The 143,666-nt window shown below is 50.4% G+C and overlaps 4 protein-coding genes across 4 annotated transcripts in view; 1 reads left to right on the forward strand and 3 right to left on the reverse strand.

Moving 5' to 3' along the window:
- Window positions 1–23,784, reverse strand: part of LOC144607480 (IQ motif and ankyrin repeat domain-containing protein 1-like) — a gene marked incomplete at its 3' end in the record, with an annotated part of 41,377 nt that extends 17,593 nt beyond the window's left edge. Inside the window, exons 1-7 of the mRNA XM_078424352.1 lie at window positions 23,698–23,784; window positions 21,011–21,119; window positions 18,339–18,452; window positions 6,622–6,740; window positions 5,892–6,056; window positions 3,361–3,552; window positions 2,566–2,691 (exon numbers count right to left, since the gene is read on the reverse strand). Of these exons, the coding sequence (XP_078280478.1) occupies window positions 2,566–2,691; window positions 3,361–3,552; window positions 5,892–6,056; window positions 6,622–6,740; window positions 18,339–18,452; window positions 21,011–21,119; window positions 23,698–23,700 (828 nt within the window). The remainder of the gene's footprint in view (window positions 1–2,565; window positions 2,692–3,360; window positions 3,553–5,891; window positions 6,057–6,621; window positions 6,741–18,338; window positions 18,453–21,010; window positions 21,120–23,697) is intronic.
- Window positions 23,785–38,270: 14,486 nt separating this feature from the next.
- Window positions 38,271–76,932, forward strand: LOC144608504 (protein FAM83H-like). Its single transcript, XM_078426358.1, has 6 exons — window positions 38,271–38,324; window positions 63,515–63,996; window positions 65,856–66,020; window positions 69,673–69,797; window positions 73,992–76,338; window positions 76,579–76,932. The coding sequence occupies exons 2-6, from the start codon at window positions 63,535–63,537 to the stop codon at window positions 76,930–76,932; spliced, it is 3,453 nt and encodes a 1,150-aa protein (XP_078282484.1). The 5' UTR covers window positions 38,271–38,324; window positions 63,515–63,534.
- A 12,999-nt stretch (window positions 76,933–89,931) lies between these two features.
- Window positions 89,932–107,323, reverse strand: LOC144607494 (uncharacterized). Its single transcript, XM_078424376.1, has 3 exons — window positions 107,232–107,323; window positions 92,293–92,486; window positions 89,932–91,196 (listed from the first exon to the last, which is right to left on the reverse strand). Exons 1-3 carry the CDS (start codon window positions 107,321–107,323, stop codon window positions 89,932–89,934), a joined length of 1,551 nt encoding a protein of 516 aa, XP_078280502.1.
- Window positions 107,324–118,101: 10,778 nt separating this feature from the next.
- LOC144607501 (fucolectin-like) lies at window positions 118,102–136,626 on the reverse strand. The gene is given in 6 exon segments (XM_078424390.1): window positions 118,102–118,231; window positions 121,099–121,234; window positions 121,237–121,335; window positions 121,338–121,376; window positions 127,305–127,433; window positions 136,554–136,626. Coding segments are annotated over 6 exon segments (606 nt in total).
- Window positions 136,627–143,666: the final 7,040 nt, after the last annotated feature.

Here is a 143,666-nt window from a genome sequence, read left to right on the forward strand (position 1 = left end):
GGCGCAGTGTGTGCGGGCCCTAGTGTGTGCACTACAGTGTGAGCGGGCCCCAGTGTGTGGCGCAGTGTGAGCTGACCCCAGTGTGTGTACCACAGTGTGAGCGGGCCCCAGTCGGTTGCGCAGTGTGAGCGGGCCCCAGGGTGTGCACTACAATGTGAGCGGGCTCCAGTGTGTGATGCAGTGTGAGCGGGCCCCAGTGTGTGCCGCAGTGTGAGCGGGCCCCAGTGAGTGCACTACAGTGTTAGCGGGCCCCAGTGTGTGGCGCAGTGTGAGCGGGCCCCAGTGTGTGCACTACAGTGTGAGCGGGCCCCAGTGTGTGCACTATAGTGTGAGCGGGCCCCTGTGTGTGCACTACAGTGTGAGTGGGCCCAGTGTAGGCACTACAGTGTGAGCGGGCCCCAGTGTGTGCACCACAGTGTGAGCGGGCCCCAGTGTAGGCACTACAGTGTGAGCGGGCCCAGTGTGTGCACCACAGTGTGAGCTAGCCCCAGTGTGTGCACTACAGTGTGAGCGGGCCCCAGTGTGTGCACTATAGTGTGAGCGGGCCCCTGTGTGTGCACTACAGTGTGAGTGGGCCCAGTGTAGGCACTACAGTGTGAGCGGGCCCCAGTGTGTGCACCACAGTGTGAGCGGGCCCCAGTGTAGGCACTACAGTTTGAGCGGGCCCCAGTGTGTGCACCACAGTGTGAGTGGGCCCCAGAGTGTGGTGCAGTGTGAAGGGCCCCAGTGTGTGGCGCAGTGTGAAGGGACCCAGTCTGTGCACCACAGTGTGAGTGGGCCCCAGTGTGTGGCGCAGTGTGAGCGGGCCCCAGTGTGTGCATCACAGTGTGAGTAAGCCCCAGTGTGTGGCGCAGTGTGTGTGGGCCCCAGTGTGTGCATCACAATGTGAGCGGGCCCCAGTGTGTGCATCACAGTGTGAGTGGGCCCCAGTGTGTGGCGCAGTGTGAGTGGGCCCCAGTGTGTGCATCACAGTGTGAGCAGGCTCCAGTGTGTGCACTACAATGTCAGTGGGCCCCAGTGTGTGGCGCAGTGTGAGTGGGCCCCAGTGTGTGGCGCAGTGTGAGCGGGCCCCAGTGTGTGCACTACCATGTGAGCGGGCCCCAGTGTGTGTACCACAGTGTGAGCGGGCCCCAGTGTGTGTACCACAGTGTGAGCGGGCCCCAGTGTGAGCAGGCCGCAGTGTGTGTACCACAGTGTGAGTGGGCCCCAGTGTGTGGCGCAATGTGAGCGGACCCTAGTGTGTGCACTACAGTGTGAGCTAACCCCAGTGTGTGCACTAGAGTGTGAGCGGGCCCCAGTGTGCAGTACAGTGTGAGCAGGCCCCAGTGTGTGCACCACAGTGTGAGTGGGCCCCAGTGTGTGCACTACAGTGCGAGCGGGCCCCAGTGTGGGCAGCACAGTGTGAGCGGGCCCCAGTGTGTGGCGCAGTGTGAGCGGGCCCCAGTGTGTGCACCACAGTGTGAGCGGGCCCCAGTGTGTGCACCACAGTATGAGTGGGCCCCAGTGTGTGCACTAAAGTGTGAGCGGGCCCAAGTGTGTGCACTACAGTGTGAGTGGGCCCCAGTGTGTGCACTTCAGTGTGAGCGGGCCCCAGTGTGTGGCGCAGTGTGAGCGGGCCCTAGTGTGTGCACTACAGTGTGAGCGGGCCCCAGTGTGTGGCGCAGTGTGAGCTGGCCCCAGTGTGTGTACCACAGTGTGAGCGGGCCCCAGTCGGTTGCGCATTGTGAGCGGGCCCCAGTGTGTGGCGCAGTGTGAGCGGGCCCCAGTGTGTGCACCACAGTGTGAGCGGGCCCCAGTGTAGGCACTACAGTGTGAGCGGGCCCCAGTGTGTGCACCACAGTGTGAGCGGTCCCCAGTGTGTGTACCACAGTGTGAGCGGGCCCCAGTGTGTGGCGCAGTGTGAGCGGGCCCTAGTGTGTGCACTACAGTGTGAGCGGGCCCCAGTGTGTGGCGCAGTGTGAGCTGGCCCCAGTGTCTGTACCACAGTGTGAGCGGGCCCCAGTCGGTTGCGCATTGTGAGCGGGCCCCAGTGTGTGGCGCAGTGTGAGCGGGCCCCATTGTGAGCGTGCCCTAGTGTGTGCACTACAATGTGAGCGGGCCCCAGTGTGTGCCGCAGTGTGAGCGGGCCCCGGTGTGTGGCGCAGTGTGAGCGGGCCCCAGTGTGTGCACTACAGTGTGAGCGGGCACCAGTGTGTGTACCACAGTGTGAGCGGGCCCAGTGTGTGCACCACAGTGTGAGCGGGCCCTAGTGTGTGCACCACAGTATGAGTGGGCCCTATTGTGTGCACCACAGTATGAGTGGGCCCCAGTGTGTGGCGCAGTGTGAGTGGGCCCCAGTGTGTAGCGCAGTGTGAGCGGGCCCCAGTGTGTGCACCACAGTGTGAGCGGGCCCCAGTGTGTGGCGCTGTGTGAGCGGGCCCCAGTGTGTGCATCACAGTGTGAGCGGGCCCCAGTGTGTGGCGCAGTGTGAGTGGGCCAAGTGTGAGTGGGCCCCAGTGTGTGGCGCAGCGTGACCGTCCGCAGTGTGTGGCGCAGTGTGAACGGCCCCTGGTGACGTGTCCTTACCTCTTTTGGGATCATGCCGTCCTCCGCGTGGATGCGAGGGTCCGCTCCGTTCTGGAGCAGGGCCTGAACAGCTGCCACGTGGCCCCCAAACGCTGCCCGATACAGAGGGGTCCGTCCATACGCACCCTGACACAGACCACACAGTCAGGCCGTGTGAGTTGCACATGAACACGGACCCAGGTTCAGTGCATGTGAACACGGGTAGCACATGGACACAGACCACAGGGTCAGGCAGACATGGGTAGCACATGGAAACAGACCACAGGGTCAGTGCATGTGAACATGGGTAGCACATGGACACAAACACAGGGTCAGGCAGGTGTGGGTTACTGATTGTGGATGCTCAGCCATGATCACAATGAATGGCGGTACTGGCTCGAAGGGCCAAATGACCTCTTCCTGCACCTATTTTCTATGTTTCTGTTTCTATGTTTACATGGGGACATGGAGACGTGGACACGGAACCCTAGACATACGTGGGACAGGGAATACATGGGGAGGGGTGCGGAATGGGGCAGGTAACCCTTGACATACATGGGGACATGGGCAGGGACAGAGGAGGTACAAGAGTCTGAAGAAGGGTTCCGACCCGAAACGTCACCCATCCTTTTTCTACAGGGAGGCTGCCTGACCTGCGGAGTTACTCCAGCACTCTGTGTCTGTTCTGGGTATGTGGTGTCTGGTGAAGAGCCCGTCTTGCTGCCTGGGCCACAGTGTGGGAAGCAGGGAGGGGGAGAGGTGGCCCTCCTGACCCAGTATCCCCCACCCCCCCCCCACCATCCTCCCACTGGTTACCTTGGAGTTGGGATCGGCTCCTTTCTTGATGAGGTATTGGATGGCATTGGGGTGCCCCCCGCCAGCCGCATCTGACAGCGGGGTGCTGCCATGCACGTCGGTGCAGTCCGCCATGTCCAGCTGGTGCCTCTGCCTCACCACCTGCCCCATGGCATCGAGCGCCACTCCATCCCTCGTGTCCAACTCAGACACCTGCACAGCAGCAAACAGCAGCTCAGTGGCAGCACGTAGCAGTGGGGAAAGCAGCCAACATAACCACAGAGCAATGAAGTGCAGATACTGGATTACACCTGTTTACATCCTCGTCATTCTGTCTTCCAGGCGGAAGATGCAACGTTTGATAGCACCGAGGACCAGATTTAGGAACAGCTTCTTCCCTGCTGGGGTTCTAGGGTGTAGTCCCCATCTTCCAACTTAACCTATGATGAGCGTTTGTCGGCACTGGGCCTGTACTTGCTGGAGTTTAGAAGAATGAGGGGGAACCTCAATGAGACACATAGAATAGTGAAAAGCTTGGATAGAGTGGATATGGAGAGGATGTTTCCACTAGTGGGAGAGTCTAGGACTAGAGAATTAAAGGACGTTCTTTTAGGAAGGAGATGAGGAGGAATTTATTAGGGAGGTGAATCTGTGGAATTCTTTGCCACAGAAGGCTGTGGGGGTAAAGTCAGTGGATATTTCTAAGGCAAAGATAGATAGATTCTTGATGAGTATAAGTGTCAGGGGTTATGGGGAGAAGGCAGAATGGGGTTAGGAGGGAGCGATGGGTCTGATGGGCCGAATGGCCTAATTCCAGTCCTATCACTTATGACCCTATGATCTCGTTGCATACATTGGATGTTGTTTGACCGCACTTTCTCTGTGAGGGGAACACGATATTCTGCACAGTTTTTGTCTTTGCACTACCTGTTGTGCTTGTGTATGGCTTGATGGTACTCATGTGCGATCTGATGTGACAGTGCAGCACACAAACAAAGCTTTTCACTCTATCTCGGTAGAGGTGACAATAACAAAGCAAAGCCAGGAGAGGGAGCAGATGGCCACATGCCCTGCAGAGGGCAGCAGGTAACTGAAGTCTCTTCTACATTTTCTGTCCCGATTTATTTTAAATGCCACAGAGATGGATAGTCCAGAAACAGGCCTTTCGGCCCACCTTGTCCATGCTAACCAAGTTGGCACATTGGGTAAGTCCCATTCGCCTGTGTTTGGCCCATACCCCTTTAAAACCTTCGTCTCCATATATCTGTCCAGATGTCTTTTAAAAGTCATATTGACTTCGACACCTTCCTCTGGCAGCTCTTTCCAGAAACTGACTCCTCTCTGAATGAAAAAGGTCCATCTAAAATCTCTCCCTTCTCGTCTTAAGCCTATGCCCTCTACTTTTAGAATGCTCTACTCTGGGAAAAACATTGTGTGTTTATTTCATCCTTGCCCCTCAAGATGATTGACGCGTCTAAAGGATCACCCCTCAGCCTCCTGTGCTCAATATGAGGAAGGTGTTTCACCCAGAGTGGGGTTGCAATCTGGAATTCACTGCCCCAGAGCACATACCAGGCAAGTACCAGATCCAGAGAAGGCAACAGAAGAAGGGTCCAGACCTGAAACGTCACCTATCTATGTTGTCCCGAGCTCCATCCACAGCTCCAGTCAATACTGGCGTGGGATTAGCATGGATGGGTGCTGGTAATGATGGTTAGCATTTCTGTGTAAGTCTATGGAACACCTGGGGGTCTCCATTCCTCCTGGGTTACCTGGATCACCTGCTGTCTCCATTCCACCTGGGTTAGCTGTATCACCTGCTGTCTCCATTCTCCCTGGGTTACCTGGATCACCCTCATGTCTCTATTCTCCCTGGGTTACCTGGATCACCTCCCTGTCCCTATTTTCCCTGGGTTAACCTGGATCACCTGCTGTCTCCATTCCACCTGGGTTACCTGTATCACCTGCTATCTGCATTCTCCGGGGTTACCTGTATCACCTGCTGTCTCCATTCTCCTGGGTTACCTGTATCACCTGCTATCTCCATTCTCCTGGGTTACCTGTATCACCTGCTATCTCCATTCCCCTGGGTTACCTGTATCACCCTCATGTCTCTATTCCCCCTGGGTTACCTGTATCACCTGCTATCTCCATTCTCCTGGGTTACCTGTATCACCTGCTATCTCCATTCCCCTGGGTTACCTGTATCACCCTCATGTCTCTATTCCCCCTAGGTTACCTGTATCACCTGCTATCTCCATTCCCCTGGGTTACCTGTATCACCTGCTGCCTCCATTCTCCCTGGGTTACCTGTATCACCCTCATGTCTCTATTCCCCCTGGGTTACCTGTATCACCTGCTGCATCCATTCTCCCTGGGTTACCTGTACCACCTGCTGCCTCCATTCTCCCTGGGTTACCTGTATCACCCTCATGTCTCTATTCTCCCTGGGTTACCTGTATCACCCTCATGTCTCTATCCCCCATGGGTTACCTGTATCACCTGCTGCCTCCATTCTCCCTGGTTTGATGGTCAGGGCCTGCCCAGCTCACCTCCTTCAGTATGCTCTGCATCTCCTCCACGTCTCCCTCAAATGCAGCTTCCAGCATGCGGACCTTGCGCCGCTGCTGCTCCTGCTTGCGTCGCCGCTCCTCCTCCTCCTTGGCACGCTCCCTTGCAGCTATCTCCTGCTCCCTCTTCACCAGCGCCACAAATGCCTGTAGTTCAGAGAGTGGAGTTACTGCACCCACCACGGCCAAATCAATCACGCTGGCTGCCGTGTCCGACCACATGAACCACCAACGAGATGGTGCGAGTGAAACCCCCTCCATCAGTGCAACCCCCCGGGTTCACAGCTCACTCCAGGAACCAGAACACTCCAGTGCAGTACTGAGGGAGTGGGGTACTGAGGGAGTGGGGTACTGAGGGAGTGGGGTACTGAGGAAGTGGGGTACTGGGGGAGGGGGGTACTGGGGGAGTGGGGTACTGAGGGAGTGGGGTACTGAGGGAGTGGGGTACTGGGGGAGTGGGGTACTGAGGGAGTGGGGTACTGGGGAGGGGGGTACTGAGGGAGTGGGGTACTGGGAAGGGGCGGTGAGGGAGGGGCGGTACGGAGGGGGGAACAGTGTGGGAGGGGCAGCTTAGAGGGGGTCCTGGAACATTGGTCAAGCTGGTCAGGGATTGTAACACTGTGGAAGGGCAGGATGATGGGCTGGGGGAGGAGTGAGGCAGAGGGTACATGGTGTGGCGGGGGCTGGGGGCTGTGGTTGGCCGAGTTCCCACCTCTCTCTCCAGTTTCTCCATCGTCTCCTCGTACTGCTCCCTCTCCTTCAGGCGCCTGGCCTGTTCCTTGCGAGCCAGGTGCTGCCGGAAGGCACACTGGATGATGATGGCCGACTTCTCTGGGGAGAGACAAGGTCCTGCTAACTGGCGGTGTGGTTTCTGCTGGGGAGGGGCATTACCATGGTTTGAGGGAGTGAGCAGCGCACAGCCAACCCTCCTCCCACTCACCCACTGGACCTTGGAGGTGCCAAGCCTGGCCCAGAACAGGAGGTTCACCAATGCTGAGGGTCATGTGGTCAGCTTTTGGGAGGGGGGGGGGGGGGGGGTCCCAACAGTATGCGGTTCAATAGATCTACCACCATTCCCAGCTCCCAATGATCTGCCCAGTACTCCTTTCCCTGGACTCTCACCTCAACCATACTTAGATCCCTGCAAGTGGTGCTGTAGGTAGACAGGGTGGTGAAGGAGGTGATTGAGGGGGGCACACTGGCAGGGTATTGATTGCAGAACTTGGGATAATACATTGGTGAGGTTGGACTTGGAGTATTGTGTTCAGTTTTGGTCACCCTGCGTGGAAAAGATACCATGAAGCTGTAAAAGGTGGAGAGAAGGGGAGGAATGGGTGGCACGGTGGCGCAGCGGTAGAGTTGCTGCCTTACAGCGAATGCAGCGCCAGAGACCCGGCGTCGATCCCGACTACGGGCACTGTCTGTACAGAGATTGTACGTTCTCCCCGTGACCTGCGTGGGTTTTCTCTAAGATCTTCGGTTTCCTCCCACACTCCAAAGACGTAAAGGTTTGTAGGTTAATTGGCTTGGTAAATGCAAAAATTGTCCCGAGTGGGTGTAGGATAGTGTTAGTGTGCGGGGATCGCTGGTCGACGCGGGCCCGGTGGGCCAAAGGGCCTGTTTCCGCGCTGTATCTCCAAACTAAACTAAACTAGGTTTATAAGAATTTTGCCAGAACTCCAAGGATAGGTTGGACAGGCTGGGACTTTATTCCTTAGAGTGCAGGAGGATGATCTTGGAGAGATGTATAAAATCATGAGGGGGGATAGGGAGAATGCACAATCATTTGCCCAGGGTTGGGGAAACAAGAACTAGAGTGCATGGGTTTAAGGTGAGATAGGGAAAGATTTAATGAGTACCTGAGAAGCAACTTCTCCACACAGAGGGTGATGGATATATGGAGTGAGCTGCCAGAGGAAGCAGTTAAGGCAGGAACTATGACAACATTAAAAACACAGTTGGACAGGTACATGGATGGGAAAGGTTTGGAGGGGTAGGGGCGAAACGAGACTAGATGGGGCATATTGGTTGGCGTGGACGAGTTGTGTGGAAGGGCCTGTTTCCCTGATACATAATTCCATGTCTTTGTCCTGGACATTTGGGAAAAATCCATGCAAAGTACTCAGAGTAACTTGCCCACTTTCTCTGGCCCCAGGCATAAATGCCTCTCTTGTCCTTGGGTGGTCTTGCTCTACCCCCCACTTTCCATTTCATTGTACGTCTGTATCAAATACCTAGGGATTTTCCTCAATGCGACATGCATTTCAGGCCCACTTTTGATTCCATGCTTCCGTTCTTTTCTGCTTTCTTTATATCCTTTATAACAGGCCCTGTCTGATTTCATTTTCCTAAACCTTAACATGCTTCCTTATTCTTTTGATCAAATTTGCAACTACTTTAATCATCCCAAGCTTCCAGACCAGGCACAAAATACTGGAGTAACTCAGCGGGTCAGACAGCACCTCAGGAGAGAAGGAATGGGTGACGTTTCGGGTCGAGACCCTTCTTCAGATCTGAAACGTCACCCATTCCTTCTCTCCTGAGGTGCTGCCTGACCTGCTGAGTTACTCCAGTATTTTGTGTCTACCTTCGATTTAAACCAGCTTCTGCAGTTTGTTTTTCCTTCCAGACCAGGCCATCCTCATCTTCCTTCCTCACAGGATCATGTTGGCCTTGAACTGGTCAGCTGGTCTTCCCACAACTCCCACATGTCACATGTAGACTTACCTGATAACCTCTGCTCCCAACGTATTCTCCAAAGCTCCTGCCTGGTGATGTTGTAACTTCCCTTACCCCACATTAACAGTTCCATTCTCCAGGTCCAACCTTATCGACTTTTCCATAACTCCCTTAAAACCTAACAAATAGGAAGGAACTGCAGATGCTGGTTTACACTGAAAAAAGCTGGAGTCAGGCAGCATCCCTGGAGAAAAGGATTAGGTGATGTCTCAGGTCAACCTGACCCGCTGAGTTACTTTTCTCCAGACATGCTGCCTGACCACTGAGTTAAAACTCAATGAGTTATGGTCCCTTGTTCACCAAATGCTGTCCCACAGAAACCCCCATCACCTGGAAGGTTCATCTCCCCAAACAAGGTTGAGTATGGCTGGGCTATCGGCATATAGACAATAGGTGTAGGAGGAGGCCATTCGGCCCTCCAAGCCAGCACTGCCATTCACCAAGATCATGGCTGATCGTCCACAATCAGTACCCGTTCCTGCCTTCTTCCCACATTCATCTTTAAGAGCTCTATCGAACTCTCTCTTGAAAGCATCCAGAGAATTGGCCACCACTGTCTTTTGAGGTAGAGAATTCCACAGATTCACAACTCTCTGGGTTAAAAGGTTTTTCCTCATCTCCGTTCTAAATGGCCCACCCCTTATTCTTAAACTGTAGCCCCTGGTTCTGGACTCCCCCAACATCGGGAACATGTTTCCTGCCTCTAGCGTGTCCAATCCCTTAATAATCTTAAATTTTGCAATAAGATCCCCTCTGATCCTTCTAAATTCCAGTGTACACAAGCCCAGTCGTTCCATTCTTTCAACATATGTCAGTCCCGCCATCCCGGGAATTAACCTTGTGAACCTCCGCTGCACTCAATAGCAAGAATGTCCTTCCTCAAATTTGGAGACCAAAACTGCACACAATACTCCAGGTGTGGTCTCAACAGGGCCCTGTAAAACTGCAGAAGGACCTCTTTGCTCCTATACTCAACTCCTCTTGTTATGAAGCCAATAGCTTTCTTCACTGCCTGCTGTACCTGCATGCTTCCTTTCAGTGACTGATGCACTAGGACACCCAGATCCCATTTGTACTTCCCCATTTCCTAACTTGACACCATTCAGATAATACTCTGCCTTTCTATTCTTGCCACTAAAGTAGATAACCTCACATTTATCCACATTAAACTGCATCTGCATGCATCCGCCCACTCACACAACCTGTCTCCCTGCAACCTCATAGCATCCTCCTCACAGTTCACACTGCCACCCAGCTTTGTGTCATCTGCACATTTGTTAATGTTACCTTTAATCCCTTCATCTACCCCACTAGTCACTGCCTGCCATTCTGAAAGGGACCTCTTAATCTCTACTCTTTGTTTCCTGTCTGCCAACCAATTTTCTATCCATGTCAGCACCTTACCCCCAAGACCATGTGTTCTAATTTTACCCACTAATCTCTTATGTGGGACCTTATCAAAGGCTTTCTGAAAGTCCAGGTACACTACATCCACTGGCTCTCTCTTTTGTCCATTTTCCTAGTTGCATTTTCAAAAAATTCCAGAAGATTAGTCAAGCATGATTTCCCCTTCGTAAATCCATGCCGACTCGGAACGATCCTGTTACTACTATCCAAATGCGCCGTTATTTAATCTTTATAATTGACTTCAGCATCTTCCCCACCACTGATGTCAGGCTAACTGGTCTATAATTCCCTGTTTTCTCTCTCCCTCCTTTCTTAAAAAGTGGATTAACATTGGCTACCCTCCAATCCACAGGAACTGATCCTGAATCTATAGAACATTGGAAAATGATCACCAATGCGTCCACAATTTCTTGAGCCACTTCCTTAAGTATCCTGGGATGCAGACCATCAGGCCCTGGGTAATTATCAGCCTTCAACCCATCAGTCTGCCCAACACCATTTCCTGCCTAATGTGAATTTCCATCATTTCCTCTGTCACCCTAGGTCCTCTGGCCACTAGAACATCTGGGAGATTGTTTGTGTCTTCCTTAGTGAAGACAGATCCAAAGTACCTGTTCACCTACATTCCTACTTCTAGCTTCACAATTCAGAACTCGTCAATCCTTGTTTTTCACATCTTCTATGTTTTCATCTCTCGCATTTGTTCAACAATCTGCCTATCAGAGGGAGGGCCTCACCTGTATTCACCCCTTACTTGACAGGCTTTGTACCACCCTCCTCTCTTCCAACCTTCTTCCCCACCCCCCACAAACACCGAAGAAGAGTCCTGACCCCAAACGTCACCTATCCATGTTCTCCAGAGATGCTGCCTGACCCGCTGAGTTACTCCAGCACTCTGTGAAACGTCACCTATCCATGTTCTCCACAGATGCTGCCTGAACTGCTGAGTTACTCCAGCACTCTGTGAAACATCACCTATTATGTTCTCTACAGACGTTGCCTGACCCGCTGAGTTACTCCAGCACTCTGTGAAATGTCACCTATCCATGTTCTCCGGAGATGCTGCCTGACCCGCTGATTTACTCCAGCACTCTGTGAAACATCACCCTGAATTACCCTTGCATCTTCTGTGTATTTGTAAACCAGCATCTGCAGTTCCTTGTTTCTACTAGGATAAGAAGGATTTGGGGCCAAACGCGGGCAGATGGGACTAGTGTTGATGAAGCATCGTGGTGCATATGGGCAGATTCGGTGCTGTACGACGTTATGACTCTGACCTTCTCTCTCCAGCTGCTTGTATCATTAGTAATAATTTGGACAATGACCTATGGCTGGTTCCTCTCCCCTCCCAGAATGTCTGCTGCCCATACAGACACATCCTTGACCCTGGCACAATGGAGGCAACACATCATCCTATTACAGGAAAAGTTGCAAAAGACTCCCGAATTAGTGGGAAGGAAAATTTCGAGAAGGGATAAAAGAGTAAGGTCAGGGCCAATAGTGACCAGTGTGAGAGGAGAGGTGAATACCGAGGTTAAAATGTTGTATTTGAATGCGCAAAATATAAAAAATAAAGTGGATGAGCTTGAGGCTCAGTTGGATATTGGCAAGTATGATGTTGTGGGAATTACAGAGACATGGCTGCAAGAGAACCAGGGCTGGGAGCTGAATATTCAGGGGTACACGACATATCGAAAAGACAGAGAGGTGGGCAGAGGGGGTGGGGTCACTCTGTTGGTAAGGAATGATATTCAGTCCCTTGGTAAGGAATGATATTCAGTCCCTTGCAAGGGGTGACATAGAATCAGGAGATGTAGAATCAGTATGGACATAACTGAGGAATTGCAAGGGTAAAAAGACCCTAAAGGGAGTTACCTACAGGCTCCCAAACCTGGATAGCCTGGATAGAGAGTGCAAGTTGAATCAAGAGTAAAAGTTGGCATGTCGCAAAGGTAATGCTTCTGTGGTTATGGGAGATTTTAACATGCAGATAGACTGGGAAACGGGTCATCTTCTCATTGACAAGACCTGACGATTGAAGGAGATGATGAGAATGTCATGTTATGGCCTAAATGGGACCTTAATTCCAGGCTTAATCCTTTTCCTATTTCCTAGGGCAAACAACACAAGGTTTTTTTTCCAGTATTTTATTCATGATCTTGAGCCAGGGGTGAAGTGTGGGTGTTGTAGTGGGCGCTCAGGGTCTGTGCAACAACTCATCGGGCACAGACTGCAGCGACCCCTTGCCAGGGACTGGCATGCTACCGTGGAACCTGGGATCCAAATTATCCTGGGAGTTTCTGCCTTTCCACGCAAGTGTAGATGCTAGGTGGCCGACCTCCACAGTCAGCTCCTTCAGTCCGGTCTTAATGCCCTTCTGGAATTCCACCAGACGGGAGTTCATAGTCTCCAGCGTGGAGTCCACTATCTCCAGGTTGACCTTCACTCTGTTCATGGAGTTACACATCTGCCCCATAGCCCTCTGAGTTCTTCTGCTGTTTGCCTCAAATGCATCCTGAAGCAGGTCGATCTTCTTCTGGAAGGTATCGTTTGATCGTACCAGCCCAGATGCAATGGCCTCCTTTATCTGGGACTCAATGTTCGGCCTTTCCCTCTCTTCTCTGGCTTGGCTGATGGGATACTCTGGCCAATTCTCATCCCAGCGATCGTCTGTTGTCTTTGCAGATCTGGAGGTTGGAGGAGTTTTGATCTGATCACTTGGACAAGTGCAGGGAGTTGTGGCTGCTGGTGCATAATGGGACTGGGGCCTGGTCCAAATGCTAGTGGGATACTCACACATGAAATCCTCTCTCTCTCTTCTGCCTGAAAAATAATGGTGATTGTGGTGACCAAGTGTAAAGGATTCTCACAAACACACTGTCTTCTTTCCTTTCCTAATTATTTGATACCTGGTCAAGTTCAGTAGAGGCAGTGGTGATTAAAGGTCAGCTTGCTGTTGAGAAAGCTGGTCCACATCATTACCTTTACATCAGGGTAAACTCCAGTAAAATAACACCCTGCTGTTGTCATGTCAATAGCTGGAGTGTTGTCCCACTCCCAAGATTACAGTCAGCCATTCGGTTGGTAAGCGGCAGTGACACAGCGGTAGAGTTGCTGTCTTACAGCACCAGAGACCCGGGTTCAATCCTGACTATGGGTGCTGTCTGTATGGAGTTTCTATGTTCTCCCTGTGACCGTGTGGGTTTCCTCCAGGTTCTTCCCACATTCCAAAGACGTGCAGATTTGTAGGTTAATTGGCTCTGCAAATTGCCCCTCTTGTGTTGAATAACATAGAACTTGTGTATGGGTGATTGTCAGTCGGCGTGGACTTGCTGGGCTGAAGGGCCTATTTCCATGCTCTATCTCTAAACTAAACTAAACATTCAAGTCAGCTGAAATGGGAGTTAACCTCTCTCCATAGATGCAGCCTAACCTGCTAAGTATTTCCAGTTTTTTTTGTTGGATTGGGTCAGACTTTGACACCGACAGTTGTGGAAGAGCAGTTAACGCAGCTTAGAAGCAAACTGCTTCAAGAAAAATTCACCATATCTCTTGTGCTTCTCAGAGAGGCCGATGGTGTTTGGAACTCCATTCCTCAAAGGGCAGGAGAGGCAGAGTCTGAGAGCGTGTTTAAGCCAGTGGGAGATTGTGAGCAAGGGATGAAGACTTTCTGGGAGTGGAGGGGACGTGGATTTGAGACATCAATCAGATCAGCCATGGGATTATTAGATGTTGGACTGGCCTGAAATGCAGACATCACCCGATCATCCTCTCAAGTATCAACTGGTTGCAAGACAAGACAGAGAGAACAGCAAAGGCACAGAACGTACTCTGGTTGGAGATTCAACGTCAAGTGCTCGACAGGATTGGAAAGGGGAGCTGGGGCGAGAAGGAAGGGCAGGACTTTGTTCCTCTGCCTTTGAGGAACAGACCACACCCATTGTATCAGAAACACTCTGCAACCTGTTATTCCTGTGTGCAGCTCAACCAGAGGTTGAAGTGTTGAATAAACATTGCAGTGTGAGTATGGTGCGTTGCTTGTAAAGGCAAGCAACACTGTTGGACGAAGTGGATGATACATAATGAGTGTCAAGAGTTTATGGAGTGAACCTGCAATTTCAGTGCAGAAAGCATTTGAAGTCAAGGGTGAAACATTCTCCTCCTAATCCTGTGTTTGCTAACAATTGTGAAATAAAACTGTTGAATAACTTACATCTGACTCATTAACTGTTTGCATGGAATCCTTTAAGGATTTAAGCAGTGTTAGGTTTAAGGTGACAGAATCTAGTTTAGATCGTCATACGACATCCTACAGAGACGTATAAAATTATAAAAGGACTGGACAAGCTAGAGGCAGGAAAAATGTTCCCAATGTTGGGGGAGTCCAGAACCAGGGGCCACAGTCTAAGAATAAAGGAGAGGCCATTTAAAACTTAGGTGAGAAGAAACTTTTTCACCCAGAGAGTTGTGAATTTGTGGAATTCTCTGCCACAGAAGGCAGTGGTGGCCAAATCACTGGATGAATTAAAAAAATAGTTAGATAGAGCTCTAGGGCCTAGTGGACTCAAGGGATATGGGGAGAAGGCAGCCACGGGTTACTGATTGTAGGTGCTCCTCCTGCACCTATTTTCTATTTTCTATGTTTCTATGACATCCATGCCAGCAAAGATGCCCATCCACACTGGTCTCCATGTGCCCTGCCCAAATCCCACTAAACCTTTCCTATTCATGTACCTGTTGAGTGTAATTTAAATGTTGTTATTGTACCTCCCACAACGACTACCTCTGGCAGCTCGTTCCATGTGTCCATCACCGTCTGCATGAAAAGTCCTATTTTCAGAAAGACAGGTGGGCAAAGGGGGTAGGGTATGAATGGTAATGAATGAAATTCAGCCCTCAGCAAGGGGTGACAACGATCAGAAGATGCAGTCATTGTGGATAGAGCTGAGGCATTGTAAGAGTAAAATGAACCTAATAGGAGTTATTTACAGGCCCCCAAACTGTAGCCAGAATATAGGAAGCTGGTTACATCAGGAGATATAATTGGCAGGTAAGAAAGGCTCTGCTACGGTGGTCATGGGAGATTTCAACTTGCAGGTAGCCTGGGAAAATCAGCTTGGTACTGGACCCCAAGAATGGGAAGTTGTAGAGTGCCTCCGAGATGGATTCTTAGAGCAGCTTGTACTGGAGCCTACCAGGGAAAAGGCAATTCTGGATTTAGAGTTCTGTAATGAGCCGGATTTGATAAAGGAACCATTGAAAGGTAGCGACCACAACATAATCTGCAATATGCGAGGGAGAAGGTGAAATCAAATGTGTCGGAATGGCCAAAGTTGATTGGAAAGGGACTCTAGCAGGGGTGAGGGTGGAACAGCAATGGCAGGAATTTCTGGGAATAATTCGGAAGATGCAGGATCTTTTTATTCCAAAGAGGAAGAAAGATTCTAGGGAGAGAAAGAGGTGACCGTGGCTGTCAAGAAAAGTCAAGGATAGTATAAAACTAAAAAAAAGGCACATAACATTGCAAAGATTAGTGGGATGCTGGAGGATTGTGAAGCTTTTTAAAGAACAACAGAAGGTAACTAAAAAGGCAATATGGGGAGAAAAGATGAAATACAAAGGTATGCTAGCCAATAATGTAAAAGAGGATAGCAGGAGTTTCTTCAGTTACATAAAGAGTAAGAAAGAGGCAAGAGTGGACGTTGGGCCACTGGAGAATGATGCAGGAGAAGTGATAATGGGGAATAAAGGAATGGCAGGAGTTGAATAACTTTTTTGCATCAGTCAGAGAGTGGTGAAGGTGTGGAATTCTCTGCCTCAGAAGGCAGTGGAGGCCAGTTCGTTGGATGCTTTCAAGAGAGAGCTGGATAGAGCTCTTAAGGATAGCGGAGTGAGGGGGTATGGGGAGAAGGCAGGAACGGGGTACTGATTGAGAGTGATCAGCCATGATCGCATTGAATGGCGGTGCTGGCTCGAAGGGCTGAATGGCCTACTCCTGCACCTATTGTCTTTTGTCTTCACAGTGGAAGACACCAGCAACATGCCTGAAATTCAAGAGAGTCAGGGGGTGGAAGTTAGTGAAGTGGCTATCACTAGGGAGAAGGTGCTTGGGAAGCTGAAAGGGCTGAAAGTGGATAGGTCACCTGGACTGGAAGGACTGCACCCTAGGGTTCTGAAAGAGGAGGCTTTAGAGATTGTGGCAGTGTTGACAGTGATATTTCAAGAATCACTAGAGACAGGAGAGGTTCCAGATGATTGGAAAATTGCCAATATTATCCTGTTGCACAAGGAGGGAACTAAGCAGAATAGTTGGAACTATAGGCCGGTTAGTCTGACTTTAGTGGTTGGTAACATTTTAGAGTGCATTGTAAAGGAATGGAATGGAATACTTTATTGTCACTTGTGAATTTGTTGAATTCTTTGCCACAGAAGGCTGTGGAGGCCGTCAGTGGAGATATTTACGGCAGAGATAGATTCTTGTTTAGTACAGGAGCCAGAGGTTATGGGTAGAAGGCAGGAGAATGGGGTTAGGAGGGAGAGACAGATGGGGTTAGGAGGGAGAGGGAGAGATAGATCAGCCATGATTGAATGGCGGAGTAGACTTGGTGGGCCGAATTGCCTAATTCTGCTCCTATCACATGATCTTATGATATGATCTCATGAAAAGTTGCCACTAAAAAGATTCTTTTAGGGGTCTTTCCCCTCTCACCTTAAACCAATATCCTTCAGTTCTTTATTCCCTTACCCTGGGCAAAAGACTCTGTGCATTCACCGTACTTATTCCCCTCATGATTTTATACACCTCTATAAGATCACCCCTCAACTTGCAGTTCTCCAAGGAATAAAGTCCTCAACCTCTCCCTATAGATTAGGGCCTTGAGTCCTGGTAACATCCTTGCAAATCTTTCCGCACTCTCCAACTTAACGGCACCTTTGATGTAGCAGGGTGAACAAAACTGTACATAATACTCCGTGCTACCCCAACAACATCTTGTACAGTTATAAGATAATATCCCTCAAGTCTTGGCAACATTCTTGTACATCTTCTCTGCACTCTTTCCAGCTTATTGTTGTCTTTCCTATGGCAGGGTGAACATAATGAACACAATATTGAAAGAACGGTCTTGCCAACGTCTTGTACAACTGTAACATAACAACCCAACTTCTATTCTCAATGCTTTTACTGATCTATTCTCAATGCCAAGGGATATGGGGAGAAGGTAGGCACAGGTTACTGATTGTGGATGATCAGCCATGATCACAATGAATGGCGGTCATTGGCTGGCTCGAAGGGCCACATTGGCTGGATCGAAGGGCCACATTGGCAGCCTCCTCCTGCACTTGTTTTCTATGTTTCTATATTTCTATATTTGAAACTTATATCAAGAGGGAACAAAGGGAGAGGGATTCATCACTGGCAGCCAGATCAGTGAAAAGAGACTTAATTGCATCTAAGCCTAGTGGTCATAAGGGAGAATATGTCCATGCAGTGAGACTGGAATGCCAGGCTGAACGGTTGTGTTCAACAAATTCAGTAGCATTTTAAAAAAGTGCATTAGACTGATCGTAGGAAATGTGCATTGTGGGAAAGAGCATGGCAGTGGAGCCACAGCTCTTTCAGAGAGCTGGCACAGACACAATGAGAGAAGCAGCTCCTTCAGTACTGCAAGGTTCCTGTGTCTGTCCTTGCAATCCCCTCAACACATCAATGGCCGTTCACAGGTGGGGGATCTAATGTTGCCAACAGAAGCCAGATCGACTCCAACAAGGGTTGTGTACTTGGATTTTGCACTGTTCTGGTCTGGTTAACGAATATTACTGATTGTCACTTTATTGATGATTGTATATTTATTTATTTTGTTGTATTGTGTTAATGGGCCTGTAAAACTACAGTAAGATTTTCATTGTTCCATTGCCGGTACATAGGACAATCGCGGCTCTTGACTCTCAGGAAGGACAGGGTGAGTGAGGATCTGAGGGCAGGAACGGGGCTGCTGTGGCCTGGGGGCTGGTAGTCAGAAGGACTGAGGTAGAGCGGGGAGCCTGGACACCCTCACACATGGCACACCGGAGGGGAGAGAGAGGGCAAGGTAAGGCCTCTGAGCCAGGTTGGGCTAGTCTCTAGTTGTATAGGAGGCAGCCATGGACACGTGGCTTTATCCTAATGTCCTGTCGCACTACACTGAGCTCTCGCAACTTTCCAGCCCTGACCCCTCACTTTCTCTTCCTCACTGTCCCTTGCTCTGGGAGCCCGGAGCACTCAGCACCAGAGATGCACATTACCTTCTGCGGTGTCTTTGCCTTTAACTTGGGTTAACTGACCATCAAACTTTCCCTTCCCATTTTTGGGCTTGTTGCGGCCAGAAGCGGTGGGATTTTGCGTGCGAGTTCCCAAATCTGAGGGACAAATTATATATCTTTATAATATATAAATTATATATCTATATATCAAAATCTTCTAACCCACCACTCTATCTCCAGGTCCCTCAGGTCGGCCGATTTAGGGCTACTCACTATCCCGTGGTCTAGGCTTAAGCTCAGGGGTTGCAGTTGCAGCTCCGAGACTGTGGAACAGCATCCCTCTCCCCATCAGAACTGCCCCCTCCATCGACTCCTTTAAGTCCAGGCTCAAAACCTATTTCTACTCCCTCGCGTTTGAGGCCCTCTGAGGGGGCGCTGTGAACTGTTTATGTATGTGCTGTTATGTTTGCGTGCCATTGTATGTTCGTTTCTTAGTATCTGAACTGATGTACAGCACTTTGGTCAACGTGGGTTGTTTTTAAATGTGCTATACAAATAAAATTGACTGGACTTGACTTGACTTGACAAAGAAACATGAGAAAATCAGATGAACCAGAGGAGTGAATGAGCTAATAAAGGCAGGATGTGCAGGAAGAAACTGCAGATGCTGGTTTACACTGCAGATAGACATAAAATGCTGGAGTAACTCAGTGGGACAGGCAGCATCTCTGGACAGAAGGAATGGGTGACATTTTGGGTCGAGACCCTTCTTCAGACTAGTCAGGGGAAAGGGGAACTTGTGCACTGAGAGGGTCGTCTGTACCTGGAACGAGCTGCTAGAGGAAGCTGCAGAAGCAGATACAATGTTGAGTTTTAAAACACATTTGGAAAGATGTCTGGATAGGAAGTGTACTTGAATCAAGGGAGATGGGGAGAAGGCAGACACAGGTTACTGATTGTGGATGATCAGCCATGATCACAATGAATCGCGGTGCTGGCTCGAAGGACCAAGTGGTCTCCTCCTGCACCTATTTTCTATGCTTCTATGTTTCTATGATTCCGCCAGCCCTTAGAGCTCTATCGAACTCTCTTTTAAATTCATCCAGTGATTTGGCCTCCACTGCCTTCAGTGGCAGAGAATTCCACAAATTCACAACTCTCTGGGTAAAAAAGTTTCTTCTTACCTCAGTTTTAAATGGCCTCCCCTTTATTCTTCTGGTTCTGGACTCCCCCAACATTGGGAACATTTTCCCTGCATCTAGCTTGTCGAGTCCTTATATAATTTTATAACCTGATTGATATTGGTTTATTATTGTCACGTACTGATTAACGGTGAAAAAGATCTGTTTGTGTGTAATCCAGTCAGGTCATATCATACATGAGTACCATCAGATCATACACAAGGTGGGGCAAAGAGAAAAATACCAGAGTACATAATTTAGTATTATACCTTTACAGTCACAGAGAAAAGGTCCAACGTCCGCAATACAGTAGGTTGGAAGGTTGGGACTATGCCGTGATTAATGGCTGGACCGTTCAATAGCCTGATAACAGCGTTGAATGAGCTGTTCCTCAATCTGCTACTACATGCTTTCAAGCTATTGTATCTTCAACCCGACGTGGAGGGGAGAAGAGGGAATGACTGCAATGATGTACTCATGTACAGCATTGAGACCACATCTGGAGTAGTATGTGCAGTTTTGGTCTCCTAATTTGAGGAAGGATGGCCTTGCTATTGAGGCAGTGCAGCGTAGGTTCACAAGGTTAATCCCCGGGATGGCGAGACTGTCATATGGGGAAAGATTGGGCTTGTATTCACTGGAGTTTAGAAGGATGAGAGGGGATCTTATAGAGACGTATAAAATTATATAAGGACTGGACAAGCTAGATGCAGAAAAAATGTTGGTGAAGTCCAGAACCAGGGGCGACAGTCTATGAATAAAAGGGAGGCCATTTAAAATTGAGGTGAGAAGAAACTTTTTCACCCAGAGAGTTGTGATTTTGTGGAATTCTCTGCCACAGAAGGCAGTGGAAGTCAATTCACTGGATGGATTTAAGAGAGAGTTAGATAGAGCTCTAGGGGATAGTGGAATCAAGAGGTATGGGGAGAAGACAGGCACAGGTTACTGATTGTGGACGATCAGCGATGATCACAATGAATGGCAGTGCGTACAGGCTCGAAGGGCCGAATGGCCTCCTCCTGCACCTATTTTCTATGTTTTAGATCGGCACATGGATATGCAGGGAATGGAGGAATATGGGTCATGTGCAGGTAGACAAGCAATGGTCTTGACATTGTGTTCAGCACAGACAATGTGGGCCGAATGGCCTGTTCTTGTGCTGTGCTGTCTGTATAACCGACACTTCATTCCAGGCATAATCCTGGTGAATCTTCTCTCACGCTCTCAGGCACTATCACCAGACCTGACCCGAAACGGCAACTCTGTTTCTGTCTCCACAGATGCTGAGGATTTATTGAAAGAGTTTGCTGTATAAACGGGGTTTCTGCTGAGTGGAAGTTGTATAACACGTTGCGACAACACTTCAAACTATTTTGGAGGCAGGGCTGATGGGCGAGGCTAGTGGCTCAGTGACAAGTTAACCCACCATGGGACAATCAGGGCTTGGCCTGTGGGTCACCCCCTCTGATGTCTCCCTCCTCCCTCCTCCAACTTTGTGCGCTTGGCATCTGAGGGAGCAGATAGTTTGCATACCTCTCCTCGCTGGCTGACTGGACTTTTTTGTCGCCTTTCCAGCTCCTGGCTTGGATTTACGGCTGGACATGGTGTTAAAAGCATCAGGGAACTGGTTTAAAGAGCATCTCTGAAAGAGAGAGCATGTGTGTGGTTAGTGAGAAGGGCTGTGCAGTGTCCCAGTGCAGGTGGTGATCTCTGTGGACAGGGATAATGCCCAGACCGCTGGCTGTTGCAACAGCAACATTGCCCAGGAGAGGTTACTGAACAATCAGCAGTCCCGCTGCATCCCTGTAACCCCAGACTGCCACCCGCACCCACCCCCAGCACCAGAGAGGGCCAGAGCACACGGGGAAGCAGCAGCGCAAATGTGAAGGTGAGGGAGAGTGCACAGGGGGAGACGCAGCTCAGCCGGGTCAACAGGGTGGCTGAGGGAGTCTCTGGGGAGCAATGGAGGGGCTGGAGAGGAATGGGAAAAGGCAATGGGTTGGGAGCATGGTGCAAGGGGAGGGGGTGTGAAGAGTTGAGGGAGGGTGGAGGGGAGAGCGAGTGAAGAGGAGAGGAGAACGTGGTGAAGGAGCAGGTATAGAAGAGGGTGAGTAGGAGGGGATGAGGAGTGAGAGTGAGGAGCACATTGGGCTTGAGGGAGGGGAGTGCGGAGGAGGGTGAGGGGAGTGAGGAGGGTGCGGAGCATAAGGGGGAGGCAGCGTGGCAAGGATGAGGGAGGTGGGTGAGGAGGAAGGTGGGGTGAGGGGAGTGAGGATGGTGAGGATACTGAGGAGGGAAGTGGGGGTGAGGAGAGAGGTGGGTGTGAAGGGAGAGAGGGTGGGGGTGAGGGTGGGGGGGTGAGGGTGGGGGGTGAGGGTGGGGGGGGTGAGGGCGAGGGTGGGGGGTGAGGGGGGGTGGGGGTGGGGGGGGTGAGGGTAGGGGTGGGGGTGAGGGTGGGGGGGGTTGAGGGTAGGGGTGGGGGGGTGAGGGTGGGGGGGGTGAGGGTGGGGGTGGTGAGGGTGGGGGGGTGAGGGTGGGGGAGGGTGAGGGTGGGGGTGGGGGTGAGTGTGGGGGGGGGGTGAGGGTGGGGGTGGTGAGGGTGGGGGGTGGTGAGGGTGGGGGGGGTGAGGGTGTGGGTGGTGAGGGTGGGGGGGGTGAGGGTGGGGGTGATGAGGGTGGGGGGGGTGAGGGTGGGGGGGGGGGTGAGGGTGGGGGTGGTGAGGGTGGGGGGGGTGAAGGTGGGGGTGGTGAGGGGGGGGGTGAGGGTGGGGGGGTGAGGGTGGGGGGGGTGAGGGTGGGGTGAGGGTGGGGGGGGGGTGAGGGTGGGGGGGGGTGAGGGTGGGGGTGGTGAGGGTGGGGGTGGGGGGTGAGGGTGGGGTGAGGGTGGGGGGGGGTGAGGGTGGGGGGTGAGGGTGGGGGTGGTGAGGGTGGGGGGTGGGGGTGAGGGTAGGGGTGGGGGGGGTGAGGGTAGGGGTGGGGGGGTGAGGGTGGGGGTGGTGAGGGTGGGGGTGAGGGTAGGGGTGGGGGGGGTGAGGGTGGGGGGGGTGAGGGTGGGGTGAGGGTGGGGGGTGGTGAGGGTGGGGGGGGTGAGGGTGGGGGGGGGTGAGGGTGGGGGGGTGGTGAGGGTGGGGGGTGGGGGGGTGAGGGTGGGGGGGTGAGGGTGGTGAGGGTGGGGGGGGTGAGGGTGGGGGGGTGGTGAGGGTGGGGGTGGTGAGGGTGGGGGGGGTGAGGGTAGGGTGGGGGGTGAGGGTGGGGGGGGGTGAGGGTAGGGGTGGGGGGGGTGAGGGTGGGGGGGGTGCGGGTAGGGGTGGGGGGGGTGAGGGTGGGGGGGTGAGGGTAGGGGTGGGGGGGGTGAGGGTGGGGGGGGTGGGGTAGGGGTGGGGGGGGGGGGTGGTGGGGGTGGTGAGGGTGGGGGGGGTGCGGGTAGGGGTGGGGGGGTGAGGGTGGGGGGTGTGAGGGTAGGGGTGGGGGGGGTGGGGTGGTGAGGGTGGGGGGGGGTGAGGGTGGGGGTGGGGGGGGGGTGAGGGTGGGGGGGGTGAGGGTGGGGGTGGGGGGGTGAGGGTAGGGGGGGTGAGGGTGGGGGGGTGAGGGTAGGGGGGGGGTGAGGGTGGGGAGGGTGGGGGGGGTGAGGGTAGGGGTGGGGGGGGGTGAGGGTAGGGGTGGGGGGGTGAGGGTGGGGGGGGTGAGGGTGGGGGTGGGGGGGGGGTGAGGGTGGGGGGGGGTGAGTGTGGGGTCGGTGAGGGGGGGGGTGGGGGGTGAGGGTGGGGGGGTGGGGGTGAGGGGTGGGGGTGGGGGTGAGGGTGGGGGGGGGTGAGGGTGGGGGTGAGGGTGGGGGTGGGGGGTGAGGGTGGGGGGGGTGGGGTGGTGAGGGTGGGGGGGGGTGAGGGTGGGGGGGGGTGGGGTGGGGGGGTGAGGGGGGGTGAGGGTGGTGGGGTGGGGGGGGGTGAGGGTGGGGGGGGGGTGAGGGTGGGGGGGGTGGGGTGGGGGGGTGAGGGTGGGGGGGGGGGGGTGAGGGTGGGGGGGGGGGTGGGGTGGGGGGGTGAGGGTGGGGGGGGGTGAGGGTGGGGGGGGGTGGGGGTGGGGGGTGTGAGGTGAGGGGGGTGTGAGGGTGGTGGGGTGGGGGGTGAGGGTGGGGGGTGAGGGTGGGGGGTGAGGCGTGGGGTGGGGGGTGGTGGGGTGGGGGGTGGTGGGTGTGGGGGGTGGTGGGGTTGATGCCGCACCATGGCCGGGCCGCTGTGACCGGTCTCCAGGCAACCGCCCGCGCCGGAAGTGCCGCCGCCCGACAGCGGGCAGCCCGTACTGCCTGCGTCAACTTCCGGTCCCCCCCACCCAGGTTAGAGCCCGGCCCCCCCGGTCCCCCGGCCCACCAGCCCTCCAGTCCACCAGCCCCACAGCCCCCCAGTCCACCAGCCCTCCAGCCCCACAGCCCCCAGCCCCCCAGTCCTCCAGCCCCACAGCCCCCAGCCCCCCAGTCCTCCAGCCCCACAGCCCTCCAGCCCCCCAGTCCTCCAGCCCCACAGCCCTCCAGCCCCCCAGTCCACCAGCCCCACAGTCCACCAGCCCCCCAGTCCTCCAGCCCCACAGCCCCACGCCCTCCAGCCCCCCAGTCCACCAGCCCCACAGCCCCCCAGTCCACCAGCCCTCCAGCCCCACAGCCCCCAGCCCTCCAGCCCCCCAGTCCACCAGCCCCACAGCCCCCCAGTCCACCAGCCCCAGCCCCCCAGTCCCACAGCCCCACAGCCCCCAGCCCTCCAGCCCCCCAGTCCACCAGCCCCACAGCCCCCCAGTCCACCAGCCCTCCAGCCCCACAGCCCCCCAGTCCACCAGCCCCCCAGCCCTCCAGCCCCACAGCCCCCAGCCCCCCAGTCCACCAGCCCCACAGCCCCCAGCCCTCCAGTCCACCAGCCCCCCAGCACACAGTCCCCAGCCCCACAACCCTGCCCAGAGCCCCCAGCCCACCGAGCCATATCTGTGCTTGGGCAGGCTCTATCCCACGCCCACACTGGTGGGAGGTCTGGGAATGTATTCGGTGGGAGTGGGGAAGAGCGTGGGTTCTGGCGTATTACTTGACATTGGTAAATTCAATGTTCACACTGTTGGGCTGTAGCTACCACAGGAGGTGCTGTTCCTCCACTTTGTGTGTAGCCTCACTCACTGGCAATGGAGGGGGCAGACTGGGGTGAGGAACGTGAGTGGAAGGCACTGTGGCTTTAAGGAGGGGAGTGCGAGAGGAAAGACAGCTACATTCCTTTCTCCTGTACAACCCATCCCTTCCCCAGGCTGTTGAATACCAGCAGGTCACGGCACAGCACGGATGAGTAAGCCTCACACCTGCTGCTCGCTGGGGCTACGCCCAAGACAGCTGGTTCGACAGTATCTTCAGAAACCTGCTGAGCTCTGCAGTCGCTAATGTGCACCATTGTGGATCCCAAAGCAACTGCAGACCAGGCGACCGTTTCGCTGAACACTTGTGCTCGCTCTCCCAAGGACAACTGGATCTTCTGGTTTCCAACCATTTCAACCTCCCTTTCCCATTCTGATGCTGCCATCTCTGTCCTGGGACTCCTTAATTGCCAGAGGGAGGCAACACGCAAAACTGGTGGAACGGCATCTTATATTCGGAAGATGGACACATTCTTATATTCCAGGGGGGATCCCCTCCTCCCCCCCACCCCCCACGGTGCACATATTTTCCTTACTATCCCCCAAACTCCCAGTCACTGCTCCTATCCCCCTCCTCCCGACAATCAACCCCCATCCCGAGTCCCATATTTCTCCTATATGTCCCTCCCCTCCTATCCTCTTCCATCCATGTAGGTCCGCCCGGAATTAGGTTCCCCCAGAGTTAGGGGTCCCCCCGGAGTTGGGGCCCTCCGGAGTTAGGGTCCCCCCGGAGATGGGGCCCGCCGGAGTTAGGGTCCCCCCGGAGATGCCCCCCCCCCCGGAGTTGGGGTCATAGAAACATAGAAAATAGATGCAAGAGGAGGCCATTCGGCCCTTCGAGCCAGCACCGCCATTCATTGTGATCATGGCTGATCATCCACAATCAGTACCCCGTGCCTGCCTTTTCCCCCCGGAGTTAAGGTCCCCCCCGGAGTTAGGGCCCCCACGGAGTTAGGGGTCTCCCCGGAGTTAGGGTCCCCCCCGGAGTTAGGGTCCCCCAGAGTTAGGGTCCCCCGGAGTTAGGGTCCCCCCCGGAGTTAGGTTCCCCCTAGAGTTAGGGGTCTCCCTGGAGTTAGGATCCCCCCGGAGTTGGGGGTCCCCCGGTGTTAGTGTCTCCCCGGGGTTATGGTCCCCCGAGGTTAGGATCCCCTGGAGTTAGGGTCCCCCCAGAGTTATGGGTCCCCCCGGAGTCAGGGTCCCCTGGAGTTAGGTTCCCCCCGGAGTTGGGGGTCCCCCGGAGTTAGGGTCCCCCCATAGTCGGGGTCCCCCCGGAATTAGTGTCCCCCGGAGATAGGGTCTCCCGGAGTTCGGGTCCCCCCGGAATTAGGGTCCCCCGGAGAAAGGGTCTCCCGGAGTTAGGGTCCCCCCGAAGTTCAGGGTCTCCCGGAGTTAGGGTCTACCCATAGTCGGGGTCCCCCGGAGTTAGGGTCCTCCTGAGTTAGGGTCCCCCCGGAGTTCGGGTCCCCCCGGAATTAGGGTCCCCCAGAGATAGGGTCTCCCGGAGTTAGGGTCCCCCCGGAGTTAGGGTCCCCCTGGAGTTAGGGTCGCCCCGGAGTTATGAGTCCCCCGGAGTTAGGTTCCCCCAGAGTTAGGGTCTCCCCGGAGTTATGGGTCCCACCGGAGTTGGGGTCCCCCAGAGTTAGGGTCCCCCGGAGTCAGGATTGAGGAGAGTCATATCCCTGGCAATGGGGGGCAAGAGCTGGAAGAGAGGGCCCCAATATTCAGGCCGCAGGAGGAGTTGTACTGAGACTCAGGTTTGTATGACCCCAATTGTCGGGATCCCAAGAGCTGGGCCCTCTGAGATGGGGGGTCCCGGGAGTTGTTTTACAGGATTCATGGTCCCAGGGGATTGGTCATTTCCGGATTTAAGGGATCCCTAGAGTGGTGGGTCCCAGGAGTTGGGTGCAGGGAGTGGCTAGGTGTCCTCCCCAGAGGGTGAAGGTTCCCCGTGTCAGTCCCAGAGTCCGGGGGAGGGAGAGGTCCCAGGGGTGAGTCTTCCCACAGTTGGGGGTGCTGGGAATCAGGGAGTAGGCGCCATGTGTTGGGGGAGGGGGGAGGGAGCTGGAATCTAGGTGCCAGGCGTGGGCAGGAGCAACAATGGGGGGGGGGGGGGGTTGGTGCCAGGTTTCCTTGTCCCAATAATCGGGGTACCTGGAGTCTTTGGGCGGGCCGTGGGCGGGCTGCACCACGGGCCAAGAGTGGTGGTGCCTGGAGTGGAGGTGCCGGGAGTAGGGGGAAGGGGTGTGGGGGGGGGCGGCTGATATCAGGGGTGCGAGGATCAGGGTGGGGGCCTGAGATCGGGGGTGCCGGGAGCGGGAGAGAGGTTGCCGGGATGAATCAGGAGTCGGTTCTGCTGGGTTGGGACTCCAGGGGTACGAGCCCAGACTCTGGTGAGAGCCACCCTGGACAAGGTGTCTCTGGGCATCTCCACTCTCTCCCCTCGTTCCCCGAATGTTCCTCCTCTGGTCAGGCAGCTGCCTCCACCTCACTTTCCCTGTGTGCTGAGGCAAATGATACACCCACGGGTCACCCCTTTCACCCCCTTCAGTCTGAAGAAGGGTCTTGACCCGAAACGTCACCCATTCCTTCCCTCCAGAGATGCTGCCTGACCCGCTGAGTTACTCCAGCAGTTTGTGTCTACCTTCGATTTGAACCAGCATCTGCAGTTCTTTTTCCTACACCCCCTTTCCCAGCTCCGCACACACACACGTCGATGACCAGTTCCACACGGGACGGGCACCAAGCACTCCTGCCTGCGGGGACAAGTAGCATCCTTCCTCTCCTGGCCCACAGCCACCTGTTCCATGGTTGCATTGCAAGCCCCTTTGCCGGGCTGGATGTGCTCCGCCACTCTACACAGACACCTCTGCATTCTGTTCCTGTTAACACAGCGGCAGACACACCCTGATCTCAAGCTGGGGCCAATGACTGACGAACAGCCAGCCGCTCTTTCACACTGTGCCTCCAATCACCCCCGGCTGAACACAAGCTCAGGCACACGGCACCACTAACACAGGCAGCCTCCACTCAGTCCCAACATGCAGGCCCTCAGCTCACTGAACACAGTCTACACAGCACTCACTACTTGCACCGTACTGGACAACCTTCCCCTGACAACACCACATGGACGATTAATAGGGCTGTACATGGCGCTGGGGCAGTACATGGGGTTAGGGCTGTACACAGCGCTGGGACTGTACATGGGGTTAGGGCTGTACATGGGGTTAGGGCTGTACATGGGGTTAGGGCTGTACACAGCGCTGGGCTTGTACATGGGATTAGGGCTGTACATGGAGTTAGGGCTGTACATGGGGTTAGGGCTGTACATGGCGCTGGGGCTGTACATGGGGTTAGGGCTGTACATGGGGTTAGGGCTGTACATGGGGTTAGGGGTGTACGTGGGGTTAGGGCTGTACATGGGGTTAGGGCTGGACACGGCACGGGCTGTACATGGGGTTAGGGCTGTACGAGGGGTTAGGGCTGTACATGCGGTTAGGGCTGTACGAGGGGTTAGGGCTGTACGAGGGGTTAGGGCTGTACATGGGGTTAGGGCTGTACGAGGGGTTAGGGCTGTACGAGGGGTTAGGGCTGTACATGGGGTTAGGGCTGGACATGGCACAGGGGCTGTACATGTGGTTAGGGGTGTACGTGGGGTTAGGGCTGTACGAGGGGTTAGGGCTGTACATGGAGTTCGGACTGCCAACAGTATTAGTATTGTACATGGCACAATACCTCATTAGGTATGTTTGTACAGTATTGGGAGTGTACACAGTATTGGGAATATACACAGAAACATAACTGTTTCTCAAACGTTGAGGTTCTCCCAGCCTCCTCTGGCAGCTTGTTCCATACATCCACCACCTGTTGTGTGAAAAAATTACCCCTCATATTCCTATTAAATATTTTCCCCTTCACCTTCAACCTATGTCCTCTGGTCCTTGATTCACCTACTGTGGGCTCTGTGCATCTACCTGATGTGAATGTGCCAAAAGCCTTTTTGACCACCCGTTCTACTTGCGACCCGACTTGCGACTCGACCTGCACTCCTAGATCCCTCTGCTCTACAACACTCCCCAGAGCCATACCATTCATTGTGTAGGTCCTGCCCAAGTTGCCCAGAGGATGTCCTCGATTCACCTACTCTGGGCAAGAGACTCTGTGCCTCTACCCGATCTATTCCTCTCATGATTTTATATAACTCTATAAGATCAATTCTCATTCTCATGCGTTCCAACAGAAACATAGAAAATAGGTGCAGGAGGCCATTTGGCTGTTTGAGCCAGCACTGCCATTCATTGTGATCATGGCTGATCATCCACAATCAGTAACACGTGCCTGCCTTCTCCCCATATCCCTTGATTCCACTAGCCCCTAGAGCTCTATCTAACTCTCTTTTAAATTCATCCAGTGAATTGGCCTCCACTGCCTTTGTGTGGCAGAGAATTCCACAAATTCACAACTTTCTGGGTGAAAAAGTTTCTTCTCACCTCATTTTTGAATGGCCTCCCCTTTATTCTTAGACTGTGGCCCCTGGTTCTGGACTCCCATGGAATAGAATCCCAGCCAGCTCAACCTCTCCCTATAGCTCAGACCCTCTAGTCCTGGCAACATCCTGGTAAATCTAAGCAGAGAAGATTGACGAGGATGTTGCCCGGACTCGAGGCCCTGAGCTGTGGTGAAGGGATGGGCATACAATAGACAATAGACAATAGGTGCAGGAGGAGACCATTCAGCCCTTCGGCCCTTCGAGCCAGCACCGCCATTCAATGTGATCATGGCTGATCATTCTCAATCAGTACCCCGTTCCTGCCTTCTCCCCATACCCCCTGACTCTGCTATCCTTAAGAGCTCCATCCAGCTCTCTCTTGAATGCACTCAGAGAATTGGCCTCCACTGCCTTCTGAGGCAGAGAATTCCACAGATTCACAACTCTCTGACTGAAAAAGTTTTTCCTCATCTCAGTTCTAAATGGCCTACCCCTTATTCTTAAACTCTGGCCCCTTGTTCTGGACTCCCCCAACATTGGGAACATGTTTCCTGCCTCTAACGTGTCCAACCCCCTAATAATCTTATACGTTTCGATAAGATCTCCTCTCATCCTTCTAAATTCCAGTGTATACAAGCCGAGTCGCTTCAGTCTTTCAACATATGACAGTCCCGCCATTCCAAGAATTAACCTAGTAAACCTACGCTGCACGCCCTCAATATCAAGAATATCCTTCCTCAAATTTGGAGACCAAAACTGCACACAGGTCCCGTTTTTGTGCTGTTTCTCTAAACTAAACTAGCCTGGTTACAGATCTGCCCATGGGGTGAGTTCTGTCTTTTGGCTCCTGTAACCTGGGTGAATTCTGAGCCAGCAACACAGCACCTGGAAATGGAAATTTAGCTGAGACGTTCAGCAGGGTCTGCAAAATGACTGCGGTGAAGCGATCAACAAAAGTGGAGCTTTGTGTTGGCAACATGCAGCTAAATTTCCAACCTACGAGATCATTGGAGGAGGAAGACGGCACTTTGAGGCAGACACTCTCACAGCACTTAATGTATCTAGGACTTTTCAACCTGACAAATGCCTTTACATCCTTACAAGACTGAGATGATTTGCTATGTCATAGAAACATAGCAAAATAGAAAATATGTGCAGCAGGAGGTCATTTGACCTTTTGAGCCAGCACCGACATTCATTGTGATCATGGCTAATCATCCACAATCAGTGACCCGTGCCTGCCTTCTCCCCATATCCCTTGATGCCGCTAGCCCCATGAGCTCTATCTAACTCTCTTTCCGCACACCTATGCCCACCCACACCATCACATTTTTCCTGCATCTAGCTTGTCCAGTCCTTTTATAATTTTATACGTCTCTATAAGATCCCCTCTCATCCTTCTAAACTCCAGTGAATACAAGCCTAGTCTTTTCAATCTTTCCTTATATGACAGTCCCTCCATCACAGGGATTAACCTCGTGAACCTATGCTGCACGGCCTCAATAGCAAGGATGTCCTTCCTCAAATTAGGGCATGTTGCGGAATACTTTATGTCGAGGAATACTCTTATCGAACCTCTACTGTTGTACAGTGGAGACTACACTGGTTTTGTCATGGCCTGGTTCAGCAACTGGAATGTGCAGGAATGAAGGAGACGAGAGAATGGTGGACATTGCCCGGTGGTACTGATCTCCCCATCACTGAAGGCATCGACAGGAGGCTCAGCCTCAAAAACGTAACCAATATTATCAAAGACACGACCCCGCGCTTTCATATCTCAGCTACCGTCAGGAAGAGGGTTGAGGAGTCTGGAAAATGTGACCTTCAGGTTCAAGAGCAGCTTCTCAGCAACCTCAATCTGAAGAAGGGTCTGGACCCGAAACGTCACCCATTCCTTCTCTCCAGAGATGGTGCCTGACCCGCTGAGTTACTCCAGAACTTTGTGATACCTTCGATTTGTACCAGCATCTGCAGTTATTTTCCTACATAGCTTCTCAGCAACCATTAGGCTGTGGAACACTGCACCACACCACACCACACCACCCTCAGCAACGGTGATCTTTGGTGGCACTACCCTCTGAGAGAGTCAAAAGCTTCAAATTCCCGGGCGTGCATATTTCTGAAGATTTTTCCTGGACCCAGCACATTGAAGGAGTTATAAAGAACGCGTTCGAAGAAGGGTCTGAAGAAGAAACGTCACCCATTCCTTTTCTCCAGTGAGGCTGCCTGTCCCGCTGAGTTACCCCAGCTTTTTGTGTTTATCTTCAGTTATAAAGAAAGCTAAACAACCCCTCTACGTCCAGAGAAAATGATGGTGATTTGGTATGTAGGAGAGGACTCTCTTAAACGTCGACAGGTGCAGAGTAGAGAGCAGACATGTTGTATCACGGCCTGGTTCAGCAACTTGAATCCCTGTGATCCTTCCTCTCTCGCTGTGTCTGCAGCCATCTCCCTGGGTCCCTGTGTGATCCCTGCTCTCTACTAGTGATCCCTCCTCTCTCCCTCTGTCCCAGTGGGATTCTTCCTCTCTCCATTTCCTGGTGTGATCCTAGTTCCCTCCTAGTGATCCCTGTGTCTGCAACTCGCTCCTGCGTCACCCCCACGCACCTCTGTCTGTTTACGCTGTAAACACGTTCCTTTATCCGTATCCCTGCACTCCACCCCTGTTGCCATGGCAGGGCAGGAATATTAGATAAAGAATAGCCCAAGGCCCAGGGATATTGTAAATCACCGCCCCTCCCACGGCAGACGGTGAGCCTTCCCCACACACCGCGGTCCGCTGCCCTCCACTCCCCTCCACTCCCTCTCCCGCCAACCTCTCTCTCACTGTGGCCATTCGGCCCACACTGCTCACCCATTCCACACCACACTCTGGGCTCAGCACTATCCCAACCAGCATCCAGGGCAGGGCCAGCAGGAGTGAGGCCATTCGGCCCCCTAAGCCAGGATGTTCCACCACGCAGCTACATCGCACCGTGATACAATTCCCTGCACTCTGCTCCTTGCCATTAATGTCCAAGGCAGTGCGGAGCACCACCACCTGCAGATTCCCCCCACTGCCCACATCCCATTATCCGAGAGACGTTGGTTATCCTGGGAGGGGGAGAGGTAGAGTGAGATGGGAGGGGGGAGAGGTAGTATGAGAGTGGAGGGGAGAGCGGGAGGGAGAGGTAGAGTGAGAGTGGAGGGGAGAGAGGGAGGGAGAGGTAGAGTGAGAGTGGAGGGGAGAGAGGGAGGGAGAGGTAGAGTGAGAGTGGAGGGGAGAGAGGGAGGGAGGTAGAGTGACATGGGAGGGGAGAGAGGTAGAGTGAGAGTGGAGGGGGGGGAGAGATAGAGTGAGAAGAGAGGTCATGTGAGAGTGGAGGGGAGAGAGGGGGGATAGGTATAGTGAGATGGGAGAGGTAGTGTGAGAGTGGACAGGAGAGAGGGGGGGGGAGGTTGGTCATCCTGAACGGGCGGAGAGGTAGCTCGAGATGGGAGGGGGGGGGGGGGGGAGGGAGAGAGAGACACGCCTTCCTTTGACAGGCTGGTTAGTTTATTGTCATGTGTACCAAGGTACAGCAAAGTTGGTCCATTAGAGAATCAGAGTGGACAGCTATGTGCTGAGCCGGAAGAAATGGGGGAGATATTAAACAATTTCTTTTCTTCGGTATTTACCGAGGAGAAGGATATTGAATTATGTGAGGTAAGCGAAACAAGTAGAGTAGTGATGGAAATTAGGAGGATTAAAGAAGAGGAGGTACGGACACTTTTGAAAAATATAAAAGTGGATAAGTCTCCAGGTCCTGATAGGATATTCCCTAGGACATTGAGGGAAGTTAGTGCAGAAATAGCAGGGGCTATGACGGAAATATTTCAAACGTCATTAGAAACGGGGATGGTGCCGGAAGATTGGCGCATTGCGCATGTTGTGCCCTTGTTTAAAAAAGGTTGTAAAAGTAAACCTAGCAATTATAGACCTATTAGTTTGACGTCTGTGGTGGGAAAATTAATGGAAAAGATACTTAGGGACAATATATATAATTATTTGGATAATCAAGGCCTGATTAGAAACAGTCAACATGGATTTGTGCCTGGAAGGTCATGTTTGACCAATCTTCTTGAATTTTTTGAAGAGGTTACCAGGGAAATTGATAAGGGCAAGGCTGTGGATGTTGTCTATATGGACTTCAGTAAGGCATTTGACAAGGTTCCACATGGAAGGTTGATTAAGAAGGTTAAATCGTTGGGTATTAATAGTGAGGTTGCAAGATGGATTCAACAATGGCTGAATGGGAGATACCAGGGGGTAACGGTTGACAATTGTATGTCAGGTTGGAGGCCAGTGTCTAGTGGAGTGCCCCAAGGATCTGTGTTGGGTCCACTGTTGTTTGTCATTTACATTAATGATCTGGATGATGGTGTGGCAAATTGGATTAGTAAATATGCAGATGATACTAAGATAGGTGGAGTAGTTGATAGTGAGGTAGATTTTCAAAGTCTACAGAGAGACTTGGGCCTTTTGGAAGGGTGGGCTGAAAGATGGCAGATGGAGTTTAATGCTGATAAGTGTGAGGTGCTGCATTTTGGTAGGACAAATCAAAATAGGACGTACAGGGTAAATGGTAGGGAATTGAGGAATGCAGTGGAACAGAGGGATCTGGGAATAACTGTGCATTGTTCCCTGAAGGTGGAATCTCATGTGGATAGGGTGGTGAAGAAGGCGATTTGGTATGCTTGCCTTTATAAATCAGAGCATCGAGTATAGAAGTTGGGATGTAATGTTGAAATTGTACAGGGCATTGGTGAGGCCAAATCTGGAGTATGGTGTGCAGTTCTGGTCGCCAAATTATAGGAAGGATGTCGACAAAATGGAGAGGGTACAGAGGAGATTTACTAGAATGTTGCCTGGGTTTCAGCACTTAGGCTACAGAGAGAGGTTGAACAGGTTGGGTCTTTATTCTTTGGAGCGTAGAAGGTTGAGGGGGGACTTGATAGAGGTTTTTAAAATTTTGAGAGGGACGGACAGAGTTGACGTGGGTAGGCTTTTCCCTTTGAGAGTGGGGAAGATTCCAACAAGGGGACATAGCTTCAGAATTGAGGGACAAAGGTTTAGGGGTAACATGAGGGGGAACTTCTTTACTCAGAGGGTTGTGGCTGTATGGAATGGGCTTCCGGTGGAAGTGGTGGAGGCTGGCTTGATTTTATTATTTAAGAGTAAATTGGATAGGTATATGGATAGGAGGGGATTGGAGGGTTATGGTCTGAGTGCAGGTAGATGAGACTAGGTCAGGGAGAATGGTCGGCGTGGACTGGTAGGGCCGGACAGGCCTGTTTCCATGCTGTAGTTGTTATATGTTATATGTTATAGAAGCTTGTGTTGCGTCCCCACCGTCACCCACACACCTACCCACACACCTTCAGCCCCACCCCACCCACACACCTACCCCCACCTTCATCCCTATCCCTAACCCCACCCACACACCTACCCCCACCTTCATCCCTATCCCCACCGTCACCCACACACCTACCCCCACCTTCACCCCTACCCACACACCTACCCCCACCTTCATCCCTATCCCCACCGTCACCCACACACCTGCCCCCACCTTCACCCCCACCCCACCCACACACCTACCCCCACCTTCATCCCTATCCCTAACCCCACCCACACACCTACCCCCACCTTCATCCCTATCCCTAACGCCACCCTCACCACAACTCAAATGTCCAGGAACGAGAGAAACTACAGAGAATGATGGACACTGGCCGGTCCATCATCCCGGGTACTGACCTCCTCACCGACACAGGGACCTACAGATGTGCAGGGATTCTGCCCCTCTACATCGGGGGCCCGGGGTGGAGGGCACTGCATCGAGGAGTCCCCTGCAACCTGTTTGTCTCGCGGTTGGTTCACAGACTCGCCAGCCGCCTGCCACGTTTGTGGGCTGGAAGAGTCTGTGTTCCACGTGTACATGGAGTGTGTGAGTCTGTGTACCACATGTGCATGGAGTGTGTGAGTCTGTGTCCCACATGTACATGGAGTGTGTGAGTCTGTGTACCACATGTACATGGAGTGTGTGAGTCTGTGTACCACGTGTACATGGAGTGTGTGAGTCTGTGTACCACGTGTACATTGAGTGTGTGAGTCTGTGTACCACGTGTACATGGAGTGTGTGAGTCTGTACACCACGTGTACATGGAGTGTGTGAGGTTGCAGCCCCTGTTCCAATATCTATAGGGGCTGTTCCTTGCCTTCTGGCTGCACTTCTCCCCAACAGCCCTCATCTCTGGACACCCTGTGCGTAGGGGAGAGGGCAGGGCCGAGGATATCCTGGTCAGGTTGCTCCTGGGCCTGGCCAAGCTGGCCATCCACGAGTCACCGCGCCAGGGGGGAAGAGGGCTCTGCCCGAGCCGGCTGCCTGCCCCTTTTCTAGGTTTACGTCCGCGCCCGGGTGGGGTTAGAGAGGGAGTACGCGCTGTCCACGGGCACCCTGGGGGGTTTCCGGGACCACTGGACACCGGGTGGGGTGGAAGGCGTTCTCGATGGGGATTGTAATATTGTTGTACTAGACCAAGTGGACCCGTTGGGCCCAAACCTCTCCTGCTTGGTGCAGCACCCTCTCCTCCCCCCTCATCCCCTTCCCCCTCATCCCCTTCCCCCTCCCTCCCTCCCCTCCCCTCCCTCTTCCCCTCCCCCTCAATCCTCCCCCTCCCTCCCCATCCCACCCTCTTCCCTACTCCCCCCTCCCCTCACCCCTCCCTCCCCTCACCCCTCCCTCCCCTCACCCCTCCCTCTCCTCCCCTCCCTCCTCCCCTTCCCCCTCCCCACCATCACAGGGATCTACAGAGAGTGGTGGACACTGCCCGGTCCATCACAGGCACTGACCTCCCCACCATTACAGGGATCTACAGGAGGCGCTGCCTCAAGAAGGCAGCCAGCATCATCAGAGACCCACACCACCCTGGCCACACTCTCATCTCACTGCTACCATCGGGATGAAGGTACAGGACCCCGAAAACTAAGACCCCCAGGTTCAAGAACAGCTTCATCCCAGCAACCATCAGGCTCTTGAACACTGCGCAACACTAGCCCCATCAACTATGAACTTCTACGGACTGCGTCCTGAACACCGGACTGTAGTTTGTATTACTCTAATCTGGTTACATATTATTACTAACAATTGATTGTATTGTTGATTATTGTGTATTTAACTGTGTGTTGTGGGGCCTGTAAAGCTGCAGCAAGTAACAATTTTATTGTTCCGTTCCCGGTACTTATGACTATTGAGCCCTCTTGACGACAGACACAAGGAACTGCAGATGCTGGAATCAAGAACAAAACACAGTGCTGGAGGAACTCAGCGGGACCCTTCTCGACGTGAAACATCCTATCCATTTCCTCCACGGTCGCTGCCCGACTCGCCAAAAGCATTTTGTGTTTTGCTCAAGACTCTAGCACCTGCAATTCCTTGAGTTCAACCAATCTGTTCAACAATCTTGGCCACCATGAAGAAACAAGGAACTGCGGTACTGGTTTACACAAAAAGACAGAGAGTGCTGGAGTTTAGAAGACTGAGGGGGGATCTTATAGAAACATATAAAATTCTTAAGGGGTTGGAGAGGCTAGATGCGGGAAGATTGTTCCCGATGTTGGGGGAATCCAGAACTAGGGGTCACAGCTTAGGGATAAGGGGGAAGTCTTTTAGGACCGAGATGAGAAAACATTTCTTCACAGAGAGAGTGGCGAGTCTGTGGAATTCTCTGCCACAGAAGGTTGAGGCCAGTTCATTGGCTATATTTAAGAGGGAGTTAGATGTGGCCCTTGTGGCTAAAGGGATCAGGGGGTATGGAGCTGGATGATCAGCCCTGATCATATTGAATGGCGGTGCAGGCTCGAAGGGCCGAATGGCCTACTCCTGCACCTATTTTCTATGTTTCTATGTAACTCAGCGGCCCAGACAGCATCTCTGGAGAACACCGACGGGTGACGTTTGGGGTAGGGACCCTTCAGATTGAAACGTCACCTGTCCATGTTCTCCACAGATGCTGCCTGACCCACTGAGCACTTTGCGACTTTTCTGGCACCATGGTATTTGGTAAATAACAGCGTTACTGTATTTGCTGTTCTCGCCTGCAGCATTCCCCGTTGACCTGGATGCTCTCTCCGTGTTGGAATCGAACAACGGCACTCGCCGAGACCATTCTCTCCCAGCCGACGTGTGAAGCTTGCCACGGTCGCCGTGTGTTCACTGAATCCGGGACGGGAGCGGAGGCCGGACGTGGTCGGTGACAGGTGCCCCTGCAATGCCGCCTCAGGTGAGAGGTGGGCCGGGCCCAGGACAAGGCTCTCTTCGGCCACCAACCGGGAGAGGCCCGGCCCTTCTGGAACCCCCTGTACCTGCCCCCCTTGGGGCGGGACGGACCCGGCCGAGCTCGGCACCTCTCGCACTTGTTCGCCGCCAACACAGACCAAAGTTTGGGGAAACTTGTGTGAAGTTATCGCTGCGGTTGCGGGAACCCCGGGCCGGGTCGGGGGCAGGTCTGGGCCGGGAGGGGGCAGGTCTGGGCCGATGCAAGTGGGACGGGGGCGGGTCTGGGCCGGGAGGGGGGCAGGTGGGACGGGCCGGGAGGGGGCAGGTCTGGGCCGGAGCGGAGCGATGCAGGTGGGACGGGCCGGGAGGGGGCAGGTCTGGGCTGGGCCGGGGCAGGTGGGATGGGCCGGAAGGGGGGCAGGTCTGGGCCGGGCCGGGAGGGGGCAGGTCTGGGCCGGGCCGGGAGGGGGCAGGTCTGGGCCGGGCCGGGAGGGGGCAGGTCTGGGCCGGGCCGGGAGGGGGCAGGTCTGGGCTGGGCCGGTGCAGGTGGGACGGGCCGGGAGGGGGCAGGTCTGGGCCGGGGCGGGCCGGTGCAGATGGGCCGGGCCGGGCCGGGAGGGGGCAGGTCTGGGCCGGGCCTGGAGGGGGCTGGTCTGGGCCGGGCCGGGAGGGGGCAGGTCTGGGCTGGGCCGTTGCAGGTGGGACGGGCCGGGAGGGGGCAGGTCTGGGCCGGGGCGGGCCGGTGCAGGTGGGACGGGCCGGGACACTCACCACACCCTCCACGGGCGCGGCTCCCCACCGGATGTGCGGCCGCGGCTCCGGGGCTCAGCTCCCTGTCTCTCCCCCGGTCTCTCCCCGTCGCGCTGCCCGGGACAGGACGGGACAGCACAGCCCGCAGCACCAGGTGAGTCCGGGCCGGGAGGGGGGGGGAGGCTGCCGGCCACAGGTACAGGTGAGCGGGGTGGGGTCCCGGCTCCCGAGCGACACAGACTCCGACCATCGGCCCCCACCAGCCCGTCCCTCCCTCCTCGTCCCTTCCCTCACAGGACGCACTTCTGCAACACGGAAAATGCCCTTCGGCCCAACTCGTCCATGCCAGCCGAAATGTCCACCCGTCCCATTTGCCTGCGTTTGGGCCATATTTTAATCTCGTCTTAATTATTGGCACAAATGAAGCAAAGAATTATAGAGATGTACAGTTTAAACTGATCGTCACACACATCGAGGGCGAAGGGCCTGTTTCTGTGTTGTATTATATATCTATTCACCTTTCCTATCCATTTGCCGGTTCACATGTCTTCTAAAGGTCTTTTAGTAAGGGTGTCAGAGGGGTTATGGGGAGAAGGACATTCTTGCTATTGAGGCAGTGCAGTGTAGGTTCACAAGATTAATCCCCGGGATGGCGGGACTGTCATATGAGGAAAGATTGGAAAGACTGGGCTTGTATTCACTGGAGTTTAGAAGGATGAGTTTAGGGCGGCACGGTAGCGCAGCGGTAGAGTTGCTGCTTTACAGAGAATGCAGCGCCGGAGACTCAGGTTCGATCCTGACTACGGGTGCTGCACTGTAAGGAGTTTGTACGTTCTCCCCGTGACCTGCGTGGGTTTTCTCCGAGATCTTCGGTTTCCTCCCACACTCCAAAGACGTACAGGTATGTAGGTTAATTGGCTGGGTAAATGTAAAAATTGTCCCTAGTGGTTAATGTGCGGGGATCGCTGGGCGACTTGGTGGGCCTGTTTCCGGCTGTATATATATGATATGATGATGAGAGGGTTTCTTATAGAAACGTATAAAATTGTAAAAGGACTGGAGAAGCTAGATGCTGGAAAAATGTTCCCAATGTTGGGGGAGTCCAGAACCAGGGGCCACAGTCTTAGAATAAAGGGGAGGCCATTTAAAACTGAGGTGAGAAGAAACTTTTTCACCCAGAGAGTTGTGAATTTGTGGCGTTCTCTGCCACAGAAGGCAGTGGAGGCCAATTCACTGGATGAATTTAAAAGAGAGTTAGACAGAACTCTTGGGGCTAGTGGTATCAAGGGATATGGGGAGAAGGCAGCCACGGGTTACTGATTGTAGATGATCAGCCATGATCACAATGAATGGTGGTGCTGGCTCGAAGGGCCGAATGGCCTCCTGCTGCACCTATTTTCTATGTTTCGTGTGCAGGGGAACGGGGTTGAGAGGAAACATAGATCAGCCATCATTGATTGGCTGAGTAGACTTGATGGGATGAATGGCCCAATTCTGCTCCTATTACTTATAAGTTTATGAAATGCTGTTATTGCACCTGCCTCATCCACCTCCACCTGCAGCTGTTCCATGCACCCACCACCCTCGGTGTGAATGATGGTGCCCAAATACTCTGACCATCCACCTACTCTGTCCCCTGTGGTTTCATCAACCTCAATGCCCCTCGATCTCCATCCCCCCCAGGTAAAACAGTCTTAATAACTCGAGCTTTCTATTCCGGGAAACATCTGTGTGGGGAAGAAGGATCTGGACCCAAAACATCACCCATTCCTTCTCTGCAGAGATGCTGCCTGTCCCGCTGAGTTACTCCAGCACTCTGTGAAACGTTACCCATTCCATCTCTGCAGAGATGCTGCCTGTCCTCCTGAGCAAGGGGTGACATAGAACCAGGAGATGTAGAGTCAGTATGGATAGAAATGAGGAATTGTAAGGGTAAGAAGACCCTAATGGGAGTTATCTACAGGCCCCCAAACAGTAGCCTCGACGTAAGGTGCAAGTTGAATTAAGATTAAGAGATAAAATTGGCATGTCGCAAATGTAATGCTAAGGTGGTTATGGGAGATTTCAACATGCAGGTAGACTGGGAAAATCAGGTTGGTACTGGACCCCAGGAAAGAGAGTTTGTGGAATGCCTCTGAGATGGATTCTTAGAACAGCTTGTACTGGAGCCTACCAGGGAGAAGACAATTCTGGATTTAGCGTTGTGTAATTAACCTGATCTGATAAGGGGACTCGAGGTAAAAGAGCCATTAGGAGGCAGTGATCACAATATGATAAGTTTTACTCTACAAATTGAGAGGGTGAAGGGAAAATCGGAAGTGTCAGTATTACAGTATAGCAAAGGGGATTACAGAGGCATGAGGCAGGAGCTGGCCAGAATTGACTGGAAGGAGGCCCTAGCAGGGAAGACGGTGGAACAGCAATGGCAGGTATTCCTGGGAATAATGTACAAGTTGCAGGATCAATTTATTCCAAAGAGGAGGAAATATTCCAAGGGGAGTAAGAGGCACCCGTGGCTGACAAGGGAAGTCAAGGACAGCATAAAAATAAAAGAGAAGAAGTACAACAAAGCAAAGAAGAGTGGGAAGCCAGAGGATCAGAAGATGACTAAGAAGGCAATACGGGGGGAAAAGATGAGGTACGAGGGTAAACTAACCAATAATATAAAGGAAGATAGTAAAAGCTTTTTTAGGTATGTAAAGAGGAAGAAAATAGTCAAGGCAAATGTGGGTCCCTTGAAGACCGAAGCAGGGGAATTTATTATGAGGAACAAGGAAATGGCAGACGAGTTGAACCGGTACTTTGGATCTGTCTTCACTCAGGAAGATACAAGCAATCTCCCAGATGCTCCAGTGGCCAGAGATCCTAGGGTGATGGAGGAACTGAAGGAAATCCACATTAGGCAGGAAATGGTGTTGGGTAGACTGATGGAACTGAAGGCCGATAAATCCCCAGGGCCTGATGGTCTGCATCCCAGAGTACTTAAGGAGGTGGCGCTAGAAATTGTGGATGCATTGATGATCATTTTCCAATGTTCTATAGATTCAGGATCAGTTCCTGTGGATTGGAGGGTAGCTAATGTTGTCCCACTTTTTAAGAAAGGAGGGAGAGAGAAAACGGGAAATTATAGACCAGTTATAGACCATCAGTGGTGGGGAAGATGCTGGAGTCAATTATAAAAGACGAAATTGCGGAGCATTTGGATAGTAGTAACAGGATCGTTCCGAGTTTGCATGGATTTACGAAGAGGAAATCATGCTTGACTAATCTTCTGGAATTCTTTGAGGATATAACTAGGAAAATTGACAGGGGACAGCCGGATGTGGTGTATCTCGACTTTCAGAAAGCCTTCGACAAGATCCCACATAGGAGATTAGGGGGCAAAATTAGAGCACATGGTATTGGGGGTAGGGTACTGACATGGATGGAAAATTGGTTGACAGACAGAAAGCAAAGAGTGGGGATAAATGGGTCCCTTTCAGAATGGCAGGCAGTAACTAGTGAGGTACCGCAAGGCTCGGTGCTGGGACCGCAGCTATTTGCAATATACATTAATGACTTGGATGAAGGGATTAAAAGTACCATTAACAAATTTGCAGATGATACAAAGGTGGTAGTGTGAACTGTGAGGAAGATGCTATGAGGTTGCAGGGTGACTTGGACAGGTTGTGTGAGTGGGCGGATGCATGGCAGATGCAGTTTAATGTGGATAAGTGTGAGGTTATCCACTTTGGTGGTAAGAATAGGAAGGCAGATTATTATCTGAATGGTGTCAAGTTAGGAAGGGGGGGGACGTACAACGAGGTGTGGGTGTCCTAGTGCATCAGTCACTGAAAGGAAGCATGCAGGTACAGCAGGCAGTGAAGAAAGCCAATGGAATGTTGACCTTCATAACAAGAGGAGTTGAGTATAGGAGCAAAGAAGCTTGTATACACTGGAATTTAGAAGTGTAAGAAAATAACTGCAGGTGCTGGTACAAATCGAAGGTGTTGATTCACACAATGCTGGAGTAACTCAGCAGGTCAGGCAGCATCTCAGGATAGAAGGAATTGGTGACGTTTCGGGTCGAGACCCTTCTTCAGACTGATGGAGACGCAGTCTGAAGAGGTGTCTCGACCCGAAACGTCACCCATTCCTTCTCTCCTGAGATGCTGCCTGAACTGCTGAGTTACTCCAGCATTGTGTGAATAAATACCTGGAATTTAGAAGGATGAGAGGGGATCTTATCGAAACATATAGGATTATTAAGGGGTTGGACACGTTAGAGGCAGGAAACATGTTCCCAATGTTGGGGGTGTCCAGAACCATGGGCCACGGTTTAATAATAAGGGGTAGGCCATTTAGAACGGAGATGTGGATAAAACTTTTTCAGTCAGAGAGTTGTAAATCTGTGGAATTCTCTGCCACAGAAGGCAGTGGAGGCCAATTCATTCGATGAATTTAAAAGAGAGTTACACAGAGCTCTAGGGGCTAGCGGAATCAAGGGATATGGGGAGAAGGCAGGCACGGGTTACTGATTGAGAATGATCACATTGAATGGTGGTGCTGGCTCGAAGGGCCGAATGGCCTCCTCCTGCACCTATTGTCTATTGAGTTGCTCCAGCATTTTGTGTCTCATATCATCCATGTGGAGGAGACACAGAGGGAACTGCAGACGCTGGAATCTTGAGCAGAGCATGCGGTGTTGGAGGTACTCTGCAGGCCAGGCAGCATCTGTGCAAGGATGTGTAGGAAGGAACAGCAGATGCTGGTTTCAACCGAAGGTAGACACAAAAAGCTGGAGTAACTCAGTGGGACTGGCAGCATCTCTGGAGAGAAGGAATGGGTGATGGTTCGGGTAAAGACCCTCCTTTGGGTTTGTCGAGTTATGGACAGGTCACCTGTTTTGGATCGGGATACCTGTAAATTCTTTCCTGGCCTCCAGCTTAATCACAAGGCTTCCTCTACTACGGTGGCCAGGACTCTGGATAATTTTTAAAGCAGAGTTTGTCAGATACTTGATTAGCACAGGGGATCCCTGTAGTGTTTTTAATTAATGTCTGAGGTTATAGGGAGAATGCAGGAGAATGGGTTTGAGGGGGAAAGAAAGATTGGCCATGATTGAATGGTAGAGTAGACTCGATGGGTGGAATGGCCCATTTCCGCTCCTATGACTTATGAAGTGCACAGAACTGCCCCTCGTGTGCAGGGCAGACACAAAATGGTGGAGTAATTCAGCGGGACAGGCAGCATCTCTGGAGACAAGGAATGGATGACGTTTCGGGTCGAGGCCCTTCTTCAGACTGCAGGAAATGGTTGAAAAACTGGGACTGGTGTCGCTGGGACATTGTTGGCTGGTGTGGGTGAGTTGGGCCGAAGGGCCTGTTTCAACATTGTATCACTCTATGACTCTATGATGTGACAAAGGGACTGACGAGGTAGTCACTGTGGATAGAGTTGAGGAATTGTAAAGGCAAGAAGACATTAATTGGAGTTGTCTACAGACCCCCCAAATAGTAGCCCGGATGTAGGGTGTAAGTTGCAGCAGGAGTTAAAGCTGGCATGTAACAAAGGTAATGCCACTTTGGTGATGGGGGATTTCAATATGCAGGTTGACTGGGAAAATCATGTTGGTTCTGGACCCCAAGAAAGAGAGTTTGTTGAGTGCCTCCGAGATGGATTCTTAGAGCAGCTTGTGCTGAAGCCTACCAGAGAAAGGGCAATTCTGGATTTAGTGTTGTCCAATGAACCAGATTTGATAAGAGAACTCGAGGTAAAGGAGTCGCTTGGAGATAGTGATCATAATATGATTAGTTTTAATTTGCAATTTAAGAGGGAGAAGGTTCAATCGGAAGTGTTAGTGTTGCAGTTGAACAAAGGGGACTATGAAGGCATGAGAGAGGAGCTGGCCAAGGTCGACTGGAAAAGGATCCGAGCAGGAATGACAGTGGAACAGCAATGGCAGGAATTTCTGGGCATAATCCAGAAGTTGCAGGATCATTTCATTCCAAAAAGGAAGAAAGATTCTAAGGGGAGTAGGAGGCAACCGTGGCTGACAAGGGAAGTTAGGGATGGAATAAAACTAAAAGAAAGATGTATAACACAAGCAATGAGTAGCTGGAAGCCAAAGGATTGGGAAACTTTCAAAGGATAACAGAAGCTAACAAAACGGGCAATACGGGCTGAAAAGATGAAGTACGAGGGTAAGCTAGCCAATAATATAAAGAAGGACAGTAAAAGCTTCTTAAGATATGTTAAGAGAAAAAGATTAGCAAAGACAAATATGGGTCCCTTGAAGGCAGACATGGGAGAAATTATTTAGGTAACAAGGAAATGGCAGAAGAGTTGAACAGGTACTTTGGATCTGTCTTCACTAAGGAAGACACAAACAATCTCCCAGATGTACTAGAAGACAGAGGATCTAGGGGGATGGAGGAACTGAAAGAAATTTGCATTAGGTTAGAAATAGTATTGGGTAGACTGATGGGACTGTAGGTTGATAAATCCCCAGGGCCTGATGGTTTGCATCCCAGGGTACTCAAGGAGGTGGCTCTAGAAATAGTGGACCCATTGGTGATCATTTTCCAATGCTCATTGGAAACATGTTCCCAATGTTGGGGGAGTCCAGAACCAGGGGCCACAGTTTAAGAAGAAGGGGTAGGCCATTTAGAATAGAAATGAGGAAAAATATTTTCAGTCAGAGTTGTGAATCTGTGGAATTCTCTGCCTCAGAAGTCAGTGGAGGCCAGTTCTCTGAATGCTTTCAAGAGAGAGCTAGGTAGAGCTCTTAAGGATAGCGGAGTCAGGGGGTATAGGGAGAAGGCAGGAACGGGGTATTGATTGAGAATGCTCAGCCATGATCACATTGAATGGTGGTGCTGGCTCAAAGAGCCGAATGGCCTACTCCTGCACCTATTGTTTATGGTCTAATACATTCAGAATCAGTTCCTGTGGATTGGGGAAAGCCAATGTTATCCCACTTTTCAAGAAAGGAGCGAGAGAGAAAATGGGGAATTACAGACCAGTTAGCCTGACATCGGTGGTGGGGAAGATGCTGGAGTCAATTATTAAAGAGGTAATAACGGCACATATAGATAGCAGTAAAAGGATTGGTCCAAGTCAGCATGGATTTATGAAAGGGAAATCATGCTTGACTAATCTTCTGGAATTTTTTGAGGATGTAACAAGTAAAATGGATGAAGGGGAGCCAGTGGATGTAGTGTATCTAGACTTTCAGAAAGCCTTTGCTATGGTCCCACACGGGAGATTGGTGAGGAATATTAGAGCACATGGTATTGGGGGTAGGGTGTTGACATGGATAGAAAATTGGTTGGCAGACAGGAAACAAAGAGTAGGAGTAAACAGCAGGCAGTGGCGAGTGTTGTGCCGCAAGGCTGGGCCCGCAACTATTTACCATATATATTAATGATTTGGATGAAGGAATTAGAAGTAACACTAGCAAGTTTGCAGATTACACAAAGCTGGGTGGCAGTGTGAACTACGATGAGGATGTTAGGAGGTTGCAGGGTAACCTGGACAGGTTGAGTGAGTGGGCAGATGCATGGCAGATGCAGTATAATGTGAGGTTATCCACTTTGGTGGCAAAAACAAGGAATTAGAAGTAACACTAGCAAGTTTGCAGATTACACAAAGCTGGGTGGCAGTGTGAACTGCGATGAGGATGTTAGGAGGTTGCAGGGTGACCTGGACAGGTTGAGTGAGTGGGCAGATGCATGGCAGATGCAGTATAATGTGAGGTTATCCACTTTGGATGCAGGAAAAATGTTCCCAATGTTGGGGGAGTCCAGAACCAGTGGCCACATTCTTAGAATAAAGGGGAGGCCACTTAAAACTGAGGTGAGAAGGAACTTTTTCACCCAGAATTTGTGGAATTCTCAGCCGTCAAGGGCAGTGGAAGCCAAATCACTGGATGAATTTAAGAGAGAGTTAGATAGAGCTCTAGGGGCTAGTGGAATCAAGGGATATGGGGAGAAGGCAGGCACGGGTTACTGATTGTGGATGATCAGCCATGATCACAATGAATATTACGGTACGGCGGCACGGTAGCGCAGCGGTAGAGTTGCTGCTTTACAGCGAATGCAGCGCCGGAGACTCAGGTTCGATCCTGACTACGGGTGCTGTACTGTAAGGAGTTTGTACGTTCTCCCCGTGACCTGCGTGGGTTTTCTCCGAGATCTTCGGTTTCCTCCCACACTCCAAAGACGTACAGGTATGTAGGTTAATTGACTGGGTAAAATGTAAAAATTGTCCCTAGTGGGTGTAGGATAGTGTTAATGTACGGGGATCGCTGGGCGGCGCGGACTTGGTGGGCCGAAAAGGCCTGTTTCCGCGCTGTATATATATGATATGATATGATATGAATGGCGGTGCTGGCTCAAAGGGCCAAATGGCCTCCTCCTGCACACATTTTCTAAGTTTCTATGACAATAGAAACATAGAAAATAGGTGCAGGAGTAGGCCATTCGACCCTTCGAGCCTGCACCGCCATTCAATATGATCAGGGCTGATCATCCAGCTCCATACCCCCTGATCCCTTTAGCCATAAGGGCCACATCTAACTCCCTCTTAAATATAGCCAATGAACTGGCCTCAACTACCTTCTGTGGCAGAGAATTCCACAGACTCACCACTTTCTGTGTGAAGAAATGTTTTCTCATCTCGGTCCTAAAGGACTTCCCCCTTATCCTTAAGCTGTGACCCCTGGTTTTGGACTTCCCCAACATCGGGAACAATCTTCCCGCATCTAGCCTCTCCAACCCCTTAAGAATTTTATATGTTTCAATAAGATCCCCCCTCAATCTTCTAAATTCCAACGAGTACAAGCCTCGCCTATAAAGGGCCTGTTTCCATACTGTATCACCCTGTGACTCTATGACTATGAAGGGCCTGTTTCCACACTGTATGACTCTATGACTATAATTCCCCTCATCTCGTTTGCACCCAGCCTGAATGAACCTACTCACCTACACATCCTTGGGATGAGGGGAGAACCTTCACAAGAATAGGATGAATGTACAAACTGCACACATACAGCTCCAGAGGTCAGGATGGAAACTTACTCTCTGGAACTGTGAGTTAGCGGCACTACCCACTGTGTCACACTGCCAATGACATTGCTAATGTGTTGGAGTTATGGTGATACTGAGATTGTCACAGGTTGGTTAATGAATAAGGTGGCCCTGGATTACAGGTGGGCACCAGTTGACAGGTGAGGATTGCATCAAGTGCCTGTTGCTTGATGCCAACCAGCGGGTCCACAACAGAGTGCCCTCTGTGAAGATTTGGATCTTCCTCAACCTTTCTCTGTACAACATAGTCAAAAAATGCTGGAGTAATTCAGTGGGACAACACCATTTCTGGAAAAAAGGAATAGGTGCTCTTTTAGAAACATAGAAAACATGATCATATTGAATGGCGGTGCTGGCTCGAAGGGCTGAATGGCCTATTTCTGCACCTATTTTCCATGCTTCTATGTTTCTATGGGCTGGGTCCTGCACTCAATATCCATAAGGTCTAGACCCCCTCCCAACCCGTCCTGCTCCACTGCCCTGCCCTGCAGAAAGTGGACCATTACACTCAGCTTGGGAGACACCTCTCAAAGAAGGCAGGTGTCTGTGATAATTCTCCACCAGCTTCAATACATCAATACGGCTGATGAGGGACAGAGTTTTGGAAGGTCAAGACCTCAGAGCTGAGGCAAAGCTGCTGGTCTACTGGACAGCTGTCGCCCCTGGGCACCCCTGAAACCTAGACTATTCACAGCAGGCAGCTCAATATCTCACCAGCTCTGTTTCCTCAAAATCCTCTCATTCATTGGGAGGACAAGCCAACAGTCAGTGTCATACACTGATACCATATAACCATATAATGATACTGATACCGTGTGTAAACACGGCCCAACTTGCCCAGACCGTCCAACAATGTCCCAGCTACCCTAGTCCCACTTGCCTGCGCCTGGTCCATATCCGTCCAAACCTGTCCTATCCATGTACCTGTCTGACTGTTTCTTAAACGATGGGATAATCCCAGCCTCAACTACCTCCTCTGGCAGCTTGTTCCATACACACACCACCCTTTCTGTAAAAAAGTTAGCACTCGTATTCCTATTAAATCATTTCCACTGCATCTTGCACCTATGTCCCCGGTCCTCGATTCCACTACGCTGGGCAAAAGACTCTGTGCATCTACCCGATCTATCCCTCTCATGACTTTATATACCTCTATAAGATCTCCCCTCATCCTCCTGCGCTCGATGGAATAGAGACCCAGCCTACTCAACCTCTGCCTGTACCTCACACCCTCTAGTCCTGGCAACATCCTTGTAAATCTTTTCTGAACCCTTTCAAGCTTGACAATATCTTTCCTATAACATGGTGCCCAGAAATTAACACAATATTCTAAAGTGGTCTCACCAACATCTTATACAACTGCAACATGACCTCCCGACTTCTTTACTCAACACTCTGAAGGCCAAAATAGCAAAAGCCTTTTTGACCACCTTATCTACCTGCGACTCGACCTTGAAGGAACCACTGGGCAGCAGAGGACATACACACACCCAGCAACAACCCCCAAAACCAGCACTCTGCCCCAAGCTCTTGCCCAGACAAGATCAACAGTGGACAGATCCAAGGAGGTGTAAAGACTCCCTGAAGACTTGTTACTGGCTTTATCTTGCATTGAGTGTATTCCCTTTCTCCTGTGTCTGTACACTGTGGATGGCTCAATTGAAATCATGCATAGTCTTACAGCTGACTGACACAACAAATGCTTTTCACAGTACCTTGGTGCACATGACAATGAACTGAACCAGACTAAGCTAAGAGTTACGGAGTCACCGAGCACAGAGATAGGACATAATATCATAAGTGTTAGGAGCAGAATTAGGCCATTTGGCCCATCAAGTTTACTCCACCATTCTATCATGGCTGACCAATATCTGCCTCCTAACCCCATTCTCCTGCCTTCTCCCCATTACCCCTGACACCCATACTAATCAAGAATTTATTTATCTCTCCCGTAAAAATATCCATTGACTTGGCCTCCACAGCCTCGGTGGCAAATAATTCCACAGATTCACCACGCTCTGACTAAAAAAATTCCTTCTCATCTCCTTCCTAATGAAACATCCTTTAATTTTGAGGCTATGACCACCAGGCGGAGATACTCCCACTAGTGGGAAGTTGTGTAGGGAAATAACTGCAGATGCTGGTACAAATCGAAGGTATCACAAAATGCTGGAGTAACTCAGCAGGTCAGGCAGCATCTTGGAGAGAAGGGTCTGAAGAAGGGTCTCGATGCGAAACGGCTCCCATTCCTTCTCTCCAAGATGCTGCCTGACCTGCTGAGTTACTCCAGCATTTTGTGATACCCACTAGTGGGAACATACTCTCCATATCCACTCTATCCAAGCCTTTCACTATTCTGTAAGTTTCAATGAGCCTTCATCAGACTTCTAAACTCTCATTCTTCTAAACTCCAGCGAGTCCAGGCCCAGTGCTGTCAAATACTGATTATTAAGGGGTTGGACACGTTACAGGCAGGAAACATGTTCCCAATGTTGGGGGAGTCCAGAACAAGGAGCCACAGTTTCAGAATAAGGGGTAGGCCATTTGGAACTGAGATGAGGAAAAACGTTTTCAGTCAGAGAGTTGTGAATCTGTGGAATTCTCTGCCTCAGAAGGCAGTGGAGGCCAATTATCTGAATGCATTCAAGAGAGAGCTAGATAGAGCTCTTAAGGATAGCGGAGTCAGGGGGTATGGGGAGAAGGCAGGAATGGGGTACTGATTGAGAATGATCAGCCATGATCACATTGAATGGCCTCCTCCTGCATCTATTGTCTATTGTCTAAACACTCATCATATGCTAACCCACTCTTTCCTGCGATCATTCTTGTAAACCTCCTCTGGACCCTCTCCAGAACCAGCACATCCATTCTCAGATATGCTGCCTAACATTGCTCACAATATTCCAAATGCGGCCTGACCAGCGCCTTACAGAGCCTCAGCATTACATCCCTGTTTGTGTACACAAGTCCTCTTGAAGTAAATGCTAGCATTGCATTTGCCTTCCTTACCACCGATTTGACTTGTAAATTAACTTTTTTGGAAACCTGCACCAGTGCTCCCAAGTCCCTTTGCACCTCCGATTTCTGCATTCTTTCCCCATTTGGAAAATAGTCTATGCCTTTATTCCTACTACCAAAATGCATGACTCCACACTTTGCTTCACTATATTTCATCTGCCACTTCTGTGCCCACTCTCCCAACCTGCCCAAGTCCTTCTGCAGAGTCCCTACTTTCTCTACACTTCCTGGCCCAGGCCCTTCAGTCCAACAGGTCCATGCTGACCAAGATGCCCCATCTACACTTGTCCCATTTGCCTGCTCCTGGCCCATATGCCTCAAAACATTTCCTGTTCATATACCTGTCCAAATGTATTGTATATGTTGTTATAGTACCTGCCTCAACTATCTCCACGGGCAGCTCATTCCATACACCCACCAAGACTCTGTGGAAAAAGTTTCCCTTCAGTTTCCTATTACATTTTTCCCTTCTCACCTTAAACTCGTGTATCTGGTTCTTGATTTCCCTCCCATGGGGAAAAAAGACCCAGAGGTTTGTAACCCTCTGCTGTGGTCTCTCTTAAGTTATGGAACAAAAGTGTGACCACTTTGGTATGTCAAACCAGGGAAGGACTTACACGGTAAATGGAAGAGTCCTGGAGAGTGTGTAGAACAGAGAGTTCTGGGAGTACAGGTGCATAGTTCAGGTGGTGGGTCAGGTGGACAGGGTGGTGAAGAAGGCATTTGACACGCCTGCCTTCATTGGGAAGAGGAATGAGCACAAAGATTGGGATGTCACAGTGCAGCTGTACAAGTGGTTGGGAGACCACATGTGGAGTATTGTGAGCAGTTCTGGTTGCCCAGTTATGGGAAGGATGTCATCAAGTTAGAAAGGGTGCAGATGAGATTCATCAGGATGTTATCCAGGCTTAGAAACATAGAAAATATGTGCAGGAGGAGGCCCTTTGAGCCAGCACCACCATTCATTGTGATCATGGATAATCATCTACAATCAGTACCCTGTTCCTGCCTTCTCCCCATACCCCTTGATTCTGCTAGCCCCAAGAGCTCTATCTAACTCTCTTTAAAATGCATCCAATGAATTGGCCTCCACTGCCTTCTGTGGCAGAGAATTCCACAAATTCACAACTCTCGGTGAAAACGTTTTTTCTCATCTCAGTTTTAAATGGCCTCCCCTTTATTCTTGGACTGTAGCCCCTGGTTCTGGACTCCCCCAACATTGGGAACATTTTTCCTGCATCTAGCTTGTCCAGTCCTTTTATAATTTTATGTGTTTCTAAAAGATCCCCCTCTCATCCTTCTAAATTCCAGGGAATACAAGCCCAGTGTTTCCAATCTTTCCTCATCTGACAGTCCCGCCATCCCAGGGATCAATCTCGTGAACCTACACTGCACTTCCTCGATAGCAAGGATGTCCTTTCTCAGATTAGGAGACCAAAACTGCATGCAATACTCCAGATGTGGTCTCGCCAGGGCCCTGTACAACTGCAGAAGGAACTCTGTACTCCTATACTCGTATCGGTGGGGCAGTAGGGCAAGGGTTGGGGGGGAGTGGCAGGGGTCGGTGGGGCAGTGGGAACAGATTACTCCAGCACTTTGTTCCTGTCTCCACTTTAGATGCAACATCTAAAGTTGCATTCGGCCCATCTCCCTCCAAACCTTTCCTGTACCTGTCCAACTGTCTATTAAATGTTGAAACGTGGAAATTCAGGGATTCAGCAGGTCATGCAGCATCTCTGGAGAACATGGATGGGTTACATTTTGAGTTGGAACTTCAGCTAAAAGCTGCAGAATGGTCCCGGCTCCAAAACACCACCATGTTCTCCGCAAATGCTGCCTGACCCGCTGAGTTACTCCAGCACTCTGTGAAACGTCACCGCTCCATGTTCTACAGAGATGCTGCCTGACCCGCTGAGTTACTCCAGCACTCTGTGAAACATCACCTATGCATGTTCTCCATAGATGCTGCTTGACCCGCTGAGTTACTCCAGCACTCTGGCAAGGAGTCAGGCCCTGTTGCTCAGAAGGGTAGGGAAAAGAAGAGGAGAGCGATAGTAATAGGGGACTCTATAGTGAGAGGGTCAGATAGGCGATTCTGTGGACGCAGTCGGGAGACCCGGATGGTGGTTTGCCTCCCTGGTGCCGGTGTCCGGGATGTGTCTGAGCGTGTCCAGGATATCCTGAAAGGGGAGGGAGAGGAGCCAGAGGTCGTGGTACATATAGGTACCAACAATATAGGTAGGATAAGGGAAGAGGTCCTGAAAGGAGAATTTAGGGGGCTAGGAAGAGAGTTTAAAAAAAAGGACTTCCAAAGCAATACTCTCAGGCTTACTGCCTGTGCCACGCGATAGTGAGAATAGGAATGGAGTGAGGTGGAGGATAAATAAGTGGCTGAGGAACTGGTGCAGGGAGCAGGGTTTCAAGTTTCTGGATCATTGGGACCTCTTCTGGGGGAAGTATGACCTGTACAAAAAGGACGGGTTGCATCTGAACCTGAGGGGAACCAATATCCTGGCGGGGAGATTTGCTAAAATAATTGCGGAGACTTTAAACTAGTACGGTTGGGGGGAGGGACTCAAACACAGATAGCTAACAGGCAGTGTGTGAGGCAGGAGGCAGAAAAGGGAAACACTCAGACCCAATATGTAGGGGAGAAAGAAGGGAAAAGAAATAAACTGAGAATAAGAAATGATGGGTCCCTTAAATGTGTATATTTTAATGCTAGGAGCATTGTAAGAAAGGTGGATGAGCTTAGAGCCTGGATTGACATCTGGAAGTATGATGTTGTGGCGATCAGTGAAACATGGTTGCAGGAGGGTTGCGATTGGCAATTAAATATTCCAGGATTTCATTGTTTCAGATGTGATAGAATCGGAGGGGCAAGAGGTGGGGGTGTTGCATTGCTTGTCAGGGAGGATATCACAGCAGTGCTTTGGCAGGACAGACTAGAAGGCTCGATTAAGGAGGCTGTTTGGGTGGAACTCAGAAATGAGAAAGGTTTAGCAACACTTATAGGGGTGTATTATAGACCGCCAAATAGGGAACGAGAATTGGAAGAGCAAATATGTAAGGAGATAGCAGATATTAGTAGTAAGCACAGAGTGGTGATTGTGGGTGATTTCAATTTTCCGTATATAGACTGGGAATCGCATTCTGTTAAAGGGCTGGATGGTTTGGAGTTTGTAAAATGTGTGCAGGATAGTTTTTTGCAGCAATACGTAGAGGTGCCTACCAGAGAAGGGCAGTGTTGGACCTCCTGTTAGGAAATGAGATGGGTCAGGTGACGGAGGTATGTGTTGAGGAGCACTTTGGGTCTAGTCATCACAATGCCATTAGTTTTAATATCATTATGGAGAAGGTCAAATCTGGACCAAGGGTTGAGATTTTGGATTGGAGAAAGGCTAATTTTGAGGAGTTGAGAAAGGATTTAAAAGGAGTGAAATGGAAATTTTTGTTTTATGAAAAGGATATAATAGAGAAATGGGGGATATTTAAAGGTGACATTTTGAGAGTACAGAGTCTTTATGTCCCTGTTTGGTGGAAAGGAAAGAATAATAATTTGAAAGAGCCGTGGTTTTCCAGGGAAATTGGACACTTGGTTCGGAAAAAGAGGGAGATATACAATAAATATAAGCGGCAGGGAGTAAATGAGGTTCTTGAGGAATATAAAGAATGTAAAAGGAATCTTAAGAAGGAAATTAGAAAAGCGAAAAAAAGATATGAGGCTGCTTTGGCAAGTAATGTAAAAGTAAACCCCAAGGGGTTCTACAGATATGTCAATAGCAAAAGGATAGTGAGGGATAAAATTGGTCCATTAGAGAGTCAGAGTGGTCAGCTATGTGCTGAGCCGGAAGAAATGGGGGAGATATTAAACAATTTCTTTTCTTCGGTATTTACCGAGGAGAAGGATATTGAATTATGTGAGGTAAGCGAAACAAGTAGAGTAGTGATGGAAATTAGGAGGATTAAAGAAGAGGAGGTACGGACACTTTTGAAAAATATAAAAGTGGATAAGTCTCCAGGTCCTGATAGGATATTCCCTAGGACATTGAGGGAAGTTAGTGCAGAAATAGCAGGGGCTATGACGGAAATATTTCAAACGTCATTAGAAACGGGGATGGTGCCGGAAGATTGGCGCATTGCGCATGTTGTGCCCTTGTTTAAAAAAGGTTGTAAAAGTAAACCTAGCAATTATAGACCTATTAGTTTGACGTCTGTGGTGGGAAAATTAATGGAAAAGATACTTAGGTGCAATATATATAATTATTTGGATAATCAAGGCCTGATTAGAAACAGTCAACATGGATTTGTGCCTGGAAGGTCATGTTTGACTAATCTTCTTGAATTTTTTGAAGAGGTTACCAGGGAAATTGATAAGGGCAAGGCTGTGGATGTTGTCTATATGGACTTCAGTAAGGCATTTGACAAGGTTCCACATGGAAGGTTGATTAAGAAGGTTAAATCGTTGGGTATTAATAGTGAGGTTGCAAGATGGATTCAACAATGGCTGAATGGGAGATATCAGAGGGTAATGGTTGACAATTGTATGTCAGGTTGGAGGCCAGTGTCTAGTGGAGTACCCCAAGGATCTGTGTTGGGTCCACTGTTGTTTGTCATTTACATTAATGATTTGGATGATGGTGTGGCAAATTGGATTAGTAAATATGCAGATGATACTAAGATAGGTGGTGTAGTTAATAATGAAGTAGAGTTTCAAAGTCTACAGAGAGACTTGGGCCTTTTGGAAGGGTGGGCTGAAAGATGGCAGATGGAGTTTAATGCTGATAAGTGTGAGGTGCTGCATTTTGGTAGGACAAATCAAAATAGGACGTACAGGGTAAATGGTAGGGAATTGAGGAATGCAGTGGAACAGAGGGATCTGGGAATAACTGTGCATTGTTCCCTGAAGGTGGAATCTCATGTGGATAGGGTGGTGAAGAAGGCGTTTGGTATGCTTGCCTTTATAAATCAGAGCATCGAGTATAGAAGTTGGGATGTAATGTTAAAATTGAACAGGGCATTGGTGAGGCCGAATCTGGAGTATGGTGTGCAGTTCTGGTCGCCAAATTATAGGAAGGATGTTGACAAAATGTAGAGGGTACAGAGGAGATTTACTAGAATGTTGCCTGGGTTTCAGCACTTAAGCTACAGAGAGAGGTTGAGCAGGTTGGGTCTTTATTCTTTGGAGCGTAGAAGGTTGAGGGGGGACTTGATAGAGGTTTTTAAAATTTTGAGAGGGACGGACAGAGTTGACGTGGGTAGGCTTTTCCCTTTGAGAGTGGGGAAGATTCCAACAAGAGGACATAGCTTCAGAATTGAGGGACAAAATTTAGGGGTAACATGAGGGGTAACTTCTTTACTCAGAGGGTGGTGGCTGTATGGAATGGGCTTCCGGTGGAAGTGGTGGAGGCAGGCTCGATTTTATTATTTAAGAGTAAATTGGATAGGTATATGGATAAGAGGGGATTAGAGGGTTATGGTCTGAGTGCAGGTAGATGAGACTAGGTCAGGGAGAGTGGTCGGCGTGGACTGGTAGGGCCGAACGGGCCTGTTTCCTTGCTGTAGTTGTTATATGGTTATATGGAAACGTCACCTATGCATGTTCTCCAGAGATGCTGCCTGACCCGCTGTTACTCCAGCAATCTGTGAAACGTCACCTATTCATGTTCTCGAGAGATGCTGCCTGACCCGCTGAGTTACTCCAGCACTGTGTGAAACGTCACCTATCCATGTTCTCCAGTGATGTTGCCTGACCCGCTGAGTTACTCCAGCACTGTGTAAAATGTCACCTGTCCATGTTCTCCAGAGATGTTGCCTGACCCGCTGAGTTACTCCAGCACTGCGTGAAACATCACCTGTCCATGTTCTCCAGTGATGCTGCCTGACCCGCTGAGTGACTGCAGCACTTTGAGTCTTTTAGACGTGCCTCAACCACTGCCTCTGGCTGCTTGTTCCAGCTGAGTTACTCCAGCACTTTGAGTCTTTTAGACGTGCCTCAACCACTTCCTCTGATAGCTCGTTCCAGCTGAGTTACTGCAGCACTTTGAGTCTTTTAGACGTGCCTCAACCACTTCCTCTGATAGCTCGTTCCATACACCCACCACTCTCTGTGTGATAAAGTTGCCCCTCAGGCCCCCAATAAATCTTTTCCCTCTCACCCCAAACCCACGTCCTTTTTTATTTTTAGATTTTAGAGGTACAGCGCGGAAACAGGCCCGTCGGCCCACCGAGTTCGCGCCGCCCACCGATCCCCGCACATTAACACTATCCTACACACACTAGGGACAATTTTTACATTTACCCAGTCAATTAACCTACATACCTGTACGTCTTTGGAGTGTGGGAGGAAACCGAAGATCTCGGAGAAAACCCGCGCAGGTCACGGGGAGAACGTACGAACTCCGTACAGACGGCGCCCGTAGTCAGGATCGAACCTGAGTCTCCGGCGCTGCATTTGCTGAAAGGCAGCAACTCTACCGCTGCGCCACCGTGCCAACCGCTGGGTCTTAATTCCCCGACTCTGGGTAAAAGATTTTGTCCACCTCTATGATCAGAGTGTGGGGGTTTGCATGGCCCTGTAGCTGGGTACTGGAGGAGCCCTCCTCCCGCCCAGATCGTTGAGCTTGCAGGCTTGACTTAAAGGGAGACATTGTATTGGCTTGGGCATTTTGGTTTGATTTGGGAGACTGAGGGGTGACCTTATTGAGGTGCACAAGATCACAAGTGTCAGGATAAAGTAAACACACAGTCTTTTTCCCCCAGGGTTGGAGGATTTAAAAAGCTGGAGAGCACAGGCGTAAGGTGAGGGGAGAGATTGAAGTGGTCTCAGGCAATGTTTTCACTTGGAGGGTAGTCTGTATCTACACTGAGCAGCCAGAGGAAACGGGAAGTGGATACAATTATGATTTTTATAAGGCATTTGCACAGAGATATGGATTGGAAGGATTAATAGGCGTGTGGGCTAATGCAGGCAAATGGGACTAGCCGAGAATGCCAACTTGGTCATTGGGCCAAAGGGCATGTTTCCGCACTGCAAGAATAAGCATCCTCTCCCCATCCGCCGTGACACGGCCCTTTCTGGACCTCATGAATGAGATTTGATGAAACCTTGTCCACTCTGAACTCCAGGGAATCATTTGAAGATGAATAAGTGGCAACTGTGATGATGAATTAAAAACAATGATGGAAACCGTCAGCTGGTCTAGCAACATCTGTGGACAGAGAGAGACGGAGACCCTTTCAACATCTGTGGACAGAGAGAGACACAGACCCTTTCAACATCTGTGGACAGAGAGACACGGAGACCCTTTCAACATCTGTGGACAGAGAGAGACTCGGACCCTTTCAACATCTGTGGACAGAGAGAGACACAGACCCTTTCAACATCTGTGGACAGAGAGAGACTCAGACCCTTTCAAGTCAAACATTTTTGGTCAGAACTATAAAAGAGAAGACGTCAGTTTTAAGTTTTGGAGAGAGTGGGGAGGATGGATGGGCGGGAGGTAATATCTGTGATGAGGTCAGACATGGATATGTGTTGTTGAGGTTAATGAGGGGTTTGGAGAGAGCATAAAGGAACATAAAAGTAAAACGAGGGCGTAATGTCCAACACGTCAGGCCATGCATGACATGTAAAGTCATGCAGCACACACCAGGCCCTTTGGCCTGACTCATCCATGCTGACCAAGGTGCCTGTCTGAGCTAATGCCATTCGCCTGTCCAAATGCTTTTTTAAACATGTTGCAAATGTACGTGTGTGAACCACCTCCTCAGGCATTTATTCACAAAATGCTGATGTAACTCAGCAGGTCAGGCAGCATCTCAGGAGAGAAGGAATGGGTGACGTTTCGGGTCGAGACCCTTCTTCAGACTGATGTCAGGGGGGCGGGACAAAGGAAGGATATAGGTGGAGACAGGAAGATAGAGGGAGATCTGGGAGGGGAAGAGAGGGACAGAGGAACTATCTAAAGTTGGAGAAGTCAATGTTCATACCGCTGGGCTGCAAGCTGCAACCTCCTCCACAGCTCATATCACAGATCCAGCACCCTCTGAGTGGGGAGAAACTCGCCCCTCAGAATTCCCCCCTCACCCTCTAGTTTTCGACTCATCGACCCTGGGGAAAAGACTGACCATCTTCCCTGCCTACGCCCATCATAATAGTACAACCTGGATGAGATTGCCCCTCAGCCTCTGTTGCTCATGGAAAGTACCTGGCCTCTCCACATAGGCCGAGCCTGCAGTCCAGGAGCAGACCGAGCCTGATCTGTTGGTGAGCAGCAGCAACAGCAGCAGCTGCCTGTGAGGGAGTTATCCCAAGCTGGAGAATTCCTTGTTCAACGCACAGGCTGCGACATGCCTGGACATCAAATGAAGGGTTGTTTCTGCAGCTTATGTTGGGCCTTGTAGCAGTGCAGGAGGTAACAGGCATGAAGTCAGAGTGGGATGGAGATTAAAGTTGCAAAACACACAGACCCAGAGGTACTCAGCTGCTCAGGCAGCACCTTGATTTAGTTCAGTTTAGTTTATAGATACAGCATGGAAACAGGCCCTTCGGCCCACCTCCTCACGCCGACCAGCGATCCCCGCACACTAACACTATTTTACACATACTAGGAACAATTTACATTTATACCAAGCCAATTAACATACAAACTTGCACATCTTTGGAGTGTGGATGGAAAGTGGAGATCCTGGGGAAAACCGACGCACGTCACGGGGAGAACGTACAAACTCCGTACAGACAGCACCCGTAGTCAGGATTGAACCTGGGTCTCTGGTGCTATAAGACAGCACCTCTACCGCTGCGCCACCGTGCCACAGAATGGACAGACAACGTTTTGGGTCGGGACCCTTCAGCCCTGATGGAGCAGGGATGGGCAGGGGAGGGTGGGGAGCAAAGCCTGGCAAGTGATAGGTGGATGTGTAGGATGGAACTACAGAATGCTTGTTTACATAGGCAGCATCTCTGGATACACGGAATGGGTGAAGTTTCTGATGCGATGCTGCCTATCCCGCTGAGTTTCTCCACCATTTTGTGTCTATCTTAAATGATAGGTGGATACAGGTGAGGGGGCAGGGTGTGATTGGCAGATGGGTGGAGTAAGTGCAGGAGTGAAAGGTGTCAGATGAGGAGAGATGAGGAGAAGTGAAAGGTAAAGCTGGAGGGAAGGATACGGGTGGAGAGGGGAGGGGAAGAAAGGGTAAATGTGAGACCCGGGGATGGGAGATAAGCATGCGTAGGAGGGGGGAGGAGCAGAGTGACTGGGGGGTGGGAGATGGGGAAATGTGTGCCAATCAGTGTGGGAGGCAGGGGGGAGAGAGGAGGTAGGGGTTATTGAATGAACGTGGCAGGCAGCAGGAACCTGGGAATGACGGCTGTGGACTCCATGCAGAGGCAGTGTGAGAGTGAAGGGATAAGTCGGTGGAGTGGCCAGCAGCATAATGAAGGACCAGTCTCACCTAGCCACTCCTTCTTCTCCGCTCTCTCATCGGGCAAGATGTACAAAAGTGTGAAAATCCAGATTCAGGGACAGTTTCATCCCAGCCGTTACCAGGCAACTGAACCATCATCTCGCCAACTAGCGGTACGGTGCGGTACGGTGCGGTACGGTGCGGTACGATACGATACGATAGAACTTTATTTACTCCAGGAGGGAAACTGATCTGCCAATAGTCATAAGAACACAAAATACATGAAACATGAAATTAAAGTGACAAGTGCAAAGATTGGGGAGAGGAGTCGGTCTCAGTCTCAGTCTACCCCATGACAGATGGGGGTGGAGTTTTACAGTTTGATAGCCACAGGGAAGAAGGAACTCCCATCTACCTCATTGGAGACCCTCGGACCACCTTTAATCAGACTTTAGTCACAAATTGCTGGAATAACTCAGCGGGCATTTTCTGTCTATCTTTGGTGTAAATCAGCATCTGCAGTTCTTACACATTTAATCGGACTTTACTGGACTTTACCTTGCACTAAATGTTATACCTTTTATCCTGTATCTGTAGACTGTGGTTGTAATCATGAATAGTATTTAACAGGATAGCACGCACCAAAAAGCCTTTCACTGGACAATACATGACATTAGTCAACTAAACTAAACTAAGGAGAAAAAATGGGGGGCAGCTGATACTCTGGCAGATAAGATTAAAGAGAACCCGGTCTCACAAGTTTATAAAGGAAACAATAACGAGAGAAAGAGTAGGGCACTTCAAAACCAATGTGGTCATCTATGTGTGGAGGTGCAGGAGATAGGCAAGGCCTCCCATGACTATTTCTCCTGTACTTTTACAGTGGAGAAGGAGATGAGAACCAGTGACCTTGGGAAAGTGAAGTGGATGCGTGGCAGCAGAGGAGGATGTCCTATAGTACATGAAGGGGCTCTATCTGGTTTATCGTGGGACACTGTGGGGAACTAGGGAAGATGTGCACGTCCTGGCTGAGTCATCATCAGACAAGGGTGAAGTGCTCGAAGACTGGATGTTGTGCCTCGATTTACAGGCTGCAAAGGAAATCCTAAGTATTATAGACTCGTGGGCCAAACATCTGAGGTATGAAAGGTACTGCAGAGGATTCTGATAGATGAGATCGTGATGCATTTGGAAATCCGGGTTGATCAGGGATAGTCGACATGTCTTTGTGTGAGAGATCTTGTCTCACAGGGCAGCAGTAGAGCTGCTGCCTCACAGCACCTGAGACCCGGGTTTGATTCTGACCTCAGGTGCCGTCTGCATGGAGTTTGCACGTTCTCCCTGTGATCGTGCGGGTTTTGTCCGGGCGCCCCACTTCCCTTCCTCATTCTAAAGACATGCGGGCTTGCAGGTTAATTGGCCTGTAAATTGCCTCAAGTATGTAGGATGTGAAAGTGGGATAACTTTTTAGCTAGTGCGGATGATCGATGGTCAGCTGGACTCAGCGGGATGAAAGGCCTGTTTACATGCTGTATCTCCAAACTAAACTAAATTTGATTGAATTTTGCGAGGAAATAACCAAGAAAGCTAATGACATGTTGGTCTTCATAACGAGAGGATTTCAGTATAGGAGTAATGAGGTTGTTCTGCAGTTGTACAGGGCCCTGGTGAGATCACATCTGGAGTATTGTGTACAGTTTTGGTCTCCTGATTTGAGGAAGGACATCCTTGTAATTGAGGCAGTGCAGCGTAGGTTCACGAGATTGATCCCTGGGATGGCGGGACTGTCATATGGGGAAAGATTGAAAAGACCCGGATCGTATTCACTGGAGTTTAGAAGGATGAGAGGGGATCTTATAGTGACGTATAAAATTATAAAAGGACTGGACACGCTAGATGCAGGAAAAATGCTCCCAATGTTGGGGGAGTCCAGAACCAGGGGCCACAGTCTTAGAATAAAGGGGAGGCTATTTAAAACTGAGGTGAGAAGGAACTTTTTCACCCAGAGAGTTGTGAATTTGTGGAATTCTCTGCCACAGAGGGCAGTGGATGCCAAATCACTGGATTAATTTGAGAGAGTTCGATAGAGCTCAGGGAGCTAGTGGAATCAAGGGATATGGGGAGAAGTTGGGCACAGGTTATTGATTGTGGATGATCAGCCATGATCACAATGAATGGCGGTGCTGCCTCGAAGGGCCAAATGGCCTCCTCCTGCACCTATTTTCTATGTTAATCTATGTTAAGACTGATGCAACAGGCTGGTAGATGTGTACATGGACTTCAGCAAGGCCTTTGAGGTTCCGGCAGGTTGGCTGCTCTGGAAGGTTAGATTGCATGGGTGCCGGGAGAGAAAAATGGCTTCATGGAAAGAAGCAGAGGGTGTTGGTGGAAAGATGTTTTTCAGCCTGGAGACCTGTGACCAGTGGGATGCCTCAGGGATCGGTGCTGGGACATTGCTGTTTGTCATCTCCATCAACGGTTTGGATTAGAATGTACAGGGCATGGCTAGTATGTTTGCAGATGGCATTGCAATCTGTGGTATCATAGACAGTAAAGATGGTTATGAAGAATGACAGTGGGATCTTGACCAAGTGGACCAAGGAATTGCTAACGGAATTTAATTTGACTAAATGTGAGGTGTTGCACTTTGGGAAGTCAAACTAGAGGGTAGAATTAGAGGTGTGTTTTCTGGGCTGTGGCATCAATGTAGTTGGTCAGCACCACTGTTGTTGCTGATGGTGACCAGGAACTGGAATGTGTGAGTTCAGGGAGGCCAAGGGGGGGAGTCCCAGAGCAGAAAAGAGGCAGAAGAGAGACTGGGGTGAATACTGTGGTCACACGGAGCAGGAATGGCAGACGGGTGTATGGGAGGGGGCAGATCAGTGGTTTAAACTGCATTCATTTCAGTGCCAGAGGTTTAAAAGGTAAGACAAATGTTCTCAGGGTTGGCTCTGGTGACTGGGATATTGTAGCTACTATGGAAACAGCTGAGAAATCAGCGGCACGGTGGCACAGCGATAGATTTGCTGTCTCACAGCGCCAGAGGCCCGGGTCCGATCATGACTAAAGGTGCTGTCTGTACGGAGTTTGTACGCTCCGGTTTCCTCACACATCCCAAAGAATGGAATTTGTTAAATGTGTTTGTTAAAAGGGAACTTTTTCACCCAGAGTTGTGAATTTGTGGAATTCTCTGCCACAGAAGGCAGTGGAGACCAAATTACTGGATGAATTTAAGAAGAGAGAGTTAGAGAGAGCTCTAGGGGCTAGCGGAATCAAGGGATATGGGGAGAAGTTGGGCACAGGTTACTGATTGTGGATGATCAGCCATGATCACAATGAATGGCCATGTCTGTCCCCTGGTCTGACTCTGTCCCCTGGTCTGACTCTGTACCCCCGGTCTGACTCTGTCCCCCTGGTCTGGTCTGACTCTGTCCCCCCGGTCTGACTCTGTCCCCCCGGTCTGACTCTGTCCCCCCGGTCTGACTCTGTCCCCCCGGTCTGACTCTGTCCCCCCGGTCTGACTCTGTCCCCCCGGTCTGGCTGACTGTCCCCCTGGTCTGACTCTGTCCCCCCGGTCTGACTCTGTCCCCCCGGTCTGGCTGACTGTCCCCCTGGTCTGACTCTGTCCCCTTGGTCTGGTCTGACTGTCCCCCCGGTCTGACTCTGTCCTGCCGGTCTGGCTGACTGTCCCCCTGGTCTGACTCTGTCCCCCTGGTCTGACTGTCCCCCCGGTCTGACTCTGTCCCCCCGGTCTGACTCTGTCCCCCTGGTCTGACTCTGTCCCCCTGGTCTGACTCTGTCCCCCTGGTCTGACTCTGTCCCCCTGGTCTGACTCTGTCCCCCACAGTGCTGCGTTGAGGCTGAGTCATGGCACACCGGTCTCAGTGCTCATCGTTTGGGGATGTGGATGGTGAGGCAGGGCAGGTGCCACCTCACTACAAGGAGTACTACCGTTTGGCAGTGGATGCACTGGCTGAGGATGGGCTGGAGGCGTATCACAGCTTCCTGGCCAGCGAGAACGAGGTGGACTTCCTGTGCTCCACCGAGGTGGACCACATCTGCCGCAACCTGAAGAAGCCCCGCGTGTGGCCCGTGGACTCTGGCCAGGGCTACCTGGAGACCCTGCCCCCCGGCTACCAGGACTCTGACTCATCGGGCACCTACTGGCCCGAGCACACGGACATTGCAGCGCCTGTGCTGGACCTGGGCTGGCCCAGTGCCCACCCCTTACGTGGGCCGTCCGACGTCACCATCTTCGTGAACCCACCTGCCCCCGACACACTCAGCATCAAGGAGGAGGTGCGCCGACTCATCCGCTCCGCCACGCAGGTGAGGTCATGACCCATCACCCCCTGACCTGCACCACTCTGCCACGCAGGTGAGGTCACGACACCTGACCCATCACCCCTCACCCTCAACCACTCCGCCACGCAGGTGAGGTCACGACACCTGACCCATCACCTCTGACCCTCACCACTCCGCCACCCAGGTGAGGATGTGACCCATCACCCCTCATCCTCATCCGCTCCGCCACTCAGGTGAGGTCACGACACCTGACCCATCACCCCTCACCCTCAACCACTCCGCCACGCAGGTGAGGTCACGACACCTGACCCATCACCTCTGACCCTCACCACTCCGCCACCCAGGTGAGGATGTGACCCATCACCCCTCACCCTCAACCACTCCGCCACGCAGGTGAGGTCACGACACCTGACCCATCACCTCTGACCCTCACCACTCCGCCACCCAGGTGAGGATGTGACCCATCACCCCTCATCCTCATCCGCTCCGCCACTCAGGTGAAGTCGCGACACCTGACCCATCAACCCTGGCACTCACCGCTCCGCCACCCAGGTGAGGTCACGACACCTGACCCATCACCACTGACCCTCATCACTCCGCCACCCAGGTGAGGACGTGACCCATCACCCCGACCTCTCACCCTCATCCGCTCCGCCCCGCAGGTGAGGTCACGACCCATCACCCCCAACCTCTCACCACACCACCACGCAGGTGAGGCCCCGACCCCTGACCCATCACCCTGACTCTCACTGCTCCGCCACGCAAGTGAGGACGTGACCCATCACCCCCAACCCCTCACCCTCATCCGCTCCGTCATGCCAGTGAGGTCATGACCCCTTACCCTCATCGCTCCGCCACGCAGGTGAGGTCATGACCCATGACCCTCACCGCTCCGTCGTGCAGGTGAGGTCACGACCCATCACCCCTGACCCCTCACCCTCACCGCTCTGCCACCCAGACATAACCCATGATCCATCACCCCGACCCCTCACCCTCATCCACTCCACCACGCATGTGAGGTCCCGACCCCTGACCCATCACCCCGACTCTCACCGCTCCGCCACACAGGTGAGGTCATGACCCCTGACCCTCACCACTCCGCCATGCAGGTGAGGTCATCACCCCATACCCATCACCTCCAATCCCTCATCTGCTCCACCACACAAGTGAGAATATGACCCCTGGCCCCCAATACAGGTGAGGACATGACCGCTGACCCATGACCTCTGACCCTCATCCGCTCCACCACCCAGTTGAGGACGGGATTGATCCCGGGTCTTGTGCTGTGAGGCAGCAGCTCGACCGCTGCAACACTGTCACCCCAAACTCAGTGTTTACCCCGGGCTGCCTGTCCCACTGACACTGCCCCAGTGGTGTGTGTGTGTGTGTGATGGTACAGTGTGCCGTTACCCCGGGCTGCCTGTCCCACTGACACTGCCCCAGTGTTGTGTGTGTGACGGTACAGTGTGCCGTTACCCCAGGCTGCCTGTCGCACTGACACTGTGTGTGTGTGTGTGTGTGTGTGTGTGTGTGTGTGTGTGTGTGTGCGCGCGTGCGCCGTCACTCCGTGCTGCCTGTCCCACTGACACAGCTCCAGTGGTGTGTGTGTATGTTGGCAAACTATACGTCACTCCATGCAGCCTGTCCCACTGACACACAGCCCCAGTGGTGTGGATTTGTGTGTGTGTTGGCACACTGTACCGTCACTCCGTGCTGCCTGTCCCACTGACACACAGATCCAGTGGTGTGTGTGTTGGCTCCGTGCTGCCTGTCCCTCTGACACACAGCCCCAGTGGTGTGAGTGTGTGTGTGTGTTGGCACCCTGTACCGTTACTCTGTGCTGCCTGTCCCACTGACATACAGCTGTGTGTCCATCCCCACAGGTTATTGCCATTGTGATGGATGTCTTCACTGACATTGACCTGTTTGATGAGGTGCTGGAGGCTGCCAGCCGGGAGATTCCTGTTTACCTTCTCCTGGATGAGGTGCAGTCTCACCACTTCCTCGACATGGTGAAGAAGTGTAACGTCAACCTCAGCAACATACACGTAAGTCTTGTTTCCCATCGCGCCTACACCAGGGTTGTCCATTGATTTGGGGGCTTCCCTCCAGTATCTGGCTACCTGTCTGTGCAAAATCCCCACACCCTGATCATAGAGGTGTACAAAACCATGGGGGAAGAGGCAGTCTTTTACACAGAGTAGGGGAATTAGGAATCAGAGGACATGGGTTTGGGGTGAGAAGGGAAAGATTTATTAGGGACTTGAGGGGCAACTTTATCACAGGGAGTAGTGGGTGTAGGCTGCCAGAGGAAGTGGTTGAGGCAGGTGGTTCACAACGTGTAAAATTCTCAAAGTGCTGGAGTAACTCAGCGGGTCAGGCAGCATCTCTGGAGAACATGGATAGGTGATGTTTCACAGAGTGCTGGAGTAACTCATCGGGTCAGGCAGCATCTGTGGAGAACATGGATAGGTGATGTTTCACAGAGTGCTGGAGTAAATCAGCGGGTTAGGCAGCATCTGTGGAGAACATAGATTGGTGATGTTTTGGGGTCGGGACCATTCTGCAGCTTTTAGAGTCCCAGCTCAAAATGTAACCCGTCCATGTTCTCCAGAGATGCTGCGTGACCTGCTGAATCCCTGAATTTCCTTGTTTCAACATTTAATAGACAGTTGGACAGGTACAGGAAAGGTTTGGAGGGAGATGGGCCGAATACAGGCTTTAGATGGTGCAGCTAAAGTGGAGACAGGAACAAAGTGCTGGAGTAATCAACGGGTCAGGCAGCATTTCTGGAGAAAAGGAATAAGTGATGTTTTAGACCGAGACCCATCTTCACACAGAGACGGGGGAAGGGAAACAAGAGATATAGACGGTGACATGGAAAGATAGAGCTCAAATGAATGAAAGATATGCAAAAGGTAATGATGATCAAGGAAAGGTGGAGCCCACAATGGTCCATCGTTGGCTGTGGGCTAGGCGATAACTAGTTGGTGAGCTGAAATGGAGCAACTTGGTTGACATGGATGAGTTAGGCTGAGGGTACATGGTCCTCACTGTGTGACTCTGAGAAGAGGCCTTTCAGCCTATTGAGTCATTTCAAACTGAGGGCCATTTAAAACTGAGGTGAGAAGAAACTTTTTCACCCAGAGAGTTGTGAATTTGTGGAATTCTCTGCCACAGAGGGCAGTGGAGGCCAATTCACTGGATGCATTTAAAAGAGAGTTAGATAGAGCTCTAGGGGCTAGTCGAATCAAGGGATATGGGGAGAAGGCAGGCACGGGTTACTGATTGTGGATGATCAGCCATGATCACAATGAATGGCGGTGCTGGCTCGAAGGGCCAAATGGCCTCCTGCACCTATTTTTTATGTTTCTATGACCCCTGTCCCCACTGACCCACCGACCTCTGCAGCCTCTCTTCCCCAGGAGGGGGTGTCTGTAACTCTCCTCCCCCCGCCCAAGGCTGTCCTCCCTTCCAGAGGCTGGGTCTGCTTGTGGTTCCCTTTGTTTATATAGCCCAGGAGGCTGTTGCTTATTAACAGTATCAGTAACCTGCCATACAACCTTCACAGACCTGTGTCCCCTCCCCCCACCTTAGTCTCCCCACACCCGGTGGTTCGGCCAGGACCCGTCCTCCCCTCAGTCTCCCCGGAGCCGGGCTGGGCTGGGGAGAGAGTGGGGGGATAGTGCGTGGCTGGGCAGGGCAGGGCAGGGCTGGGCTGGGGGGAGAGCGGTGGGGGGATAGTGTGTAGCTCAGCTGGGGAGAGAGTGGGGGTTAGTGAGTTACTGAGCTGGGGAGAGAGCAGGGGGGTAGTGTGTCGCAGGGCTGGGCAAGGCAGGGCCAGGCTGGGGGGAGAGCGGTGGGGGCGTAATGTGTGGCTGAGCTGGGCAAGGCCGGGATGGACTGGGGAGAGAGGGGAGAGGAGTAGTGTGTAGCAGGGCCGGGCCAGGTTGGGCTAGGCTGGGGAGAGAGGGGGGTAGTGTGTGGATGGGCTGAGCTGGGGAGAGAGGGGGGTAGTGTGTGGATGGGCTGAGCTGGGGAGAGAGTGGGGGGATAGTGTGTGGCTGAGCTGGGCCACGTTGGGCTAGGCTGGGGAGAGAGGGGAGAGGGGTAGTGTGTGGATGGCTGGGCTGGGGAGAGAGCAGGGGGATAGTGTGTAGCAAGGCCGGGCCAGGTTGGGCTAGGCTGGGGAGAGAGGGGAGAGGGGTAGTGTGTGGATGGCTGGGCTGTGGAGAGAGCAACAGCTGACACACGATATGGTACAGGGAGTGTCACCCAGGGCCGGGCACCCGACAACAATGGGCCGACTGTCGGGGCCACACACACACACACACACACACACACACACAGACACATCTATAAAGGTGGGGCTGACCTCCCCACTCTGTTTACATTGGCCAGAGTTTCAACTAGTCTGGGCACCTCTTGCGGGAAGTTCATGGAAAGCCCGTCTCTGTGGGGTGGGGCATGATAACCGTGCACGTGAAGGGGTGCAGCAGTGGGATGGGGTATAGACTTTCGTTATCATTTGAGGCAGAGGAACAAGGAACTCCACACATTGCAGCTCTGCAGGCTCATTAATGCAACACACACAGGTGATTGCCCAATATGCAATGATAGACCATGCAAAGCGCTGGAGTGACTCAGCACGTTAGGCAGCATTTCTGGAGAGTAAGGATTTAGTTTAGTTTAGAGATACAGCGTGTAAACAGGCCTTTTCAGCCCACCGGGTCCGCGCCGACCAGTGATCCCCGCACATTGACACTGTCCTACACCCACTCGGGCCAATTTTTACATTTACACACCCTCTCAAGCAAGACCTAGCATGTGTCCCCATACTCACGAGCATGGAAGTGATCCAGAGATCATGGTCCTGTGTATCAGACTAGCGTGTTTTGTCCCGTTGCCGTGTTTGGCGTGTCCCTGTGCCGTGTTCGGCGTGTCCCCGTGCCGTGTTTGGCGTGTCCCTGTGCCGTGTTTGGCGTGTTCCCATGCCGTGTTTGGTGTGTCCCTGTGCCGTGTTTGGTGTGTCCCTGTGCCGTGTTTTGTATGTCTCCGTGCCGTGTTTGGCGTGTCTCCGTGCCGTGCTTGGCGTGTCTCCGTGCCGTGTTTGGCGTGTCTCCGTGCCGTGCTTGGTGTGCCCCCGTGCCGTGTTTGGCATGTCTCCGTGCCGTGCTTCGTGTGTCTCTGTGCCGTGTTTGGCGTGTCCCTGTGCCGTATTTGGCGTGTCCCCGTGCCGTGTTTCATGTGGCCCCGTGCCATGTTTCGTGTGGCGCCTTGCCGTGTTTGGCGTGTTCCTGTGCCGTGTTTGGCGTGTTCCTGTGCCGTGTTTGGCGTGTTCCTGTGCCGTGCTTGGCGTGTCCCCGTGCCATGTTTGGCGTGTCCCCGTGCCGTGTTTGGCGTGTCCCCGTGCCGTGTTTGGCGTGTCCCCGTGCCGTGTTTGGTGTGTCCCCGTGCCGTGTTTGGCATGTCCCCGTGCCATGTTTGGCGTGTCCCCGTGCCGTGTTTGGCGTGTCCCCGTGCCGTGTTTGGCATGTCCCCGTGCCGTGTTTGGTGTGTCCCCGTGCCGTGTTTGGCGTGTCCCCGTGCCGTGTTTGGCGTGTCCCCGTGCCGTGTTTGGCGTGTCCCTGTGCCGTGTTTGGCGTGCCCCTGTTTGGCGTGTGTCTTGGCCCCGGCGGTTCACTGCGACCTCTCTTGCAGTTCCTGCGTGTGCGGACATTAGTCGGATCCACCTACTACTGCCGCTCCGGGCTCTCCTTCACTGGAAACCTGATTGAACGCTTCCTGCTGGTGGACACCAACGCTGTGCTCTGCGGCTCGTACAGGTCAGTCAGCCCCCACTGTCACCGCCATCACCCTGGGCTCACACTGACAAGTATGTGTCAAGCCAGGACGCAGTGAATGGCAGAGCCCTGCGAGTCTTGTGGAGCAACGTATCCACACACGCCAAGGTGCCCCATTTGTCCACGTTTGGCCCATATCCCTCTAAACCTTTCCAAACCTTGTAACTGTCCAAATATCTTTGTTCAAGTATGTTACAGTGCTGTTATGTTAACTCCCTCAAATATTTCCTTTGGCAGCTCTTTCCGTATACCCACTATCATCTGAGTGAAAAGTTATCCCTCAGGTTCCTATTAATTCCTTCTTCTAAACCTGTGTCCTCTGGTTCTTGATTATTTCACCTTGGGTGCATTCAGTGCATTCACCCTATTTATTCCTCTCATGATATTATACACTTCTATTAGATCACCCCTCATCCTCCTGTGCTACAAGGAATAAAGTCCTAGCCTATCATAATATGATACATTTTACTCTACAAATTGAGAGGGAGAAGGGAAAATCGGAAGTGTCAGTATTACAGTATAGCAAAGGGGATTACGTAGGCATGAGGGAGGAGCTGGCCAGAATTGACTGGAAGGAGACCCTAGCAGGGAAGACAGTGGAACAGCGATGGCAGGTATTCCTGGGAATAATGCAGAAGTTGCAGGATCAATTTATCCCAAAGAGGAGGAAAGATTCCAAGTGGAGTAAGAGGCACCCGTGGCTGACAAGGAAAGTCCAGGACAGCATAAAAATAGAAGAGAAGTATAACATAGCAAAGAAGAGTGGGAAGCCAGAGGATTGGGACTCTTTTAAAGAGCAACAGAAGATAACTAAAAACGCAATACGGGGAGAAAAGATGAGGTACGATGGTAAGCTAGCCAATAATATAAAGGAGGATAGTGAAAGCTTCTTTATGTATGTGAAGAGGAAAAAAATAGTTACGGCAAATGTGGGTCCCTTAAAGACAGGAGCAGGGGAATTTATTACGGGGAACAAGGAAATGGCAGACGAAATTGAACCATTACTTTGGATCTGTCTTCACTAAGGAAGATACAAACAATCTCCCAGATGTTCTAGTGGCCAGAGATCCTAAGGCGACGGAGGAAATGAAGGAAATTCACATTAGGTAGGAAATGGTGTTGGGTAGACTGATGGGACTGAAGGCTGATAAATCCCCAGGGCCTGACGGTCTGCATCCCAGAGTACTTAAGGAGGTGGCTCTAGAAATTGTGGACGCATTGGTGATCATTTTCCAATGTTCTATAGATTCAGGATCAGTTCCTGTGGATTGGAGGGTAGTTAATGTTATCCCACTTTTTAAGAAAGGAGGGAGAGAGAAAACAGGAAATTATAGACCAGTTAGTCTGGCATCAATGGTGGGGAAGATGCTGGAGTCAATTATAAAAGACAATTGCGGAGCATTTGGATAGCAGTAACAGGATCGTTCCGAGTGAGCATGGATTTACGAAGGGGAAATCATGCTTGACTAATCTTCTGGAATATTTTGAGGATGTAACTAGGAAAATGGACAGGGGAGAGCCGGTGGATATAGTGTACCTTGACTTTCAGAAAGCCTTCGACAAGGTCCCACATAGGAGATAGTGTGCAAAATTAGAGCACGTGATATTGGGGGTAGGGTACTGACATGGATTGAAAATTGGTTTGCAGACAGAAAGCAAAGAGTGGGGTTAAATGGGTCCCTTTCAGAATGGCAGGCAGTAACTAGTGGGGTACTGCAAGGCTTGGTGCTGGGACCGCAGCTATTTACAATATACATTAATGACTTGGATGAACGGATTAAAAGTAACATTAGCAAATTTGCAGATGATACAAAGCTAGGTGGCAGAGTGAACTGTGAGGAAGATGCTATGTGGTTGCAGGGTGACTTGGACAGTCTGTGTGAATGGGCGGATGCATGGCTGATGCAGTTTAATGTGGATAAGTGTGAGGTTATCCACTTTGGTGGTAAGAATAGGAAGGCAGATTATTGTCTGAATGGTGTCAAGTTAGGAAAAGGGGACATACAACGAGATCTGGGTGTCCTAGTTCATCAGTTACTGAAAGGAAGCATGCAGGTATAGCAGGCAGTGAAGAAAGCCAATGGAATGTTGGCCTTCATAACAAGAGGAGTTGAGTATAGGAGCAAAGAGGTCCTTCTGCATTTGTACAGGGCCCTAGTGAGATCGCACCTGGAGTACTGTGTGCAGTTTTGGTCTCCAAATTTGAGGAAGGATATTCTTGCTATTGTGGGCGTGCAGCGTAGGTTTACTAGGTTAATTCCCGGAATGGTGGGACTGTCGTATGTTGAAAGACTGGAGCGACTAGGCTTGTTTACACTAGAATTTAGGATGAGAGGGGATCTTATTGAAACATATAAGATTATTAAGGAGTCGGACAGGACAGGTTAGAGGCAGAATTTTTTCCCCCAATGTTGGGGGAGTCCAGAACCAGGGGCCACAGTTTAAGAATAAAGGGTCGGTCATTTGGAACAGGGGTGATGAAAAACTTTTTCAGTCAGAGAGTTGTAAATCTGTGGAAATCTCTGCCTCAGAAGGTAATGGAGGCAAATTCTCTGAATGCATTCAAGATAGAGCTCTTAAGGATAGCGGAGTCAGGGGGTATGGGGAGAAGGTAGGAACGGGGTACTGATTGAGAATGATCAGCCATGATCATATTGAATGGTGGTGCTGGCTCGAAGGGCCGAATGGCCTACTCCTGCACCTATTGTCTATTACCCAACCTCGCCCCATAGCTCAGACCCATGAGTCTGGCAACATTGTCTTAAATCTGCACTCTCTCCAGCTTAATGGCATCTTTCTCATAGCAGGGTGTCTAAAACTGAACACAATACTCCAGGTTTGGCCCCACCAGCATCTTGTAAAACTGTAATTAATTCCCTGACTGATGAAGGTCAGCATGCGAAAAGCATTTGTCACCACCTTATCTACCTGTGATGCCACAGTCAAGGAACAATGTACCTGAGGTCCTAGATCTCTCTGCTGCACTCCCCAGGACTTTGCCAGTCATGTTCATAAGTCATCGGAGCAGAATTAGGCCATGTGGCCCATCGCGTCTACTTCACCCTTCAATCATGGCTGGTCTATATTTCCCTTCAACCCCATTCTCCTGCCTTCTCCCCATTACCATTGACACCCTTACTTGTCAAGGATCTGTCAATCTCCGCTTTAAAAATACCCAATGACTTGGCCTCCACAGCCGTCTGTGGCAAAGAATTCCACTGATTAACCACCATTCACTGTGAAGGTCCTGTCCTGGTCTGACTTCACATGGAGCAACACTTCACATTTAGCTGAATTAAATACTATTAGGTATTCCTCTGCTGACTTACCCAACTGATCGAGATGCTGCTGTAATGGTTGATAACCATCTTGTCTGTCTCCAAGACCGCCGATTGTAGTGTCATCTGCAAACTTACAAATCATGCCTTTCTCTTTCCTTGAGAGTGTTCCACCCCCTCCAGACATCCGTGCAGTGAATTGTGGAGGGATTGAGGGGGAGGGGGAGTAAATCACTCACCAAGGATTCTCTGCTGTGCCGCCCCTGGGTGAGGCAGATGGGTCTCGTTCTGTACCCCTCCCGCCCCCCCGATGCAGAGTTGTGGTGAAGTTAGGGTTGCCAACTTTCTAACTCCCAAATAAGGGACAAAAGGTGACGTCACCGTCCCGCTCCCCACGTGACCTCACCCAGCCAGTGGCCATGTGCTCCCGCTCCACCAATGGCGGCCGCAATGGCTACGCAACCTCCATTCGGCGAGCACATTCGCCCCCGCTCCCCGAACACACTCCGTTAGCTTACACTGTCCGGGCCCACAGTTAGCTTACACTGTCCGGGCCTACAGCGGCCCCCGGGCCCACAGTGTCCGGGCCTACTGCGACCCCCTGGCCTACACTTTCCGGGCCTACAGCGGCTCCCGGGCCTACAGTGCCCGGGCCTATAGGGGTCCCTGGGCCTACATTGTCCGGGCCTACAGCGGCCCCCGGGCCTACACTGTCCGGGCCTACACTGTCCGGGCCTACACTCCCCGGGCCTAATACGGGACAAACTAATTTAGCCCAATATACGGGATGTCTCGGCTAATGCGGGACAGTTGGCAACCCTAGGTGAGGTGTCGATCTGCTTTGGGGCTGGTATCCTTGTGCATCCACTGACGCTGTTTCGTAACCTTTGTCCTGTAGTTTCATGTGGTCGTTTGAGAAGATTCACCGCAGCATCGTGCAGAGATTCCAGGGCGAGCTGGTGGGCATCTTTGACGAGGAGTTCCGCATTCTTTACGCCCAGTCGTTCCCATTGGCGGGGCTGGAGAACGCGGTGCCAGCCATGGACAACTACTACAGCGTGGCCCCGTACTCACGCATGCAGAGAGGCCGCCCCAGGCCGGGCACCCGCTTCCTGCAGGAGGACATGCTGTCCCAGCACTCCAGCCAGTCCTGGGCCGAGTCTGACCCTGAGCGTTTCCCTCGCATCATCAGGCCGGAGGGTCAGGGGGCACAGTTCAGGGAGGGTGCGGGCATCAGGAACTACGGCAAGCAGTTGCCCAGCTTCCAGCAGGAGCCTTTGAGCAGCTCAGTGCTCAGAGCCAAGCGCATGGAGATGAACATGCGGAAGCGCCAGAGTTACGCGGAGGGAACGGCAGAGAGCTACAATGCCAGGGAACAGCGTCACGGCTGGATGAGCGAGCACTACGATCAGCTGGATGCCCGGTCAGAGCAGCTGATCCGGGAGAAGCTGCCGCCCCTGGAGCCCGGCCTGACCCGGGACAGGTTCCGCTCCATCAACAGCAAGCACCGCCTGTTTGAAAGGTTCCGGCACAGCCGTGAGGATTTACGCTGGGCAGGGGAACCGACGCTGCCGCAATCCCATGGCCACGAGCAGATGAATTTCGAGGACGCCTTCCTGTCGGGGTACCCCTTGCAACCCCCGCTGGTGAGCTACGAACTGTCCAACTCCTCCAGGGAAGTGCGGTACGGCTCCAGCGACATGGAGCTGGAGGGTGAGGGAAGGCTGGGGCTGGAAGCTCAGAAACGCCCCAACATCGGCCAGTCCTACGCCTGCCAGAAGTCGCCCACACAGAAGCAGGTGCTGGACCCCAGGATGCTGTTCCAGGAGTCGAGCCTGGGCCGCAAGTCCCAGGACCAGCCCACCAAGCAGGGGCTGAGGCGCTGGAGGCTGGGCTCCTACCTCAGCGACCAGCCAGGCCTGCCCGAGGAGGAGCCGTCCTCAGCTGGCCACAGCGAGGGGCCTGGGGACAGACACAGGGAGGGGGAGCAGGGCAATACCCCACTGATCAGAGACCCCCCGCAGTTCACCAGCTACAAGCGGCTGGACCTGTACAGCTCCAAGCTGCAGAGGGGGGAGGCAGGAGAGGAGCACGGGGAGGGGGAGCAGGTGATGAAGCTGGCCAAACACGCCTCGCTGCGGAGCAAACTCAACCCACTGCAGCAGCGAGGCTCGCGGCTACGCTCCTCCCTCATCTTCAACTCCTCCAAAATCGAACAGCACATGACGCAGAAGGGCCGCAAGGTCCTGAACATCCGAGAGCAGGTACAGGGCGAGGTGAGGGAGTGCCAGGAGCTGGGGTCTCCCCCAGCCGGGATATCAGAGGAGACGGCTGGCGAGGAGCGGCTCGGTCACCTCCAGGGACCGGAGAATGTCCAGCCCACACCAGTGGAGACCCTCACTTCCGAGCAACCAGAGCAACGGCCGTCCAGTCCGGACTCTACCCTCAGCCCTCACCACAGGAAGACGGCAAAATCAGACCTTCAGCTCAGCAAGAAGGTCCAGGATGTCCTGAACAAGATGGCCCAGCGCACATCGGCAGCCAAAGTGGTGGTCCAGCCGCACACTGACCACCCCCAGAATCATCCTGTGGACATCCCCTCCGCTCTGACCCCAAAGCCAAGTCCTCAACCCCCTGAGGCCAACACCAAACCACCTCCTCCCACCAGACCCCAGCCTCCACCGACAATCAGCATCACCAGAGACACACCAGGGCCCACTGAGGGCCACAAGAGTCCCTCTCCCACCCCCATTGTGGGAATGGGGGAGGGTACAGTCAAGGTCAGGCTGCACTCCACCACTGTGTGTGTGAACGAGCAGGGGGGTCAGCACGGAGACCCCCCTGCCACCCCGACAACGCCCAAGGCCTCCCCGAAACTAAGGAAGTTCCTCAGCTTCCTGGGGGACCGCAGGTCCAAGGAGGTCCCTGGGCAGGGAGCGGCCAGCGGCGAGACCGACAAGGGTGGTGAGCAATCTCCGAGGGGCACGGTGGAGAGGGAGGAGAAGTCGCAGAGATCTACGGCGGTCCCTGGCGCAGTTCCAGTGCTCAAGGCCACGGCACTGGCATCCAGTGGGCGCTACAGCAACTCGGCCAACGTCCTGTACAGCAGCAACCTCCGCGATGACACCAAGGTCATCCTGGAGAAGATCTCTGCCAACAGCCTGAAGAACCGGGAGGGGGCCAGGAAGGAGGGCACCCGGGCAGAGGTCGCCAGGGCGGAGGTCGCAGGATCGGAGGTCGCCAGAGTGGAGGTCACCCGGGCGGAGGTCGCAGGATCGGAGGTCACCCTGGTGGAGGTCGCAGGATCAGAGGTCGTCAAGGCGGAGGTTGCTAGGGCAGAGGCCGCCAGGACGGAGGACACAGGATCGGACGTTGCCAGGGTGGAAATCGTCAGGGCGGAGATCACAGGGTCAGAAGGCACCAGGTCGGAGGTCACAGGGTTGGAGGGCACCAAGTCGGAGGTCACCAGGTCGGAGGGCACCAAGTCGGAGGGCACCAAGCCGCAGACTCCGTCGGCCAGCGGGGAGGAGGGTCACTCCGGCCCGGCTCCGGCTGATGGGGGTAACAGTTCTGTTCCCAGCAAGCCGTGTTTGGACGGGCCGGCGAAGCCCAAGGAGACCCCCAGCCCGACCGATGACACAGACCCCCTGATCCGCAGGATGGACAGCTTCAGGAAGGAGCGGCGTGTCTACAGCCGCTTCGAGGTGTTCTACAAGCGCGAGGAGCCCCCAAGGGCAGAGGGCAACATCTCGGGGCAGCAAGGCTCCACGGACGGAAGCGACAAGAAGAGGACGTCCAAGTTCATCCCGAAGCTCTTTGGGTCGTTGCGCAGGTTTTAACCCCGGCCCTGGCCGCCAGGTGCCGCCCTCCTGTCTGTGGCTCACTGACATTTGGGGTGGGATGGGGGGGACGGAGCCAGGCAGCCCCCATCCTCTCCACATCCAGGGGGCACCATGATATCAGACAGCACAGGGAGAACCAAAGTGACGCAGAGCGTTCCACAGACCGACAGCGTATAATGGTCGTTAAACTCCCCGCAGTCACCTGTCGTGTGTGAGGGAGGTCACCGCGGCTCGGGTTCACCGGCGTCTCCGTGGCTCGGGGTCACCGGGGTCGCCACAGCTCCGGGTCATCAGGGTCACCGCAGCACGGGGTCACTGGGGCTCGGGGTCACCGGGGTCACAGCGGCTCGGGGTCACCGGGGATCGTGGTCAATGTGGCTTGGGGTCACCGGGGTCACCGGGGCTAGGGGTCATGAGGGTCACGAGGGTCACCTCCAGAGTCACAGAGAGCCTCACAGAGAGCAACTACCTCCAGCCAACACCGACCCTGCAGGCAGCCCACCCAACACAACGATATGGAGGGGGCACACGTGCCATATTTGCCCCAACCTCGGCTCCCTGCCGCAAGCTTTGTGTTGTGCTCAGCTATGGACCTTGTGCCTGCCCGGCCGACTCTGGGCACTGTTTGATCAGGAGCGATGAACGTTGCCCAAGTGAACAGTGAAGGGCAGAGCTACAATGGCCACTCCCACGCCATCTTGCTGCCAACCTCCTCGGGGCACAACCCGGCTCAAACCCTGCCAACCTGGAACAGTACAGCTCAGGAACAGGCCCTTCAGCCCACCATGTCTGTGCCCACCATCACGCCAAGTTAAGCTAATCTCATCCACAAGGACGTGGACCCCTATCCCCTGCCTGCTCATGTGCTGACGACATACCTCTTAACCATCGCTGTTGTAATCTGCTTCCACCACCACCCCTGATAGCACCTTCCAGGTGTAATTAAAAAAACTTGCCGTCATGTTATCTTTTAAATTTGCCCCTTCTCAACTTAAAATTATTTGCAGCATTTAATAGTTCCACCCTTGGAGAAACAAGTTCCAGCTGTCCACCCTATCAATGCCACTCAGACTATTCTTGATTTTTATCAGGTCTCCCTTCAACCTCTGATGTTCCAGAGAAAACAATCCAAGTCTGTCCAAGCTGTCATAACTTATACCAGGCAGCATCCTGGTGAACCTGCTCTGCACTCTCTCCAAAGCCCCCACATCCTTCCTGTAATGTGGTGACCAGAACTGCACGCAGTACTCCAAATGTGGTCTAAATAATATTACATAAATCTGCAGTTTGCCTTCCCAATGTATCTACCGATGCCCCAACTGATGAAGGCAAACATTGCCAGGCATCATCTTTAGCACTCCATCTACTTGAGTTGCCATTTTCAGGAAGCTTTGGACTTACATCCTCGGATCACCCTCTACATCAATGCCTTAAGGGTCATAGTTATGCTTGTGCAACACGGAAACACTTTTCAACCCAACTCATCCACGCCGACCAACTTGCCTAACTCAGCTTGTCTCCATTGTCTGTGCTGGCCCATATCCCTACAAATCCTTTCTATCTTTAACTCTCTTAAAATTGTATCAACCTTTATCATTTTGGATGCTCATTCCACATACACACCACGGTCTATGTAGAAAAGGTGTACCTAGGGTCCCTTTTAAATTTTTCACTCTCACCTTAAGCCTTGGCTATTTATTGTATAATTTGTGTTCAACACATCAGTTGTCCGGATTAAACTCCACGTGCCATTTCTGCCTGCATTTCCAGCTCATCTCTGTCCTGCTGGGTAGTGCTGGAGGAAATCAGCGGGTTAGGCAATATCTCTGGAGGACATGGATAGGTGACGTTTCAGGTCAGAACCCTTCTTCAGAATGATGGAGTCGGGGAGAGAAATCTGAGGAAGAGATGGAGGGCAGATCAAAGCCTGGCAAGTGATAGGTGAGGGGGTGTTAGTTGGCAGATGGGTGGATATCTGGCTGCATACTGCCCGATGGTGATGCTGCCCGCTCCTGTTGTGTCTGTATCCTGTTATGGGTCTGTCGGAGCAGAGGGGGCTGGGTGAGATGCCTCTCTGTGACTGTCAAGAGACTGCAGCTAAGCCCATAGTCAGTGCACACATACTGGGGACGTACAGAATTAATGATCACTCATAGCAGAGGGCAGTCAAAGAGAATTGCTGCAAATCCTCAGCAGGTCAGATGGCATCTAGGTAGAGAGAGGGAGAGCGTGATGGATAATAGGGCACAGAGGCAGACCCTTCAGCCCGCCACATCCATGCTAACCCTTCTGCCAATCTGCACTAATCCCGTTTGACTGGATTGTGATAGATTGAGACTATCTGTGCCTTGCCTCTGTTTAAATGCCTCTGAGGTGAAATAATTGTGCTACATTCCACCACCTCCTCTGAAAGTGTGTTCCAGTTACCAACCACTCTCTCTGTAAAATAAACTTATCCCTCAGGCCCCCTTTAAATCTCTCTCCTCTCACCTGAACCATCTGCCCTCCTTTTTATGTCCCTCTCATGGGAAATTAGACATCTATGCCCTGCACAATGTATATCTCTATCAGTCTTGCTCATTCTAGGGCAAACAAGTCCAGACTATCCAATACCTTCCCATAACTGAAGCCATCTGATCCGAGCACTGTCTGTAGATCTCCTGTGCACAGGTTCAGTGCTAACGGGTGGTGCAGTGGTATTGCTGCCTTACAGCGAATGCAGCGCCGGAGACTGGTTCGATCCTGATTACGGGCGCCGTCTGTACGGCGTTTGTACGTTCTCCCCGTGACCTGCTTGGGTTTTCTCCGAGATCTTCGGTTTCCTCCCACACTCCAAAGACGGCAAATGTTTTTTTTTTAAATTGTCCCTAGTGGGTGTAGGATAGTGTTAGTGTGTGGGGATCGCTGGGCGGCGCGGACCCGGTGGGCCGAAGGGCCTGTTTCTGCGCTGTATCTCTAAATCTAAATCTAACACATCTCCTGTAACGTGATGGCCTGAGCACTGTCTGGAGATCTCCTGTGCACAGGTTCAGTGCTAACACATCTCCTGCAAGGTGGTGGCCTGAGCTGTATACAGTAGTCAGTGAGAAGTGTGCACAAGGCAGTGTAGTGTTGCAGGGAGGGGGGGGGGGGGGGGAGAGGGCGAGGGAAGAGAGGGCGAGGGAAGGAAGGCTGGGACAGAGGGAGGTTTCTGATGGGACAAGGCTGGTGTTGCGTTCAGAGAGACATTTGTCTGATAAGCTGCTGAGAGACAGCTAGAGTGATTACACAGAAAGGAATGTGCTAGAAATGCAAAATGCAAGTCATAGCTGCTGCTGCAACTTGCAATCAGAAGAGGAATGGTGAAAGATGAGTCAGTGTGTGCGGGGAAAGCAATTCTGTTACAAACAGAAAACTGGGATAGGGTCGATGTTGAGACGGGTGCAATGAGTCCCTGTAACTGCCCGTCGCATCCAGACTCTGGCCCTGCCCTTGTGCGGTTTTACAATGAGACCTGACAAGGCCGATGAACAACACCTCACCCCATCCTCTGGTGGCTCAGCACTTCAACTCCCACTCCCACTCTGACCTCTATGTCCTGGGCCTCCTCCATTGTCAGAGTGAGGCCCAGCGCAAATCGGAGGAACAGCACCTCATATTTTGCTTGGGTAGTTTACACCCCAGCGGTATGAACATTGACTTCTCTAACTTCAGATAGCCCTTGCTTTTCCTCTCTATCCCCTCCCCCTTCCCAGTTCTCCCACTAGTCTTCCTGTCTCCAACTACATTCTATCTTTGTCCCGACTCCTCCCCTGACATCAGTCTGAAGAAGGGTCTCTTATTCATTCTCTCCACAGATGCTGCCTGACCCGTGAGTTACTCCAGCATTTTGTGTCTACCTTCGATTTAAACCAGCATCTGCAATTCTGTCCAACACACCGCACCCTACTGGGCAGGTTCCAGCCTGCATTACTCTACTGAAGACAACAGTTCCAAGTAACCCAAGGTCTCTGACACAGCTGTCAGGTTCTGTACAGCTTGGTTCAGTGTTTCTTCTCTTCCGAACTACCTTTCTTAATCCATCAATCAGCTCCCTCTGGCCTTGCTCTCTCCACTCATACTCTCTCTCTGCTCTCCACCCACTCCCACTCTCATTTCTCTCCACCCACTCCTGCTCTCATAGAAACATAGAAAATAGGTGCAGGAGTAGGCCATTCGGCCCTTCGAATGGCTGATTATCCAACAGTATCCCGTACCTGCCTTCTCTCCATACCCCCCTGATCCCTTTAGCCACAAGGGCCACATCTAACTCCCTCTTAAATATAGCCAATGAACTGGCCTCAACTACCTTCCGTGGCAGAGAATTCCACAGATTCACCACTCTCTGTGTGAAGAAAACCTCTCATCTCGGTCCTAAAAGACTTCCCCCTTTTCCTTAAACTGTGACGCCTTGTTCTGGACTTCCCGCTCTCATTTCTCTCCACCCACTCTCGCTCTCAACTCTCTCTACTCTCTCTTTATGCTCCCTCCACCCACTCTCTCCACCTAAAGTCAACTTGTTTCCTGCCTAGCCCACTATGAGTGATATAACGGGGAAACAGGGCCTTCACCCCTAACTTGTCCATGACCAAAGTAGGACCATTTGCTCGTAGATAGACACAAAGTGCCGGGGTAACTGAACGGGTCAGGCAGCATCTTTGGAGAAAAACCCTGGGTGATGTTTTGGCTCGGGAAACTTCTTCAGACTGATCCCGACCCGAAACGTCACCCATCCTTTTTCTCCAGGGATATTTCTCCCCACAGATGTTTCCTGGCCATGAGCTGGAACAGATGCATGGAAGATTTACAGGGATGTTGTCAGGACTCGAGGCCTGAGCTGCAGGGAGATGTTTTCAGGACTCGAGTCTTGAGAGAGCTGCAGTGAGATGTTGGGAGGCTGAGACTTTATTCCTTGGAGCGCAGGAGGATGAGGGGTGATCTTATAGAGTCGTATAAAATCATGAGGGGCATAGATAGGTCTTTTTCCAGCGCAGGAGAATCAAGAACCAGAGGGTAATGGTTTAAGGTGAGAGGAAAGATTTCATATAAAGCTGAGGGGCATCAGAGGGCAGTGGTTATATGGAATGAGGTGCCAGAGGACATAGTTGCAACAGGTACAATGACAACATTTTAAAAAACAGTTGGACAGGTGGAAACATAGAAAATAGGCGCAGGAGGAGGCCATTTGGCCCTTCGAGCCAGCACCACCATTCACTGTGATCATGGCTGATCATCCACAATCAGTAACATGTGCCTGCCTTCTCTCCATGTCCCTTGATTCCACTAGGCCCTAGAGCTCTATCTGACTCTCTTTTAAATTCATCCAGTGAATTGGCCTCCACTGCCTTCTGTAGCAGAGAATTCCTCAAATTCACAACTCTGGGTGAAAAGGTTTCTTCTCACCTCAATTTTAAATGGCCTCCCCTTTATTCCTAGACTGTGGCCCCTGGTTCTGGACTCCCCCAACATTGGGAACATTTTCCCTGCAACCAGTTTGTCCAGTCCTTTTATAATTTTATACAAGGATACGAAAGGATTAGAGGCGTGGACAAATAGGACTCGCTTTGGTGGGATTGTAGATGAGTTGGTCCAGATGTCCTGTTTCTGTGCTGCATAACTTTCCAGGGTTTTCCATAAATGCCAGCAGTATCTGCAGTGGGCACATGTTGAGTTAATGCAATTCCACGCTCCATTCACACACTGTCCCAAATGTAACTCACGGACATCCAGGATCGTGTGATAACTTCAGATATTTATAAATGCTTCTTGTATGAAAATAATTGGAAATGTTCCCTTCTGCTGCCTGAGCAGAATGTGTTTATGACCGTTTATAAGCTGTAATTAATGCAAACCGATCCCCCTGAAGAATTAGTGTGTCTTCCTGAATTATTTTAGAATTACTGATTTTTAGAATTGTTTTTTTATTATATTTCAATTTTTGCTTTGTATCTTTGGGATTCTGTAAAATGTTGAAAGTATTGGTTAAAATAACAAAGGGTTTTATAATTTCTGATGTGTTGTTTGAGAATTCTTAAATGATTTATAGATTAGCCTATTTGACATTACAGTTGCTTCTCTGTGTTTGACCCCAGGAGTGTGTGATGGGAGGGTGGATAGGGAGCGCCTCTGCATGTCTGACCCCCAGAGTGTGTGATGGGAGGGTGGAGAGGGAGCGCCACTCTGTGTCTGACCCCCGGGAGTGTATGATGGGAGGGTGTAGAGGGAGCGCCACTCTGTGTCTGATCTCGGGAGTGTGTGATGGGAGGATGGAGAAGGAGCTTTACTGTGTCTGACCCCCAGAGTGTGTGATGGGAGGGTGGAGAGGGAGCGCCACTCTGTGTCTGACCCCCGGGAGTGTGTGATGGGAGGGTGAGGAGGGGAAGGATCGGCAGATGGAGTCAGGTGGGGGCGAGAAGGGGGTCGTTTGGGGATAGCGTCTGTTAACTCCAAACCAAAGAAGGAATTGGGCAGGTGGGCGAGGTGGGGGAGTGTCAAAGAGTAGAGGGCATGAGTTTTAAAGCCAGAGGGCGCAAGTTTAAATGAGGTTGCTTTCTTTGAGGGGAAACCTGATGGATGTTCATTAAATGACGGGAGGCATAGATAGGGTAGACAGTCAGAACCCTTTTCTCAGGGTGGAAATATCAAAGACTCGAGGGCATAGTTTTAAGAACGTTTAAAGGAAATAGACCAAGTGGACCCATTGGGCCCAAACCACTTCTGCATTGGTGCAGCACCCTCTCCTCCCTCTCCTCCCCCTACTCCCCTCCCCCTCTCCTACCCTTCCCCCTCCCCTACCCTCCCCCCTTCCCACCTCTCCTCCCCTCCCCCTCCTCCCCCTCCTCCCCCTCCTCCCTCCATCCTCCCCCTCCCCTCCCCCTCCTCCCTCCATCCTCCCCCTCCCCTCCCCCACTCCATCCCCCTGAACCCCCCTTATCCCTCCCCCCCTCCCTCCCCCTCCCTCCCTAGATTTAAACTGTAAAACGTGAATAGCTTGAAAAATATAACACCGATTTCAATGAAACTTCTTCCATTAGCACCAAAGGGACGACGGTGAGTAAGGTGGGCCAAAATTGTTGTGCTATCGTGTACCGTTTTGGCTGTAGTTCAGGAACATACAAACAAACAAACGAGAGTTTTAGTGCTTGGATGTGCGGGACGTTATTTTACAAAGTAGAGCAAGTGTGGACCGCGCTGCCAGGAGTGGTGGTGGAGGCAGATATGATAGTGATATTTAAGAGGCATTTTGATGGGCAAGGAATGGAGGGATACTGATTATGTGCAGTGCAGTCAGAGGAGATATGTTCAGTATGTTCAGCACGGACATTATGGGTTGAAGGGCCTATTCCTGTGTTGTATTGCACAATGTTTCTGGGGAAGGTTTAGTTCAGTTTATCATTGTCACATGTACTGAGGTTCAGTGAACAGCTGTTTGTTGCACGCTGTCCAGTCAAGCCGCCCATAGTGTACAGATAATGGATGGAGAATAAACACTGAGTGCAAGATGAAGTCCAAAAAAGATAGTTCAAAGGTAGGTCAGGCAGCATCTCGGGAGAGAAGGAATGGGTGACGTTTCGGGTCGAGACCCTTCTTCAGTCTGAAGAAGGGTCTCGACCCGAAACGTCACCCATTCTTCAGACTGAAGAAGGGTCTCGGCCCAAAACGTCACCCATTCCTTCTCTCCCGAGATGCTGCCTGACCTGCTGAGTTACTCCAGCATTTTGTGAATAAATACCTTCGATTTATACCAGCATCTGCAGTTATTTTTTTATAGTTCAAAGGTAGGCTGGGAGGTGGTAATGGCGCCAGATGAGGGAGGGATGAGTGGCAGATGGAACCAGTTCCAGGGCGGAAACAAAAATGGACATGTGGCTGATGGGAAATACAGAATGGAGGGGTGGGGTGGAGATGAGCAGGTTGTGGAGGAGATGGGTAGAGAGGGGGTGGGTCAGGAGGGGAGGGGGAGGAGGGTTGTGGTGGAGGTAGGGGAGGAGGGCGTGGATAGTGGTGAGAAGATGGGCGGGGAGGGAGGGTGGGTGTGGGGAGATGGGCTTGGAGTGGGGAGGGTGGGGTGATGGGCAGGGATGGAGGGAGCGGGAGGGTGGGGTGATGGGCGGGCGAGTGGGAAGAGGAGGGTGGGGAGAATGCAGCAGAATGGGGTTGAGAGGGAAAGACAGATCTGTCATGCTTGAATGGCAGAGTAGACTTGATGGGCCGAATGGTCCAATTCTGCTCCAATGACATACATTTATAATAGGCGTGTTTGGATGCAGTGAGTAAGAACGTCATCGTCCCGTTACTGGTCCATGTGACAATTATCTGCGGCTGAAATCTATGAAACTTTAAAACTATCAGACGGGATCAGTTGCTGACCATTTATTTCGGGGACCGGGGTGGGGAGGAAGGTTGGCCACGGGAGCCCCGACCACAGGTGCCCAGTTGTGAAGGGAAACTGGGTGAGAGGAACGGTGGGCAGGGGGCCGGCGTCGGACGGAATGAAGACCTTTAGACCCGGGGGGCATTGGGAAATGTTTTGGGCCGGAGGCCGGTGAATGAGCATGTAGATCCTCCGTGCTCCAGTTGCAGTCTTTGCTCTTGGTTTGGCCCACACTCCGATCAGATACACCTTGTGGACAGAGGCCGGCACTTCGTCTCTGGATTCAAAGAGCGAATCCATGTAAACACTCCGCGTAATTACATTCGCTGGACTCTGGTGTTGTGCTGGGGAAGGTGGGCCGATCGCATCCCCGAGATGCAGGTCCGCACTCTGCAGCCACCTCTGCCTGAACATAAGGCCTTAAGTGATAGAAGCAGAATTAGGCCATTCGGCCCATCGTCTACCCCGCCATTCAATCATGGCCGCTCCATCTCTCCCTTCTAACCCCATTCTGCCATTCTCCCCATAACAACGAATCAAGAAAATATCTCTGCCTTCAAAATACCCACTGACTTGGCCTCTACGGCCTTCTGTGGCAGACAATTCCACAGATTCACTCCGCTGAACGCGACTCCTCCCACACCCAACAGCCAAGACCCCTGGCATGTGCTGGCGACGCACCTTTTCCAACGAGACCGCTGCCTTCAAGGAGGTACGCGGATCCCGATGGTGGGCGTCAGCCGTGCCTTCCTGCTGGGGATGTCTGGCTTCTACCAGGACCTGCTGGTAGTCTGGAACCTGATTGCTGTCGACCCCCCCCCCCCCTCCGCCGGCGGACATAGAAAATAGGTGCAGGAGGAGGCCATTCGGCCCTTCGAGCCAGCAATGCCATTCAATGTGATCATGGCTGATCGTCCACAATCAATAACCCGTGCCTGCCTTCTCCTCATATCCCTTGATTCCACTAGCCCCTAGAGCTCTAACTCTCTCTTAAATCCATCCAACCATTTGGCCGACATTGCCCTCTGTGGCAGTGAATTCCACAAATTCACAACTCTCTGGGTGAAAAAGTTCATTCTCACCTCAGTTTTAAATGGCCTCCCCTTTATTCTAAGGCTGTGCCCCCTGGTTCTGGACTTGCCCAACATTGGGAACATTTTCCCTGCATCTAGCTTGTCCAGTCCTTTTATAATGTTATATGTTTCTACAAGATCGCCTCTCATCCTTCTAAACTCCAGTGAATGCAAGCCTAGTCTTTTCAATCTTTCCTCATATGACAGTCCCGCCATCTCAGGGATCAATCTCGTGAACCTACGCTGCACTGCCTCAATTACAAGGATATCCTTCCTCAAATTAGGACGAAACACAAAATAAGACGAATTACTGAAGTAATTCAGCAGGTCAGGCAACATCTCTGGAAAATATGGATAAGACGTTTCGGATTGGGATCCGAGTCCGGCACGGCCCCTACCTATCTTCTCCAGAGATGCTGCCTGACCCGCTGAGTTACACCAGCACTTTGTGTCTTTTGTCGTCGACGTTGATGAGGTGGTCCGAAGGGCCTGTTTTGTGCTGTACCGCTCTGCAACTCTTGACTCCAATTTGTAGGTGGTTGAAAGTGCAATACTGCCACACGCTGGGCAGAGCTGGTAATACATTACTAACTGTGTCCGCGGGTGGAATCTCTCCACTGAAGAGACCAGGCAATTTCACTCTTCTCCCAACCCGTGACCACCGCCCCCTAAAAGTTCAACACGACTTGCAGCAGGAAATGTGAGGAGTTGCATTTTGGAAAGTCTAACATGAGCAGGACCTACACAGTGAATGGTAGGGGTCTGGCGGGTGTTGAGAGTAGAGGGATCTAGGAGTGTAGTTGCATGGTTCCTTGAAGGTGGGTTCGCAGGTAAGACAGTTTAGAAGAATGAGGATCTTATTAAAACATGCAGAATAGTGAAAGACTTGGATAGAGTGGACGTGGAGAGGATGTTTCCACCAGTGGGAGAGTCTAGTACTAGAGGTCATAGCCTTAGAGTTAAAGGACGTTGTTTTAGGAAGAAAATGAGGATACATTTCTTTAGTCAGAGGGTGGTGAATCTGTGGAATTCTTCGCCATAGAAGGCTGTGGAGGCCAAGTCGGTTGATGTTTTTCAGGCAGAGGTAGATTTTTGATCAGTGCAGGTGTCAGAGGTTATGGGGAGAAGGCAGGAGAATGGGGTTTGGAGGGAGAGATAGATCAGCCATGATTGAATGACGGAATAGACTTGATAGGCCGAATGGCACTCGGGGTATAACGGGGAACTCTGATCCCTGGTTTCACTTGGATTCACCCAGAGGTGATAGTAACGTCGGCTGTTTCCAGGCGGAACCTCCACCGGGGAACCGGTACTTTTGTTGATGCACCAGAACATTTTTGTAATTAAGTCGTGACCTTCAGCTCGGACGCCAATAAGATGATTATAGTTGTGCATTTTAGATTTTGTTGAACTAATAAGGGTACAGAGGTATGGATCTGAACCGCTCTGTCAATGAACTGTTCGCACCCCTCCCTCCCGTCCCCAGCCAACAATGGGCCATTGTGGGCTCAAACCTTCCTTGGTCATCTGTTGCCGGCCCCGATTTATTTTGTCCTTTACCTACCCCCAGTCACCCCCCCCCCTCCTCCCTCCCCGACTCTACTTTCAGTCTGAGAAGGGTCTCGACGTCACCTGCTCCTTTTTCTCCAGTGATGCTGCCTGACCCGCTGAGTTAGACATAGACATAGACAATAGGTGCAGGAGGAGGCCATTCGGCCCTTCGAGCCAGCACCGCCATCCATTGTGATCATGGCTCCAGCACTCTGTCTGTCTTCGGTATAAACCGGCATCTGCAGTTCCTTCCTACACACCTGCACCACCACCCCTCCCCCATATATTCCATTACATATATATATATATATATATATATATATATATATATATATATATATATATATATATATATATATATATATGTATGTATGTGTGTATGTGTGTATGTGTACATCGAGGACCATGTTTACATATCTGCTGTGCTGCCGCAAGTAAGAACGTCATTGTTTCGGCTCGGGACATACGACAATAAAACACTCTTGAATCTTGAGGTGAAGAGGCGGAGAGAGGTGCAATTAGAACGTGTCCAAGGCGATGGGACTGGTACGTCGATGGGAAAGGTGGAGGGGGGTCTGGTCTAATTCGGACAAATGGGATTGGCCTTGATGGGCCTGAAGGCAACATGGACTGGTTGGACCCAAAGGACTCGTGTGCACGCTGTGCAAAGTGGGCAGGATGTTCCGATCGAAGGGATTCGTGAAGAAAAGGGACGTTAAACTGACCCGAGGAGGAGGGTGGGATTGGAGGGCGCCGTTTCGTCGGTGATCCCCTGGAATACCTGTCACTGAGGAAGGGGTGGCAGTGAGTGGTGCAAAGTGAAAGTACAGGAAAGATGCGGCTGAGACGGAAAGAACGCAGAGAGATTCAAAGTTTCATGATGATGTTTCTAGGACTCGAGGGTCTGAGCTATAGGGAGAGACTCGAGGGCCTGAGCTGTAGGGAGAGGTTGGGCAGGCTACGACTTTATTCCGTGGTGCGCAGGAGGCTGAGGGGCGATGCAATATGACGTCGGATTATGGTTACATAAAATACGGTAATTATTTTGCGTGGGAAGGAAATGCCGATGCTAGTTTAAACCGAAGATAGACATAAAACGCTGGAGTAACTCAGCGGGACAGGCAGCATCTCTGGAGCAAAGGAATAGGTGACATTTTTTTAAATTTATTGATGATGAAATGTTCTCTGTGTGTTATTCCGTTTGCAGGCTTTTCAATCTGCAGTTAGCACGAATTTCAGGGTTCCGTTGTCGGTACAAATGACAATTAAACACTTGACTCATGACTCGAATTTATTGAATTAATTACCGCGTACACCGTCTTTATTTCTACAGAACCCATTAATCACTTTAAGCACTGCCTCGCAACGGCACCGATTAATCTACAAGGACAAAGGGCATCAGGAGACCCCGCTGCCGGTGGCCGTCGCACTGTGCGGAGCAGCGGCGGCGGCTGAGTGCAGGAGGTAACCGGACAGTCGTGCCCGCAGCGGACCGTCAGTAAACTGGGGAAGCGGCTGCGGACTTCGCCCTTTCGTTGGTTGCACACTGCCGGGGTTACAATCGGACGGTGGCCTTTGATTGGACTCTAAACGCCGAATTGTAGCGCTGATTTACAACGGAGATGAGGTAAAACTTTTCATCCAGAGAGTTATGAATCTGTGGAAATTTCTGCCTTAGAAGGCAGTGGAGGCCAATTCCCTGGATGCTTTCAAGAGACAGTTAGAGAGAGCTCTTACAGATAGCGGAGTCAGGGGATATGGGGGGAAGGCAGGAACGGGGTACTGATTATGGTCGATCAGCCATGATCACAGTGAATGGCAGTGCTGGCTCGAAAGGCCGAATGGCCTCCTCCTGCTCTTATTGTCTATTGATAAATACAGGACGCGGCCACACTGAACTTATTCAGTTTAATCACCTATTTGATCTATTTAATTTCCAACGTACCCCGCCATGACGGGACCGGCTCGCCCCTGGGGCCATCATGTGGAGTGGACACAGAGGGTGACCCCGCTGTAGGTCTCCCAGAAGTGGCAGGCGTTAGGGAAGTCCTTGTGGTTCCACAGGTCTGTGTAGCGTCTGACCGCGTGGACCACGTAGTTGCGCGGGACCTTGCTGGAGATGAACTCGACCACCTCTCTGGCGTCCCTCCAGCCGTCCTTACCCTGCATCAACTGCTCGATCTGCGCCTCGTCTATGGGCCTTGGATCGGCGGAGTAGGACACAACCACGTTGACGTTATTGAGCCGGAAAAACTCAAAGCGGTTTGGGCCAGTAACGCAGTGATTATCAAAGCCCGAGATGGGATCATAGACGCGCACTGACCAGCGGACCCAGTCATACTTCTTCACCAGCCCCTCCATGATAAAGGTGGCGCACCCTTTGTTATCTCTCTCCCCCTTCTCATTCACCATCCTCTCAACATCTACCTGTGCCTGCTGCGCAAACTCGCTGACGCACCGATCTACCATGGATTTCATTTTGGCTTCTACTTGGATCAGTTTCTGGTCCCACTCCCTCTTCAGCGCCTCCACGTCGTTGCCGGTGACGGCGGCATGACCCAGGAGAGCGACTAGACCGATGCAGAAGAGCTCATTCAGCCGGCAGCACATGCCTTCCATCAGGCGCCGGTTCCTCTGGTCGTAGCTCATGGCCGTCTCCAGAATGGGCTTCCCAAAGATGGCGGAGAAGCCCATGACCGCGTCGAAGAGGGTGTGCAGGTTCTGGTCGCCCTTGGTCACGTCGAAGTGGGTGAGGAACTCGACCCGCTCCTTGTCGCGGAACTCGGGCGCCGAGTTCAGGATGTCCATGTATTTGCGGAACTGGTTCTTGAGGTTCTCCTCGATGGGGAAGTACTGGTTGTTGATTGTGCTCCTCTCGATCTCCCACAGCACCTGCCGGATCTGCTCAGAAATCACATCCAGTTGGTTCCTGACGGTCTGGAACTGCTCCTTCATGTATTTCAGCTCCTCGCTCTCCCGCTTTCCCAGCACCAGCTTCAGAATGGCGCCACCCACCTGGAAGATCCCCTTCAACACGCCGGCCGTAGTGGCGAACACGGCTCTATCCTGGAACAGCCGCATCGCGGCCCTTGCATCCTTCATGTTCGCGTTTAGCTCCGCCGCGGCGCGATCCAGTTCCTCGCTGGTCGCCATGACTGGGCTTGGACCCTGGGACTCCGCGCCGCTGCTGGAAAGAAACAGTTCAAACAGATCCAGATTAACGGAGACACCAGGAACCGAGGATGCTGGAACATCGAACAAAAACAACAGCGTTGGAGCAACTCGGCGGCTCAGGCAGCATCTGTGGAGGGAATGGGAGGGTTCGGGTCGCGACTCTTTTTGACGGAATTAGCTGGAAAACAGGTGGCGGGCAGGACACAGGCAAGTGATCGGTTGGTGCATGGGAGAGGGCAGGGCAGATGGGCGGAGTAAGTGCCAAAGGCTGGAGATAAAAGGGAGCTAAAGGGATGTCAGATAACGCGAGGGGGGGAGGGGGCGTGAAATGTAAAGCTGGAGGAAGGGATGTGGGTGAAAGGCAACGTGAGGGGGGAGTAATAGAGAACAAGAGTAACGTTTGTCCGAAACTCTGGGCCATGTCGCGGCTAGGGAGGGCAAACGCGAATGAAGCTGACGGTCACGGCAAGAGCAGACAGGTGACGAATCACAGAGAGATACAGCACGGAAACAGGTCTCTCGGTCGATCGAATCACAGATATATAGTACGGAAATAGGACCTTCGGCCCACCGAAGCATAGAGTCACAGAGATATAGTACGGAAACAGCCCCTTCGGCCCACCAAATCATAGAGTCACAGAGATATAGTACGGAAACAGCCCCTTCGGCCCACCGAGTCATAGAGTGACACAGCACGGAAACAGCCCCTTCGACCCACCGAGTACGCGCCGACCATCTTACAATGTCCCTATCCTAACCCATGTTCTGCGGCGAGCAGCGAAGGGAGCCGTTGCCTCGGAATTCCGTGGCAACAGCAGGTTCACATGACTCCGTGTGTCCGCCCGTGTGTTCAAACAGACGTGGGCGTCGGTAAGCTAATTGGCTGCTGTAACCCCCCCCCCCCCCCCTCCTCCCGCACTGTGCAGGTTAACATAATTGCTGTGGATTTAGGCAGAATAAAATGACCACACATGCTGGAATCCTGAGCAAAACACAAAGTGCCGGAGGAACTCAGGGGGCCAGGCAGCGTCTGTGGAGGGAATGGACGGTGTAAATGAGTGGAGGTGCCCGCGCCAGAGCCGGGTCCCACTCCCCCGCCTGCAAAAGCTGCTCATCGTGTTCCCGGGCTGCAATGTCTGTTCCCGTGGCCGGCCGCAGATTTGGTACCTGGCTCCGGCCTCAGGTCGCTCTCCCACTGGCCCGGCGCCTTGTAGTTTGAAAGGTCCAACAGGGAAATCAGATTGACGATGGGCCGAGCAGCCTTCGGCACTCGGAAAGAGGACAGCCAGCTCGCACCTTCTCCCTGCGGTCCGCGCCGGTACCATGTGTCCAAAACACGAGGAACTGCAGGTTCTGGAATCCTGCGCAGAGCATACAGTGCTGGAGGAACTCAACGGGTCAGGCAGCGTCTGTGGAGGACTGTCTGAGGAAGGGTCCCGACCTGAAACGCCGCCCCTCCAGTCCCGCCATCGATGGCGCCTGGCCCACTGAGTTGCACCAGCACTTTGTGTTCACGTGTGGGGCGGGTATACCGGGAGTCCCGCTAACCAACTCCCCTGCGCTGAGTAACTCTGCGCTAACAGTGGAGGCGGCGGGTGGAGGGGCTGTGGGTCGCTCTCCTCCCTCGGCCACACTCCCCACCCCCCCACCCACCCCACCACACTCCCTCCTCTACCCGCCCCCCCTCCACCTTTCCAGCGGGCAGGATGCGATTGGAGCAGTCGCGGGGGACGCTGTTCACGGTGGTCACGGCACAACGAGAGGCTGTTCAGCCCATCGAATCTGTTCTAGTGCCAGTGGACCAGTCACCTGCCCTGTGAACGATTCTCTCTCCGTTGCCTGATCATCTGAGAGCCTGGGGACGAGACAATGTTTCCATGTATCCTGCAGGCAGCGAATGCCAAACTATTCCCTCGTACTCACCCCCAGCCGTCGTCATCTCCAGCTAAACCCTTACCCTGTGTCGCAAACATTCTGTGCCGCCGCCGCCTCCCCCGCTCCCGTCCGCGAAGTTAGAGCTCTCCACACTGCCTTTCTTCAACAGCTCTGCCCTTCCCCGCCTTAAGTAGTTGGTGCGGGGCAGCTGAGGCCTAGAGAACCCCTCCCCCCGACCACGTCTTGGCCAAAAGCCATCTGTCAGGAGTCCAGCAAAACTGGGCGGGGGATTTTTGGCAGCGCTGGAGATATCAGCAATAAAATTAAATCTCGGTGTTATTGGTATCGATTGTTATTGTCACGAGAATGGAGAAACAGTGAAACACGTTGTTTTGCGTGTTGGCCAAGAAAATCACAACACGTTCCCTGGTGCGTAGGATAGTGTTAGTATGCGGAGATCGCTGGTCGGCGTGGATTCGGTGGGCCGAAGGGCCTGTTTCCGCACTGTATCGCTCAACTAAACTAAAAAACGAAACATATGAGTACAATAGAGAATGACACAAAGTGATGGAGTACCTCTGCAAGTCAGGCAGCATCTCTGGAGAACATTGATAGTTGAAGTTTGGGGTCGGACCCTCAGGTAGAGCTGAGGAGAAAATAAGCAGCGGTAAGAATGTAGCGTTACATCCACAGAGAAAGTGCAAACAAAACAAGTGCATGGTCGGCAACGAGGTAGGTTGGAGGATGGGTTTACATCCTACCTTTTGGCAGGACCGTTCAGTAGCCAGGTAACAGTGGGGAAAAGCTGTTCCTGAATCTGGTGGTACTTGCTTTCACGTATCCCCGAGGGGAGAATTGAATTGAATTGAATTGAATTGAATAGGTTTATTGACCAAATATGTATACATACAAGGAATTTGCCTTGGTGCTTTGCTCGCAAGTAACAACACAAGAGACATACAGTAAACAATTAAGAATAAAACATTATAGTTTAAACATGTGAATGAAATAAAATACCAGAGCAAAAGGAGGCTACAGACTTTTGTTTGTTTGAGTAGAGCTACTGCTCGTGGAAAACAGTTTTTTTATGTCTGTGTGTGGCTGCTTTGACAGTCCGGAGTCGCCTTCCAGAGGGAAGTGCTTCAAAGAGTTTGTTTGCAGGGTGAGAAGGGTCAGAGATGATCTTGCCCGCTCGCTTCCTGGCCCTTGCAGTATACAGTTCGTCAATGGGGGGATGTCGTGCTTGGTGGCTGAGCCAAACCAGACCATAATGGAGAAGGTAAGGACAGACTCTAGGATAGCAGTATAGAATTGGACCATCATTGCCTGTGGCAGATTGTGTTTCCTCAGCTGCCGCAGGAAGTACATCATCTGTTGGGCCTTTTTGACCACGGGGTGTGAGTGGTCCTTGATGGTGTTGGCTGCTTTTCCGAGGCAGTGTGAAGTGTAGATGGGGTCGATGGTGGGAGTCTGGTCTGCGTGATGGACTGGGCTACATCCACAACTCTCGGCAATTTCTTGCGGTGCTGGAGCTGGTGATGGACCGTGTAGTGAGTACGGTGGCAGAGACACGAATCAAAGGCACGAGGCAGAGACTCTTGACTATGACTTTAAAGCGGCAGATGTACAGGAAGGTGAATTTCTAGCAAGCTCTAGTGTCCCGGCTCTCAGTGGCCCAGACCACCCCCCCCCATTCCTTCCCTCCCTTCCTCCATCCCATCTTCCCCCACTTCGTGGTCCTGCTAATGTTGATCTGATCTTTGGTTCAGGGCGGCTGCAAGGAATGTCAGTGGAATGAGTCACTCGACCTCTCTCTGTTAGGGATTTATTATCTCAGTTGCCTTTTAAGCTGATTGTGTTTATCATCAGAAAGTGTGAATAACGTGACTCCATGCCCAGCTTTACAGAGGGCAATTCTGTAAACAAGTTGGGAAGGTAGCAGCTGTCAAGTCGGGTCAAGTCCAGTTTATTATCATCTACATACACCGATCAGCCAAAACATTATGACCACTGACAGGCGAAGTGAATAACATTGATTATCTTGTTACAATGGCACCTGTCAAGGTGTGGGATATATTAAGCAGCAAGTGAACAGTCAGTCCTTGAAGTTGATGTGTTGGATGCAGGAGAAATGGGCAGGAGTAAAGACCTGAACGACTTTGACAAGGGCCAAATTGTTATGGTCAGACGACTGGGTCAGAGCATCTCTGAAACGGCAAGGCTTGTGGGGTGCTCCCGGTCAGCAGTGGTGAGTACCTACCGACAGTGGTCCGAGGAGTGACAAACCACAATGCGGCGACAGACAGGGTGTTGGGCGCCCAAGGCTCATCGATGCGTGAGGGCAACGAAGGCTATCCCGTCTGGTCCGAACCGACAGAAGGTCGACTGTAGCACAAGTCACAGAAAATTTTAACGGAGGTCATGGGAGGAATGTGTCACAATACACAGTGCATCACACCCTGCAGCATATGGGGCTGCACACGGAGGACCAACAGCATATTAGGCAGGTGGGCATAATATTTTGGCTAATCAGGTCATAATGTATGGGCTGATCCGTGTAAGTGGGCCGAGGTGCAAATGTTATTGAAAATCTTGCTTGCAACAGCATCATACATTATACATTATAATAAATTCCACAAGACAATGGAAAGAAAAAAGCGGTGCAAGAAACAAGGTATAAGTGCAAAACAGTTGGAAATGACTAGTCCGTGTAAGTGATGTATGGTGTCATGTGGCTGAGGTATGAGTGTGTTTGTATGCATGCACACGAGTGTAATCGTGTATGTGTGCATGCGAATGTTTCCTCCCACACCCCAATGATGTGCAGGTTTGTAGGTTAATTGGCTTGGTAAATTTAAAATTGTCCCTAGTGAGTGTAGGATAGTGTTAATTCACCATCTTCCCCCTGTAGAAGATTCGAGCACCTGTCCTGCCCATCACTGATCACCTCCAGCCTCGCGTGCTATCTCAACCCTTCTCTCCCCCACCGGCTCAGCTGAACCCACCTACCACCAACCAGCTCTTGTCCCACTGCTTCCTTTCCACTCTCTCTGCTAGTATTCTCCCCGACACGCCATCAGTCTGAAGAAGTGACCAGACCAGAAAAGCCGTCTGCTGTCTCCCTCCACAGATGCTGCCTGACCCTCTGAGTTTCCCCAATCTAGAAGTATGTTTTTCTACTCAAGATTCCAGCCTCTGCAGTCTATTTGTTAGGTATTTTGGGCATTGTTTTTATTCATGAACATACTAAAATCTGTTTTCCAAGATTGCAGATGATACAAAAGTGAGTGGTTTTGCAGATACTGAAGATGGTTGCTAAAAGTTGCAGCAGTATCTTGATCGATTGGCAAAGTGGGCTGAGGCATGGTTGGTGGAATTTGATGCAGAAAAATGTGAGGTGTTCCTTTTTTGGAAGTCTAACATGCGCAGAACCTACACAGTGAATGGTAGGCCTCGGGGGGGGGGGGGGGGGGGGGTGGGGTGGGGTTGTATAGCAGAGGGATCTAGGAGAGCAGGAGCATGGCTCCCTGTAGGTGGTTACAGGTAGTCCAAAAGACTTTTGCACATTGGCCTTCATCAGCCAGAGTATTGAGTATAGAAGTTGGGAGGTCATGTTACTGTTGTATAAGACGTTGGTGAGGCCTCATTTAGAATATCAGTCTGAAGAAGGGTCTGAACCCAAAACGTCACCCATTCCTTCTCTCCTGAGATGCTGCCTGACCTGCTAAGTTACTTCAGCTTTTTGTGATACCTTCGATTTATCATATCATCATATCATATATCTACAGCCGGAAACATGCCTTTTCGGCCCTCCAAGTCCGTGCCGCCCAGTGATCCCCGTACATTAACACTATCCTACACCCACTAGGGACAATTTTTACATTTACCCAGCCAATTAACCTACATACCTGTACGTCTTTGGAGTGTGGGAGGAAACCGAAGATCTCGGAGAAAACCCACGCAGGTCACGGGGAGAACGTACAAACTCCTTACAGTGCAGCACCCGTAGTCAGGATCGAACCTGTGTCTCCGGCGCTGCATTCGCTGTAAAGCAGCAACTCTACCGCTGCGCTACCGTGCCGCCCAGCGTCTGCAGTTATTTTCCTACACATTTAGAATATTGTGTTCAGTTCTGGGCACTGTTATAGGCAAGATGTCAAGCTGGAAAGGGTACAGAGAAGATTTACGAGGATGTTGCCAGGACTAGAGGGTCCGAGTTATAGACAGAGGTTGAGTGAGCTGGGACTCTATTCCTTGGAGCGCAGGAGGATGAGGGGTGATCATATAAAGGTGTAAAAGATCATGATAGGAATTGATCTGGGAGATGCACAGAGTCTCTTGCCCATCGTAGGTGAATCGAGGTTGAAGGTGAAGGGGAAAAGATTTAATTGGAATCTGAGGGGTAATTTTTTACACAAAGGGTGGTGGGTGTATGGAACAAGCTGCCAGAGAAGGTAATGTGTAGGAAAAAACTGCAGATGCTGGTTTAAATCTAAGGTAGACACAAAATGCTGACGTAAATCAGCGGGACAGGCAACATCTCTGGAGAGAAGGAATGGGTGACTGTTTCGGGTCTGAAGAAGGGTCTCGACCTGAAATGTCACCCATTCCTTCTTTCCAGAGATGTTGCCTGTCCCGCTGAGTTACTCTCGGAGTTTGTGTCTGCTAGAGGAGGTAGTTGAGGCAGGGACAATCCCAACATTTAAGAAGCAGTTAGACAGCTAAATGGATAGGACAGGTTTGGAGTGAAATGGACCAAATGCTGGCAGGTGGGACTACTGGAGCTGGGATTTGCATGGCCAATTGGCTGAAGGGCCTGTTTCCACACTGTATCACGCTATGACTCTATAAGACCTGGGTTATCTGGCCAGACTGTCAATTACCGCCTATTCCTAACTGCACGAGATGGTGGGGGCGAGCCAGCTTCTTGCACTGCTGCCCTCCTTCAAGTGATAGGGATCCCACAGAACTACAGTGGAGGGAGTTGCAGGATGTGGACGCAGAGATGATGAATGACAGGTAATATATTTCTTAAGTTGATGTGGTGTGTGACATGGAGGGGTCAGTGCTGTTGGAGTAGACTGGATGAGTGTCCACAGCGTAGGTTGTGGATGGGAATGGATTTTTATAGATGGCGGATTGGGAGCGGTCCGAGGGAACTTTGATCATATGTCCTAATTTGTGCAGACGGGGAGGTGTTGGAGAGCGGACCATCACATCCGTGACATGCAGGTTGTAGGGGGTGGACCGGCCTCAGCAACTCACTCAGCAGTTAGGGTTCAGGTCAGTGATGTCCGCTAGGAGGTTGATAGTGGACCTCGGTGATGGTGACAGCAATGAATGACAACTGTGGGTGGTTAGACTCCCAAGGAAGTGGCATTGCCTGACGTGTCACCCCACTCCTGATTTGTGTGGGTCTCGCCACATCCACGGAAGAACTGCTTTATTTGCTGAGGAGTTGTGATAGACTTGACGCTGCGTTTCCATCGAGGAACCATTGTCTTTGTCATGGAGGGCGTGTCTTGATGAAGCACTGAAGATGTTTGGGCCAGGACACACTCTGAGAAACTCCTGCAGTGACGAGGGAACGGAAGGGACGAGGAGGAATTTCTTTAGTCACAGGGCAGTGAATCTGTGGCATTATTTGCCACAGAAAGCTTTGGAGGCCAAGTCATTGGATATTTTTAAGGCGGAGATTGCCAGATTCTTGATTTGTAAGGGCGTCAGAGAAGGCAGGAGAACGGTGTTAAGAAGTAAAGATAGTTCAGCCATGTTTGAATGGCGGAGTAGACTTGATTGGCCTAATGGCCTAATTCTGCTCCTGCAATGTATGAACTTATGAAGTTAACACGCTTGATTCTTGACCCGAAACGTTGCCCACCCCTCTGCCTCCACAGATGCTGCTTGACCCGCTGGGTTCTTCTAACGGGATGTTTTCCTGCAGTGGCGATCCGGGTTGCGGATGATTCAACGACAAAAGCTACAACAGTTAGGGAGCTTTCAGAAGCCAGAATATAACAGCCCTGCTCGATCGGCACCGCATCCACCACCCATACAGCCCCGCCCTCCACACCAGCACAGTGCACGGTGTACAGAATGCAATTTCAGTTACGTGAGCAGCCATAACTCCTACACCTGCGGCCTGAGTGACAGGGAAAGGTTGGGCAGGCCGGTACTGTTATCTTTGGAGCAGAGGAGGCTGAGGGGTGACCTTGTTGAGGTGTACAAGATCATTCTGGGCATGGATAAAGTGAACATCCACAGCCTTTATCCTAGTGGCCAGGATTCTAACAAGAGGGATTAAGTGTAAGGTGAGTGGGGAGAGATTTAAGAGGCCCCTCAGGAGCAACTATTTTGCAGAGGGAGTCTGCATCTGGAATGTTCTGCCAGAGTGAACCGAAAAACTGAGAATATTCTGATTGTTTGGATAAATATATGGAAAGGAAGAGTTTAGAGTTATATGGGGCAGATGCAGGTACATTAAACTAGTCCTGTATGTCAACTTGGTCGACAAGGGCAAGGTGGGCTAAAGAGCCTATTTACACGCTGTGCAGTTCGAGAACCCTATGACTTGTACAACCAATAAAGACAAGGGGAGGGGTATCTGAGGAACCATCTATCGGGCTCCCTCCAACTCACATACCCCTGATTTGGAAGTTCTTCAGCTAGTTTTCAAGAGCGAGCTAGATAGCGGAGTCGGGGGGTATGGGAGAAGGCAGGAACGGGGTACAGATTGTGAATGATCAGCCATGATCACATTGAATGGCGGTGCTGGCTCGAAGGGCCGAATGGCCTACTCCTGCACCTATTGTCTATTGTCTATAGTTCTTCAGCTAGTTCTTCCTCATCGCTGGGTTGAAATCGTGGACCTCCCTCCCAAAATGTGGGACTGCCTTAATCAGAAGGTCATTGGTTCCAAACTTACCTCATCTTCTCCAGTTACATATGGGCAATAAATGCTGTAATCTCAAAGCATGACACACAGTGTTATGTAGACATACTGGTACACAAGCTCATTAACAGATAATTCAGACGTAATGAATCCCTGAGCACACACATTCAATACCTCTGATTCAGCGTCCGAAGTTCCAATTTAAAGGATGATAATGCTGTAACAGACAGAGTCATAGATTGATAGAACATGGAAATAGGCCCTTTGATGCATCGGGTCTGTGCCGTCCATGAACCACCCTACATAGGTAGGAATGTTTTGGAGGAATATGGACCAGGCGCAGGCAAGTGGGACTAGCTCGGTTAAGCATCATGGTGGGGAGTGACGAGTTGGGCAGTTGGGCTGGTTTCAGTGTGATTCCTTGACACAGAGTCATAGAGTCATAGAATGATACAGGGTGGAAACAGGTTCTGCGGCCCATACCGGCCAACAATGTCCCAGCTACACTAGTCCCACCTGCCTGCGCTTGGACCATATACCTCCAAACCTGTCCTATCCATGTACCTGTATAACCGTTTCTTAGATGGGATAGTCCCAGCCTCCTCTGGCAGCTTGTTCCATACACCCACCACCCTATGTGTGAAAAAGCTATCCCTTGGATTCCTATTAAATATTTTCCCCTTCACCTTGAACCTATGTCCTCTGGTTCTCGATTCCGGGCAAAAGACTCTGTGCATCTACCCGATCTATTCCTCTCATGATTTTGTATACCTCTATAAGATCTCCCCTCATCCTCCTACGCTCTATGGAATACAGGCCCAGCCTTCTCAACCTCTCCATACAGCTCACACCCTCTAGTCCTGACAATATCCTTGTAAATCTTTTCTGAACCCTTTCAAGCTTGACAATATCTTTCCTATAACATGGTGCCCAAAACTGAACACCATATTCTAAATACAGTCTTACCAACTTCTTATACAACTGCAACAGGACCTCCCAACTTCTATACTCAATATTCTGACTGATGAAGGCCAAAGTGCCAAAAGCCTTTTTGACCACCTTATCTATCTGCGACTCGACCTTCAAGGAACTATGCACCTGTACTCCTAGGTCCCTCTGCTCTACAACACTACCCAGAGGCCTACCATTTACTGTGTATGTCCTGCCCTCGTTCGACGTCCCAAAATGCAACACCTCACACTTCTCTGTATTAAATTCCATCAACCATTCCTCCGCCCACCTGGCCAATCGATCCAGATCCTGCTGCAATCGTTCACAACAATCTTCACTATCTGCAAAACCAATAACCTTTGCAATCATCAGCAAACTTGCTAATCTTCCCTGTGTGTTCTCATCCAAATCGTTAATGTAGATGACAAACAGTAACGGGCTCAGCACCGAACCCTGACATCACTTGTCACAGGCCTCCAGTCCGAGAAGCAACCTTCCACCATCACCCTCTGCTTCCTTCCATGGAGCCAATTTGCTATCCATTCAGATAAAATGTAATCGGGGACAGTCAGACTGGTTGAAGAACTAGAAAGGAGGAGGGATGGAGAGAGAGGGAAAGCAAGGATTACTTGAAGTTCGAGATGTCAAATTTATACCGTTGGGTTGTAATCTGTCCAAGAGAAATATACTCAATAGCCTGACAGAAGAAGGTCAATGTGCCAAAAGCATATTTGACCACTCCATTTACCTGCAACTCAACCTTCAAGGCATCATGCACCTGCACGCCTAGATGCCTCTGCTTTACAATACTGCCCAGAGCCATACTATTCATTGTGTAGGTCCTGCCCTTGTTAGATGTTCCAAAATGCAACACCTCATATTTTCCTGTATTCAATTCCATCAACCATTCCTCAGCCCACCTGGCCAATCGATCAAGATCCTTCTCCTATTTTTCACAACTATCTGCAAAACTACCCACTTTTGCAAACTTGCAAATCTTGCCTTTTATGTTCTAATCCAAATCATTGACAAACAGCAACGGTCCAAGCACCGAATCCTGAGGCACACCATTAGTCACAATCCTCCAGTCTGAGTAGCAACCTTCCACCATCACCCTCTGCTTCCTTCCATGAAGCCAATTTTTGATCCATTCAGCTATCTCTGCTTGAATCCCATGCGATCTAACCTTCCAGAGTAGCCTCCCATGCGGAACCTTGTCGAATGCTTTGCTGAAGTCCATATATGCAACATCTACAGCTCTGCCCTCATCGACCTTTTTTGTCACGTCTTCAAAAAACCCAATCAGATCTGTAAGCACGACCTGACACGTACAAAATCATGCTTACTATCCGTAATTAACCCATGTTCATCTAAATGCATGTTATGAGATAGTGTGGAAATAGAGTCCACGCTGACCAATGATCCTGACACACTAACACTATCCTGTACACGAGGGACAATTTACAATTTTACTGATGCCAATTAACATACAAACCTGTATGTCTTTGTAATGTGCGAGGAAGCTGGAGCACATGGAGAAAGCCCACACGGTCATCGGGAGAAGGTACAAACTCCGTACAGGCAGCCACGTAGTCAGGATCGAACGTGGGCCCCTGGCGCTCTAAGGCAGCAACATTACCGGTGTGCCTCCATGTGTAACCCATCTCTCAGAATAATCTCTAGTCACTTTCCACCTACAGATGTTAAGCTCACTGGCCTAGCGTTCCCAGCATTTTCCCTGCAGCAGTTCATGAATAGAGGCACAACATTTGCCACCCTCCAGTCTTCCGGCACCTCTCCTGTATTTAAAGATGACTCGTAAATTTCAACCAGGGCTCCCGCAATTACCTCTCTAGTTTCCAACAATATCCTCGGATATATCTGATCAGGCCCCAGAGATTTGTCTACCTTCAAACGTGATAGAACCTTCAGCACCTCTTCGACTGTAACACTGACTGCTCTCAAACCACTTTCATTGACTGCCCCAAGTTCCTCCGTCCTCCTGCTTTCTCCTCTGTAAACACCGAGGCGATATACTCAGTGAGCACCTTGCACATCTCCTGTGGCTCCACACAGAGGTGACCGCTTTGATTTTTGAGGGGACCCACTCTCTCTCTCGTTACATTTTCTCCCTTATGTGTTTATAAAATCTCTTGGGATTGTCCTTAATGCTACCCGCTAGAGCTGTCTCCTTGCCCCATTTTCCCTTGTGATTTCCTTTTTGTGTTTGTTCCTTAGTTCCTGGAACTCCTCCAGGGATATACTTGACCGCAGCTACCTGTCCCATGCAAGCTTCTTATTCTAGATCAGAGCCTCAATGTTCCTCATCCGCCAAGTTTCCTTGCATTTGCCTGCCTTGCCATTCACTCTATGAGGGTCATGCATATCCTGAGCTTTTGTCAGCACACTTTAAAAAATATTCCATTTGGCTGATGTTCCTTTCCCATCAAATAACCTACTCCAATCAACTTGAGCGAGACCTTCTCCCATACCCTCAAAGTTGACCTTAACCCAATTTAGCATTTTAACACATCTCTGTCCCTATCCATAACTATCTTAAATCTAATTGAACTGTGGTCACTGGTTCCACGAACACTTCATTCACTTGCCCTTTCCAATTTCCCAAGACTAGATCAAGTGTTGCCCTCTCACGTGTGGGGCCCTCGACATATTGCTGGAGAAAACTCTCCTGAACATTTTTGAGAAATTGCACCCCATCTAAATCCTTCAGACTATGATTTTACCAGTCAATATTGGGAAAGTTAAAATCCCCCCACTACAACAACCTGCAATCTCCTGGCATATTTGTTCTTCTAATTCCCCTTGACTATTTGGGGGTCTGTAGTACACCCCCAACAAGGTGATTATTCCTGTTTTGTTCCTCAGCTCCATGCATATAGCCTCACTAGACAAACCGTCCATAATGTCACCTCTGACCACTGCCGTGACATCCTCCTGAACCAACAATGCACCCCCTCCTCTTTTACCCTCACCCCTGTCTCTCCTGAAGCTCCTGTACTCCGGAACATTGAATCTGCCAGTCCCGTCCCTCCCTTAACCAGGATTCAGTCATGGCAACAACGTCCCAGTCGCTCATACCTATCCACACCCTAAGCTCATCTGCCTTACCCGTCAAGCCCCTTGCATTAAAATACGTACAGTTAAACCAATCCTCCTTCCTCGTTCTCTTGCCTATTCTGTCCTCTAAGTTCTTTGTACCAATCCTACAGAATTTCGATTTGTTTAATCTCCCCCATTTTCATAGATCACCCAGATTACAGCACCCACCTACACCCTGGAGATGGTTTACAGAGGACAATTCTATACTCTGACCTGCACGTCTTTGTGATGTGGGGGGTAATCGGTGCACCATTAGGTCACAAGGCGAACGCACAAACTCCACACTGTCTGCACCCGTGGTCATCATGGAGACTGGGTGTCTGGCACTGAGGCAGCAGCTCTACCAGCCTCGATGGCATTCCCCAAATCTTGGAAAGTCAATAAAGAAATGAATAATAATATCGGATCAATTCCATACAACACAGGAATGGGCCCTTTGGCTCCCTAAGATAGTGTACTCGTCCCAATTTCTTGCACTAGGAGCACGTCCTTCTATGTTTTGCTGTCTATGCATGTCTAAAAGTCCCTTATACATGATGATTGTGTCTGACTCAACCACCTCCTCTGGTAACAAGTTCCAGATATCAACCTCTATCTTGTAAAATCCCCTGTCGTTCAGATTCTCTTTAAAATGTATCGAGTCCAGATAACAAGCTGCTCACCCACTCGGCATTCTCTTCTGAAAAACAATCTCCAGAAAACACAACCCAAGTTTATCCAACCTCTTCTTACAGCTAATATTCTCTAGTCCATGCTGGCAAACCTCTTCTGAACCCCGTCTAAAGCCTCCACATCCTTTTTGTAATGGGGTGACCAGAACTGCACGCAATACTTCGTGTGTGGCCTAATCAAAGTTTTGTAAACATAGAACAGCAGAGCAATTCCCGCTGAATATGTTTTCTTCATGTTTGTGCCGAACATGATGCAAAGTTAGACTGATCTCATCTGCCTGCACATGCTCTATATCAGACTATTCACAAACCCCTTTATGAACTCGCCATCGATGCTGCATCCTTCTTTGTGAATCCAAAAAAGAAGTTTTCAGCTAGATCATGCTGACCTCACGTGGCTCCACAAATAGATTACCCCTTGTTCCAAATGCAGTTCGGAGAACACAAAGTGTGGGATGAACACAGTGGGTCTGCCAGCACATGTGGAGGGGATGGACAGACGACGTCGCAGATTGATGGAGTGGGAGTCAGGGTGATGGTGCGAGGGGAAGCACTTGGGTAACATGGGTGATCACCGATGTCTCTCATTTAAAGTAATACCGCCATCTTACTCCCCCACATTTTGCCACTTGGTGTTGGCGGAGGTGGCCGCGGGAGGCTGTACAACAGCCGGGTGGGTGGGCGGGGGGCGGGTGAGCGAGTGGATGCAGCACAGTCTGTGGCAGCTGCAGAGAGTGGTGATGGAAGATGCCAGCGGCCTCGTGCTGGGCCAGACCCACCCCTATAATCACCCATCCAGTGCCGCCAAGACACCCGGCCTTAAGGTGAGAAAATAAGAAATGCATATCTCTTTGGGCCAAGATTGGACGTTCCAAAGACTTGGAAGTTGCAAGATGGCGCCGGAACGTGGCAACTCTCCGCATGCTGTTCCAGAAAGGATCTATTATCATATGATGTGACTGGATTACATGCAGAACAAATTCTCACTCTATCTCTATACACGTGACAATAAAACAACCATTGAACCATTGACCTATGGGCCAGGTCACAGGACAACGTTGGGCATGGCGGACTTCCTGCAGATGCTGTTGTGATTGTTCTGCAGCCGCTTAGTGATATCAGTGATTTGGATGAGAACACACACAGCAAGATTAGCAAGTTTGCAGATCATACAAAAGTGGTCCGTTTTTGCACTGGCTGCCTTGCCAACAGAAACTGTCCTTTCTACTGTTTTTATTATTTTAAGCATGTGTTAAACAACGTTTCGTGTTTCTGGGTTTGTTTTATGTTGGGGTTGGGGGGGGGGGGGGGGGGAGGGGGAGGGCATTGGGGGAAACTTTTTTTCTCTCCGTGTCATATCTCCGTCCCCTTTGAGGATTTGGCGGCCTTTACTGGAGACCGGCCCGGCGCTTCAACGCACGGGCACGGCGCGGACTTTAACATCATGGAGCTTGGGATCCTTTGCCAAGGATCGACTGTGGAGAGCTCCAACCGCGGGCCCTGTGGACTTTAACATTGGGAAGCCCTTCTCTGGTAAGAAGAGGCCGACTCGGGAGCTCCATGCCGTGGAGAGAGTTTTAATCCGTCCCGACGCGGGGAGTTTCCATCATTCCGACGTGAGGGCCTTAGACAGTCGGCAGCGGCGACTGCGGATGGTTCAACAGCCCCGACCGCGGGTGAACAAAGAGGAAGCTGATTGAACTTTATTACCTTCCATCACAGTGAGGAATGTGGAATCCTCTGTGGTGGATGCTTATGTCAAATTTCATTTTATGTGGCTGTGTGTCTTGTTGCTTTTTACTTAGTAAGGCTGTATGGTAAATCATATTTCACTGTAGCTTAATTGGTACATGTAACAATAAATTGATCTTGAAATCTTGAAGGTGGAGTCGCAGGTAGATAGGGTGGTCAAAAAGGCGTTTGGCACATTGGCCTTCATCAGTCAGAATATTGAGTATAGAAGTTGGGAGGACATTGCAGTTGGAAAAGACGTTGATGAGGCCACACTTAGAGTATTGTGTTCAGTTCTGGGGACCATGTTATTGGAAAATGTTAACAAGCTTGAAAGAGTATAGAGAAGATTTACAAGGATGTTGCCTGGGCTAGAGGGACTGAGCAAAAGGGAGAGGTTGAGCAGGCTGGGACTCTATTCCATGGAGCAGAGGAGGATGGGGGGTGATCTTATTGAGGTGTATAAAATAATGAGAGGAATAGTTCGGGTAGAGTCGGTGAATGAGGACCAGAGGACAAAGGTTTAAGGTGGAGGGAATTTTTTTAAATAGGAATCTGAGGGGTAACATTTTCATACAAAGGGTGTTGGGTGTATGGAACAAGCTGCCAGAGGAGGTAGTTGAGGCTGGGACTATCCCAACATTTAAACAGTTAGACAGGTACATGGATATGATAGGTTTGGAGGGATATGGGCCAAGCATGGGCAGGTGGGATTAGTACAGCTGGGACATTGTTGGTCGGTGTGGGCAAGCTGAACCGAAGGGCCTGTTTCCACACAATATCACTCTGTGACTCTATGGTTGGATGATCCCAGTAAAGTGACTCTTTATTGACTAACCGAAAAAGGGCCCGGGGGTTATACTTACAGCTTTTGCAAACGTTGGGCTCTTTTACCCTCAATGCTACGGGTGGACATGGACTTCCAGGTCTGGTGATCTTCCGTGCACAAGGAACACATCGCCCCCCGATCTATATATGTACATATGTAAGAATGACACAAAAAGCTGGCGTAACTCAGCGGGACAGGCAGCATCTCTGGAGAGAAAGAATGGGCGACGTTTCGGGTTGAGACCCTTCTTCAGACTAGTTATGGATTAGGGAAACGAGAGATGTAGAGAGATAAAGAACAATTCACTGACAATCTTCCCTCAGTCCGGCTGAACCTCCCTGATGTCCCGGTTGCTAAACACTTTAATTCTCCTTCCCATTCCCACATTAACCTCCCTGTTCTAAGTCTCCTCCATTTTCAGAGTGAGGCTAAGCACCAATTGGAGGAACAGCATCTCATATTTTGCTTGGGCAGCTTACAGCCCAGTGTTGATTTCTCTAACTTCAAGTAACCCTGGCCTTCCCTCCCTCTCTAACCCTCCAGCACCCAAGTCGCAGTAGCTTCCCGTTTTCACCCAACAAACAGTTAACCTATTTCCTGTATCATCCTATTTCCTGTATCATCGTTATTTTTTTTGCATAGCTTTAATGCATTGAGCCTACGGGACTTTAACGTCTTGAAGACTCTGGTAAGAAGAGGCTGACTTGGGAGCTCCATGCCGCGGAGAGTTTCAACCGTCCCGAGGCGGGAATTGTGATCACCCCGACAGGGGCTTTGACCGCCGGCTGCAGGGGCTTTGATCGCCCCGACGGCGGAAGTTTGACTGCCCCGACTGCAGAACAAAAGGAAGTAGATTGATCTTTATTGCCTCCCATCACAGTGTGGAATGTGGATCCACTGTGGTGGATGTTTATGTTAACCTTTATGTGGTTGTGTTTCTCGTTGCCTTTCACTTAGCATAGCTGTATGGTAACTCAAACTTCACTGTACCTTAACTGGTACATGTGACAATAAACTGACCTTAACCTTGAAACCTTATCTCTCTACATCATCGCCTATATCTCTCATTTTCCTTTTCCCTAACCAGTCTGAAAAAAGGTCTCGACCCGAAACGTCACCCATTACTTCTCTCCAGGGATGCTGCCTGTCCCGCTGAGTTACTCCAGCATTTTATGTCTATCTTCGGTTTAATAGACAACAGACAATAGGTGCAGGAGGAGGCTATTCGGCCCTTCGAGCCAGCTCTGGCATTCAATGTGATCATGGCTGATCATTCACAATCTGTTCCCCGTTCCTTCCCTTTCCCCATACCCACTGACTCCGCTATCATTAAGAGCTCTATCTAACTCTCTCTTAACATACATAGAAAAAATAAAATCTCTCTTGAAAGCGATTTTCCCAGAGAATCGGCCTCCACTGCCTTCTGAGACAGAGAATTCCACAGCTTTACAACTCTCTGAGTGAAAAAGATTTTCCTTATCTCCGTTCTAAACAGTTTCCTCCTTATTCTTAAACTGTGGCCCCTGGTTCTGGACTCCCCCAACATTGGGAACATTTTTCCTGCATCTAGCTTGTCCAGTCCTTTTATAATTTTATATGTTTCTATAAGATTCCTTCTCATCCTTCTAAACTCCAATCTTTCCTCATATGACAGTCCCGCCATCCCAGGGATCAATCTCGTGAACCTACGCTGCACTGCCTCAATTACAAGGATGTCCTTCCTCAAATTAGGAGACCAAAACTGTACACAATACTCCAGATGTAGTTTACCAGGGCCCTATAAAACTGCAGAAGAACCTCTTTACTCCTATAATGAAATCCGCTTGTTATGAAGTCCGTTTTTTTTCTTCACTGCCTGCTGTACCTGCACACCAACTTTTAATGACTGGTGTACAAGGACACCCAGGTCTCGCTGCACCTCACACCATTGAGATAATAATATGCCTCCTTGTTTTTGCCGTCAAAGTGGATAACCTCACATTTATCTTTATTATACTGCATCTGCCATGCATCTCCCCACTCACTCAACCTCTCCAGGTCACCCTGCAACCTCCTAACATCCTCTTCACAGTTTACACTGCCACCCAGCTTTGTATCATCCTTCTAATTCCCTCTTCCAAATCATTAATATATATGGTAAACAGTTGAGGCCCCAACACAGAGCCTTGCGGCACTCCACTCGCCACTGCCTGCCATTCTGAAAAGGACCCGTTTACTCATACTCTTTGCTTCCTGTCTGCCAACCAATTTTCTATCCACGTCAACACCCTACCCCCAATACCATGTGCTCTAATTTTACTCACCAATCTCCCGTGTGGGATCTTATCAAAGGCTTTCTGAAAGTCTAGATACACTACATCCACTGGCTCCCTTTTACTTGTCACATCCTCAAAAAAATTCAGAAGATTATCCTTTTACTGCTATCCAAATGCACCATTATTACCTCTTTAATAATTGACTCCAGCATCTTTCCCACCACCGAAGTCAGGCTAACTGGCCTGTATTTCCCCGTTTTCTCTCTCGCTCCTTTCTTGAAAAGTGGGATAACATTAGCTATCCTCCAATCCACAGGAACTGATCCTGAATCTATTGAACATTGGAAAATGTTCGCCAATGCGTCCACTATTTCTTGAGCCACCTCCCTGAGGACCCTGGGATACAGACCATCAGCCCAGGGGATTTATCATCCTTCAGTCCCATTAGTCTACCCAATACTATTTCCCGCCTAATGAAAATTTCTTTCAGTTCCTCTACCCCCCTAGATCCTCTGTGCTCTAGTGCATCTGGAAGATGTCTTCCTTGTCTGAAGACAGATCCGAAGTCCTGTTCAACTCTTCTGCCATTTCCTTGTTACCCATAATAATTTCACACGTGTCTGCCTTCAAGGCACCCACATTTGACTTTGCTACTCTTTTTATCTTAACATATCTAAAGACGCTTTTATTGTCCTTCTTTATATTCTTGGCCAGCTTCCCCTCGTACTTTATCTTTTCAGCCCGTATTGCCCGTTTTGTCATAATCATAATCATAATCGTAATTTATTAGCAAAGTATGTTTTGCAACATACGAGGAATTTGGTTGGCCAGACCAAAAAAGCAACAAGACACACACTACATTAAAAATTGACATAAAATTGAGATAAACATCCTCCACTGTGGCTCCTCCCCATTCCCCACTGTGATGGAAGGCAATAAAGTCTTATCTTCTTTCCTCCTTTTCTCCCGCAGTCAGGGGAGTCAAACCATCCGCAACGAGGCGATTGCAGCTCCCACGTCGGGGTGGTCGAAGCTTCCGCGGCTTTGAGCTCCCAAAGTCGGTCACTAACAAGAGACCGCAAGCTTCACGATGTTGAGTCCGCAGGCTCCCACGGTTGGAGCCCCAAAGAGGCCACCAGCTCCACGACGTTGGGCCGCACTGCAGACGGAGAAACGACACGGAAAAAAAGTCGCCTCTCCGTCGAAGTGAGAGATAAAAAAAATTCCCCCCCCCCACTTCCCTCCACATAACATAAAGCTAAAGATATACTAAAACATACTGTAGGGACATACGGATTAGCGGGGGGGTCTCGAACCCTCGGTTGGGCTAACGAGTCACGGGATGCGGGAGCGCGAGGTATAGTTGTGTTTGGCGCCAAACTCAAGAGATTAGATTAGATTATGTAAGCAGTTAAGTAGTGGTGTCCAAAGTAAGTGCGCGCCAGTGTTACGGTTTTTGCTATGAATAAAGTCTTCTGGATAATAACGCTCGTTTTGGACTCACTACATTGGTGACCCGAACGTAAGAACACGCAAAATGTCGCAAGTGGGAGCAAGCGCGGGCGAGGTTCACCAACCGCCGTTCTGGGCCCATCAGCCGCACCTGTGGTTTGTACAGGCGGAGTCGCAGTTCCATATAAAAAAGGTGGAGAGCGAACAGGAGAAGTACCACCACCTGGTGAGCTATCTGCAGGCGGAGGTGGCTGCGAGGGTCAGTCAATATCTGACCAGTCCACCCCAAACGGAGCAGTACGTGGGGTTCAAGAGGCTCCTACTGAAGAAATTCGGCTGGAGCCAGAACCACCGGGCTCTGAAGCTGCTCCATCTACCAGCGTTGGGGCAGCGGCTGCCGTCCGAGTTGATGACGGAAATGCTGATCTTGGTGGGCGACCATCAGCCGTGCATGGTTTTCGAAGCGGCATTTCGAGAGAAGCTACCCCAGGACGTCAGGCTGGTGTTGGCAGACGTCTCGTTTGATGACCCGGGAACGTTCGCCGAGAAAGCCGACGTGCTCGTCAGGGAGCGGAACATCCGGGACGACTCGGTCAATCGTGTCTCGAGGCCCAGCGGCAGTCGGGGGAGCGGCCGGGAGAGCGACGGCTCGGCCGCTATTTCGCAGTCTGCCAGGCAAGAAGGGGCTGCAGAACATGTTTATTGCTCGCGGGCACAACCAGCACGGCAGAATAAAAGCGGCTGGTGTTTCTTCCATCGGCGGAGGGGCAGTGACGCCCGAAGTTGCAGAGCCCCGTGTACGTTTCCGGGAAATGCATGGGCCGATCGAACGTAGAGGCAGTTTCGATTGGCCGTAATCGCCGCCTCTACGTGACGGACCAAGAGACCGGGATCGTGTTTCTGGTGGATACGGGAGCGGTTGTGAGTATTGTACCCCCCTACGGCTGTGAAGTTGAAGCGGGGGGGAAGGGGCCGCCCCTTATTGCAGTGAACGGTAGCGCCATCCGCACTTACGGTAAGAGGACTATGTCCCTGTCCTTTGGGTCTAGGACCCACCCATGCAATTTCATCGTGGCGGATGTGGGCCAGGCCATTTTGGGTGCGGACTTCCTATGGGCGTTTTCGTTGGTCGTAGACGTCCACGGTAGCGGCCTGCAGCCCTCGGCCGACGAACGGCCCCGAAGTACGGGGCCTGCAGCCCCTCCAAGCGCCGCCCAACCCAGTTCAGCGATCCAGGCCATCACGGCCCCCGGTCAGTTCGAGGCGGTCCTAGCGTAGTTCCCGCAGCTCCTCGTTCAGCGGTTCGATGCACCTTCCGAGAAGCATGGGGTGGTGCATTTCATTCCGACTGAGGGCCCGCCGGTTTTTGCCCGGGCACGGCGCCTCCCACCCGAAAAGCTGGCCATTGCTCGAGAGGAGTTCTTGAACTTGGAGAGGCTGGGAATTGTGCGGCCTTCAAGTAGTCCGTGGGCCTCCCCCTTGCATATGGTTTCCAAGGCATCTGGGGGGTGGAGACCATGTGGGGATTTCCGACGACTTAACGCGGCAACACGGCCGAACCGCTACCCGATTCCGCACATACAGGACTTCTCAGCTAGCCTAGAGGGGGCTACAATTTTTTCGAAGATCGATCTGGTGCGCGGATATCATCAGATCCCGGTCCATCCGCCGGACATCCCAAAGACGGCTACCATTACTCCGTTCGGGTTGTTTGAGTGGTTGCGCATGCCTTTCGGCCTTAAAAACGCAGCTCAGGCATTCCAGCGTCTCGTGGACCGTGTAGGTCGAGGTTTGCCGTTCGTGTTTATTTACCTTGATGACATTTTGATTGCCAGCCGTTCGGTCCAGGAGCACTTAGTCCACCTCCGCACTATATTCCAGAGGCTGCAGGACCACGGCCTGATTCTGCACCCAGACAAATGCCAATTTGGCCTGTCGGTGGTTTCCACCAGCTAGCGGAGGCTCAGCGCCTGGAAAAAACGGCCGAGGTGTACGCCTCCACAGCCTCGGGACTGCGTTTGGAGCAGGTGACGTATGGCCCCACAGGTACCAAGTTGTGGCGTGACGTTTCCCTTTCACGCCCTCGCCCGGTAGTGCCTGCCGCCCTGCGGCGTAAGGTTTTTGAGGCCATTCACGGCCTGGCACATCCGTCCATCAGGGCGACATTGGCCATGGTGGCCGCCCGGTTTGTTTGGCACGGCCTGCGGAAGCAGGTGGCGGCCTGGGCACGGGCCTGTATCCCGTGCCAAACCTCCCAAGTTCATCGCCATGTCCAGCCCCCATACCAGAGATTCGAGGTTCCCCCAGTCCGTTTTTTCCACATCCACGTGGATTTGGTGGGTCCATTGCCTTATTCCAGGGGTTATACTCATCTCCTGACGGTGGTGGATCGGTTTACACGTTGGCCGGAGGCGCTCCTATTGTCGGACACCTCGGCGGCCTCCTGTGCACGGGCCCTGGCGTTGCATTGGGTGGCCCGTTTCGGCGTACCGGCTATCATCACCACAGATCGGGGAGCCCAGTTCACCTCCTCCCTCTGGGCCGCGCTGGCACAGTTGTATGGGTCTCGTTTACAGCAGACCACCGCCTACCATCCCCAATCCAACGGGATGGTTGAGCGCTTCCATCGGCAGCTGAAGGCGTCCCTCTGTGCCCGATTGACCGGCCACGATTGGGCTGACCAGCTGCCTTGGGTCCTCCTCGTCATTCGTACGGCCCCAAAGGCCGAGCTAGGCACGTCCTCGGCCGAGCTCGTCTAAGGTTCGCCCCTGCGGGTACCAGGTGACATCCTCCCTTCCGCCCCCGCCTTGCCGCCGCCCGTTACGTCGGTGTTGGGGTCCCTCCGGGCACGGGTGGGTTCTCTGGCTCCAGTCCCGACCTCCTGGCACGGAAGCACGGCGGTCCACGTCCCGTCGGACTTGCGGGACTGTGATTTCGTGTTCCTGCGGAAAGATTCCCACCGCCCCCCTCTTCAGCCGGTTTATCAGGGCCCGTTTCAGGTACTTAAGAGAGGGGCTGTCACTTTTACCTTACAGGTGGGTAACCGCCAGGAGCTCGTTTCAGTATCCCGGCTCAAGCCGGCCCATTTGGACCAGGACCTCCCTGTGTCGGTGGCCCAGCCGCCGCGCAGGGGCCGGCCAATGTCCGCCCCCCCTGGTGCCGCCAGCGGCGCCTTGTTTGCCACCTCTCAGCCACCCGCCGCCTATGGTTGGGCCCGGGCCCCCGTTCCCGATCAAGCGCTCTCCGTCGCCCACGCCCTCCGCGTCCGTGGCCCCTCCAACGCCTCCGGCGGCGGCGGCCTCCCCGCCTCCCGTCACATTGGCGGTATCGGTTTCCCCCCTCCGTACGCGTTCCGGGAGGGAGGTCCGGGCACCCGTGAGGTATGGTTTCGAGGGTTCTGGGGGGGGGGGGGGGGGGGGTCATGTAGGGACATACGGATTAGCGAGGGGGGTCTCCAACCCTCGGTTGGGCTAACGAGTCACGGGATGCGGGAGCGCGAGGTATAGTTGTGTCTGGCGCCAAACTCAAGAGATTAGATTAGATTATGTAAGCAGTTAAGTCGTGGTGTCCAAAGTAAGTGCGCGCCAGTGTTACGGTTTTTGCTATGAATAAAGTCTTCTGGATAATAACGCTCGTTTTGGACTCACTACAATACGTTTTACAACAAACTAAAAACACAGACCGTTGGCGAGGCAGCCGCATACGGCGCCCCCTGGTGGTATATGAATGAACCAGAGGCAAAAATGTAACATCTATAAAGGAAACAGGCCATTGTTAGCTGTTTGCTGGTTGAGAACGGGAACCTGGTACGACTTGGATGGGGGCAGGGATGGAGAGAGAGGGAGTGCAGGGGTTACTTGAAGTTAGATAAATCAATTTTCATACCACTGGGTCGTAAGCTCCCCAATCAAAATATGAGATGCTGTTGCTCAAATTTGCGTTCAGCCTCACTCTAATAATGGAGGAGGCCTCGGGCAGAAAGGTCAGTGTGGGAATAGGAAGGGGAATTAAAGTGTTTGGCAACCGGGAGATCAGGTAGGTCCAGGCGAACTGAGCGAAGGTGTTCAGCAATACGATCACCCAGTCTATGTTTGGTCTCGCCGATGTACATGAGTTCACTTCTTGAACAACGGATACAGTAGGTGAGGTTCGAGGAGGTCTGCCCTTTCTATCCCTCCCCCAAGTCTCAACAGGGACAGCGACCCCCTGGTCCTTACCCAGAGTCCTTTCAGGTTAGGCAGAGGTTCACTTGCACCTCCACCATCCTCATCTACTGTATCTGTTGTTCAAGATGATCCTCTGACTAGTCTGAAGAAGGTTCTCGACACAAAACCTCACCCATTCCTTCTCACCAAAGATGCTCCCGCTGAGTTACTCCAGCATTTGTGTCTCTTATTTATATAACATACTGAACATGTACACAGATATATTAGCCTATGTCATAGAGTCATAGAGTCCTACAGCACAGAAAGAGGCCCTTCGGCCCATCGTGTCCGTGCCGCCCGTTACCAAACACAGTCTAATTTTGATCCATGTGTATATGTTGCCAGGACCAGAGGGTGTGAGCAAAAGGGAGAGGTTGAGTAGGCTGGATCTCTATTCCATGGAGTGCAGGAGGATGAGGGGAGGTCTTATAGAGGTGTATAAAATCATGAGAGAAATAGATCGGGTGGATGCACGGAGTCTTTTGCCCAGAGTAGGGGAATCGAGGACCAAGGAAATAGGTTTATGGTGAAGGGGAAAAGATTTAATAGGAATCCGAGAGGTAACCTTTTTACACAAAGGGTGGTGGGTGTATGGAACAATCTGTCAGAGGAGATAGTTGAGGCTGGGACTATCCCATCGGTTACGAAACAGTTAGACAGGTACATGGATAGGCCAGGTTTGGAGGGATATGACCAAGCGCAGGCAGGTGGGACTCGTGCCGTTGGGACATTGTTGGCCGGTGTGGTTGAGTTGGGCCGAAAGGCCTGTTTCCACACTGTATCATTCTATGACTCTATGGCTATAAAGGGCCTGTTTCCACACTGTATCACTCTATGACTCTATGACTATGAAGGGCCTGTTTCCACCCTGTACCACTCTACGACTCTATGACTCTCTTTATATATACACGCACATGCACATAAATATATACACATACATAGACGTAAAACATACAAACAATAATAGTGCAAAAAGACAAACCCAAGTCTATGCAGTTCAGAGTTTATTTGGAGGCTGTAGTGTTTAATAACCTGATGGTTGTAGGGAAGAAGTTGGTCCTTTACCTGGACGTTAGTTTTCAGGTTCCTGTATCTTCTTGCCGATGGCAGGAGTGAAATGTGTGTGTGGCCAGGGTGTTGTGGGTGTCTGATGACGCTGGCTGTCTTTTTGAGACAGCGACTACGGTAAATCCCTTCGATGGTGGGGAGGTCAGTACCCATGGTGGACTGGGCAGTGTTCACCTCTTTTTGCAGTCTTCTTCGCTCCTGGTCGTTCAAGTTGCTGAACCAGGCCGTGATACAATCGGTCAATATGGTCTCTACTCTACACCTCTACACCTTACCGACATACCGTCTGACAATAGGGACAAACGAGGAAATTATAGGCAGGCGAGCGTCACATCAGTGAATTATTGGAGAAGCTTCTTTGGGATTGGACATACAACGTCTAGACAAGCGCGAGTTTATTATGGATATCTGGAATGGCTTTTTGCGTGGGGAACCGCAGATTCGGACATTTGGTGTATGTGCTTGGGTGCGAAGTCAGGATTATGACCGAGCGCCTCTAAATCAGAATCCCGCCAGAACGCAGCCATATCATACCGCCGCGGCTACCCGGCCACCGCCATGCGGGGACATTTGCTATTGGCTTGGAGTGCTGGACTACCTCTCACCAGTTTAGCACACCGTCTGTTCATGGTGAACCTGGTGCTAACATATATGCCGACGACACGATTCTGGCTCAGGGTTTGGGAAGTAGCAGAGCAGTGTTCTATTGAACGTTACGACCTCCATTAAAAAAAGCCTGTTGTATTGGTGCTTGGGTTGATTGTATTAGATGGATTGTACGTATGTATTGTATGGATTACGTAGAAACATAGAAACATAGAAAATAGGCGCAGGAGGAGGCCATTTGGCCCTTCGAGCCAGTACCGCCATTCATTTTGATCATGGCTGATCATCCACAATCAGTAACCTGTGCCTACCATCTCCCCATATCCCTTGATTTCAATAGCCTCAAGAGCTCTATCTAACTCTTTTTAATTCATCCAGTGAATTGGCCTCCACTGCCTTCTGTGGCAGAGAATTCCACAAATTCAAAACTCTCTGGGTGAAAAGTTTCTTCTCACCTCAGTTTTAAATGGCCTCCCCTTTATTCTTAGACTGTGGCCCCTGGTTCTGGACTCCCCCAACATTGGGAACATTTTTTCCTGCATGATGATGATGATGATGATGATGATGATGATGATTATTATTATGATTATTATGATTATTATGATTATTATTATTATTATTATTATTATTATTATTATTATTATTATTATTATTATTATTATTATTATTATTATTATTATTATTATTATTATTATTATTATTATTATTATTATTATTATTATTATTATTATTATTATTATTATTATTATTATTATTATTATTATTATTATTATTATTAGTTCAACGTGAAGGGGAAAGGATTTAATAGGATTCTGAGGGGTATCTTTTTCACACAAAGGGATGTGGGTGTATCAAACGAGCTGCCAGATGAGGTAGTTGAGGCAGGGACTATCCCATCGTTTAAGAAACAGTTTGACAGGTGCTTGTTTAGGACAGGTTTGGATGAATATGGACCAAGCGCAGGCAGGTGGGACATGTTGATCGGTATGGGCATGTTGGGCCGAAGGGCCTGTTTCCACGCTGTATTACTGTATGACTCTAAGTGTAGGGAGGAACTGCAGAGCTTGTTTAAACGGAAGACAGAAACAAAATGTTGGAGTAACTCAGCGGGTCAGGCAGCATCTGTGGAGTAAAGGAATACGTGACGTCTCAGTTCGGGACGCATCTTCAGAGATGCTGGTTACTCCGGTGTTTTTATGTCTGCTTTCGCTATGACTTTATATCCCGGTGGGGCGCGGAGTCGTGAATCAAGAGACGGGCACAGAACATGGTGGATGCTTCACATTTTTATTGAGCGGCGCCCTCGGTCTTAGCGTTTCACTTAAATCTCGACCTCGCACAGGGTCAGGATGCCTTCGTCCGCCATCACCACGTTGACAAAGCGCCCGGCCACCCCGTGACAGTTGAGCACGGCGGTGCGACCGGCTCCCAGCCGCTCAATCACCCCGCAGCTGGAAGGGAGAAGAAGCCACATGTTAATCAAGTGGCGGTGGTCACAGCCTCGGCCTCGGGTGGGTGGCGGCAACTACCGGGGAGGGTTAGCGGGACGCGCTGGACCCACCGGCAGCCCAATTACAGAGTTCCTACGCACAGGTACCCCACGAAGGCTCCCTCCCACACACACGTGTTCCCCCATCCCACGTACATTCGTCATCTACAGAGGCCACCGACTTCACACATGTCACCCACCATTCACGAAGGCATTAATAGACTTCGTATTCGCTAAGGGTCGATCCGGATCTTCCAATCTACCTTGTTACATGTTATGAAAGACTGCAATAAGAAAGTTAAGAAAGACTGCAAAGAAAAGGCTGCAGACCAGTGAGAGTGACATTAATCATCGTGGATGGGTTCTGGAATTGGATTCAGAGACACGGGACATAACAGCATTTGTAGAGGCAGGATCTGATTAAGAATAGTCAGCATGGATTCGTGTGTGGGAAATCGTGTCTCGCCAATTTGTTTGAGATTTTTTGAAGCGGTGACCAAGATTGACGGGACAGGGCGTTAGAGATTGTCGACATACAATACAATGCAATACAATACAATACAATACAATACAATATATCTTTATTGTCATTGTACCCAGGGGTACAACGAGATTGGGAATGCGCCTCCCATACGATGCAATAATTTAAGTAATTTAGACAGCAGCAACCCAACGAAACGAAACAGTTGTAACAGTTTTGGACAGGGTAAAGTGCAAGTTGATCTATGCGTTGTGGCCATCCGGCTCAGCAGGACCGGTTCATAGCAGCTATGGCCCTGGGGATGAAGCTGTTCCTGAGTCTGGAGGTGCGGGCGTAGAAGGCCTTGTATCGTCTGCCCGATGGAAGGAGTTCGAACAGACTGTTGCAGGGGTGTGAAGAGTCTTTGTGGATGCTGATGGCTTTTCTGAGGCATCGTGTGTTGTAGATGCCCTCCAAGTCTGGTAGCTGTGTTCCGATGGCCCTCTGAGCTCTATGGACTACCCGCTGTAGAGCTTTCCTTTCTGCCTCCGTGCAGCTGAGGTACCACACAGGGATGCCATGCGTTAGGATGCTCTCTATGGTGCAGCGGTAGAAGGTCGTCAGTAGCTGTTGGGGTCGACCAGACTTTTTCAGTGTTCTTAAGTAGTTCAGTCTTTGTTGTGCCTTCTTGACCAGCGCAGCAGTGTTATTGGACCATGTTAGGTCCTCCGAAATGTGAGTGCCCAGAAACTTGAAGCTGGACACTCTCTCCACACTGTCCCCGTTGATAGAGATCGGGACATATTCCCCGTTATGTGACTTACGGAAGTTGATGATCAGCTCCTTGGTCTTGGTGGTATTTAGGGACAGGTTTTTATCCGAGCACCAGTCCGCCAGGTTCTGCACCTCCGCTCTATAGTTTGTTTCATCCCCGTTGGTGATCAGCCCGATCACCGTTGTGTCATCTGCAAACTTGACAATGGTGTTGGTGTCGAATGCAGGAACACAGTCATGTGTGAAGAGGGAGTAGAGCATGGGGCTCAGAACACAGCCCTGTGGTGTGCCGGTACTCAGGGTGATAGTGGAGGACAGGTGCGGGCCCATTCTCACTGCCTGCGGTCGTTCCAGCAGGAAGTCCAGGATCCAGTCACATAATGACGAGCTGAGGCCTAGCTGGTGGAGTTTGGTGATGAGCTTGGTGGGGATGACCGTGTTGAAGGCGGAGCTATAGTCTATGAATAGCATCCTCACGTACGTGCCCTGTCTCTCTAGGTGAGTCAGGACAGTGTGAAGAGCCAGAGAGATGGCGTCCTCTGTGGATCTATTTGCCCTGTATGCAAATTGATGTGGGTCCAGTGAGTCAGGGATGCTGGACTTCAACAAGAACTTTGACAAGGTCCTACGTGGTCGGTTGGTGTGGAAAGAACACATGGCATGCAGGGAGAGCTGGCAACTGGATTCACAATTGGCGTGAGGATAGGAGACAGAAGGTTGTATTTCAGTCTGGCGGCTGCAACAAGTGGTGTGTCACAGGGATCAGTGCTGGGTCCGCTGCTGTGCATCATTTACATTCATGATTTAGCTGTGGATATTGGCGACAAGGGGAAAGGTTTTGCAGATGACACAACAGTTGGCGGTACAGTGGAAAGTGCTGGATGTTGATCAACTTGTTCAATGATTTAATATGAATGGGAGGTGTAGTTTAAATCAGACAAGTGCGACCTATTGCATTTTGGTAGGGTAAATTCGGGCAGAATTAACACAGTAAATGGCAGGGCCTTGAGAGTGTTATAGACAGAGAGAGAGAGACCTATGGAGTTTGGGTACAGAGTCCATGAAAGTGGTGACGAAGAAGACAGTGTGATGAAGAAGACATTTGGCACGCTTGCCTTCCTGAGTCAGAGTATTGAGGACAGACGTTGGAATATTATGTTGCAGTTCTACAAGGCGTGGGTGAGACCGCACTGGGAGCTGTGTACAGTTCTGTTCATCAGCTAGAGGAACGACGCCATTAAATTGGAAGGCGTGTGAAAAACAAATTGGGAAATGGAAGATTTGAGCTACAAGAAGAGGCTGGATAAGCTGGTTTCCCCCGCCCCCTCCCAGAAACTTAGCAGGCTGAGCGGTGACCACACAACGGTAATCCAAAATAGGTTTGTGAAGCGGAAGGGGATTCGTTTGGTCGGTTACGCGAAGGCGGGCATGGAAAGGGTGGGCCGAATGGCCTATATCCATGCTGTGGGAAGAATGAACTGTACCACCCGTCCCCCATCCAGACTCTCCCGGAGCACTGCCGTCGCTGGGATGTGAATGAGCAGGAACTTGCCCTGTGACCCTGAACTCGACCCTCTCTTCCCGCCCACACTTACACGGGGTTGTTGGAGCCGTTGTCATGGAAGGAGGTGCCGACATGGACCGTAACGTTTTTGAATCGTTTCCAGCAGCAGTCAACCCGGTTGGTGATCTTCACGGACAGCACATTCTCCTCGGAGAACAGGTCTACGCCCACCAGGGCCGCATTTCCGTCATGGTGTGAGTGCACGATTTGTTGTGGTAGAAGGCGTTCCTGTTCCGGTCGATGGCTTGGTGCGCCTGCCCGTCCCGTACGTGCTCGACTGGGTGGCGTTTCCCCGGATCGCCACGTTCCCTGCAAACACAAGTCGCGAGTGGTCGGAGCTGGGAACAGGGGAAGCGGCCGCGGGCGGTGAGTGTCAACATCTCACAGAACGGGACGGTGCCGGGGACAGGCAGGGCATAGGCAGGACCCAGCTCACGGTGTCTTAGAGCTGTACAGACGGACCATGCAGGCCATGCGGCCCTCCATGTTCCTGCTGGCCAAATTGGCATAATGAAATAGTCAATTTTTCCTACATTTGGTCGATATCCTGCTAAACGCTTCCTGCTGCATATATATCTGTCAACATGTATTTTTCACGTGTTATTGTATCGGCTTTAACAGCTTCCTCTGGCAGCTTGTTCCAGATACCGACTATCCTTTGATTGAAAACGTTGCCCCTTTTCCGCTGCTACCAAGAATCTGAAAACCGTGACTGCCAGTCTCAAGAACAGCTTCTTCCCAGCAACCATCAGACTGCACAACACTAACCTCAGCAAATATGATCTCCAATTGACTGTGTCTTTGGTTGCACTACAGAGTTTGAGTTTGCACCATTATGGGTACCTAGTTTTATTGATTATAATTCATAGTATTCTTGAATATTGCGTATTTATTAGCTTGATATTGCGCTTATGGGCATGTTAAACTGCAACAAGTTAGAACTGCATTGTTCTGATACCGGTACATGGCGATTAAACTATTTCCCCCAAAACTGGCGAATCAGATGGACAGTATGGTGCAGAATGCGCAAGGCATACTTACCTTCACTAGGAAGGGTACTGATCACAAAACATTATGAGGCAGCTGTACAAGTCGCTGGTGAAGCCACACTTAAGGTACTGTGTGCAGTTCTGGTCACCCAGTTACAGGAAGGGGTCATTAAGTTGGGAATGGTGCAGAAGGGATTCGCCAGGATGTTGCCTGAGCTTGTGGGATTGAATTATTACGAGGATTTGAACAGGTTGGGACTTTTTCTTTACTCTTGAGATGGTTGAGGGGTGAGTTGTACAAGATCACAAGGGGCATGAATAAAGTGTATGATCGTTGCGTTTTCCCATAGTAGAGGATTCTAAAACTAGGGAGCATAAGATGAGAGGCGAGAGATTTAAGAGGGACTTCAAGGCACCTTTTTTCACTCATGGGATAGCCATACCTGGATCAAGTTACCGAAAGAAGATGCACAAGCGGATAGATTTGAAAGACAATTATACCGGTATAGATAGGAAAGGTTTAGACGGCAGAAGGTAGACATAAAACGCTGGAATAACTCAGCGGGACAGGCAGCATCTCTGGAGAGGAGGAATGGGTGACGTTTCGGGTCGAGACGCTTCTTCAGACGAGAGTCAGGGGAAAGGGAAACAAGAGATATAGACGGTGATGTGGAGAGATATAGAACAGATGAATAAAAGATATGCAAAAAAGTAACGATGATAAAGGAAAGGGGCCATTGTTAGCTGTTTTTTGGGAGAGAACGAGAAGCTGGTGCGACTTGCGTGGGGGAGGGATGGAGAGAGAGGGAATGAATGGGTTACTTGAATTTAGAGAAATCAATAATCATATCATTGGATTATAAACAGCCCAAGCGAAATATGAGATGTTGATAATCGAATTTGCGTTCCTCCAAACCACTCCCATCTGCACCGGTCTCCCTCCCTTTGGACTCCCACACACGGCCTTCTACCCTCTTTAGACCTCTTCATTTCTAACTGCTGATGTCAAACGTCTCAAATTTTCCACCCCCCACACCTACTCTAACCTCACCCCTCTGAACGTACAGTCCACCCCTCATTCTGCAGCAACCCTGATATAATCATTAAATCCGCCAACAAGGGAGGTGGCCTGGTAGTCTGGCGAGCTGACCTCTGCCGGGCTGAGGCCAGGCGACAACTCTCAGACACCTCCTTCTATTTATCCTTGGACCATGACCCCACAGATGAACACCAGGCCATAATCTAACAGACATAGACAACATTTTAAAAATAGGTGCAGGAGGAGGCCCTTCGAGCCAGCACCGCCATTCAATATGATAATGGCTGATCGTCTAAAATCAGTACCCCGTTCCTGCTCCCCCCCCAACCCTTGATTCTGTTAGCCCTAACAGCTAAATCTAACTCTCTCTTGAAAACATCCAGTTAATTGGCCTCCACTGCCTTCAGTGGCAGAGAATTCCACGGATTCACAACTCTCTGGGTGAAAAAGTTTAACCTCATTTCAGTCCTAAATGCCTTACCCCTTATTCCTAAACTGTGACCCGTGGTTCTGGACTCCCCCAACATGTTGAATATTTTTTCCTGCATCTAGCCTATCCAATCCTTTAAGAATTGTATATCTATATACTAAAACCCCCGTTTGTTTGTTTGTTTGTTCCTGAACTAGAGCCAAAACGGTACACGACTCGGCGACAATTTTAGGTCCACCTTACTCACCGTCGTCCCTTTGGTGCTAATGAAATTTCATTAAAATTAGTCTTATATTTTTTAAGTTATTCACATTTTAAAGTTTAAAAAAAACCGCGCCTTTAATCTGACACGTGAGATGGGCGGGACACAAGAGTCTCGCGCACAGAGATTGTGGGTAGATGCGTTTGTTATTTGGAGCTTTGGTTGTCAATCATGTAAAATTTAAAGAGAATCGGGAAATGACCGAACAGCGCTTTGAGTAAATTGCTGGTGTATCGATTACCGCGTGCTAGCCAGAAGTGGAATGAACGGGGGAGGGAGGAGGGGGGTGTTGTAGAGTTCTGTGTTGGTGAGATATGACTTAAGAGCGTGGGTGAGCAAGGAAGGTATGCTGCACTCCATCAAAAGCAATAATGTCCTTCCTCAAATTAGGAGACCAAAATTGCGCACAATACGCCAGGTGTGGTCTCGTCAGGGCGCTGTACAACTGCAGGACTACCTCCTTGTTACTAAACTAAAATCATCTCGCAATGGAGACCAACATGTCATTAGCTTTCTTTACTGCCTGCTGTACCTGCATGCTTACTTTCAGTGACTGATGTACAAGCACACCCAGATCTCGTTGCACCTCTGATTTTATCACTTGCGGCTGTTTGCCCTCCACTGCCTCCAATCTTATCGTTCCCCAGCCCCACCTTCTCCCCAAAATCCATCAACAGGACTATCCTGGCACACCCATGTTTCTGCCCGTTCTTGTCCCACCGAACTGCTTTTTCACTATCTCGACTACATCCTACCCCTCCTGGTCCAATCTCTCGCGACCTATGCCCAAGATACCTCTCAGGCCCTTCATCTTTTAATGACGTCCGCTTTCCGAGCCCCCACTCCCTACTCCTTCCTATGTACATTCAGTCACTCTATACCTCCGCCCCCCACTAAGACGGCCTTTAAGCCCTCCGTTTCCTCCTCGGCGGCAGAAGCAGCCAATTTCCATCTTCTCTCACTCTCGTCCGTCTAGTGGAGTTGGTCCTCACCCTTAACAACTTCTCCTTCGACTCCTTCCACTTCCTCCAAGTCCAAGGTGTAGCTATGGGTACCATGCTATGCCTTCCTCTTTGTCGGATACGTTGAACGATTCCTTTTCTAGGCGCATACTGGCCCTATCCCCGAATTCTATCTCCATTACAGACGTTTTTGTACAAAAAAGGCATATCATAACCGATCTGTTCCTCCTTTAATCCACTGATTTCCCCCACCCCCGTCCCGTCCCGTCCCCTTCCCACTCTCGCATCATCTCGCTGGTCCCTGGGTACAAATCAAACTGTGTCAGACGTCCCGATCCGAAACGTCGCCCATCCATTTTCCCTTCAGAGATGCTGTGTCAACCGTCTGCTCCCTCATCGTCCCTCCCACAGTGCGACGCTCCGTCACCGCCACTCCCACAGTGCGGCGCTCCCTCAGTACAGCTGCTCCCACGGCACGGCGCTCCCTTACCGCCCCTCCCACAGTACGACGTTGCCTCAGTGCTGCCCCGCCCACATTGTGGCGCTCTCACCGCCCCTCACACAACGCGGCGCTCTCTCACCACCCCTCCCACATTGTGGCGCTCTCACCGTCCCTCCCACAGTGCGACGCTCCCTCACCGCCCCTCACAAAACGCGTCGCTCCCTCACCGCCCCTCCCACATTGTGGCGCTGCCTCACCGACCCTCCCACAGCGCGGTGCTCTCTCAATACTGTCACAAACCCTCCAAGGCTAAAAGAATTGTCTGGTGCTCAATTTAGAATAGTATTTCATAGAAACATAGAAACGTGGACAATAGGTGCAAGAGGAGGCCATTCGACCCTTCGAGCCAGCACCGCCATTCATTGTGACCATGGCTGATCATCTACAATCAGTAACCCGTGCCTGCCTTCTCCCCATATCCCTTGATTCCACTAGCCCCTGGAGCTCTATTCAAATCTTTTTTAATTCATCCAGTGAATTGGCCTCCATTGCCTTCTGTGGCAAAGAATTCCACAAATTCACAACTCTCTGGCTGAAAATGTTTTTTTTACCTCAGTTTTAAGTGGCCTCCCCTTTATTCTTAGACTGTGGCCCCTGGCTCTGGGCTCCCGCAACGTTGGGAAGATTTTTTCTGCATCTAGCTTGTCCAGTCCTTTTATAATTTTATACGTCTCCATAAGGTCCGCTCTTATCTTTCTAAACTCCAGTGAATACAAGCCCAGTCTTTCCAATCTTTCCTCATATGACAGTCTCACATTTCGCTCACCATATTTCAGCAGCCTCTCGGGATTTAATGGATTGCGTACAAATGGTTGTATAATTGTTTAGATATCTATGTTTCTATGTTTCTATATAGGAAATGTTCCAATATTCATGTTCCAAATGCGCTTGCTTTTCTTTGAATAACAATAGTTTTACAAAAACTGGAACGCAAAGGATTTCTCCTTCTGTGACAGAGAGTTTTTGATGAGATAATTGTCACAGAAAGAGCAAGTGTCATCTATTCTGTGAGATGCAGTCATATAATCATACGGCACGGGAACAGGCCCTTCGGCCCAACCTTCCCATGCTGACGAAGATAGTCACACAACACTGAAACAGGCCCTTCAGCACAACTCACCAATGCTGACCAAGATAGAGTCATAGAGTCATACAGTTCGGAAACAGATCCTTCGGCCGGTGTGGGAAAAAACACCCTTGACTTTCTTCCCTGACGAGAACCCCACCACTTGTTCATCATGGAGGGTTCCGTCCTCCTGCATGCCTTGCCCTTCACTCTAATAGGAACATGTGAGGACACAACACTTCCTTTCTCTCTTTCTGGACCTTCCCACTTGCCTGGTGTTCCTTCACCCGCAAACAAACTCCCCCAATCAACCTTTTCAAGATCCCCTCAACCAACACTCTCCCTGCCTGGTAGAATCTGTCCCCACCGTCAACAACGTGACTCCTCTCACATTCATTTAGTCCAAGGTGCTGCCATGCGCCCCAGCTATGCCTGCCCTTTTGTTTGACGACGCTGAATAGTTCTTATTCCAAATGAACGCTAGCACAACTCCCCACTTCTTTCTCCGTCTTTTCCATTGCTTCAGCTTTGCCCCCTGCACCCATACAGAACTCGTTGATTTCATCAGCTCTACCACCCCGCCCTTGGACTATCTCCGACACCTTTCTTTCCTTTCTCCATATCTTTGTCCCCATCACAGGGGACAGATTATCGACCGATGTCTACTATAATTCCCACAGTCTACTCCCACAGTTATCTGGACTACTCCTCCATCCACCTTGCCTCTTGCTAGAACTTCATCAGGTCATCCCTCGGCCTCTTGCATTGCAAGGAATAATGTCCTAACCTGCTTAACTTTTCCCTATAACTAAGGACTTCGGGTATTGGTATCATCCACATAAATGTTCTTCGCACTTCTCCAGCTTAATGGGATTTTGGTGGCCCAAAACACACCTAGTGCAATCCCAGTAAGGTCTTCTAGAACGGCAGTATAACTCCAGTTGCAATTCCTATCGTCAATCCCTCCACCGAGAAAGAGGAGCATACCAAGAGCCTTCTTCACTACATTGATCACTCTGATGCCCCTTTCACGGACCGAGGTACTTGTACTCGGTGCTCGTTCGACATCCTGCTGTAAAGGATCTGGGGCGATATGGTTCAAATACAAACTGGCCCCTGAATGTGACATCACAGATGAACAGAGTAGTGAGGAAAGCATTTCGCGCTGGCCTCTATCGGGACCCGTTTACTCCTACTCTTTGCTTCTTTTCAGCCAACCAATTCACTATCCATGTCAATACCCTATGCCCAGTACCATCTGCTCTAATTTTGCCCACTAATCTCCTGTGTGGGATCTTATCAAAGGCTTTCTGAAAGTCCAGTTACACGAAATCCATTGGCTCTCCTTCCTTCATTATACTTGTCACATCCTCAAGAAAATCCAGAAGATGAGTCAAGCAGGATTCCCCCTTCATAAAGCCGTGCTGACTTGGACTTATCCTTTTAGACAATAGACAATAGGCAATAGGTGCAGGAGTAGGCCATTCGGCCCTTCAAGCCAGCACCGCCATTCAATGAGATTATGGCTGATCATTCTCAATCAGTACCCCGTTCCTGCTTTCTCCCCATACCCCATGACTCCGCTATCCTTAAGAGCTCTATCTAGCTCTCTCTTGAATGTATTCAGAGAATTGGCCTCCACTGCCCTCTGAGGCAGAGAATTCCACAGATTCACAACTCTCTGACTAAAAAAGTGTTTCCTTATCTCTGTTCTAAATGGCCTACCCCTTATTCTTAAACTGTGGCCCCTGGTTCTGGACTCCCCCAACATTGGGAACATGTTTCCTGCCTCTAACATGTCCAACCCCTTAATAATCTTATACGTTTCGATAAGATCCCCTCTCATCCTTCTAAATTCCGGTGTATACAAACCTAGTCGCTCTAGTCTTTCAACATATGACAGTCCCGCCATTCCGGGAATTAACCTAGTAAACCTACGTTGCACGCCCTCAATAGCAAGAATATCCTTCCTCAAATTTGGAGACCAAAACTGCACACAGTACTCCAGGTGCGGTCTCACTAGGGCCCTGTACCACTGCAGAATGACCTCTTTGCTCCTATACTCAACTCCTCTCGTTATGAATGGCAACATTCCATTGGCTTTCTTCACTGCCTGCTGTATCTGCATGCTTCCTTTCAGTGACTGATGCACTAAGACACCCAGATCACGTTGTACGTCCCCTTTTCCTAACTTGACACCATTCAAATATTAATCTGCCTTCCTATTCTTACCACCAAAGTGGATAACCTCACACTTATCCACTTTAAACTGCATCTGCCATGCATCCGCCCACTCACACAACCTGTCCAAGTCACCCTGCAACCTCATAGCACCTTCCTCACAGTTCACACTGCCACCTAGCTTTGTATCATCGGCAAATTTGCTAATGGTACTTTTAATCCCTTCATCCAAGTCATTGATGTATATTGTAAATAGCTGCGGTCCCAACACCGAGCCTTGCGGTACCCCACTAGTCACTGCCTGCCATTCTGAAAGGGACCCATTTATCCCCACTCTTTGCTTTCTGTCTGTCAACCAACTTTCTATCCATGTCAGTACCCTACCTCCAATACCATGTGCTCTAATTTTGCCCGCCATTCTCCTATGTGGGACCTTGTCGAAGGCTTTCTGAAAGTCGAGGTACACCACATCCACCGGCTCTCCCCTGTCAATTTTCCTAGTTACATCCTCAAAAAATTCCAGTAGATTAGTCAAGCAGGATTTCCCCTTCGTAAATCCATGCTGACTCGGAACGATCCTGTTACTGCGATCCAAATGCTCCGCAATTTCGTCTTTTATAATTGACTCCAGCATCTTCCCCACCACTGATGTCAGACTAACTGGTCTATAATTTCCCGTTTTCTCTCTCCCTCCTTTCTTGAAAAGTGGGATAACATTAGCTACCCTCCAATCCACAGGAACTGACCCGGAATCTATAGAACATTGGAAAATAATCACTAATGCGTCCACAATTTCTAGAGCCACCTCCTTAAGCACCCTGGGATGCAGACCATCAGGCCCTGGGGATTTATCAGCCTTGAGTCCCATCAGTCTACCCAAAACTTTTTCCTGCCTAATGTGGATTTCCTCCAGTTCCTCTTTCACCCTAGGATCTCTGGCCACAAGAACATCTGGGAGATTGTTTGTATCCTCCTCAGTGAAGACAGATCCAAAGTACCGGTTCAACTCTTCTGCCATTTCCTTGTTCCCCATAATAAATTCCCCTGCTTCTGTCTTCAAGGGACCCACATTTGCCTTGACTATTTTTTTCCTCTTCACATACCTAAAAAAGCTTTTACTATCCTCCTTTATATTATTGGCTAGTTTACCCTCGTACCTCATCTTTTCTCCCCGTATTGCCTTTTTAGTTATCTTCTGTTGCTCTTTAAAAGAGTCCCAATCCTCTGGCTTCCCACTCTTCTTTGGTATGTTATACTTCTTCCCTTTTATTTTTATGTTGTCCTTGACTTCCCTTGTCAGCCACGGGTGCCTCTTACTCCCCTTAGAATCTTTCCTCCTCTTTGGAATAAATTGATCCTGCAACTTCTGCATTATTCCCAGGAATACCTGGGAATCTGCTATCCAAAGGCGCCGTTATTACCTCTTTAATAATTGACTCCAGCATCTTTCCCACCACCGATGTCAGGCTAATTGATCTATAATTCCCCGTTTTCTCCCTCGCTCCTTTCTTGAAAAGTGGGATAACATTAGCTATCCTCCAATCCACAGGAACTGATCCAAAATCTATACAACGTTGGAAAATGATCACCAATGCGTCCACTATTTCTAGAGCCACCTCCCTGAGTATCCTAGGATGCAGACCATCAGGGCCCTGGGGATTTATCAATCTTCAGTCCCATCAGTGTCCCCAATACTATTTCTCGCCTACGCAAATTTCTTTCAGTTCCTCTGTCTCCTGGGTTGCTATGTCCTCTAGTGCATCTGGGAGATTGTTTGTGCCTTCCTGACTGAAGACAGAACTGAAGTACCTGTTCAACTCTTCTGCCATTTCCTTGTTACCCATAATAATTTCACCCGTTTCTGCCTGCAAGGGACCCACATTTGTCTTTGCTAATCTTTTTCTCTTAACATACCCAAATAAGCTTTTACAATCCTTGTTTATATTCTTGGCCAGCTTACCCTCATACTTCACCTTTTTACCCGTATTGCCCCTTTTGTTACCCCCTGTTGTCGTTTGAACGATTTCCAACCCCCTGGCCTCCCGTTACTCTTTGCTATGTTATACATCTTTTATTTCAGTTTTAGTCCATCCCTAACTTTCCTTATCAGCCACGGTTGCCTCTTGCTTTCCTTTAGAATCTTTCTTCCTCTTTGAAATTAAATGATCCTGCACCTCCTGGATTATGCCCAGAAATTCCTGCCATTGCTGTTCCGCCGACATTCCTGCTAGGATCCTTTTTCAGTCGACCTTGGCCAGCTCCTGTCTCATGCCTTTATAGTCCCCTTTATTCAACTGCAACACTGACATTTCTGGTTTAACCTTCTCCCTCTCCAATTGTAGATTAAAACTTCATATTATGGTCACCATCTCTGAGCGGTTCCTTTACCTTGATTCCACTCTGGTTCATTGGACAACACTAAATCCAGAATTGCTTTCTCTCTGGTATGCTCCAGCACAAACCTCTCTCACCATCCATCTCGGAGACACTCTACAAACTCATTTTCTTGGGGCCCAGAACCAACCTGACTTTTCTCCCAGTGTACTTGCATATTGAAATCTCCCATAACCACAGTGGCGTTACCTTTGTTACATGCCAGCTTTAACTCCTGCTGCAAATTACACCCTATACTGGCTACTGTTTGGAGGTCTGTAGATAACTCCCATTAGTATCTTCTTACCTTTACAATTCCTCAATTCTATCCACAGCGACGCTACATAGTCAGTCCCGATGTCACCCCTGGCAAGGCACTGAATTTCATCCCTCATCAACAGAGCTACCCCACCGCTTCTGCCTCTTTCTGTGCTGTAGGACTCTATGACTCTATGACTATGACTCATGCTCAAACCGTTAGAAGTTGTTTTACACGAACCTTGTTCCCCAGTTCCTTTTTTTCCAAGAGAATCTGAAATTAAATTAATATAAATTGTCAAGGCTTCGACATTACATTGACCCTCGTTATGTTTTCCATTATCTCCAGCCAGTTACCCTCAATATTACATGGTATCACAAAATGCTGGAGTAACTCAGCAGGTCAGGGAGCATCTCTGGAGAGAAGGAATTGGTGACGTTTCGGGTCGAGACCCTTCTTCAGTCTGAAGAAGTGTTTCAACCCCAAACGTCACCCATTCCTTCTCTCCAGAGATGCTGCCTGACCTGCTGAGTTACTCTAGCATTTTGTGATACCTTCGATTTGTACCAGCATCTGTAGTTATGTTCCTACTCAATATTACATGCTTGAGTTTGCCCGCTGATACATGCATTTATCCCAAACCTCAGTTCTTTACAAATATAATATTTTAACATTTTAATGACGTTCATCGTCAGATGTGATATGAACTGAATTGGACCATTCGGCCCATCAAGCCTACTCCGTCATTCAACCATGGCTGATAGATATTTCCATTGTTCCCTCTTAACTTTGAGGTGGCACTACGGCGCAGCGGCAGAGTTGCTGCCTGACAGCACCAGAGACCCGCGTTCGATCCTGACTACGGGTGCTGTCTGTACGGTGTTTGTACGTTCTCCCTATGACCGCGTGGGTTTTCCTCCGGGTGCTCATGTTTCCTCCCACATTCCATCGACGTACAGATTTGTTGGTTAATTGGGTTCGGAAAATTGTAAATTGTAAATGTTATGATTGTGTTAGTGTATCGTTAGCAATCGCTGGTCGCTGCCTCGGTGGACCGAAGGAACTGTTTCCGTGCTGTATCTCCAAACTAAACTGTACATAGCCCCTGACACCTGTCATGGGGTATCTATCTATTTCTGCGGTAAAATATAACATTGCGGCTTCCACAGCGTTCTTTGGCAATGAATTCCACAGATTCGCCACCCTCTGACTAAATAAATTCCATCTCATCTCTTTCCTAAAGGAAAACACTTTAATTCTGAGGGAATAGCTTCTAGTCCTAGACTTTCCCCCCAGCTGAAACTCCGTCTCCACAACCACGTTTACCAGGCCCATCACTATTCGATAAGTTTCAACGAATTCCCCCCTCATAGAAACATAGAAACATAGAAAATAGGTGCAGGAGTAGGCCATTCGGCCCTTCGAGCCTGCACCGCCATTCAATATGATCATGGCTGATCATTCAACTCAGTATCCGGTACCTGCCTTCTCTCCTTACCACCTGATCCCTTTAGCCACAAGGGCCACATTTAACTCCCTCTTAAATATAATAATAATAATAATAATCCATTTATTTTATATAGCGCCTTATCACATGCTCAAAGCGCTTTACAAAAACAATTCACATAGAAACAAACAGACAAACTATCCTGACGGAAAAGCGGCGAATACTCAACGCCTGCGTCCTCTCACGTCAGGGTCCGGCAGTAGACATTAAAAAGCACAAGACACACAGATATAATTTTTTACACAAAACAGCCATCACAGTGATTGCTCTAGGCATACCCTCACTGTGATGGAAGGCAAAGTCTTATCTCCTCCTCATTCTTCTCCCGTGGTGCCACGAGGTGATCGAGGCTCCCAACTTTTTGAAGCCCCCACCGGGCGATGGAAAGTCCCAGGGCCGAGCCGAGCAGGCCGATGAAAGTCCTGAGCCCCCACCGGGCGATGGAAAGTGCTGTGGCCGAGCCACGCAGGGCGATGAAAGTCCTGAGCCCCCACCGGGCGATGTAAAGTGCTGCGGCCGAGCCACGCAGGGTGATGAAGGGCCTGCGGGCGGGTTGATCATACCTCGCGCTTCGGGGCGGTCGAAGCTGCTACGGCTGGAGCTCCCAAAAGCCGGTCGCCAGCCAGGGACCTGCGAACTCCCGATGTTGCGGTCTGCAGGGCCCACGGCCGAGGCCTCCGAGATGGTAAGTCCAGGCCCTGCGACCGGAGTCTTCAAGGTCGATCCCAGCTGGAGGCCGCCGAATCCACGATGTTAGGCCGTAGCGCGAACGGAGATACGACACGGTAAAGGTCGTATATATATAGACACGGTAAATATAGCCAATGAACTGGCCTCAACTACGTTCTGTGGCAGAGAATTCCACAGATTCACCACTTTCTCATCTCGGTCCTAAAAGACTTCCCCCTTATCCTTAAACTGTGACGCCTTGTTATGGACTTCCCCAATATCGGGAACAATCTTCCTGCATCTAGCCTGTCCAACCCCTTAAGAATTTTCTAAGTTTCTATAAGATCCCCTCTCAATCTTCTAAATTCCAGCGAGTACAAACCGAGTCTATCCAGTCTTTCTTTATATGAAAGTCCTGCCATCCTAGGAAATTTTATAATTTGATACGTTTCTATAAGATTCCATCTCATCCATCTAAATTCCAGTGAATACAAGCCCAGTCTTTCGAATCATTCCTCATATGGCAATCCCGTCATTCGGGGCATTAACCTCGTGAACCTACGCTGCACTGCCTCAATAGCAACGATGTCCTTCCTCAAATTAGGAGACCAAAACTGCACACAATAGTCCTGATGTAGACAACTGCAGAAGAACCTCTTTACTCATATACTGAAATCCCCCCGTTATGAAGGCCAACATGCCATTAGCTTTCTTCACTGCCTGCTGTGCCTGAATGTTTACTTTCAGTGACTGGTGTACAAGGACACCCAGGTCTCGCTGCACTTCCCCCTTACCTTATCTGATACCATTGAGATATTAATTTGCCTCCTTGTTTTGCCGCCAAAGTGGATAACCCCACATTTATTTACATTATATTGCATCTGCCATGCATTGGCCCACTCACTCAACCTGTCCAAGTCACCCTGCAACCCGCTAACATCCTTTTCGCAGTTCATACTGCCACCCAGCTTTGTGTCATCTGCAGATTTGCTAGCATTACTTTTAATTCTATCATCCAAATCATTAATATGTATTGTAAGTAGTTGCGGCCCCAACACCGAGCTTTGCGGCACTCCACTCGCCACTGCCTGCCATTCTGAAAAGGACCCGTTTATTCCTACTCTTTGCTTCCTGTCTGCCAACCAATTCTCCACCCGTGTTAATACCCTACCCTCAATACCATGTAATCTTATTTTACCCACTAATCTCCTGTGTGGGACCTTATCAAAGGCTTCCTGAAAGTCCAGATACATCCACCGGATCTCCTTCATCCATTTTACTTGTCACATCCTCAAGAAATCACAGAAGATTAGTTAAGCAGGAATTCCCCTTCATAAATCCATGCTGACTTGGACCAATCCTTTTACTGCAATCCAAATGCGCCGTTATTACTTCTTTAATAATTGTCTCCAGCATCTTCCCCACCACCAATGTCAGGCTAACTGGTCCATTTCCTCTGTCTTCCTAGATCCTCTGCCCTTGAGTACACCTGGGAGATTGTTTGTGTCTTCCTGAGTGAAGACAGATCCGAAGTAGCTGTTCAATTCTTCTGCCATTTCCTTGTTCCCCATAACAATTTCACCTATTTCTGCCTTCAAGGGACCCACGTTTGTCTTTACTAATCTTTTTCTCTTAACATACCTAATTAAGCTTTTGCTACCCTTCTTTATATTCTTGGTCAGATTACCCTCGTACTTCATCTTTTCACCCCGTATTGCGCTTTTTGTTGCCTTCTGTTGTTCTTTGAAATTTTCCCAATCCTCTGGCTTCCCGCTACTCTTTGCTATGATATACATTTTTTCTTTTAATTTTATTCCATTCCTAACTTCCCTTGTCAGCCACGTTTGCCTCCTGCTCCCCTTAGAATCTTTCTTCCTCTTTGGAATGAAATGATCCTACATCTTCTGGATTGTGCCCAGAAATTCCTGCCATTGCTGTTCCACCGTCATTCCTGCTAGGATCCTTTTCCAGTCGACCTTGGCCAGCTCCGCTCTCATTCCTTCATAGTCCCCTTTGTTCAACTGCAAAACTGACACTTCTGATTTATCCTTCTATCTCTCAAATTGCAGTTTAAAGCTTATCATATTATGGTCACAACCTCCTAGCGGTTCCTTTACCTTGAGTTCCCTTATTAAATCTGGTTCATTGGACAACACTAAATCCAGAATTGCCTTCTCTCTGGTTGGCTCCAGTACAAACTGCTCTAATAATCCATCATGGATGCACTCAACAAACTCCCTTTCTTTGGGTCTGGAACCAACCAGCTTTTCCCAGTCTACCTGCATATTGAAATCACCCATAACCACAGTGGCATTACCTTTGTTACATGCCAATTTTAACTCCTGCTGCAACTTGCACCCTATATCCAGTCTACTGTTTGGGGGTCTGTAGATAACTCCAATGAGTGTCTTCTTGCCATTAATATTCCTCAACCCTATCCACAGTGACTACAGCGTCAGTCCCTATGTCACCCCTCGCAAGGGACTGAATTTCACCCCTCACCAACAGAGCCACCCCGCCTCCTCTGCCCACCTGCCTGTCCTTTCTATAGGATGTATAACCCTGAAAATTAAGTTCCCAGGCCTGATCCTCCTGCAGCCACGTCTCTGTAATCCCCACAATGTCGTATCTACCAATCTCTAACTGAGCCTCAAGCTCCTCCACATTACTTCTTATACTTCGCGCATTCATATATTTTAATCAATTACCCATCTCACTTTTCACATCGATTCCTATTTCACTTGGCCATACTCTCCTATCCCTTCGTGAGCTTTCCGCCCCGTTAATTCTGGGGTCCTTCTGAACTTTTCCTGTACTATCTTTCCCTTTAGCATTCTTGTCTTTCCATTTTGTCTCCACCCACACTATTTATTTTAAATCATTTGACAACCTTCCTCATTGTGCGCAGATCAATGTTGGTGTCGTCTGCAAACCACGCGCATTTTCTTTCAAATAATTTACATAGAGCACAATCAATATTGATCACTCAAAAGAGCACTCGTCACAGACCTCCAGTTAAAGCAACATCCCTCCACCACTATCCACTGCCTTCTATGATCAACCCAAAGTATCGCAGGTGCCTTATTCTTCCAGATCAGCTTACTATTGCGTATTTGTCGAAAGCTTTAGTGACGTCCACGTGGACAACTTCCATTGTCTGCCCTCAAGGGTAATCCCCGTCACCCCCTTACTTTCATTCCACTGAATCACCTCACTTGTTCTGCACATGCCCAGGCCATCTACATACCGACGTCTGCCTGCTCATCCTCTCCCATTAGACTGTTCTGCAGGCGCTCCGAGGCATCGTAGATAACTCCCATTAGTATTTTCTTACCTTTACAATTCCTCAATTCTATCCACAGCGACTCTACATCATCAGTCCCGATGTCACCCCGCGCAATATACTGAATTTCATCCCTCATCAACAGAGCTACCCCACCGCTTCTGCCCACCTGCCTATCCTTATTGCGGGACGTATAACCCTGAATATTCAGTTCCCAGTCTCGATCCTCCTGCAGCCACGTGTCTGGTACCTATACTAGGTACCTGTACTCGGAGGTCGTTCGGCATCCTGCAGTAAAGGATCTGGAGGGATATGGTTCAAATACCCATTGGCCCCTGAATGTGACATCACAGCTGAACAGAGTAGTGAGTAAGGCTTTTGGCGCTCGACTTTATCGGTGAAGGCATTGACGACAGGAGTTACAAATGGAGTTATGTTGCAGTTCTATGAGACTTTGCTGAAATTGCACTTTGAGTATTATGTTCAGATTTGGTCACGCTGCTATAAGAAATACACTATTAAGCTGAAACAAGGATGTTGACCGGACTGAAGGGCCTGAACTGGGGCGATTCCAATATAACGAGAAAGAACCCGTAACACGAAGCCCTTGAGGGAAATGCGTCAATTTAAGCATTTCAATCAGGGACAACTGCAGAATGCCAAATTGAGCAGGGTTGGTACATAGGCCGAAAGGCGTGTTTCCATCTATCTATCCCTGTCATTTGCCCATCTGTTTTCAGTCATTGCCTCTCCTTGATATCACATTCGAAGCAGCACTCTATCCCAACCCTTATTATTAGCACTAGATCACAGATAAGGGCCAATCCCCGACACGTATGGCCTACCTTATACAAGTGGAGGATTGATCTCATCAACCCTCTTTCGCTTCCCATACTACCTATGAATGAGTACAGAGCCAACCACTGCCCATGAAGTGCCAATTATCTTTCCACTCAAAGGAAGCTTGTGATTCCAAGGTGATTTAGATAATCTGGCTTTCCCTCTTAGTCCCAATCTGGCATCAGATACTTATTATTATTATTATCTCCTGATGTCAATGCTTAAATTAACGCATTTCCCTCGAGGGCCTAGGGTTACGGGTTTTGCTCATAGATTCTTTCTCGATATCGATGTTCCACATCACCCAGCGAGGTCCAATCCCACAGCGCTCACTCCTCCTGAACATCTCACACGTGAGACAAATTCCTTGTTTGTCGTCTGCTGCTATCAATACCCCCACTTACTCTCAATCCAGAATTCATCATTGGACGGATATTTTGCTCTCACAGTTGATTGCTAAATTAAAAGTAACGAGGTTTTTTTATTACTAAGAGAGGTCAGGGAAAAATAATTGCCGTCTTTTGTTGCTCAAATCCACGGGTCACTTGTGTTCTTGCAAGATAATAGTTATCTACTTGTTTTAGGAACCCATAACTCTTGCAGCAACAAGCAACAGCCACGAACTCGATTATCTTAAACCGAACAGATTTTGTAATCTCCCTCCTTCTCCTTTATGTCTTTCGCTTTGCCAATAATAGATCTTACCCACCGATCTTCAACTCATGCTCAAACCGTTAGAAGTTGTTTTACACGAACCTTGTTCCCCAGTTCCTTTTTTTCCAAGAGAATCTGAAATTAAATTAATAGAAATTGTCAAGGCTTTGACATTACATTGACCCTCGTTATGTTCTCCATTATCTCCAGCCAGTTACCCTCAATATCCAATAACACTGCTGCGCTGGTCAAGAAGGCACAACAAAGACTGTTCTACTTAAGAACACTGAAAAACAGCTGCTGACGACCTTCTACCGCTGCACCATAGAGAGCATCCTAACGCATGGAATCCCTGTGTGGTACCTCAGCTGCACGGAGGCAGAAAGGAAAGCTCTACAGCGGGTAGTCCATAGAGCTCAGAGGACCATCGGAACACAGCTACCAGACTTGGAGGGCATCTACAACACACGATGCCTCAGAAAAGCCACCAGCATCCACAAAGACTCTTCACACCCCTGCAACAGTCTGTTCGAACTCCTTCCATCGGGCAGACGATACAAGGCCTTCTATGCCCGCACCTCCAGACTCAGGAACAGCTTCATCCCCAGGGCCATAGCTGCTATGAACCGGTCCTGCTGAGCCGGATGGCCACAACGCATAGATCAACTTGCACTTTACCCTGTCCAAAACTGTTACAACTGTTCGTTTCGTTGGGTTGCTGCTGTCTAAATTACCTAAATTATTGCATCGTATGGGAGGCGCATTCCCAATCTCGTTGTACCCCTGGGTACAATGACAATAAAGATATATTGTATTGTATTGTATTGTATATTAAATGGTATCAAAAAATGCTGGAGTAACTCAGCAGGTCAGGGAGCATCTCTGGAGAGAAGGAATTGGTGACGTTTCGGGTCGAGACCCTTCTTCAGTCTGAAGAAGTGTTTCGACCCGAAAAGTCACCCATTCCTTCTCTCCAGAGATGCTGCCTGACCTGCTGAGTTACTCCAGCATTTTGTGATACCTTCGATTTGTACCAGTATCTGTAGTTATTTTCCTACTCAATATTACATGCTTGAGTTTGCCCGCTTATACACGCATTTATCCCAAACCTTAGTTCTTTACAAATATAATATTTTAACATTTTAATCACGTTCATCGTCAGATGTGATAGGAGCAGAATTGGACCATTCGGCCCATCAAGCCTACTCCGTCATTCAACCATGGCTGATCGATATTTCCATTGTTCCCTCTTAACTTTGAGGTGCACTACGGCGCAGCGGCAGAGTTGCTGCCTTACAGCGCCAGAGACCCGCGTTCGATCCTGACTACGGGTGCTGTCTGTACGGAGTTTGTACGTTCTCCCTATGACCGCGTGGGTTTTCCTCCGGGTGCTCATGTTTCCTCCCACATTCCATCGACGTACAGATTTGTTGGTTAATTGGGTTCGGAAAATTGTAAATTGTAAATGTTATGATTGTGTTAGTGTGTCGTTAGCGATCGCTGGTCGCTGCTGTCTCGGTGGACCGAAGGACCTGTTTCCGTGCTGTATCTCCAAATTAAACTGTACATAGCCCCTGACACCTGTCATGTGGGATCTATCTATTTTTGCGGTAAAATATAAAATTGCGGCCTCCACAGCGTTCTTTGACAATGAATTCCACAGATTCACCACCCTCTGACTAAATAAATTCCTTCTCGTCTCTTTCCTAAAGGAAAACCCTTTAATTCTGAGGGAATAGCTTCTAGTCCTAGACTTTCCCACCAGCTGAAACTCCGTCGCCACATCCACATTAACCAGGCCCTTCACTATTCGATAAGTTTCAAATAATTCCCCCCTCATAGAAACATAGAAACATAGAACATAGGTGCAGGAGTAGGCCATTCGGCCCCTCGAGCCTGCACCGCCATTCAATATGATCGTGGCTGATCATCCAACTCAGTATCCCGTACCTGCCTTCTCTCCATACCCCCTGATCCCTTTAGCCACAAAAGCCACATCTAACTCTCTCTTAAATATAGGCAATGAACTGGCCTCAACTACGTTCTGTGGCAGAGAATTCCACAGATTCACCACTCTCTGTGTGAAAAAAAACGTTCTCATCTCGGTCCTAAAAGACTTCCCCCTTATCCTTAAACTGTGACCCCTTGTTCTGGACTTCTCCAACATCGGGAACAATCTTCCCGCATCTAGCTTGTCCAACCCCTTAGGAATTTTGTAAGTTTCTATAAGATCCCCCCTCAATCTTCTCAATTCCAGCGAGTACAAACCGAGTCTATCCAGTCTTTCTTCATATGAAAGTCCTACCATCCCAGGAAATTTTATAATTTGATACGTTTCTATAAGATTCCATCTCATCCATCTAAATTCCAGTGAATACAAGCCCAGTCTTTCGAATCATTCCTCATATGGCAATCCCGTCATTCGGGGCATTAACCTCGTGAACCTACGCTGCACTGCCTCAATAGCAACGATGACCTTCCTCAAATTAGGAGACCAAAACTGCACACAATAGTCCTGATGTAGAGAACTGCAGACGAACCTCTTTACTCATATACTGAAATCCCCCCGTTATGAAGGCCAACATGCCATTAGCTTTCTTCACTGCCTGCTGTGCCTGAATGTTTACTTTCAGTGACTGGTGTACAAGGACACCAAGGTCTCGCTGCACTTCCCCCTTACCTAATCTGATAACATTGAGATATTAATTTGCCTCCTTGTTTTGCCACCAAAGTGGATAACCTCACATTTATTTACATTATATTGCATCTGTCATGCATTGGCCCACTCACTCAACCTGTCCAATTCACCCTGCAACCCCCCAACATCCTCTTCGCAGTTCATACTGCTCCCAGCTTTGTGTCATCTGCAAATTTGCTAGTATTACTTTTAATTCTATCATCCAAATCATTAATATATATTGTAAATAGTTGCGGCCCCAACACCGAGCTTTGCGGCACTCCACTCGCCACTGCCTGCCATTCTGAAAAGGACCCGTTTATTCCTACTCTTTGCTTCCTGTCTGCCAACCAATTCTCCACCCGTGTTATTACCCTACCCGCAATACCATGTAATCTTATTTTACTCACTAATCTCCTGTGTGGGACCTTATCAAAGGCTTCCTGAAAGTCCAGATACATCCACCGGATCTCCTTCATCCATTTTACTTGTCACATCCTCAAGAAATCACAGAAGATTAGTTAAGCAGGAATTCCCCTTCATAAATCCATGCTGACTTGGACCAATCCTTTTACTGCTATCCAAATGCGCCGTTGTTACTTCTTTAATAATTGTCTCCAGCAACTTCCCCACCACCAATGTCAGGCTAACTGGTCCATTTCCTCTGTCTTCCTAGACCATCTGTCCTTGAGTACACCTGGGAGATTGTTTGTGTCTTCCTGAGTGAAGACAGATCCGAAGTAGCGGTTCAATTCTTGTGCCATTTCCTTGTTCCCCATAACAATGTCACCTGTTTCTGCCTTCAAGGGACCCACGTTTGTCTTTACTAATCTTTTTCTCTTCACATATCTAATGAAGCTTTTGCTATCATTCTTTATATTCTTGGCCAGATTACCCTCGTACTTCATCTTTTCACCCCGTATTGCGCTTTTTGTTGCCTTCTGTTGTTCTTTGAAAGTTTCCCAATCCTCTGGCTTCTCGCTACTCTTTGCTATGATATACATTTTTTCTTTTAATTTTATTCGATTCCTAACTTCCCTTGTCAGCCACGGTTGCCTCCTGCTCCCCTTAGAATCTTTCTTCCTCTTTGGAATTAAATGATCCTACATCTTCTGGATTGTGCCCAGACATTCCTGCCATTGCTGTTCCACCGTCATTCCTGCTAGGATCCTTTTCCAGTCGACCTTGGCCAGCTCCTCTCTCATTCCTTCATAGTCCCCTTTGTTCAACTGCAAAACTGACACTTCTGATTTAACCTTCTATGTCTCAAATTGCAGTTTAAAGCTTATCATATTATGGTCACTACCTCCTAGCGGTTCCTTTACCTTGAGTTCCCTTATTAAATCTGGTTCATTGGACAACACTAAATCCAGAATTGCCTTCTCTCTGGTTGGCTCCAGTACAAACTGCTCTAAGAATCCATCATGGAGGCACTGTACAAACTCCCTTTCTTTGGGTCTGGAACCAACCAGCTTTTCCCAGTCTACCTGCATATTGAAATCACCCATAACCACAGTGGCATTACCTTTGTTACATGCCAATTTTAACTCCTGCTGCAACTTGCACCCTATATCCAGTCTACTGTTTGGGGGTCTGTAGATAACTCCAATGAGTGTCTTCTTGCCATTAATATTCCTCAACCCTATCCACAGTGACTACAGCGTCAGTCCCTATGTCACCCCTCGCAAGGGACTGAATTTCACCCCTCACCAACAGAGCTACCCCGCCTCCTCTGCCCACCTGCCTGTCCTTTCTATATGATGTATAACACTGAATATTAAGTTCCCAGGCCTGATCCTCCTGCAGCCACGTATCTGTAATCCCCACAATGTCGTATCTACCAATCTCTAACTGAGCCTCAATCTCCTCCACTTTACTTCTTATACTTCGCGCATTCATATACTTTTAATCGATTACTCATCTCACTTTTCACATCGATTCCTATTTCACTTAGCCATACTCTCCAATCCCTTCGTGAGCTTTCCGCCCCGTTAATTCTGGGGTCCTTCTGAACTTTTCCTGTACTATCTCTCCCTTTAGCATTCTTGTCTTTCCATTTTGTCTCCCCCCCCACACTATTTAGTTTAAATCATTTGACAACCTTCCTCATTGTGCGCAGATCAATGTTGGTGTCGTCTGCAAACCACGCGCATTTTCTTTCAAATCATTTACATAGAACACAATCAATATTGGTAACTCAAAAGTGCACTCGTCACAGACCTCCAGTTAAAGCAACATCCCTCCACCACTATCCACTGCCTTCTATGATCAACTCAAAGTATCGCAGGTGCCTTATTCTTCCAGATCAGCTTACTATTGCGTATTTGTCGAACGCTTTAGTGACGTCCACGTGGACAACTTCCATTGTCTGCCCTCAAGGGTAATCCCCGTCACCCCCTTACTTTCATTCCACTGAATCACCTCACTTGTTCTACACATGCCCAGGCCATCTACACACCGACGTCTGCCTGCTCATCCTCTCCCATTAGACTGTTCTGCAGGCGCTCCGAGGCATCGTGGACACTGGCACCAGAGAGGCAACAATCCTGGATTTCACACCTTAGCCACAGAATCTCCTATCCTTCACTTTTGAGTCTCCTGTCACTATCGCTCTGTCTGACTCTCCGCTTCCCTGCTCCTCACAGCCACTCCCGGCGCCATAGACCCCGGGTCCTGCTCCACGCTGCGGTGCTTTGAAAGGTGTTTCCCCCAACAGGTAAACCTGTAACCAAGGGGAGCCCTGTAGTCTCCATCTACTCCCTTTACCTTTCCTTGTGGACGCCATATACCTGCCACCCTTGTCTTAGATGTGACCACGTCAATACATCCACTGTCCATGATTACCCTATCATTTCTTTGCCCATCCTTTTGACCTGATTCAGATACAAAGAAGGTGGTTGATGGTG

Source organism: Rhinoraja longicauda, chromosome 2, assembly GCF_053455715.1.
Source record: "Rhinoraja longicauda isolate Sanriku21f chromosome 2, sRhiLon1.1, whole genome shotgun sequence".
NCBI classification, from domain to species: Eukaryota; Metazoa; Chordata; class Chondrichthyes; order Rajiformes; family Arhynchobatidae; genus Rhinoraja; species Rhinoraja longicauda.

Coding starts and splice junctions, on each gene's coding strand:
- LOC144608504 (XM_078426358.1), top strand. CDS start 63,535: ATGGCACACCGGTCTCAGTGCTCATCGTTTGGGGATGTGGATGGTGAG. Junction 63,997..65,855: donor TCATCCGCTCCGCCACGCAG/GTGAGGTCATGA, acceptor CCATCCCCACAG/GTTATTGCCATTGTGATGGA. Junction 66,021..69,672: donor TCAACCTCAGCAACATACAC/GTAAGTCTTGTT, acceptor CCTCTCTTGCAG/TTCCTGCGTGTGCGGACATT.
- LOC144607494 (XM_078424376.1), bottom strand. CDS start 107,323: ATGTGTTCCTTGTGCACGGAAGATCACCAGACCTGGAAGTCCATGTCC. Junction 92,487..107,231: donor GCCCAACGTTTGCAAAAGCT/GTAAGTATAACC, acceptor TGCTCTGCGCAG/GATTCCAGAACCTGCAGTTC. Junction 91,197..92,292: donor CGACCTGAGGCCGGAGCCAG/GTACCAAATCTG, acceptor TCGATGTTCCAG/CATCCTCGGTTCCTGGTGTC.